The sequence below is a fragment of the Drosophila novamexicana genome, unplaced genomic scaffold, assembly GCF_003285875.2.
Source record: "Drosophila novamexicana strain 15010-1031.04,08,12 unplaced genomic scaffold, DnovRS2.1 tig00000770-arrow-pilon, whole genome shotgun sequence".
Lineage (NCBI taxonomy): Eukaryota > Metazoa > Arthropoda > Insecta > Diptera > Drosophilidae > Drosophila > Drosophila novamexicana.
In genome coordinates this window covers 724,623-852,505 of record NW_020824821.1, presented here as the reverse complement: position 1 = coordinate 852,505, position 127,883 = coordinate 724,623, and the positions used below count along the sequence as shown (strand labels likewise).

The 127,883-nt window shown below is 38.4% G+C and overlaps 7 protein-coding genes and 1 non-coding gene across 15 annotated transcripts; 4 read left to right on the top strand and 4 right to left on the bottom strand.

The window, feature by feature from the left end:
* Positions 1–18,869: 18,869 nt before the first annotated feature.
* LOC115763731 (headcase protein) lies at positions 18,870–78,479 on the top strand. Its single transcript, XM_030706428.1, has 4 exons — positions 18,870–19,330; positions 19,403–20,117; positions 77,268–77,695; positions 77,764–78,479. Exons 1-3 carry the CDS (start codon positions 19,000–19,002, stop codon positions 77,641–77,643), a joined length of 1,422 nt encoding a protein of 473 aa, XP_030562288.1. The 5' UTR covers positions 18,870–18,999; the 3' UTR covers positions 77,644–77,695; positions 77,764–78,479.
* A 1,074-nt stretch (positions 78,480–79,553) lies between these two features.
* Positions 79,554–84,465, top strand: LOC115763835 (DNA polymerase alpha catalytic subunit). The gene is made up of 7 exons (XM_030706594.1): positions 79,554–79,594; positions 79,654–79,848; positions 79,906–80,900; positions 80,960–81,998; positions 82,063–83,575; positions 83,646–84,124; positions 84,198–84,465. Exons 1-7 carry the CDS (start codon positions 79,579–79,581, stop codon positions 84,392–84,394), a joined length of 4,434 nt encoding a protein of 1,477 aa, XP_030562454.1. The 5' UTR covers positions 79,554–79,578; the 3' UTR covers positions 84,395–84,465.
* Positions 84,466–84,485: 20 nt separating this feature from the next.
* On the bottom strand, positions 84,486–85,479 carry LOC115763836. The gene is made up of 3 exons (XM_030706595.1): positions 85,206–85,479; positions 84,840–85,137; positions 84,486–84,771 (listed from the first exon to the last, which is right to left on the bottom strand). The coding sequence occupies exons 1-3, from the start codon at positions 85,432–85,434 to the stop codon at positions 84,501–84,503; spliced, it is 798 nt and encodes a 265-aa protein (XP_030562455.1). The 5' UTR covers positions 85,435–85,479; the 3' UTR covers positions 84,486–84,500.
* Positions 85,480–88,125: 2,646 nt separating this feature from the next.
* On the bottom strand, positions 88,126–88,232 carry LOC115763910. The gene has a single exon (XR_004017962.1). It is a non-coding gene; the product is annotated as a U6 spliceosomal RNA (small nuclear RNA).
* A 188-nt stretch (positions 88,233–88,420) lies between these two features.
* Positions 88,421–114,178, bottom strand: LOC115763763 (terminal uridylyltransferase Tailor-like). 8 transcript variants are annotated; one of them, XR_004017944.1, is made up of 8 exons: positions 94,976–95,222; positions 91,355–91,443; positions 91,088–91,291; positions 90,762–91,001; positions 90,538–90,705; positions 90,280–90,478; positions 88,967–89,171; positions 88,421–88,905 (listed from the first exon to the last, which is right to left on the bottom strand). XR_004017944.1 is itself a non-coding variant. In XM_030706479.1 (8 exons), exons 3-8 carry the CDS (start codon positions 91,362–91,364, stop codon positions 90,065–90,067), a joined length of 972 nt encoding a protein of 323 aa, XP_030562339.1. In that variant the 5' UTR covers positions 91,365–91,443; positions 113,664–113,945; positions 114,006–114,178; the 3' UTR covers positions 89,471–90,064. The 8 variants fall into 8 exon arrangements, 7 of the variants coding, with proteins under 7 accessions (XP_030562339.1, XP_030562338.1, XP_030562337.1 ...); XM_030706479.1 differs by lacking the exons at positions 88,421–88,905; positions 88,967–89,171; positions 94,976–95,222 and adding exons at positions 89,471–90,215; positions 113,664–113,945; positions 114,006–114,178; XM_030706478.1 differs by lacking the exons at positions 88,421–88,905; positions 88,967–89,171 and adding an exon at positions 89,471–90,215 and having other exon boundaries at positions 91,355–91,637; positions 94,976–95,219.
* Positions 92,913–94,422, top strand: LOC115763762 (argininosuccinate synthase). The gene is made up of 3 exons (XM_030706476.1): positions 92,913–93,154; positions 93,220–93,465; positions 93,526–94,422. The coding sequence occupies exons 1-3, from the start codon at positions 92,984–92,986 to the stop codon at positions 94,360–94,362; spliced, it is 1,254 nt and encodes a 417-aa protein (XP_030562336.1). The 5' UTR covers positions 92,913–92,983; the 3' UTR covers positions 94,363–94,422.
* A 1,786-nt stretch (positions 114,179–115,964) lies between the features above and the next one.
* Positions 115,965–117,231, bottom strand: LOC115763740. Its single transcript, XM_030706443.1, has 4 exons — positions 116,699–117,231; positions 116,536–116,643; positions 116,237–116,480; positions 115,965–116,160 (listed from the first exon to the last, which is right to left on the bottom strand). The coding sequence occupies exons 1-3, from the start codon at positions 117,056–117,058 to the stop codon at positions 116,286–116,288; spliced, it is 663 nt and encodes a 220-aa protein (XP_030562303.1). The 5' UTR covers positions 117,059–117,231; the 3' UTR covers positions 115,965–116,160; positions 116,237–116,285.
* Positions 117,232–124,315: 7,084 nt separating this feature from the next.
* Positions 124,316–125,853, top strand: LOC115763883. Its single transcript, XM_030706659.1, has 2 exons — positions 124,316–124,378; positions 124,439–125,853. The coding sequence occupies exons 1-2, from the start codon at positions 124,372–124,374 to the stop codon at positions 125,851–125,853; spliced, it is 1,422 nt and encodes a 473-aa protein (XP_030562519.1). The 5' UTR covers positions 124,316–124,371.
* Positions 125,854–127,883: the final 2,030 nt, after the last annotated feature.

Here is a 127,883-nt window from a genome sequence, read left to right as displayed (position 1 = left end):
TTCTACTCGAACAACTTTCATCATGGTCTGGGCTACACTTTCGTCTTCCAAGCGATCAGCCAGCCAGCCAGCCAGCCAGCCAGCCAGTCAGTCAGTCAGTCGTTCGGCCCGCGGCCTGGCCAGACGATGCAGTTCACTCGTGGCTTTGGCTTTGTAATTTGCATATTTTCCGCATCGCGCAGACGCGGCAACAACAAAAACAACAACAACATTGTCGGGCAGTTTATTAAACAAAATATTGACATGAAAATCGGCTTTCGATTTTTCATGGGGAGCGTGCACAAAAAAAAAAAAAAAAATAAAATAAAAAAAAAAAAAAACTAAACAACAAAAACGAGATTAAATGGAAAGTGAAGCTGCGGCGCACATGCGTCGCCAATCAAGCGCAGCATCAGGTTGCCATCTCACAATATGTCATTCAGGCCATCTCTCAATATATATATATATATATATATATATATATATATATATATATATACCATATATATTGAGTCTAAGCCTGTCTCAGTTTGTCTGCATAATTAGGACAAAATGTCTAATAGTTGACCAAGCCAAAAAGCGAATACGAGTCCAACGTCTGGCTTCGTTGTTTATACCCTGTACCCATTGAAAATGTCCATGAAAAGGTATATTGGTTTTTTGCGCAGGCAAGAAGGAAACATTACTAATCGCATTCAGCAAATATATTTTTGATCATCATGAAATCGATAATTATCGACTAGCCAAATAATATATTTTAGCATATCTTGCAGCTAGAGAGATCAAATCTCGAATGTATTCTTTCATACAACATATACACATCCAAAATATTCAATTTTATGAACACCTCCCCCCTTTGTCTTTTTTGAAGGTGTAGCCCTAGGCCGTCGTATTTTCACAAATTTGGTTGTCATATATATGTCCTGAAAGTTTCATATATTTCGCATGGTAAGCAGCCAAGTTATTTTAGAACACCTCGCATAACTTGAAGTTGGCTGAAGAAGAAGCAAAGCGCGTGTGCATAACAGAACAGTTCGAGTGTAAACAAGATATCTGCTAGTCGTGCACGCTTTTTACTTTTTGGCTTACGCACCTAATGATCATTTACAGCTAAATGCAACTGGCTTATGATATGTGTTGTTGTTATTGTTGTTGTTGTTGTTGTCACTGGACTTAAGCCGGTCCATTTGGCCAGTTGCGCGTTGCACGCAACTTTTACTCAGGTGGAAAGTTCTTCTGTCAACGCTTTGATTTGATTAGCGGCAGATGCGCAAGCAGGCGCACTTGGCCAAGAGCAGGAGTGGAGCGAGAGGGGGTGGGGAGGGGCCGTCTTAGTCTGGTCTAGTGCAGTATGTTGAATCGGCTTTTGGGAAAGTTGCAACACTTGGCTGAAACCGAAAGTTGAGCCAACTTATGCGCCCAACTCAATTAAGCATTTGTCAATTTGAGCAAAACAAATTCAAGTGAAAAATGGAAAATCGGAAATGGGCAAAATGGGAAAATTGTGTGACCGCTTGGAAATCAATAAATTGATATATTTATTGGATTAAAATTGTGCCTTGTAGGTGTTGTTAATTAGATTTTGCGTTCGTTTTGGGAAGAGGAAACGTATCTAGAGCAGCGATGGCTATTGTTTGACTATGAGATACCCTGCAATTGCTTTCTGTGAGGGCTAGTTAATGTTCTGTTAAAAGTTTCATAATTATTTAATAATAAATCAAATAAAATATATAAAGCGAAACCTTTCCAAACAGCTGTTGAAGCTAACAAATGATAGAGCTTGACCAGAAGATACCCTGTACTTAAGTCTAGTTATGTTTGTTTTAGGAAAAAACGTGAGTAATACACGAGAGCCTACAGCTATTGTAACTAGCAAGGGGTCTAGAATAGTAGATGTCTTGTAATAACATTTAATAACAATATAACAAAAAAAATTGCAATACACAAGGCTCTTATAAAGAGGCTGTAATTTTATGTAATGAGCACGTTTTAGTGCTTTGCTGCGGGTGGACTGAGGGGAAGCTTAAAATTATTTTATTTAAATCTGATTTAATAATATATATCCTAAGAGGCAACTAATTCTAAGCTATTAATTGAGGACAAAAAGAAAAAAAAAGAAATATTTTAATTAAAGTGAAGGTAGTTATAATATAATTGTAAATAATAAAATAAAATATATTATACGAATGTATGTGTTTCCAGCTCGTATACTATGAAGAATTCATCTATTATATCGTTAATAAAACGGCATAATTAAAACAATCAATTAATTCTTCAGTAAACAACAGAGAACCAACCACCTCTTCGTTTTATAGGGTATACATTAAACGATGCAAGATATCGAGCTAGGACGATTTGCCATGGCTGGCAAAAGCTGGCTGCTCTGACACACCCTGACAAGTGAAAGCTGAAAGTTATAAAACTGCAATATATTAAGCGATTGGTAAAAGGGATTTCATGCTCATCTCTCGCTGTTAAACAATTATAAAACGTTTTTCCGCACATTTTCACTGTGAAAATGCGCTTGTAGAAAGTTTTGCAATATAAACAATTAAGGCAAAAATTAGAAGAAAAAAAATTGCAAGCAAAGTTGGCGCAATGAAAGCTGCAAAAAAAAATTGCAGACAAATTTTATGCCTTAGCCTTAATGAGCGCGGGATGAGTCCACAGTTTTGTGGCACCGGCTGCAGTTTGAGAGCGATTGGAGTGGAGAGACTGTGGCCTGTGTGGTCAACGGCTTAAATCGCTTGACAAATGCCAACAGCAATTGGCATAAACTTGGCCACAGCCACAGAGTGCCTGCGCTAAGGCCTAATTATGTCTGCGATTTCGATCAACTGCATCTTCCTCTTGCTACACTTCACACAATGATCTCTTCTGCTACGCCCCATTTTGCTCCATTTGCCGCATTTCAAATGGCCGGCAATCTTTTCAATTATTGCTTATCATTGCGAATGTGGCATGGCCAATGGACAATGGTCGATGGGCAGACCGAATGTCATTAGCGCAGGGCACCAAATGCGGCAACAATGTTGCAAGCAGCAGCAGAGGAGCAGGCACATTGCCACATGTTGCACGCTCGCGATGCTTAGCATATTTTGCGTCTAGCCAGCCGGCTATCTTAACAGCTCCGCGACCAATTGATGATATAAATTCCAAAAAATTTTTACCTATCTGCCGCATGCGGCAATTTTAGCGATACCGCTCGCGTTTGTTGTTGCCACTTTGCCGACGTCTTGCGACGTCTCGTCGCATGCTGCACCATGTGGCCAATTTTTTCGGCTTTTCAATGGCTTTTCCTTAGCCACTTGTTGGCAGTTGTTTGATTAATTGCATTGCCAGCGCCAACGGAAAATGTTTTACAAATTGATTAGGGGGTAGTCGAGGGGGAAGGGGATGGGGGGGGGGAGGTGTCCGGAACGGCAGGGGAATTGAGGGAAGTTATGCACCCAGTTCCGGCGCAAACTTGTTGACAAATGTTCGCAAATTAATGGCTGAAATTTGAAACCGAATCTGAACAGAAGGCGAAAGTTTTGGGAGTTGTGTGTTTGGTCTATAATTGGAGAAAGAGATGGGAGAGACAGAGAAAGAGAGAGAGAGTGAAATAAAGGAGAGAGAGAGAAAAACGAAATTTTGCTAGGTCTTTATTTTTGAAATATTCCAGATCTTCTTTCCCAAACATATGCCAATAAATAGACAAGATTTTTTTTTCCAAATATTGTATAATATTAAATATTGTATTTTTTTCGAAATATTGTATCTTTATTCCTTTCCAAAACAACTTCAAATAACTTTCCATAATAACTTTTTTTCTGAATATTTCAGCTGTTCGTTCCCAAACATATCCAAAAAGATATTTTCTTTTCGAAATATTCAAAACATTGTTCAAGGTATTTTTGAAATAATATATAGGTTTACTTAACGTCTTTCCCAAACATATTTAAATTGTTTCTATGCTTTTTTAATACCCTGAACCCATTAAAAATGGATATAAGGGTATATTGTATTTGTGCAAAATCCAAATGTATGTAACAGGCAGAAGGAAGCATCTCCGACCCCATAAAGTGTATATATTCTTGATCAGCATCAATAGCCGAGTCGATCTAGCCATGTCCGTCTGCCTGTCCGTCCGTCCGTCCGTATGTATGAACGCAAGGATCTCAGAACCTATAAGAGCTAGAGACTTGAAAGTTAAGAGTTTGTTTCCGATAATCGATAACTTACTCCGTTTCCAAGCAATCGATAAAAATCAATATCGACATCCTGTTTTTTTTTAGCAAATTGGGCAAATAATAAGGGCTAGAGCCACCAAACATAATATGTTGCTTCTAGAATATTATAGATATATAGATATATATATAGATAGAATATTATAGTATCTTTTATTTCATACCTATCGCCACCTCCCCGTTACCACCCCAGAGCTATAAATCAAGTTAATAACCCAACTTTTATTGCCAACCAATTTAAACCACAATTTAAATGCAATTGACTTCTTCAGAATACACAAATATTCTATGGTACTATAAGATATACTGTAGAAAATTTCATAAAGATCGGTTAAGAAAAACCAAAGTTATATGCAACTGCGCAATTGAATGGGGCAGCCGCTTTAAGAATTTCTGTATACATGTACACACACATTCTGCTTCGTATTCTAATAGCATGGTAATTGCATCTTTTTTTTGTAATGTTATTTTAGTTCCTTTTTTATCATAAGTACTTGATTGTTAGTGTGGCTGCTGAGTAGAGGCATAGCAAGTGGTGCGGTATGTCGCGAGTTCGAGCCCCACTGGGGAAAGAATTGTTATTTTTTTTTTTGCTGGTGTGGCTGTTGAGTAAAGTCGACAACAAGTAATGCGGTCAGTTGCGAGTTCGAGCCCTGCCAAGGGAACTTTTTTTTATTAATTTATTTGGTGTTGGCATACGAGGGTTCAGGGTATCCCTTAGTCGGGAGCTCCCGACTGGAACCTCTTACTTGTTTCTATTTCATTCTAAATTTTTTTGCATTTCGATTCCTTGTTCTTCGTGAATTGAATCAAAAGTAATATCTTGAATTTAGAGTATGTTTTTTAATTATTTAGCAGAGAGCTTACTCGTCTTACCATTTCTTCCGCACTTTTATTTTATCTGAAGAGCAAAAGAATTTCATAATTATCGCATGCCAGCAGCCCAGCATGTGCTACCTGGTTCGAAAATATTTACTGCCGCCTTGTTTTGCACTTTAATTATGCGGTTGGAGAACCCTTTTTTTTTGTTTTTGTTTTCGACTTTTAGTGGTTGTGCAAACTTTGGCGCATTTTATGGGCTGCTCATTAGATGCAGCCAGAGAGAGAGAGGGAGATTGTGATAGGGACTTTGGTTGAAATAATATCAACAGACATTAACAACGCGCACGGCTCATTATAATGGGCGGCACTTTATTTAAATGCGCGCACGGCACATCATTAACAAGGCAAACGGGGCAACTTGCCAGCCGGAGAGGAGGAGGCCACAGGCAGGATGGAGGATGCGTCTCAATAGCGGACGACCGCACGCACCGACAGCGACCAAAACGATTTCATAATATCTCAATTGAGGCTTGCAGCGGGGAGCGGCAAGTGGTCAGCTTCCAGTTCCATTGGCCATCGCCCCATCAAAACATTGTCCAGTGCACAGTGGTGCAGGCATATGCAAAACGTCAGTAAAATTTTAACATGCATGTTAGAAAAAAAAATATAATATCGGTTGATAGATAATATGTGGTCTTAATAAAGAAAAGGTCTCCCAATCGCAGCTTAAGGTATTAATAGCTATAAACATCCAAAATTGCAGCTAACATTTAATATGCATGTTAAAATTGCAAAATATTATAGTATCGAATGTTAAGATTTAAACACAGATAGGAGATTATGGCTTAAGACCGAAAGGGCATCTTGTGGGACCTCAATTGCAGCTTAAGTATCAATATCTGTGGATTGGCAAAGCTGCGGGGAAAATTTTAACATGCATGTTAGCAATTTTAAAGCTGATAGTTTAATTGCAGCTTGAGGTATTAATATGTATGGACATGTTAAACTGAAGCAATATTCTAACATGCATGTTAAAATTAACGAGAAAGAATGACTCTCTTCGGCACGCCGAAGATATAACACCCTTGCAGACCCAACCTTTTCATAATGCTCATAGTGCTTTGCTCGTATCTAAGAAGTACCGGGAAAAAAGTAAATGCCGAGTTTGGTCAAGATATCTTGATAACCAAAAAAGGGGCTTTAATCAAAAACCTGGTTTTCGACCGATCGTTCTTATGGCAGTTATATGATATAGTGGTCCGATGTTGATAGGATTTTGTATTTATATAAGGAGCATGGTTAAACTAATAAATGTAGAGTTTGGTCAAGATATTTTGAAAAACAAAATGTTTTTTTTTATACAAAAACTTAATTTTCGACCGATCGTTCCTATGGCAGCTATATGATATAGTGGTCCGATCCAGCTGGTTTTGACATATGTGCTGCGTGCAACAGAAAGAGGGAGTTCTGCAAAGTTTCATTAAGATAGCTTTAAAACTTAGGGACTAGTTCGCATAGAAACAGACAGGCGGACAGACGGAATCGGGTATATCGACTCGGCTGTTGATGCTGATCAAGAATATATATACTTTATGGGGTCGGAGATGCTCCTTCTATGCGTTACACATTTCACGACAAAATTATAATACCCTCTGCAAGGGTACAAAAAGGATAATATCGAATCTTAAGATTCAATTATAGATATCAAGAAGTAATATTAATAACTTTGGACTGGCAAAGCTGCAGTAAAATAAAAATTTATAATGCATGTTGAGCAAATTTTTGTTAGGCTCTCAAAAATAGATAAACTTACTAGTGGGGCCTCATTTATAGCATGACGTGTTAATATTAATAAAAAGCTTGAGGTGTGCATATATATAGATATCCAGAGCCTTCAGCCTTTGTAAATAAACTTTGATATTAAAAATAATCTTTTTGTTTTGGAATATATCAGCTATTTTTCATATTTTTAATTGGAATTTATCCATTTTATTTTTCAACAGTGCGTAACAGTGTGCAGCAGCTGACGCCTTAATTGGTTTCTAAGAACTGCCATCTGGCCCTTCCTTTGGGTCTTTGGTACCGTTCTGGTTCTGGTTGTGTTGGCTTTGACTGCGCCATAGAACGTGCTCTTCTATGTGCGTTTGCCTATTACCAGTCGGTTTCTTGGCTGTGCCCGCTAATTAAGGTCGTCAGCGGCCTGCGCTTTTGTGCGTTTGCAAATTACCCTGCAATTGGCTAAAGGCAGCCACCAACTGGACACAGCGGGTGTGGAGAAGGATGGATGAGGGGGGTGGCGAGGCTGGGCAGTAAGTGTTTTGCCTCACCTGGTAATTGAGTGCAATGCCTGCTGGGCACACCAGTGCCTGCTAAACTGTGATTGGCTCTGCTGCAAATGTCGCCTTCGGTGTTGTTTTCCGTTTCATTGGCGAAATTTCACAATCTTGCATACATATAAAAAAAAATCCATTTCCTTTAATTTTCCCTTGTATTAACTATTTTTGTTTGCATAATTCTGTTAATTTTAAAGCATTTTTTAAGAATAATAATAATTTTATTATTCTTCGAGCTTTGGATAAATTCTACATTTAAGTTTGATTTATCTAAATTCAACTTGAATTTTTTCAAAACCATATATACAAATATTTAAATATATGATTTTTATTTTTATTAAAATGTTGCTTTTCTTTTTATCATAGTTTGTCTACTAAATATTCAAATTTAACTTATTTTTAAATATTATTGAAGGCTTTGGGCTTTGACTGAATTGTCCTGATCATTTTGTGATTTAGTTAAAAAAATGTATCGCTTAAATATAGAATATATTTCGATTCTCCTCGAGTTCCTTCCCGTTGACGATTCTCGGTTATTAATGTTAATATTAATATTATTATTAGTATTAATATTTTTATCCAATTTTTTTAGATATCATTATTATCATATTTATTATTAACCTTAAATGTTTTTACTAAGCGCTTCTGGGGATTTTTATTGCAGCAATCGATGGATTCAATATTGAGAAAGAAGCTGATGATTGTTTGGCTTGGAATTAAACGCCCATTAAGACATCATTGGATCAATCAATCAATCAATTGGAGCCTGTTTATCTACTGAAATAACGATATTTTATTTTTTTGGCAGCATTTCCGCTCATCCTTGACACAAATATGAAAATATTTATGTGTAATTATCACAGCAAATGGGCATGGGTCAAACCAAAAACCCAATAAGCAAGAGAGTAGATTGGAGAAAAATATGAATAAATGGAAAAAGAAAAAAAAAAAACAAAAGCAGCCCACCATGGATTGTTTATAGTTACAAATCATTTGCCATTATTTGCGGGCTGTTTTTTATTGTTTTTGTTTTTATTCGGTTTTTTGTTTTTGGCCTGAAATGCGGCGCACTTTATGTGATTTATCTGTCAGCCTTCGCCCACAAGAGCTACAGCAATGGACCGCGTATCTGCTAGATACATGTGTGTGTGTGTGTGTGTGTGTGTATCTCTCAAGTGGTTAATTACACGCGTGTATCTGTCAGATACATGCGCCAATCTTTTTCCAACGCTAGCGGCCTTAATGCCACGAACAAAGCTAATCAACTGGCTGGCAAATTGTGCGACCCCAAGCGAAGTGATATCGAAAGAGGAAAACCAAAAGGAAAAACTTTAAAATTAAAAGCAAAAAAAATAAATAAATTTAAATGCAAATCGTTCAGTTCGGAGCCAAAGCTTCGTTTACCTTTTGGTCTAGAGACGCCTCGTCGCCGAGACTAGCCCCAGAGTTTTATTGATGGGCCTCTTGGCCATAATGTTGCGCCGAAATTATTAGCACTTTGTTATTTTTGGCTGCCACGCCTCTTTCTTGTACGCATTAGCACTAAATTCCAACACAGCTAGACAGACAGAGACAGAGAGAGAGAGATAGAGAGAGAGAGAGAGAGAGGGTGAGACTTCCAGTTAAATTCAATTTGTTGGCTGCTGCGACTTTGCCTGGTTTATCATGATAAAATATTTAGTTTTGAGTGCCTTGATAATGGTTGACTGCCCATCTAATCCTCCATGGTCACATGATGCGTAACTTGTATTAGCTATTGTTTTAAATGATTAATTTTACAATATTTAAAAGTCGTTGAGCATGTATTATCTATAATATCTTTCCTCAAGCTATAGTAATTATTTTCGTTAATAATGTTCACTTTTTGTTTTCTTTTCTGTTTTGAAATATAGCTTAAAGTTCTGCTTTTCTCATGCATCTTATATGTATAACAAATTTGTTTATGCCTTGAAGCTCATGATATAATATAATACTCTAGATATAATATAATACTTCGACTTGAATGCATGATGAGTTAGGTTGAGCATTGCATTATAAGTATTCAACTTTAAAATTTTAATACCCTTCCTAGGGATAAATATTGTTGAAATCAGTGATCCGATTTATCTTCTAACTTCTATAGTAAATATATGAAATATTTGTATGTCTTCGAATAGCCCTAAGGTGTAAAAAGTTTTTTTTGAAGGTTATACTTGCATACCTAAAATGAAAAATAAATAAAATAAAATAAAAATTATTATTTATTTGCTATCATCTCCATTTGTTTTCTCTAGGCGCTAATAAACTCTAAATTCGACACATTCCTATTTATATGCCTATATCTGAAGCCCTTACTTATAATGGTATAAAGAATTTACTTTTCCCTAAAAAAAGTTTTTTCTCCAGATACCTGCTTTATCGTAAGAACGATTACATTCCTATTTATATGCCTATATTTAAGAGCGTAATAAACATTTTACCACTTTTTATACCCTGAGCCCATTAAAAATGGGTATAAGGGTATATTGTATTTGTGCGAAATCCGAATGCATGTAACAGGCAGAAGGAAGCATCTCCGACCCCATAAAGTATATATATTCTTGATCAGCATCAATAGCCGAGTCGATCTAGCCATGTCCGTCTGTCTGTCCGTCCGCCCGTCCGTCCGTCCGTATGTATGAACGCAAGGATCTCAGAACCTATAAGAGTTAGAGACTTGAAATTTTAGATGTAGATGCTCCTAGTGCCTGCGCAGATCGAGTTTGTTTCCGATAATCGATAACTTACTCCAACCAATCGATAAAAATCGATATAGATATCCTGTTTTTTGGGCAATTTTGGTAAATAATAAGAGCTAGAGTCACCAAACTTGACATATAGCTTCTAAAAAAGAATATATATATGCATTTGATGTTGGAAGAAGAGGGTTCAGGGTATCCCCTAGTCGGGAGCTTCCGACTAGAGCCTCTTACTTGTTATGCCTATTTTACACAAATAATCTATATATATTTATCTACTATATTATAATTACATCCCTCTCATGCCATAAACGAATATTTATTTTGTTTTTTTCCTTTTTGCTCCCCATTTCTATGCCTATATATGACACCCAATTTCAGCCAAAGATTTATGGATTGTTCAAGCTGTTGAAATCTTCCTGACACTTGGCTCATCATTTGGCTGTTGAGGAAGTTGTCTGTGGCCAACGGACAATGCATCGACACTTGCGCAATTTGTTGTTAGCTGTGATATTTCCAGGTGTCACTTGACGTCTATTCACAACTTGACCATAAAATATGCGGCTGACAATTGTTGACCGCTGTGAACTCGCGAACCCTGGGACAGGCTATGGCTAGGTGGGCTGGCATCTTCACCTTTGCCACATTGTTGTTGTGTTGTTGCTGTTGTTGTTGTGCCTCTTGTTGTCGACTTTCCACGCTTTTCACTTTCCTTGCACGACGAAACTTGCCACATGACAGACGAATTTTCGTGGCAAACACAAAAAAAAAAACTTAAAAAGAAATGAGAAAGAAAAAGAAAATGGATATAGGAAAACTAAGAAATAAATGCAAATTGCCAGCGTGTGTCGCGACTTCCTTGCAGCATCACGTAATTAACATTAAAGTTGTCTTTTGTTGCTGCGGCTGGTGAAATTTTGCGCGTCGCTTTCGTAATGAGGAAATAAATGTGGCCAAATGCGTCGGCGTTGGTTGCGGCTGCGCCAGCGGCAGACGTCTGATAAGCCGCAAGTAGAGACGCGTTGGGTGTCATTGCACTCGTCACATGCAACAGTTATCGCCTGCGTATCGCTGGGCTGATAAACGGCCATGCTGTCAAGTTCGTGTCCTAAGTCTTTTGTTTTGCAACCATGGGAAATCAGCTGCATTTCTTATATTTATTTGCCTGGCGCTTTTATTATTATTGCCAGTCTAGAAGCGTACTACTTGGCCAGATTATCAAAGTCTACTGGCCACAAGAAATATATACAGTTTGTTGCATTAGAACTCATGATTTATTATAACACGCCCCGTTGGCATAAACGCCCCATCATATTGCAAATGTCAATTGCACAGCTCATTCAGCTAAATGGATGCTACGTGCTGCAATTTTAATGCTCAAGATACCGCAAATAAAAGTCAAGGCCTGCTCCGAACAGCCCGCCCCACCGCTCTATTCCTCTCACTCTTAGCTGATGTCGTTCCCATGTGAGCTTCTGTTGTTGTTGTTGTTGTTGTTTAGGCCAAGCGCTTGTGGCGTTTGTTCCCAAAGCATTTTGAGGCAGATTTAGATTAGAAATATAAAACGCAGCATAATTAAAAAACGTAAATGCAACGATTATTATCCCTCAAGGTTGGCTCTAATGAAAAGTTTTGTCCATCAACTATTGTTGCATCATCAAATTTATTATTAGTTTTTTTTTTTCCTACTTAACTAGACTATTTAGATTATTTATAAAACTATTTTTTTTTATTAAATTATTAAATTAATAATTATATACTTTTAAGAAGTATTATATATTATCATCCATAAAAAAATGTGTATTTTTTTAGGTAATTTTTTCTTTATATATATTTACAAAATAATTTTAATTATTCAAATTTAATTAAAAAAATAATTTTTAGATATTGTATTTAGTTTTATTGATATTGTTATAGATTTTACTAAAATGAAATTGAAAAATATGAATTTTTTTCATATTTACTAACTACGTGCTAAGTTAATTTCTGAAAGCCGGAAGTGTCTGCAACAATGAAAATTGTAAGAAAAATAAAAAAGAGCAAAAAAAAAAGAACCCATAAAACTCCCATGTGCATGTTTAGGTTTGCCACTTAGCTGGGGATACCAGTTCGAGTCCGTTGGCTAATTTGTTGGTTTCTTGGAAGCGCTAATCAAAAGTTTAATGCCCAGCGTAGGGTACAGGGCGAGAGCTGAGATGCAAGTGGCATGCAAAAAGTAAAGCGAAAAGCAAACAAAATATCGACAACAGACGCAAGTGCGCAGCAAAGGCAAAGGCGCAACTCCATGGAGTCGTTCGACAATTATGCAGCAAAATCCACTCGAGGCGTTGCCCGAACCGGCGCTGCCAAGTGATTCTAATGATGCTTCTAATGATATAGTCAAAAGCGAAGCGCGCGCGCCCGCTCTCGGCCGGCCTCAGAGGAGGTTGCTGCTCAGCGACAGGCGACGGTAGCAATTGCAACTGCCATGAGCGGGGAGCCAGCCCCAGTCGCAGTCAAGGCCTAGGTGAGCTGCCAACTTGCATGTGCTTAAGCTTAAACCTTAAGTGAACCCAGGGCCTTGATTGCGCCTACAGCACGAAGATATATTTGCTGTGCGAATTTTTATCGCAACGCGAAATGTGTAAGGAATAGAAGTGAAAGTAATATAGTAGACTATTATATTCGTATAAAGTAATAAAAACCGCATCTTTCCTAGATCTCGTGCCAATGACAGTTTTACATATATCTCTAGAGCAAAATAGGCCAGAAGAAGGTTAGATAGTTTAGAGAAAAAACGCTGGAATCTCTTTCCAAACTTTACTTAATCAACTTAACAAACTTAACTCTTCAAATAGTTCTTCAACTATTTAACAAAGTTTCTTCTAGGAAAATTAGGGTGTTACAAGCAAAAATCTACGCAATCCGTCTGGTGCCCCCTGATACATGCGAACTTCCGATTTGGAAAACGATCTAGAAATACTCAAAATAAACTATATTATATGGTAATATATATATATATATATATATATATATATATATATATATATATATATATATATATATATATATATATATATATATATATATATATATGATAATCATTCAAATCGTCTGGCTGGGCGCCTCATACAATACAATTGTACAATTTTTATGGCAGACCTAACATAAGTAATATTGTAAATATTCATATAAGTTTATTTACAGTTGTTTCCATAATAGTAAAATTGAAATTAAGCAAACAAAAATTAAAGAAAAATAAAATTAAACATTTTCCTCGTTTAACATAAGGGTTAATTAAATGTTCTAGCTTGAAGTCTATTGCGATTCAGTTGCTGCCGCTGCTGCTGCTGCTGCCACATCGCTGGCAACGTCAGTTTTTCCGCTTTGATTTTGCGTTAATCTTGGCTTGCACCTGTTGGTGGCACTGGTGGTGCCCGTTTTGTGGTGCCCGCTGCTGCTGGCTGGCGGTTCCTTCTGGTTCCCGTCGATGCCGTTGTTCAATTTTGCGTGCCGTTGCCGCCTCTGTTATTTTAACAATCTGCCATTTAAGCGTAAAAAATGTTGCCTCGTTTCGTGCCGCAGCGTTTTGGGCTATTTGATTTGGCAATCATGGCCAGCGATGGCGCTTTGCCCACTTGGCTCTGTAGCACTGCGCTGCTTTCTGCGTTGATTTAGTCTTAGTTTGATTCGGTTCGCGGTTTGCTTTGGTTTTTGGGCACTGGGGTATGGGGCTGGTGAAGCTGGTCGATTGCACGCCTGGGCGGCAGCATTGAGTATGTCTTTTGGCCGCCTTTTTGGGTGAACATTTGAGTTTGGGCAAGTTTATGTGCAATGCGAGAGATTGTGGTAGTGCGTGTTGGTGGATTGATCGATTTTATGTGGTATTTCATAGCAATTCATAATGCAATAAAAATGTATGTGCTTATTGTACAGGGCTAGCATCAGGGCTAATCTAGCAGTCTGTAGATCTTTCCACAAATATACTTGCTTATTACTTACTTACATATTACTTATTAAGTAATTCGGTAGGATAACTAAATATCCTAAAATATGCAGCAGAACTATTTTACATCCTATTAACAGGGGAACAGCAACAGTGCAGCTTACACTAACATATGTTATGCCTATGTTATTTACAGGGTATCATAAGCGATCACAATATGCTAATATAGTAAATGCCCAACCTGGGCGTTATGGGCCATTACTCTAGCCATTACTCTTAATGCCAATTCCTGCCTAATGTCCAATGCCATTGATCATTCGCATCCCCATACTGGCATTCGCATCTTTGTAGTCCATTTGATAACTGCATTGGCGCTTTTTCCCCATTTTATCGTGCGATCGTTAGTCGATATACAATTTAAAAGGCAGCAAGGAAATCAGCTCAAACTTCTAACAATCTGCTACCAGATTACAGCACAACCAGCATTAGTAGCAGCAGCAGCAACAACTGCAAACTGTGGCAATTGCGTAAATGATGTTCTAATACAACATCAATTACAATGGCAAGTGGCCCATGGCCAAACGGTAAGGATGTTACAGCCTCCAATATGCGTTCGCACAGTGGTTAAGATATTTCTAATCATTTTATAAATATTGACTAATTAGATCGGAACATTATTTTGTTCTAAAATGCAAAAGCAATTATAAGCATAACATTAGTTCCATTTTGCGTGACATAACATAGCATTGTCATAGCACAATATAACATAGCATACACATAAAGAAGAATTTAACAGTATTATATTATATCAGTAACATAACATAATTTTTGGTTAACATGAGAATCATTGAAAGACAGTGTACATGTTAATGAAGCATGACATGATATAGAATAGCATAACATAAAATAACAAGCCATAACATAACATAATTGTCGTAACTTGAATAATTTTAACATAACATAGCATGTCGTAACATTACATAACATAACATTGCATAAAATATCCTTGCATAACAATAACATACAAACACCATTATAAATGTTAATAATAATGTTATTAGCCACAACCTCTTTTAATTGACATCAAATGTATGACAATCTTCGCTAATCAGCCACCATCGCGTTGGGACAGTTGAAAAATGTTTTATACCTATCCTTGGGGCCATTTACACTTTTCCTTTTACTCCACTTGCAGAGCACTGTGCGTGTGCGTTTGGGCAACGACTTGCGGCTCTGAGTGGGGCTTACGGCATTCACGCCTTGTTGCTGGCTGGTCGTGTAGCTGTTATCGTTGTCGCTCGGGCAACTGGCAACGGGCAACGGGCGACGGGTAACTTTGGTAACTGGCAACTCCGGCAACTGGCAGAACATGTCCCCGGCTCTCTGGGTCTTTCGTCGCGAGTTTCTTGTCTGCGCCAGGCAAACAATTTCATGCATGTTGCTGCCGTTGCAACAGCAACAACAGCTAACAACCGTTTTACGCATGCGTGTGCCACAGACTTTGACTCAGGCCTCGCAGCCTCTCAGCCTCTCAGCCTCAGCCTGTTGCACCTGTTGCCAAAGTGTGTGCCGCACCGCCCCAATCCCCCTCGCCGAACCGTGAAAACCTCAGACCGCCAGCAGCTGCGGCTGCATTGCTTCAGTTTATGCTTTAATTGTGGAAATTATGTGACATTTGTTGCTGTTGCCCGCGTCTGTCATAACTAGTAAAGTCGTAATTAAACTGCCTTCTATTTACCGCAACCCTTCCCCCGCACACGGTCTTGTTGTTGCCGCCCATGTTGGCAAGCATCGGAGACAGTTTTGTGGGTTTTACGCTGGCTGTAAACATTTGACGGTTGTTTATTGCCAACAATTGATGCATGGCTGCCTGAGGATGACGAATACCGAGCCAGAAGAACAAACAGAAGTTGCAACAGCAAAGAAGCAGAAACAACAACAACAGAGCGAAAAAACAGAAAACATTTAAAATAAGCCACGTTTGTTAGTTGCACCTTTTTTTGGGATATGTGGGGTGTTACGGGAAGGAATAGGTCCCAACCCACGGTGAGGAGTTGCTTAATAGATAATAATATTTGTTCTTATTTCATAGATTAACTCCTACTCCCAACACTAAGAACTTAATGGAACTGGTCTTAATTAGTTAAGGATTTGGTTTCCTGCATTTGGAAATTTAATACAGCAAAATTTCTGCTTTGCCTTCCACCGAAATGTTCTTAAATTTACCGGGATATACGCATTCTGTCTCTGTTACTAGACAGTCGTTTTCCAGTTTTTAGCTGCACTACATTTCAGTTAAATTATTCTTCACATGCGTTCTTTTCTTTACCTAGCATACAGCCAGAAAATAATAAAATTTAATTTTAGCTCGAAGAAAATTATTTTGTGGTTATTTAATCATCTTGAGATCCTAGAGATACTTAAATCTGAGCCAAATTAAATTACTTTGATCTGTTGTTAAATGTGATTAAAGTGCGCTCGTCAAATTCAAGAACTCAGCTTAGAAATAATACCGAACTAGTCTAACTGCACTTTGATTGATTTATTGCTTCTTGCTGTTAAATCTGTTGTTGCTGTTGTAGTTCATGTTACTGTTGTTGCCTGCTCATTAACAGACAAGTTTTGTGGCTGCGCTTGAGTCTTGAACCCGGTTGAACTTGGGCCGCCAACCGCAAACGAATCGCAGCAACAACAACAGCAGCAGCAGCAACAACAATAAAACACCCACAGCCATCATAAAGCATTATACGACCAACTAACTTCCAGTTTCTAGCTCACTCTCTTACACACACTCCCGTTCTCTCCCTCTCCCTCTCTCTCTCTGTCGCACTCTCTGTAATGTTACATTATGGAGTGTTGAGTGCATTACGCGTGAGCTGAACTTTATGGGGTGTTTGTAATTGGAATCGTTGCCTAACTATAACGGTAAGCATTGAGGTGGAGGTCCAGCAAGATCTAATTCAAAGTGCAGGTCAGCCACATTTAGTGGGGCATGCTGTTAAAATCAAAATACCGGCACGTAATCCTATAACAAGCAACAGCCCCCAAACACAATTAAGATCTACATTTTTATGGTGTTCAAACTATAAAATTTATATTATTAAATTGCTGTTATAACAGCTACAATAACATTTGCTGGCTGTCAAAATACAAGAGTGAAAAAACAAAGCTTTATTATAATCTACTTATAAATAAGCGCATAAAAGAAAAGCGAAAATCAATGCAGCGGCAACAACAACAACAACAATAAGTAGGCTGCACCAGCAATAGTTATGTTTATCGTTATCGGAAGCCAGCTCAAAAAAAAAAAAAACAAGAGCAACAAGAAGGGAAGCGAAACAAAAGCTTGCAGCGAAATGTGATATACACTACAAACAAGATTTTTAATTGAATTGACATTTGTAAAAAATAAAAAAAACTGATTAAACAACAATTATTGAAAGCTTTTTAACAATGGGCTCTTAACATTAATTTGCTCTTAGTAAGCTTTATTAATTCCATGCTGACCGTGTCGGACTGCTTTACAAACAGCTTAACATAGGCATGATACCCTCCCTCAGCCAGTTGGCTGCTCTTATTGCCAGTTGCAATTTCTCCATTGTCTCGGTCACTTTTTCTTTTTCGCTGGCGAAAAATGAAACCGCTGCCGCTGCCAACGTAGCCGTCAACGTCAACGTCGCTGCACCCGGAAATCAATCAAAGTAAGGGCATTCCACTTCAACATCGATTGCTTGACGGCATCAAACTGCAATGGCCGACTGCAGTTGTTGTTGCTGTTATTGTAAAAGGCCGCAAGCGCAGCGACCACTTAGAGCACAAAACAAAAAAACCAACGGCAAAACGGGAGATGAAATGGCAGCGACAGCAACATCAGCAGCAACAATAAGAAAAACAATAAACTCGAGCGCCACAGCGTAGGCAGTCACCAAATTTGGTCACTCTCTCATTCATTCTCTCTGGTACTCGCAATGCAGCTTTGCAGCAGGTGCCGAAAGCTTTTCGAAGCCGCTGCGCGAGCTTTCAGCTGTTTGTTAGTTTGCGGCAGTCTTATGCCGGTCGTTGTTGTTGTAGCGTCGGTTTTCATTGATAAAAATATTATGGCGCGAATAAACTGCGAGAGACTGGTTGTGTGTGAGAGAGCCAGAGCTTGAGGTGAACGCACAGTAGTGGCTGCAAAAGTTGGCACGGTGTAGCATAGTTTATCTGTGAATGTTGACCGTGTTGTGTAAATTATTTTGTGTAGGCTATTAAGTTCCTATTGCACTTTATTAACTATCTAAATGACATTTACTAAACGCTGTTGCGGAATAGCTTTACATATTTAATTCCCTTTTTACTGTAGGTTAAACAACAGTAAAATATCAACGACAACACTATTGCGCTCAAAAGTCAAGGCTTGAGTTTTGCGATGTTAACGGTTCCCTATCCCAGTTCCGTTGCATGCGTGCCGCTCAATGCTCAGAAATTTCGCGAATACCTCAGCATTCAACAGCTGTTTTCAGCGCGTGCTCTCACTTACTCTCTCTCTCTCTATCTCTCTGGAGTAACGCTCTCTCACTACGAACGAACGCAGCAGGTGCAGCAGCAGCAACAACTACAACAACAACGAATCGTAACAAGTGCCGAGTGCGCAGCTTTCGTTGCTGCTGGCCATCGACGACAGTTTGCGTCGTTGCCGCTGAACAGTTAGTGAACGACTCTCGTACGAGACAGACGTGAGCGGCAGCTTAGAGCTTGTTATAAAAACAAATTTAATTTCGAACTTTGGCGCGACTTTCGCAGACAACAAACGTAGTGAAAAAAGCGACGAAAACAAAAAAAAAAAAACAAATTAAATTGTAAAGTGCATGGCAAATTAAAAGCAACTGCAACGGCAACTGCAACTGCAACAAGTGCAAAATTGTGCATAGTTTTTTTAACAAAGTGTTGCCAAGTGTAACACACATAATAACACACACACACACAAACGCAAATACACACAGCTCGAAGTGGACATGTCGGCGTCTACTAAACTGGAGCAGCACTCCAAGCCCATACTGAGTCCAACACGATCCCTTGACGAAGGTTTCGAAAGTGATCCGGATCGGGTTTCAACCGATTCAGAGCATCAAATAAATAACAACAACATCAACAGCAATAACAATGCCAGCAAGCTGGCGCAGCTTAGCTCGGCGGCAACGGGCGGTGCCAGCAGTAACAACAGCAGCAACAGTAACAGCAACAGCAGCAACAGCAGCAATAACAACAATAGCAACAACTTGACAGAGAAGCGCGGCGTACTCAGTCTGGCCGCGCCGCAGCTGCAGCGACGCGATTATTACAAGGATCAACTGCAGCAGCAACAACACCAACAACAACAACAACAGCAGCAGCAACAACTCAAGCACCAACACCAACACCAGCAACAGCAGCAGCAACAGCAACAGCAGCAGCAGCAGCAGCGCCTGCAATATCAAAAACAACGCCAGCCGCTGGTCGCCAGCGCCGCCGCCGCCAGCATTCACAATCATCGCTTGACCAATGGCCTCAGTGTTGGCGCCGGCGCCGCAGCCGCTGCTGCAGCTGGCTATAGGCGCGGACGTCGCCTGCACGTAACGCCGCCAGCGCGCCACGCGCTGCGCTCGCATTCGGTGGACGCTATTGGCAGGCAGCGACATGGCTATGATCCGAGCAGCCTCATCCTCAAGCACGACGGTAACGGCAACGTTAGCAGCAGCAGCAGCGTCAGTGTCGGCGGCGGCAGCGCCAACAGTCGCATGCTAAACTACAAGAGCAGCGCGCCTGGCACAGGCTCGGCGGCGGCAGCGGCTGCGGCAGCAGCAGCAGCAGCGGCTGGACAGGCAGCGCTGCTCGTGCAGCCCATCTCGAGTGCCACGCTGTCGCCGCTGGCGGGCGTTGGGGTGGACGGTGTGGGCGTCGAAGGCAGCGGTGGCGCATCGCCCGTAATTGCCTCCGCCACGCACAGCCTGTACACGTTCTACCCGGCCGAGGGAAATCTGCAGGTGTGGCAAACCGAGTGCGGGGATCTGACCTATAAGTCGTCAAGGAATATGCATCAGCTGCACAAGGCGCCCGTGTGCTGGACACAGTCCATACCCAGGCAGGCAAGACGGTGAGTCCTTGATAAGCCTTCCAAATATTATTACATATATTTAGGATAAGAATTTTCTAGAAACAGCATGAGTTTTTGCATAACAGAAGGATTTTTTGAAGAAGAAGAAAAATTCTGGAAGTTTCTGTTTGATTTGGGCCAACTCTTAGTGCTAGAAGACTCTATATAAAAATCAATAGATGTTTCTCAACATCCCTTCTCGATATCTATAAAAAAAATTGTGTTAACATTAATGATATATTTGCAGCTGACTTAACATGAGTTTTTATGCAAAAATATAAAAAAAATAATAATAATCAAAATCTCGCTTTTGAAAAAACGTATTATAATAATTTGGAGCAAAACTGAGATAAAGGTGGTTAGATCAAGAAATGTATTTTTGATATTATTAATATCATTGGGGTATGATAAATTTGTAATCTAATATCGCCTTTAATAATGTAGATTATTAGTTATTAAAAAAAAATTTAAATACAAAGAAGAAAGTACTTAGATCAAGAAATTTATTATTGATAAAGAGAGAAGCCAATTACTTATTTTTAGTTTTTTTTTTTTTATTATGAAAATCTTTATTATATTAACAGATAATATGAGTTTTTAAACATGTACATGCTTCAAAATTTGCATTTAACAATGTTTGTTTCTTAGTTTATTTTCTCCTGCTCTACATAAGGTTAAGGCTAAGCTGTCTTCTTAAGAATTGTTTTTAATTGTTTTGTAAATGACCGAAGTGTCTTTTCTTCAGTCTATTTATAGGAATAGATCCGACAAGGGCTTGTGCAGATCTGTTTTGGTGGTTTATCAGTCTTTCGTTATAGCGACTGGAGTAGAAAGAGATCTGATCTTCTATTAGCGTAATATTCAGATCTCTGTGATAGTGTATACACAGAATCCGTTTAGTTGGATAGGTCTTCTGCTAGTTGTTTTTATTTCACAAATTAGGGCTATGTCGATCTTGTTGTCTGTGATGAAATTACATAGCTCTAGCATTTTGCCAGTCAGACCCCTGGCGTTCCATTTATTTTTAGTGGAATTATTATTGATAATATTGGGATATGACAAACTAATCATACTTTTAATAATGAAAATTAAAAGACTTTGTCCTCTCATGCTTGTTAAAATAAAAACAATACATCAAATATAGAGGTTGCTTAGCTGTTTTTCTAAGCACATTTTAAGATGATTCAAGATTCTTATTACGTGTTCAATTATCTAAATTCGTCTGTAAACACTTTTTTAGTGTAGTTCCCATAAAGATTTTGAGATATTTTCAGTATATCTTGCTAATAAATCTGAATAAAGTTTCCGAATCAATGTTTTTTAAAATGTTATTTATGCTTTCCAAACATAATAACAAATAATATTATTATTCGATGTACTCCTAATTATATCTACAGGTTTTTGCTCTCTAATCGAAGAAAATTTCTAGTTAAATTTAGCAAATTGTTGTGCTCCGGTTTTTTTTGTCGAGCTATTTCAAAGTGTACGCTAATGGGTTAATTGGTTCGTTTTTATTTTTGGCCAAAAAGAGTCAATAGCCATTTCATCTCTGTGCGGCAAAGTGAAAGTCTTCAAAAGCCGAAGCAGCAGCGGCAGCAGCAATAACAACAACAACAACAAAGTGGCTGCGGCCAAGTTGAGCGCTGGCTTTGACCAAGCGCATGTGTCATTTAACTTGGCCGCGGGGGCTTCAATTAAAATGCCTTCAAAACTGTAACAGCCAAAAAACATTAATTGCTTTACAACGGCCATTGCGTCCTTTAACAGAGGCTTGGCTAACTGTTCAGTTTGCTTTGCATAACATGGCGCTGTTAAGTGTGACCCCAAATAAAATGAACTTATAGCTTTACAACTGTTCTGTTAACTTTGAATTACATTGCGCAGTTAAGTGTAACCCTAAATGAAATGAGCATATTGAAGTAATTGGTTTACAGCGTCCTTTAACAGCGTCTTGGCACAGTTAAGTTTGCTTTGCATAACATTTTGCTGTTATGTCTGAACCCATTTTTAAATGAACACAGAGCTGCAATTCATTAACAGCATCCTTTAAAAGCGCCTTTACTGTTCGCTGTTATGTTAACTTTGCATAACATGGCGCTGTTAAGTGTGACCCCAAATTAAACGCAATATTGCAATTTTTCGCTGTGCACATAAAGTTTGGCAATTTCTGCGCACTTTTTATTACCTATTCCAACTGCTTTTTGACTTCGCTTCGGTTTCGTTTTTTCTCTACTTTTTTTCTGCTACATTTCGCAGCTGCTGAAATGTGTTTAAAATTTGAAATTTGCCTCGCATTTGGCTAATTTTTATGACTCTGCGCATTTCGTGTGCAACATTTTTGGCGTGTGATGCAAAAGCACGTGGGCGTGGTCACAGGCTGAAGGGCAATACGCTAATAAAATAAAAAAAACCGAGAAAATGTGTAAAAGAGTGACAATAGAAGATAGTAAAAGTTGTTAAGAAAATGGATTTTGAGAGTGTAGTGAAGTAATGAAGGACTTCTTTGAGAAAGTGAAATCATTTTCTATTAGAAATAAAAGCGCACTGGGTTTAAAAATACTAAAAATGTTTGCTTATTGTCTACAATAAAATGAAAGGCTAAAGCAGAGGTAGAAAAGTAGAATAGTAGAAGAAGAATAGTAGGATAGAAAGATTCGATTATGAACATGAAACAATGTAAAAACAAATAAACTATGTTTTTTTTTGAGTAAGACTTGGAATTTAACGTTTAAAATGAGAATTTTAATTGCTGACAAAACCAGTGTGACCAAATAAAGTGATACATATATAAAAGCGATAGCCATATATCGATTAAATTAGGCATATAGGATAAAAAAAGAAGATACACTAAGGTAAGGGAAGAAAAGAAAGGGAATGAAGAGAGATATGTAATACCGATCAAGAAAAAACGAAATTGAAAACATTTAAATGAATTTATTTGAAATTGACACTTGCCTTGAAAGTATCTCTTATGCTAATAATTTATGCTTTTAATTTAATTTTACTTCCAATGAACTATCGAAAATTAAACTTGTGTTTTTGGATGCTGTACTTAACAGTCGGGCTACAATATCAAGGGATCTCCTAATATGAAACCTTCGTACTTAGAAAATACATTCAGATATAGTATACTTTAACTTTTAATTTATATCTTATTCTATCTTATATCTTATTTATTCGTTAGATGAATAAATGATATATTAGGTAGCTTTCGACTCTCTCCTTGTAAAAAACATTCTCATAATCATTTTTAAAGGGAACACCCGCACTAAGCCATTCAAGCACTTTACAGCACGCTCGCATATTTAAATGTGTTTCGATTCATATTCCCCGCACTTGTGCAATAGACATGCAAATAAACAGATATTTACTTTCAATTTTGTCGGCTCTTTGAGCTGAGGCCAATGTATTGGGCTAAGTAGGCGGCGTCGTTTAGGCCATTGCATAAGGCAGGCAGGCTAAATTGTTTTTGATGTTATTTAAAAGCCTTTTACTTGGATGCAACCACCCACATGCCAGCCATGCGCAAATTTCAATCAAATGGTAATCAAAAACATGGCGAAAATTGCTGAAAAAAATGCATTTTTGATGCGCAACAAAAAATCAAAATCAATCAAAAGACTTAGGCAACAAACTTGATTAGTTCAACACACTCGTGAGCTGATATTGTAGCACCAACAATAGGTGTAGTTGTTGTTGTTGATTGAAACGCACTCAAAAATACATCTGGCATGTTACGAGTATTACCTGCAAATCAAATTGCATGATGCGCAAAAATGTTTTTATGCTTATTTAAAAAGTAAAAGTTTTTTGCAAATTTTTGTACAATGTGTGTGGCGACTTATTGTAGTTGTTGTATATATATATTTTTTTTTTTTGCCTGTGTCATCTTCTCTCTCTCCCGTGACGCGTTGATGTGTCATATTTTGTATACACTTTTGCTTTTTATCAGTTTGTTTTTGCGCCTCACACTAATTTGTTGTTGTGTATAGCCATGTTAGAGGCTGCGTTTGCGTCTCCAACTGAGGCGTAGGCGTCCGTGTCGCTTGTCGCCTGTCAATTTGAGGCGCCTCGCGAACATTTGAAAGTGTTGCGCAGTTTATTTACGCATGTGAATTTGGATGCTGAACAGATCGTTTTATTGTCTGCGAGTGCGAAAGTTTTATGTTATTTGTTTTTGATTATTGCCGCGCTTCCGTTTAATGAGGAGCCTAAGATGGGGGCGTGGTTGCGCATATTTGTATTTGCAATTAAAAATATTTTCTGTACATATTTGTAAAGAGCTGAATGAATGATTGATTTCCATAGCTGGTGAAATTGTGTAAGACATCAATTTAATTATGCAATTGTCTTAAGTACTTCGAAATGGGTGCTGCTTGGGTAAAGGGGCAGATAGCTGGGAAATTACATTTAATAAATAAGGTACATTACCCATAGTTGAAACCGTTTAACTGACAAAAATTTGAGTATTATTTCAAGACAATTATTAAATATATTTACCAAGACATGTAAAAATACGAATATAATAAGCATTAACTGAGGCAAAACTGAAAATATCAGAGACTACTTAATTCATTTAAATTATTTCTATGATTAAATATCCATAGCTTGTGAATTTTAAAGGTATAATATTCTGGAGCTCATTCAAACTATAATGGGTATGCTAAATTATATATATATATATTTATATATATATATATTTATTTTATGATAGGTTATATATTCATACAAGGGTTTACCTTTTGAAGAAGTTAACACAAAATGAAATTTGTATTGTTAGGATAGATTCTGTGAATATAAAAAATTGGGATTATGCTACGCTTAATAAAGTTCTGCAAATAAAAAAAAAGTAAGACACTCAACCGATCAAAGCTGTCCTTTCTTGAGCCTTTGGTAGACCTCAAGCTAGTGGCTATCAGCGCTAGTTGCAGGGTACTTAGGTTACAGGGTATTTGCCTTAGTTAACCCCATAGAACTTTCGAAAAGTTCCATGACTCCTACAATGGTTTCTCCTCAAATGAAAAGCTTTCACGTAATGGGGCAACCCTTATAGCTTCTTTATTTAAATATGCCAACTCCTGTCGCTGCTTTACATTCCCATGCTCGAATTTGCGAACTGAGTCAGCCCTAGCTCTAACCCCAAATTTGCATGGCCAGTACACACACACGCAAACTCACACACACATGCATAATTACCATGACATGCAGACGCACAAAAGCCGCAGTCATGAAACGAAAATTTCATTACATTTGCTGGCCTTTTTGGCTTTACTGTGCTGAGGGCCGGGTAACAAGCTCTTCGCCTCAGCCCGCTTCACATATGAGTTCACATTTTTGGCCCGTGACCCAAGCGGGTGCGCAGGTGTCGACATACGACTCCCGCGACACCAAACTGACTGCTGACTCAGAGGCTCACAGTTAAAGGGTAGGGAAGGGCAGGGCGAGGGGTCCCACATTGTGTTTGTTTTCATTTTCGCATAATTACAATGAAAAAACAGGCACTCGAAATACGCAACGAAAAATGTAACAAAAGCTGTGTGACAGACCGGCGCATGGAAACCCTAAACGACAGAGACGGTGAGACGGCGAGTGGTGCGGCAGGGGTTATGTATAGGGTTGCACTGTGAGAGTTTTGTTATTGTTGCTGCGCTGCATTTCCGGCTCGTTCTTTGTCCGCATCGCGCTCGCGGCCTCTGATGTCATTGACAACTCAATTATGGTGCGGACGACACGGCTCCACTTCACCAGCGAGCGTTTAGAACGAGTGCCACAAAATGCTGTAGAGTCCGCATTTATTCTTTTGTTTCATGACTTGCCGAAAAAGGTGTTAAAGCAGACGTCACACGAAACGGAACGAAAAGCCCCGAATTGAAGAACTCGAAATGGGAGCAGAAACACGACAAACGAACAACATATGCTCTGCAAGCTGCAACAGATATGTTTTGGTGAGAGGAATAAGCAGGAAGAGTAATAAAAATAGCAATAAACAAATAATAAATTACCTCTCAGATTAATAATATGGTATGCTCAAATATTTCGGATTGCTATAATCAAATGTTTTCGCTAAGAAACGTTGGTAAATAAAGAAATCCACATCGATCCAATTTTTCAACACTGACACATGCACTGTCTGCTTTTAAGCTGGCTATATAGCCTCGTTAAGACTGATCAAGTATATATAAACTTAACTGTATTCTACTAACTTCTTCTGTTAGTATTTACACAATTCATATTAAAATCATAATACCCTTTGCAAGAGTATAGCGAATAATGCTTTAATAGGAATTCTCTTAATTACTTTCAAGTGGCAAAGCTTTTATTTTTGTTCATGCAGCTCGCAACACTTGTGGTAACAATAAAACTAAGCCAAAAATTTGTTCGTTTCAGCTGTTTAACTCTGATTTATAAACGTTGCGCTGAAATGTGGGTGCACTCCCAGCAAAAAAAAAACGGAGCAAAACGAAACTTAAAAATAAATTCAAAAAATTAGTATTTGTTTTTTTTATTTTTGAGAAAAGCAATTACAACTTTGACATTGAAATGGCTATTGTCAGGTGTTACACAGGTGTGTGTGTGTGTGTGTGTGTGTGCGTCATAATACAATGCACAAACAAATGATCCAAATGAAACAAATGATTCATTTATTTTTGATGTCTGGCTAAATATTGCATTCAGTCGCGAGTTTGTTGCTTAAGTCATTTGTTTGCGCGTGTGACAATAAAAAGAACAACAACAACAACAACAGCAGCTGCGAGCAATTTTAGCAGGCGTATTAACACTCGTGTTTACTTACCGGGCCTATTATGTTGCCTCAGTCATTTGTTTAGAGCTGCAACTACTTCAGTTCCTCGCGCACAGACCAAATATTGACACCAAAAATTGCTCATTGGGAAGCCATAATGGATACTTTTAACGTTTTTTGTTTTTCGTTTTTATCAAAAATAAAAGCAAACTAACAATAAATAAAAAAGAACAAATAACAGCTTTTTTTTATTCGAAAGCAAATGCGGAAGATTAAACTTGTTTGATTTTGATTCTTTCGGCTGCTCTTGGTCATTTTAAAATTTGTTGTTCTTATTATTGTTGTCTGTTGCAAATAAGGTGCCTAATTAAAAATATGAAGAACTGGCAGCAGCAACAAAAAACAAGATGAGCAAGCAGAGCTCTAAAAAGTCCGAAACATGTTCATCAAGCTGAACTAACACAGCTTTTTATAGCTTGGCTTCTTTTTGGCATTTTCATCAAAAGGCTTTAAGTGATTGGCAAATACTCGCAACACAATCACAAAGTTTAAGCCAGCCAAATTTTGTTGTTGTTGTTGTTGTTTCTATATTTACGCTTTGTTGAGTAAGTAATCTTGGCATTTTGGGCGCTTATAAATAGTCAACAATTATGGCTACAAACTGGGCACAAGCCGCATAAGAAGCTGTCTCAGAAAGAGGCTGGGCGGTGTGGGGTTGTTTGGTGGAGCAATTAGCGGCTTTGTTTACAAAGTTAAGTGACAAATTTATGGGGATTCTTAATGGTAATCGCATTGCTGTGCCGGTTGGCATAGCCTTGGGGCCACATTGATAGCTCATCAAAGAGACAATAGATTGTAAAAATAGTTATTCAATTTGAGTATTCAATCTTTATATTTGTGTTTGTATTTGTTGTATATGTGGATGTGAACAAACATATTGTAAAAGAAACTTCTTGTGACTCTTCTAGTATTATTAGGTATTGGTATTTGGCCACCAAATGTCGTAGGTCTTACGTACAGAATTATTGTAATCTGTTGATGTTTATATTAATTTGCTTGGTAGATAAAAAAAAAACAATTTGCAATTATTCTTTACCATTCGTGGTCTATTACTTTGTTTAATTTTTAATATTCCTCTGTTATTCTCTGTGAATTTGAACAAGTGACTTCTTGCTTGTTGGATTTCTCTGTAGGATTTCTTTAAGAACTATCATTAAGAGATTTTTATTTATATAAATATTTTTATAACTTTTAATTTTTTTAAATTTTTTTTATATTTTTATTTATTATTATTGTTTTAATGATTTCTGTTTGCTTCTCTGTGAATTTGAACCAGCGACCTCACGTTTCTGGATTTCTCTTTTGGATTTCTTAAAGAACTATCATTAAGGGATTTTTATTTATATATTTCAATACTTTCCCAGCTCTGCGCGACCCCAAATGACACGTTCATTAACGTGTGAACGATACGCGTAGATATTCTAATTTCAGCTAATATTCCGCTTTTACTTTTGCTGCCCACATAAAGTAGCCGCTGTTTCTTCTCCTTCGTCTTGCTGCTCTCAACTGGCCAATTTCCCTTCGGACTTTAAACATAAATTGCCGCGTGTGTCTGGCTAATTAACATATTTCGTATATTGTATTTTGTTTTGTTTGTCTGTTTTTCTCATTTCGTGAATTTCTGTAATTAAAAGCGCGCAAATCTTTTGCATTTTGGCCAAGAATTTCGAGTCGTATATCAAATGGCAAACAGAAATGAAAGTTTTTGCAGATAATATTTTTAGCGCTCTTCTAATATTTAATTATATTTTTTAAAATTATTTCTGCACACGTTCTTTAAATACCCTTTAACTTTTTATGTGGCTTTTATCTTTTAGCTTTAGTGGATTGCATAATTTTTATAGGCGCCGTATTGGATTTCATTATTTTTATTGCGCGCCTGCTTTTTACATATTTATAGCTTGTTTTTGATTACTTTTAACGAAAGCGAAAATATATTGGCTAATTTGCTAAATATAAAACTTATTCTTCAGTTTGTCTGTTGTCATGTAAATTATAAAGTTTTGAATGCAAATCTATGCATGGTAGAAATTCTAAAATAAAACAAAATAAACCGGCCATAAGCTGAGAGCAGCAACGGGGGGCTTGACCACAAATTTGTAAACACGCTTCAGACTGTTATTTTCAATACCCTGAACACAATGATAATGGGCACAAGGGTGTAATGTTTTTGTGCAAGTGGATGCAAAAGGTGAAAGAAGTCATCTTCCAAGTCGATAGTGTATATATTTAGATATATAATTATTTGGTTATAAGCTGAGCTGGTCTCTCAGATAAAGAAGCACAGCCGCTGCATAAGCTGTGTTCGTTTAGAAAAGGGTATTTTACAGTCGAGCATTCCCGGCTAGAACACTTCAAGCTGTGCAGCAAGCGTTGTGCTTACGTGTGTATCTGTGTATTTGGAGGACAACCAAAATATTTATTTATTTATATTCTTATGGCAGCTCGGCGCTGTGTTGAGGGTATTTTCTAGACGAGCACACCCGACGGGAGCACTCTTATTTGTCTTTTGCTGTCGTCGCCTTTCTGCCAATTACTGTGCAAACAAAATTTTCTCTAATTTGCTGACACGGACACGTTAAGCGCACAGTTTCGGCCAGGCTCGCATGTCATGGCTAGGTTCTTATCAAAATCGCACAGCCAGCCAGTAGAGTGCTGGACGTGGTCCATTGATGCACTGGCTGCGATAAACGTCAGGCGATGTTGGTTCTTTTTTCTACTAGTTGTTTTGTTTTTGGCTGGCATTTGTTGTTTTTTCGGGCGCACAACAAATATTTTTTCTAATTAATAATAATAACAATTGAAGCTCAGTTGCAGTTCCGCATCAGCTAACGGCACTCCGATGCCCACGACAACAACAATAAAAACAACAACAATAACAAGAAGGTGAAGAAAAAACGCGGTATGTGGAGTAAAAGGTGTTGAAAATGTATTTCACTCTTTTCCACTGCTTCTTCATTGCGGTTTCTCCGTCTTTCATTGGCTTTGCTCGCTTTTCAGCCCAAATCAAAGCGGTTCATCAAAATTGCTCACAAACTTGGCTAAATTGCATTTGTTTTAATTAAAACTGAGGCTTGCGGTTTGCAGTCAAGCTTCTCCCAGCAGCTGATATAATGGGTTTTTTTTAAATAAAAAAAAAACCATGAATGAGGCTTAAGGGTTGAGCTTTTCAATTTAATTTAATATATAAATCAGTAAAAAATATTTCAACAAGTAAGAGGTTCTAGTCGGGAGCTCCCGGCTAGTGGATACCCTGAACTCTCTTCTTCCAACATCAAATTCTATTTTCGAAGCTATATGTCAAGTTTAGTGACTCTAGCTCTTGTTATTTCCGAGATCCTTGCGTTCATACATACGGACGGACGGACGGGCGGACGGATAGACAGACGGACATGGCTAGATCGACTCGGCTATTGATGCTGATCAATCATATATATACTTTATGGGGTCGGAGATACTTCCTTCTGCCTGTTACATACATTTGGATTTTGCACAAATACAATATACCCTTAATGGGTTTTAACGGGTTCAGGGTAAAAAATTGCAAAAAAATGTAATAGAGACAAATCTATTTAGAGTTTATTCAACATTTTTGTTAGCAAAAAATATTCAAAGTAATTTAATATATTAAACATATTTTTAAGTCAATTCTAAATTTAACAAACTTAAAGAAAATTTGAAGATATTATTTAATGAATACTCTATATTCAGACTTTGAGCATACACAAGCGTTCGAAGGTATAATAAGATACATATACTTGTGGAAAATTTCACTCAGATCGGTTTTTGTTTTTCGGTATTTTGAGTGCGCATGTGTTTGCGACGCAAATTCCAAGAATTTCTGTTTAGTTGTACACACACATTCATGGGCGTCTGTTTCGAAATCGATTGTATTTTTTCTGTTCTGCAATTTTAATTCGTTTTTTCTCAAAAGGAATCAATTATAGGTGTGGCTGTTCAGTAAAGGCGGTGGCTAGTGGCGTGCTTTGTCCCGAGTTAGATCCCTACCGGTGAAACTCTTTCAGGTTTTGGCTGATGTGGCTGTTAGTTAGAGAAGGCGGAAAGTAGTGCGGTTAGTGGCGAGTTCGAACCGTGCCAAATGAACTTTTTTTTAAATTTATCTTTATTAGTACAAAGGAGCGCTTTTTTTTTAATTCTAAATAATTATTCTTTACAAAAAATATTATAAAAAATTTTATGGAGCACAAATTTCATCAGAATTTAATGCACCTGAAACGAAATAAAATAAGGTTTGTTGCTCAGATCATACATATAGGGAAAATTCCTTTTGTTATCGATTTTATAAAGTTAACAGACTTTTTAACCAATTCAGTTTACTTTTGGCCAGCAGGCTTTTTACATAAACAAATTTTATTGCCCATTTAGATAACTAGCGATAGTATTAGCGATTAGTTCCGTTAACTAGACACAATTACCGAGCCTCACATAAAAGCGCGCTAACTTAAATACCTATTTAAGTTAACTTAGACTTATCTCTCACATCTGAACCAGGTTTCGTATTCGATTCTAGCGCCTGTGGCAATTAAAAGCGATTTAAAATAATTACAGAGCCGAAAACGAAACGACGTAATTAGAGAAAACAACAAAAGAACGCAACGCGAATTAAATAAATTGCTATACAAATTCATTTTATTGACTCGCGTGTGTGCCAAGTGGAAGAAATAAAAAATAAAAATAAAACTAAATAAAAACAAAAGATCGTAAAGTTTAAGCATTTCGAGCAAAAATAAAAACAAATTAGCGCTTAACTTCGAGAACGACAACCAGAACCGGGGGCCAAGTGAATGCTTTGAATTGGCAATAATCGAGATGAACAGACGTTGACATTTATGGCTCAGATTACGCAATGGTCAGCCGCTGGGAAAGGGTCGTTTCTTATGAATTATGTGTTAAACGAGGGAAATGCCTTCGAAACAATGCCCAAAAGAGCTGACGCTTTATTTGAAAGTAACTGAAAGTTCTTTGACTTGACTTGGCTGCCCTCGGGAATTGTTTTGACTGCTAGTCGCTTTACCTTTTTCTCTTGCCTCTAACATTCTATTCGCTTAATTGTTTACACACACATATATAAATATATATATATATTTATATATATATATATAAAGCTCCGAAATTTGTTTTTCACACGCTGCCAGAAAACAGAAGTTACAATTTTTTTTGGCTAGCCCACGCCGCAAGTATAGGCAAATATCTCGAAAAACTGAAACTGTTCCACGCGCTTTGCTATAAAGTTGTTTGTTTGTCTTATGCTCGCTGATTAATTTTAATTTTCATTTTTTGTTTACTCGCCTGCTTGCTCAGCTGCCTGATGGGTACATTTGGGCTCTTGCCCTGGCACTAAGTAGCAATTTAACACATACACACACACACACCGAGATTCGACTCGTCTCTGTGGTGGGCGTTAGCTGTGTCTCAGTCCCCCATTTGACTTAACTCCATGCAAATGAGGCGCTCAGCGCCAAAGTGACAGGCAAATCCCCGGTAAATTGTGTGGGCGTGTTTTATTTAAGAGCTGCTCAGTCGACGGGCATTTAAAATATTTGTTAATTTGCAAAGAAGAGGAAGAGACAGTGAACAACGCACTTTAAGAATTAGAATAGAATTTTGGGAACTATATTTAAAACAGGAAAGAACTACACAATGAAGTTTAAATACCCTTTAAATTTATGGCTAATATCTTTGCCGTTCGCAATTTCAAAGTGTTATGTTAATATCTTCATACAAAAACAAATCATTTTTCAATGCGAAAACTAATTTTTCGATTGTTTTTTCCCATGGATCAAAATCATATAGTAGTTATTAAGATTTCGCGCATATTTGTAAATCAAGATAGAAATCTTCCATGCCAAGTTTCATCAAGATATCCAGAACACAAAAAGCTATTTCAGACAAGAACTTAGTTACTTAGTTACTCATCAAAATATATATATATGTTTCTTCTTAACGATGATAGCTGCCCACATTGAATTTTAAGTCAGTTTACTTAAGAGCAGTTATGCTGAATATATTGTATATAATAATATAATAGTTTAATTGTTCGATTAAATATTATAATAATATATTTAAATTGATTTAAAAGGTTGCTTAAAACAATAATAATAGAATATTTAAATTACATATTAATAAGGGGTTATTTCATTGCTCAGGAACTTTTGCGCCCCCTCTCAATAGCCCACTAACCCAAAAGCCTCATTTGCTGTAGCAGTTGCTGCTGCTGCTGTTGCAGATGCTGCTGCTGATGCACTTTGCTGCTGTGTCTGCTGCTACAGCTTTGAAGCGACACCCTAACAAATTTTAGCTGACGGCGGCATATTTTCAACACCTGCCTCGCTGTCGCCATGGCTGGCAGGCTGGCTGGCAGACAGGCAGGCAGGCAGGCAGGCAACCTTTGTGCCACTTTGCCAGTTCCCAAAACTCACTTTTGTGTCATTTGCAGAGAGCGAGACAGCAGCAGAAAAATGCGAGAGCCAGAGAGATAAGGCAACAAATTGTTGTCGTTGCACTAGGTGCAGCGGGAGATGGCAGTCGACGGCAGGCAGACAATGCGGCTGTTGCATGCATTAGAGCAAGTTCGAGGCAAGCAGCAAATTAACTTGGCCAAGACTCAGGCAGAGGCTGGGGCAGCAGCAGACGCATCGCGAGCTGCGAACTGCGCATCTTATTAAGAAAGAAAGTACTTTCAGTCAGGCAGCTGCTGCTGTTGTTGTTTGTGTTGCCGCTGCATTTTTTTTTAGCTATTTTCCACCCATACAATATGTTATTTATTTTTATTTTTTCTGCAGCTTCTTCTCTTTTTTTTTTTGTTTTGCATTTTGCAAGTGCCGTGCGAACTTCAACTTGAGTTGTTGAAGCCAAGCCACACAAGATGACTCCACTTCAGCTATGCTGCTGCAGGCTACAGCCGCAGCTTCAGCCTCAGCTGGCTGAGCTCTTGAATGCGCGACAGGCACACACATAGAAAAAAATGCCAACAGCCAACTGGTTCCACTAGTTTGAGTATTTTCGAATTTGGTTTTTTATTTATATATTTTTCTAATCATTTCAAATGCGTTTCAATTGCCTGCAAAATGGCTGCTCGCAGGCCAAAAACACAAAAAAATCCATTTGGGCCTGGTCAAGTTGCTTGGCCAAGTTTTTAGTGTCTCTCGGTTAACAAGCCTTTTTTTTAATTGCTGCCCATAATGCAATTAAACACAAATATCTCTAGCTTGTATTTAATTTGTGTGCAAATATTTGCACAGTTTTTGTTGTCAGCCAAGTTTGTTGCCCAAGTCTTTTGTTTATATATATATTTTTTGGACTTTGCACAAATGTAATTACAATAATTGTTTGGCTATTGCAATAATGTAAATGCAATTAGGCTAAATAAAAATGAGAAAAAAATTATGGTGACAAAATATATCCGAATTTTTGTGGTTATATTATTATTTTTTGTTTTATAAGATGAAGTTTTAAAGAGAAATTTTTATTTATTTTTAGCAACTTTATTAGTTGTATTTGTGTCTACAGATAAACTTCTAAAGATGTGTAAATTCTTGTGCACATTAAAGTTCAACTTAGCGGCTTTTGCCCCCCAGGGTGATAGATAAATGTGCGCAAATTCTTGTATATATTTTAAGTCCAACTCCAATCAAACAGCTTCGGCTGTGCGCCTCAGTGCACTAGAATCATTTCAGTTTGGAGTTCATTTTTTTTTGTTGTTCAGACTGAGACTTCCCTCTCAGCATTTCCGCATTTTTATTTCGATAGCTAATTAAGTTATATGAGTGCTGTGGAATCATAAAGCCAGCCAGCCAGCCAGCACATATTCAGGCAGGCAGTCACTCACTCGCCCAACGGGCGTGTCAACATTCACAAGATCTACACATAAATCCATTTCGCAGTTCCAGTAGCATGCACAGCTTGCCGAAGAAGAAGAAGAAGCTGACGAGGCAGAGGAATAAGCAGAAAAGCTGGTTAGATAGAAGAGCTGTTGATCTTATGACAGCGTCACTTTCCTATGATGTAATATCGTTTTTAATTAAGTCACGCAAATTTTGCGCTAATTTGCACGAATTCTATTTTCTATTTCTGCTTTTAATTGGCGTCCAGAGGCTAACCAAAGGGCAGAGAGTCCATTGCCCCAAGGGCCATATAATTATGTAAACAAGGAAGCAACAGCTCGAACTTGGTTGGCTTTATGTGTGCGTAATTGCTTAGAGACCCTATTGACGGATACTTTTACTTGCTGGGCCGTTTCCTACGGAAATTGCCAGGAGTAGAAGCAGCGGGCTGTGAAGAATTGCGGTGCAAGGTGTGTGTGTGTGTATGAGTGTGTGTGGCAATCGCTAGTCAAATGGAGGCCTTAACATTCACAACGGCCAACAGTCAGTAAAGCTAACTTGATTATTTTCATTCGCATTTCCACAACAACAACGACTGGCCGGCAAGTTTGTTGCCTAAGTCTTTTGTTTTTACTTTACTCACTTGTCGCGCGCGCTGTGTTAATTGAAAATGAAAGTGCAAACACCCCGAATGAAGAAAATTACATTTATATATATATATATATATATATATATATATAAGGCTGCAATGAAAATGTTTAGATAGTCGCCATCGATAATCAAATGACAAAACGCCCCTTCGAAAACTTTCTTTGCTCTCCTTTGGTTTTCGCTTCCCCCCGTTTTATTTGCTTTCCATGCCACACTTCTGATTTCCGCATCATCGCTTGCCGTTTTGTGTATGTGTGTGCCGCGTAAATTGGCTGGCGATATTACTGAAGGTCTGATCTGGTCTGGTCCACTTCGTGCTGACCACGTTCAATTAACATGGAAAGTGACTGCAAATGAAACTGAAAACTGAGTCTAATAGAGAAATGCAGCAAGCTGCCAATGAATTGATCATCTTGGTGGTCTTTATTGACTACTTTTTTCTTGGTTTTTGATGGGCGTAAATATATACTATAAAAATTGAATGACCAAACGATCTTCATGGCGTCTGCCATTAATAACAGACAAAATGTAGTATCAAATGTCACTTATATGTTTAGACTTAATTTTATTCAATATTATATTTATTTAGATTGTCTAGTAATATCTCGATATTAAGAAAACCGTGTGGTATCTAGCTAAATATAATTATGATTTTAATATTTATTATCTATAGTTATATATATGTATATATATATATATATATGTGATCTTTGATATCCTTAAACTTAGTTTAAATGCCAAAGTCTTTTGCACAGCTAAGGCTTAGACTAATTTCATTAACGAACACTTTTATCTTGATTAAAAAAATATATGTTAATTTGATGACTCTTTATGTTAAAGGAGGAAATCTTAATTAAGTTATATTTTAAGTTATTTGCGGATTTCAATGTCAAGTGTCGTTTTAAATCAATTATTAATTAAGCTTCTGATAACATAGACCTTATCTTAAGAAGCGAAAATTTTGATTAATTACAGTCTTCTTCTATGTCAATATAAATATTTATTTTAAAGATTTTGAAGCCTAAAATATCACTAGATAATAATCTTAAACCAAGTTAGTTTCGATTGCCGAAATCCGACTAGTTTATCATAAATAAATAATATGTTATTTTTATGGTATAATTTCTAAAGTTTCCACGTCAGCTCTCAATAGGAGAAATGTTCTTATTAATCAGCTGCAAATTGATCTGACCGGCTGCTTCATTTCAAGTGTCATTTATATTATTTCAAGATATGAGTATTAAGTCACAAGGAGAGATTTTGTATATTAATGATCTTTAGCTTAGCTAGATCAAATTTTCTCATATCTTGCAGCTTACACTTACCATAAATCAGCAGCTCTTCAACTTGTCAATTCGCTTTCAAAACTCATAATGCGCAGACTGTGGGTCTACGGTTAACGTGCCCCCTTCCCACCCGCTCTTCTCCATTTCTCCATAGAAAATGTAAATGCGGCAAATTGAGCTAAGTTGCTAAGATTTTTGTTGCTGGTTTTGTCGATCGCCGATCGCCGATCGCCTGGGCAATAACAATAATTTCCTGCTGAAGAAAAATTGCAAGTTGGCTAATTTGCTGCAAATAAACGACGCGCAAATAATATACAATTAATTGCCAGACGCAGTTGGAGTCGTCGCAGTTGCCGTTGTTGTTGTTGTTGTTGTTGCTGCTGCCAATGTTGCATTTAAAGTCGTTTGGCGGTCAAATGCATTTGGCCAGCATTTAATGCAACATTGTGCCAAACAAAAAACTCTCCGTTTCTGCGTTGGTATCTGCCGTCTTGCATCTTGCATCTACAGCTCTCCGGGCAGCTGGACATCTAGGCATGTAGGCAACTGGGCGCTGGGCAACGCCCACACGCAGATTTTTTTTGCTTTTGCTTCTGCTGCTGTTGTTGCTGTTGGGTAAATTGCAATTTGGCGCTGTGATCGGCAAATTATGAAGTGCCAGGAAAACCATTTAAACGATTTAATGGCACGCTGCAGATACACAGGGCTCGTAAATAAACAGAGCACAGTTGCAAAGCACACCGCAAAGCCGGCTTCATTTATAAAGAAGCCCCTTGGTGGTCCACTGCTCTTGGATTTCGTCCATTTTGAATACAATCTCTTTGTATATATCGAATTTTTTTAGTATGCATTTTATTAAATAGACTATAGTTTCTTGCAATTAATAATTTATTTATTAAATAATACAAATTATATTTTATCTGAAACATCATAAATTAGATCATAATAATTTTTAAATAATTTCTGTACATTCATTTATAGGTTTAAAAGCGAAAAGAATATTTCTCATCAAAGAATAAAACATTAACCATTTATTTTAAATCTCATAAAGTATATAATAAATGATTTAATATATAAATTGTATTGTGTCGTAACTTTGAAATTTTCCTAAATTAATTTCGAGGTTTTGAAGCAAACAGAATATTCCCCTTAAATGAATTCAAAATAAATGATATCTTATAAGATATAGCATACATATTTAGTTGCAAAATTTTAATTTCCATGAATTTAACATTTTTCCGAATCAATTTTTCTTTATTAAAGCAAAAGATTTTCTACTAATGAACCATCAAATCGAGTTAATTTATATTATTATAAGTTTTGTAGATTCTAAAGGCTAGGCTTTCAAATATATTTGTTATTATTATTATTATACCAATTTTTTATTTTATAAATGCTTGAACATTTAAGTATTTGCAAATTGCTTGGTTAATGTTTACTCAATATTTTGCAATATTTTACATGTGCTTTACATAGCCTTTGAACCACTGTGCACTCTATGAAAAGTTGTTGCTCCTCGCATTGGAACTGAGATTTGCAACAATGTTGCCCGCTTGCTTGTTGTATTTTGTTATTTTTGCTGTAGCGGAAGTTGTTGGCGGCATGTTGTATTGTTGCTGATGTAGTTTTTGTTGCTGCTGTTCTTGTTGTTGTCGGCAGCTGCCTGAGCAGCGAGATGAACTTGAAGATCAGCTGTGCGCAGCGTTGCGCTGGGTCGTCATCACCAAAGTCGCCGTCATCATTTGATTAATTTGCTGTGTTGGAAAGTTTTGTTGCAAAGTGAAATCAAGTTGTGTTTGTTTCGCCGACTTGCCTTGTGGCCCATGCCCGAGCACCGTCAACTCCCATTTCAATTCAATTTCCACGTCGCGCTCGCATTCTATTATTATCGGATCTCTGTGTGGGTATATAGAGTAGTAGCTAATGCAAAAGGTCTTTTTGGCGCCCCGGCTGCATGCCAAATCAATTGTGTCTGTTGTCGCTGCGCTTTTCGCTGGATGATAATAAAATAGTTATAATATTTCTGTAAGTTTTCTCTCTCTTTTTTCTCCCTATTCCATTTGCTTCTATTTAGTTTTCTTTGGATGTTTGTCAACTGTTTCGAATGGCGGCACGTATGAAAACATTTCGTCTGCTTTCTTTTCAAAATCTTCGACGGCTGCTGAGTGTTAAAATTCAGTTTTTAACTTTTTGACTTTGTTGTGGAACTGTGTGCTGCCCGGCCCTTTTTGTATGCCCCACAGGCGCTAATTACGCAAGCATATAGTTAAGAGCAGCGGAAAAGAAATGAAAGCCCATCCAACCATCCATCAGAGAAATGAGCTCAGTTCCAATATGGCCAATGTCTGGTTTCAGTTCAGGCGATTTTCATTTAGCGCTCCATATTGTTTTCCTATGCAAATCAGTTATTAAGCGCATCTTAATTAAATTAACACCATTTCTGAATCGCCGGATAGTCTCTTTCTCGCCCTCCCTTTAGATATCTGTTTGTGGCAAGGGTCGTCAGCTGTGACGCTCGCCGAATAAGTGCTAAAAACTTTTGCGAAAAGTAAACAAATTAACAGAGTCTGAACAGCAATATTTTGGACTTAAATAAAATAACTGAGAATGTGCCCAGAACAAGAATTTTGGGAATCTATAGCTAATCGATGCTTGGTACGAAATTCAATATGAATATATATTAATGTTTCAGTATATTTATTTATTTCTCCTTGTTCTTTTTTCCATTGATAGTTCTTTAGCTATGCCTACATGCTCTGATAACAGTAACATAATAACAGTGCGCTGTTATAGGCATGTTACATTAAAGACCAATTGCGCTGTTATTAACGCATTAGCATACATAAACCAATAACAGTGCGCTGTGTTTAATATTTTAGGATATAAATATTAATAACAGCGCGCAGCTATTAACATGTTATGCTAAAAATGTTATGCAGCATTAAAACTCAGTGAATTTTTAATAGATAAGTACTCTTAAATTGTATTTAATTTTAGGTTGGCACATTCTTAATTGCTCTTCGATATTAAATAAATAAAAAATAAAATTTTCAAGATATTAATATATGCATGTGTAATCTATTGTCATAATGGAGTCTCAGTTCAACTCAAGTTCTCCAGGTCCCGTTCTCCGCCTCTAATATACAGATTGAGCCATCAAATCAGCTTCTTCGGCCACATGAAATCTAATGCAATAAATTCCATAAAAAGTGCTCTGTGCAAATGTATGACTCGCACACACACGCACACACACACACACACACACACACACACACACACACACACACACAAACGCACTCCGCTTGGCTGCGCCACGCACACATGCCACAAATAGAGGCAGGCGAATTACTCATACGCCACGTTGTTGCATGACAGCACCAAACGACGTCGACGTCTACGCCGCATTTCAATTACATTTTCAATTTTGTTGCTCATTAAACCGCCTGCAAATGTTGATAAACATTTTACGTCTTAAGCTCTTGTTGTAATTGTTTCTGTGTATATGTGTGTGTGTGTGTGTGTGTGTGTGTGTGTGTGTGTGTGTGTGTGTGTGTGTGTGTATTATGTAAGCGGCACGCGCTCAAGTCCGAAAAGCGTTTCGTAGTTGTTTTAGTCATTATGTTTGAAATACTTTGGTTTTTCTAGTATTGTTTTAAGCGTCAGTCAGTTGCCTGGCATTGCATTTCCTCATGTTATGCATAAAAGTCTTGAAGCAGACAATTTTTAACTGTATTTTTTTTTTTGCTCTTTAAGATATGATGGCCCTTTTCTCGTTGTATAATAGAGAAAAAGTTGCCCACGCGGCTCTTCCGTTTGTGGCAGGCAGGCGTGTAGCATCCTCCGGCATTTTGTTGTCTTTCTCACGCACTTTAACACCATTTAGTTGATAACAATCACAATTGTTTTTTTTTTCTGTTTTCTGCATTTTTCTTTTTTTTTTCTTTTTTTTTTTTTTTTTTGGATCCGATTCGTGCAATGCCACTTGCCGCACAGCCGTAAAGCAAGTTGTGTAGCCGAAGATGCAGTTGAAGCTGCCGCTTTCCCAATACTTAAGATAAGCAAAGTCCAAAAACGAGCGGTGAAGGTGGCTCTGGACCTGCACCCAACCAGTTGCCGGGCTGTAATAAAAATGCAGGAAAAAGTACACATCGAAGGAGAAAGTAAACGTTAACGTTTCGGCTTGCTGCAATGTTGAAATGTTGCTGCAAAGAAAGCAGCGAGCCGGCAAAAGGCAATAAAAACATAGCAGAGCTTCAGGGGGAAGTGGGAAGTAATGCCGTCTATGGGGCACGGCTGACGGGCGGTTAAAGGGGCGATATTGTCAGTTAGTTGTAACAGAGGTGGGGTTACGGGTCCAGCGGCTCGGCAAGTGAATGCGTCTGGTATTAATACGTACTTATATGTAATAGCACGTATAACAACCCCTGGGAACTGGTACTATAATTCGCATATGTACCGAGCCTTAATGGGCTGAGATCTTACCAGAAGATATAATAAAATATATGTGTATACCTTTGGAGTTAATTTAAGGAGGTTAACACAATACACAAACAAATGTATTTAAATTTAAAATTGCCAATTTTATATATGTGTTGATTTGGTAGATGAGATTGTCTTGCATTTCGTTGTGTTTTGTAGAGTGAAGTTGTGGAATCAAATTTTATTGGATGTTTACTTTATTTCAAATTTATGAAAATTTGCAGTTCTCTCGTTCCCTCTCTCTTTATCTCAATTCAATTTCAATTTTTTTCCATTTTAAAAAAGTTGTCATCAACAACCTGCATTTCTTTTGTTGTGTCTGCTTTGTCAGCCCTTTCGGGGGTCATTGCACCTGCAGCAAGCCACAAATTTGTATTTGTTGCAAGACCTTAAGTGACTTGCCGCACCAATTTTACACATACACATACACACACACACAAACACACACACACACACAGAGTCACATTCCAGGCAAATGTGGTATGAAATCAATAAAGCATTGAAATGCAGCTGCTTTCTAGCTTTTCGCATCTGCATGCACTTTGGCACTTTGGCTGCCACTTGTTGCACCTTTCTCCTGCCGCTGCTGCAATTCGTTGCACACACAGAGCCACACTTGCCAGGTTGATAAATTTCTGCAGCCATAACGGCCACATATGCCGTTGCCAACGTCGCCCTTCTCCCGCTCAACCGCCCAAACGCTTCTACTGGCCAACTTATGCGCATAATTTTGCCTTGATTTCATTTTTCTCGCTGCGCGTATTTTTCAATTTCAAATGCAGCCAAGAGATTGGAACTGCGAGCATACGATCGATGGGCTTTGGCCAGCTGGCTATTTATTACCTCACCGAGAATGTAAATTTGCAACTTGAAATTTGCCTTGGCTGTGCCTGATTATGCGGCTACTACCTCGCATTTCGCAATTGAAAGTCTTTTTTATTTTCGGCAACGGAAAAGCAAAAATAATGCCTCCAAAGAAAGGTTCAATGCACCCACTAGGCTAGCCGCTAAATGAGGCTCGCGCGTGCCACACCAAAAAAAAAAAAAACAAAAGAAAAACAACTAAAAACCAGTTAACAGCATTTGTTTTTTTTATTTCTTAGCCAGTTGCCAATCCATGGACAAGGTCACTTCCGTCACATGCGCCGAGTCGCAGCGTTGTGGGTGTTATTCACCTTTTAGATACATTTTGCTCGAGTTGTTGTGACTTAATTGTTTTGTCAAGGCGTCGCGGCGCGTCGCCTGTCACAATTTGCAAACCTGGCCTCTCCCCTCGCTGACTAACTGGGTCAGCTTGGTTCTCCAAGCCTAATGAGCCGCCGCTCCACTTCACTCTGACCCACAACTGAGACATGGCGGCGACGTTTCAAGTTTGGACGAGCTGCAAACAGTTTTTGTTTGCCTTGGGCCATTTAAGCCAAGCATTGAGAGACGCCTTGAATGGAGACGTTGCTGAAGATGGCACTGGCAATGAAATTCGAGTCGCTTAGGATCTTGACGACATGTTATACATACATTTTTATCCCCCGCTCATTTTAATGAGGCATGCAGCCGGTTGCGGCACATATTGATGCCGCACTAACTGTAACTATAGCGAATGTGTGTGTGTCTGAGTCTGTGTGTGGATATATGTTAAAGCTGGGATTATGCTGAAACGGTTCAAAAGCGTTAGCAACTTAATTGGGCTGAAAAAATTGGCCAAAAGTTAATGACACAAATTTACAAGAATCTTAAAGAGTGAGCAGAATTATAGCTACATTATCTAAAGCATTCTTGAAGCTTTTGATAATATGGGAAAAGAATATAAAATCAAGCTTATTTTATTTTCATATTGCTAAAGAATATGATGTCAAGCTTATTTAAAAATAATAATATAATACATTAATTTAAACTCATGTTTTAATGTCTTTTAAAAGGTTTAGTCTTTAACAATTGAAAAACTTTTCGTTCCTTTTTCCGTCTCTTAAAGTTTTTTAAAATATAGCTAAATATATGTAGGCATTAAATTTAATGTTTCTTTTTTTAGCCTTTCTTACATACTAAACAAACCTTGCGGATTGATTAATTAATTAAAAATTGTTTTGTAAACAAGTTTTATTTTACCAAGATTTTAATTCAAAAATGCAAAACAAGTTAGAAATATATAGTACACATATCAGATATATAAACTAAACAATATAAAAATTAAATTTCGAACAAGGTATCGCTTGTAAAAATCCAGTAATAATCGACTAAATTATACACCTTGAAGCCAACAGTTCAAAAAAATACAAGAGCTTCATACAATAATTTAAAGCTTGATCTTTAATGTAGATTATTTATTCGACATCCTAAAGATATTTCTTATATACAAATTCGAAAATACAATTTCTTATAAATATATATACTTATATACAATAGTAAAGTAATTATAATTTTAACTTCCCTTAACTGATCTTATTTATATTATTTTTGTTTTGTTTTGTTTTCAGGTATGTATTTAGACATTTGCTGCAAATACTTTTTGATATACTTAAGAGGTAAAGAAGACAAATTATTGAACCCCACTTGAAATTCATCTGAGTAAGTCCAAGGTAATAAAAATTTCTCTTTAAGTGCCCGACTGAATCACAAGCTCACAATCTCTCTCGCTAAGCATTCGGCTCGAAGTAGATAGATAATATAAGATATGCCCCAACGATTGTTGTTGCTGTCAGCGGCTCTCTCAGTGTTCTAATGATTCGCATTGGCTTATCAGCCAAGCGGCATCGGCAATCAACAAGAAAGAGTCTACACAGTCTAAGAGAATTCACGACAAAGGGCAGTTTAATTATGCGCAATTAGTGGGCATTCGCAAAATGACGAAGAAAGATACAATTGTATCTGACAGTTGCGGTCTGGCCGAGTTTATGACTTCATTTGTAAACGAAAGCGAAAACGAGACACAAAAAAAAATAAAATAAAATAGAAAATGAAAATAAGTTGCATTTCCATTAGTTTTTTCTATTACATTCACTTTTGTTTTTTTTTAGACTTCTTTTTTGGGCGTGCGAAATATAGTTGTACTTTTACTTATTTTGATTCTTCGGCCAAAAGAGATGTATAATTAAAGTTGGCTTTAATTACATATTTTTTGTTTGGCAATAATTAAAGTTTGCAAATGTGGTTAACGGTTTTTTGTATGTGTATAAAATATTTTTTTGTTTTATAAATTTCAAGCATTTTATCAATTACTAAACAATCGCATCGTCTCTTTAAAAACTTTCTCAAGTGTTTGGCTATCGATCAATTGAAGCGATTTAACAAAAGATACGGTGAAATAAACACAAAAGGCAGCCACAAGTTCATGAAATACAAACCTCGAATACATAACCCCACACTCAACTGAGTACCCTTAGTTATAAGTGTAACCCACAATTATTGTCAAGTAATTTGAATTTTGGAAAGTAAAAGTCAGAAGTGTGCGTGTGCGTATGAATGTGTGTTGCACTGTCAATTGTTGGGGCCAGCCTCCTCGCCGTTACTCTCAGTTGACTTTGGCTCCACATATGCTTATTAAGTTTTTGTCGAGACTTGTTTGTCATGTAATCAAAATCACTCGCATGCATCAATTGTTCAATTAGTCGGTTCAATCATGCAATCAACTGAGACCGACGCATGCGATTCGCCCCTAGCCCCCGCCACCAAAGGCAGCGGCAATAGCCGCTGAAAATGGAGCACGAATGTGGCTTCTAGCGGTTTCTTCTAGTCCATGGACTCGTTTAATCATATAGTGTGCCCTGTTTTTGTTGTGTTGACAATTCAATCATTTTTTTACCAATAGGCCAGCCATAAAAGTAGCTATTTATGATAATGCATTTATAATTATTTCTAATTGTCTTCATCATTTTCATCATACCAGATGGTTCTTTTATATTAATTATGTATGCCATAAACTGGTGCTTTAATTAACTATCTAATATTTTTTATAATTTTCAAAATTTTACTTAAGGCACTTGATCAATGCGACTAAGCATAATTAATGCGTATAATTAATACATATACTTCGGTGCCAAGTATGCTTATCATTCAATTGCTTAAATAAGGCTAAGCTAACTTTTAAATATTTCCCTTAATATGCTCATGTATTCTTGTAAAAAATTTATTATATATTTCATTTTCTTGCACAACGTATTCTGATATAATTTGATTGATATATATAATAATATACTTTTATAAGAACAAGCTATTAATCTATTTATTTATTTAATCAGAAGCTGAATTGATTTACTATCTAATGCATGCATTTTATGAATATTTAATTTAAAATTTTTTTAAAGTATTTTAATACAATTTTTTAATTAGTAATAAAAGCTTTGGAAGTTATTTTGTTGCAATCAAATTTTAAATAATTTATTAATTTAATTCTGTCATTCACCCTTTTTTTTTTGTTTGTACAAATATATTATTTTTTAAAAATAAAATATTACATTAAAATAATTTTTAATCATGTAATATTGATACTGATTGCTTTGAATATTGATTGCATTTGCCATCGGACAAAGCCTTAACCTTAATCGCCGAAACTTTCCCAGCCCCTCATTTTGGTGTTTCAATTAACTAACCACAAAATAACAAAATAATTGTCTTTGCATGCATGCATTGCATAAATGTAAATATCTAGTTATATATTAACCAATTAAACCTCACTCTCTTGGCAAATCGCCGCCCCAATCAACTCAACTCAACTCATCTCAGCCTCAATCTCATCTCAATTCAACCGTATTTCCATGTCGAATTTGGATACATTTCCTGGCTGCGGCTCATTAAAGGCCGCTGGCTGCACCCGCACCATGCATGCACCTCCAACCCGCCCCTCTACCCGAAATGAAATGAATGAAACTGTCCATTGGCTGGTAAAATATGCAACGGGGGTTTTTTTTATTTTATTTTATTTTTTTTTGCCATCCAATAACAAGGCAAACAGGCACAACGACAGTATGCCATAATTTCTGTCGAGGCTCTGGGTAAAATACTTGCCAGAGTATTTTGTATTTTATGAAAGTGAAATTTCTCGTCTCTCTGGCCGTTGCCTATGGCCGCGGGGCCAGCATCAGTAAACCAAGTTAACAACCAGCCAGCCAGCCAGGCAGTCAAGCATCCAGCTATCCAACTAGATGCTGTGCTTGACTCTGACGCTGACGCTGATGATGACGTTGATGAATAAACAAACAAAGCAAGCAACATGTGACTTCCTTACCCCGAAACCTCATTGCCTCCTCTCTTTTTCTCTCTCTCTCTCTCTCCACTAGTATCTTGGCCACTTGACGACGATGTCTGTCAACGGCAAATGAAAGTGTTTGTTGCGTGTGTGTGTGTGTGTGTGTGTGTGTGCGTATGTGTGTGGGGGGGGGGGGGGGGGTTGTGGTGATTGCGGGTGCCACTCATAAGTTTTATTACCACACACAAAAGCTCATGATTTTTCATATTTCTTCAAAAGAAGAAAGTACACAAAGATCGCCCAGCCGGACCTGACACCGTCACACGGCGGGTACTGCCTTCTCGAGTGGCAGTTTTTATTAAAGACTGGCGCTCGTATCCCACGATCCGATATGAAACGGTCAGCAAATTAATTGCCAATTAAACGGCTCGATTCGATTTGCCTTTTTGCGAAAACCGGGGATATCCAAATAAATTGTAAGAAATCATGATATTTTCATCTATCAATATCAGTGGCTATACCTCGGCCAAAGATGTTTTTTTGCTGCACTGTTTAAGTAAAATTTATTTTCTTAAAGGAAAAATTAATCAATCATGGAATTCAGGTCAATTTATATTGTTATAGGAGTGGAAAGTCTATCTATTTGGACACTGTATAAATACAAAATATTTGTAATATTTATCATAATTCTTAACTGTAAAATAGACACTCCCAGAATCTTCTTAATTTTGAGTTTTTTGTTAATTTCATTTCCAAATAGAAAGATAGTCTTTAAGATATTAAATTGAGAAAGATTATATTTTTCCAAAGTAATTGCATTAAATCTCTAATCAACAAGTTGTCAAATCAAAATCAAAACAAAAAGTGAACTCTAAATTGATTATGAAAGCTCTCCAATTTGGACCAGTTCTGAAAGTAAAAAGATGATCTATGATCTTTGGAGCTTGCCTATTAACCAAAATTCGCTGCTCATCAACACCCATATAAGTACTTATTGTATACCTAGGCAGCACCCGTAGCGACAGCGAGCGGCAGCTGTCCATCGTCCAGCAACAGCTGCTTCCACTTTCCTTTCGGCACTCGCTTAGCAATTTCACAGCTTTTGATTTTTTGACCCTTGCGGGGCGTGCAAAACTAGTGCAAAAAATAAACAAAATAAAAAAAAAACCAAAAAAGGCCGTAGCCAATCCGGCTGAATGACAGCGTAAAGACAAAAGTTGCGGCGACGAGGACGCTAGGCAAATTACATGTTCGCAGTGCGCTCGTCTGTAGTATTCAAGTGAAATAAATAGAACAAAACTTTTGCTTTCACCTTTGCAGTATTCAAGGCGGGCAGCCGCTCAGCCCGCTAACAAATACTCGGCAAGGGGGCAACTGTTGAGGCAGATGCCAAGAGCCACTCAACGACAGTTCCGGGCAAACGTTTTGCATGTTTTTTGTATGCCAAAAAGACGGCACAGGCGCGCAAGGTAAGGTGCAGTTGTAGCCTAGCACAACAATAGATGAGGCCCAGTTTTCCGGGCAGAGCTGTTGTTGTTGTTGCTGTTTGTTTGGTGTTGCTGCTGTTGTTGCGTTGGCGTCTGGTGCGCAATTTGCATGCCAAAAGCAGCAGCGAAGCGAGGTGAATCGTTGCTGTTGTTGTTGGCCTAGGCAATTTGTTATTTGCCTTTTGAGGCGCACGCGCTGCCTTTTCAATTTGCGGTCGGGCCTGCCCTACACGAACTGCACTTGGGAGAGACAACTGTGGAACTGTGGAGCTGATACTGCTGCTGCTGCCCCAGTGACCAAATGAACCACATTGGACAAAAGAGTAGATTCCAGGTATTTAAGTATTCTAAACATGAGCTAGACGCAAAAATTTGCGCATCCAAAAAGATAAACAAAATGCGCAACGCATGCAAATGTGCTGCAAGAAAGTTTTGTTGTCAACTTTCTATGCTCTAGCTGCAGATACAAAAAAAAAAAAAAACAAATATGTTACTGGTGTTATTTTACGAGAGTTACGAGCAGCAGCTGACAGGTGGCTGGGAAAGTTTTGGAGTGAGCCCTATCTATGCTGAATCTTAGCACTTGCCAAAAAAACCGAAGTCTAAGGCAGCTCGCATACAAAAGACTCCGGCAACGAACTTGACAAATTGGGTGCGAAACCAAATGCATTTTTTTTCTCTGACAGTTGCTTTATTTATTTCTTAGTTAATTTATAGGATTGCTTAAATATTTTCACTAGTCTCCAATATTAAATATTTCTTTTTTTTGTGTGTTTTTTTGTTTGCTTATTTTGCCCTTTTAAAGGTGTTTGCTAAGCAAATGTCAAGGCTTCGTCAAACTTTTTGACCAGCTTGTTTGATCAGCTTAGCCCAGTTGGCCAATAAACATTAAGTGGACGACATGCGTGCATCTTACGCATATATCACTTATTATTTTCGAACTTTATCTTCATCAAAATAATTTAAGCCTCATTCAGGCCAGCTCAAACTGCAAACCGTCTATGTAAATGTGAAGGTTAGGCGCGTCGAGCGCCTGCCATTTAAGTTAATTTTTAATTTACGTATTTATATCAAGAGTTTAAATTACAACAGTTTTTTTTTTAACTTTTTTTTGGCTTTGCGTGCTATGAAATTTTTTTTTAGTTTTCTTTCATATTTTTGCTTAATGCAAACACGTTTAAAGTTTGTATCGAATTGAAACTAGTTTTAAATATGATCTGTACGCATTTGTTGTTGTTGTTGCGTTCGCTGCTCCCTCGGGCAATTTACAGCCTGATAAGCCTAGCCGGTTTTTCGGCCATTTTTGCCGTCGGCCAGACTCACAGACGACACAGGCGATGATTTATAAATATTTATGAAACACTTTTTATGGCTGTAGTGTTTTTTGTTAATTTTTTTTTTTTTTTTAAGACATTGATGTGCTAATCAAATGATTTGTGCATAGATAAAATTAAGTTTTTATTGGCTATTGCCAGCTCCAAGTGTTCCAAGCTTGAGATGAGCTTCAAATAAGAGCAGGTTGATGTTTTTCTAAATATATAACTAAAGTGCAGGAAGTGGCATAAATCAGTTGAGCTTACCAAGATTTATGGCCGCGTGCATAAATTCTAAGCAATATGGGCAATAATTTTAAAGCTTAATGCTTTAAATAATATATTAATAAAAGCACAGCAAATATTCTGCTGCGCCTTAAAAATAAATATTAAAATAAATGTAAATATAAATTAGCTTCCTTACAACTTTCTTTACTTAATGCGCTTTAATAAATCACTTTTGCTAAGTTAACTGCTGCCGCCTTTTGCTTTTGATGAGCTGTCAAAATTTGCAATTATCATTATATAACAAAAAGACGGCAGTTAAAAGATTTGTGTTTTATTTGTCACACAAAAATGTCTGGATGACTGTTGCTCAAAGTTTAAGTCATAAATTTGCTACTCATTACATTTTGTTAATGTTATTTGGCACGTCGCGTGTCACGTAATCGTAAATGGAGCTCCAATATCCGAAAACCCCAAAAATTTAAAATTGGAGTTGTGCGAGCTGTCAGCTTGGAAGCTGCGCTAATGACAAATGCGCAACAAAAAAAAAAGCGGCTGCAGTTGTTACAGCAATAATAATGATAACTAAAAGTCTTTGGCTTTAATATGTAATATATAGTCATTGGTAAGCGTTACGAACTGAGTTAAAGTTAAAGTTAAAGTTAAAGTTAAAAATATTTTGCGCAAGCCCGCCAGAGCGAGACTTTTAACTTTAATGAGCCCTCAACACTCTCACTTTTTGCTATCGAGGGCCTATAATTAAAAATTACACATATATATACAATATATATACAAACCATATGTGAAGTGCTGATTACTTAATTAAACTGTAGCGCATCGGCTTATATAACCTTTTAAACTTATTGATGCGCTATTGATGTTGGCTTGTTGTTTAACCTACAAAGCAAATATATTTAATTAAAGTGCACGCCTCTTTGCAGCGTACACACAGATACACACACTGTTGCCTGCTGCACACCCACATTTCACTAACTAAACCAATTGGTCAGGCTTCGGTTTTGGGTTGGTCCCTGACCGCAAACAAGAACGCCTCACAGTTATAATAACATTGCGCATACGCCACCTACAACGTCAGCCAGCTAGCCCTGGGCCTGGCCTGGCCTGGTCAGGCTAGTCGGCAGCCAACTCCTCTTTGCTGTTGTTGCCTGGACTATCAACTATCAAAGGCAACAACAACTACAATATATAATAACAATATTTTTCAAACAACAAAAGAAATCAACTAGAAGCGCCCTAAGCCTAACTCAAACCAAAAACCAAACCCATTTTAACCGTTAAGCACATTTGACTAAATCTGCTACACATGGCAGCCCATAGGCGCAGGTTCAGGTGAATGGAATTGCGGCACGGCTGCATTGGCTTCGCATGGCAGCGGTTAAGGTGGGTCAGCGGGGGGCGCACGGGCAGAGGGGAGTGTGCAGATGAAGCGACTGCATTTGCTGCAGGAAATGCGCAGAACATGCGCGAGCTTCAACTGGAATGGTCTAAAGTTTTTTGTTTTTGTTTTATTTTTTCGGCTAGATAGCAGATCGCTATACTAACAACAATAGATAACAAGAATTAGTGGGCATGAAATTGGCTGAAGCCGACAGTGTAAATACACTAACAGCATTAAGATTTTCGTAAATTTAGTTACTTTTTAGCGAGTAAAAAAATATAAACATAAAATGAATATAATATAGACTTAGTCAAATATTCTTTTTAATTCTTTTTAATTTAACATAATAATTTACTTTATTTAATAATAAAAAAAATATAATACATATATTTTACTTAAAATATGTGTATAATAGCTTAGGCCTAAAACAATTATTATAAAAAATTAAATAGGAAAAGCTCCAAAAAATATTTTCTAAACACTTAAAAGATCATAATTATTATTATAAATTAATTAGTATGTATTATTATTTATACTAAGAATATATTGTTATCAAACTTAAAAACGCTATAGCACAAGAGCAAAAACATTTACAAAGTACCCATGTTAATAGTTTTATTAATACTTATTACTAGATTTCACATTGAACCAGTCTTCAAGCCAACAAACTTTAAAACTATTAAATTAATCCAAAAAGAACATACAAAAATAGTATTTATTATTTTTGTATGCTTAAAAATTAATTCTACACAATTTAATAATTCTGCATCATTATAAATTCTTAAAAACAAAAATAAAATAATAAAGAAAAATGCTATATAAATTATACCCAATGCAAATTCCCTGCTGCTTAAGCCACAATTCAAAGTCCAACTTTTAACGATTTGTCATAGTTGACATGCCCATTATGCTAGAGTATTAAAAAGGTAGCACGAACGCAGGTCACTTGTTGCTGCAGGAAGCCAACAGCAGAGCTGCGGCAGAACTGGCTAAGCGGGGCACGACGACGGCGGCGGCAGCTGACAAGAGGAAGAGTAACAGAAAACAGCCCACATGCTGCACACACGAGGCGAGTGAAAACAGTTAAGACAACAACAGCAACAATAATAGCAACAACTGCAAAACTGCAAACTGCCAACTGGCAACAGGAAGACCTTAAACTTGGCCTCAACGGCAGCAGCAGCAGCGACGACGGCGGCAACATCGTGAACAGCAACAGCAACAGCAACAACGAAAGCAACAACTGCTGCACAGTCAAACACACAATTCAATTTTATTTCATTTACGTTGTGCTTGCTGCTGTTGCTTGTTGTTGTTGCTGTTGTTTATGTTGTTGTTGTTGTTGTTTTTGCCAGTCGCTGGCTCGTTTGGCTGCCTGGCTGGCAGCTTGTGTGTGGGCCGCTGCCAGGCTGCCTGCTCCTCGGTTCGTTTGGATTGCATACAGCTCCTCGAGCGCCAGTCTCATGAATGGGAGCTGCAGTTAGCCGCTGCTTCTAACTCATTTCTACTCTTTGTTGCTGTTGTTGGTGTTGTCTTCGGTTTGCTTTTTTGTGAATTGGCGTAAAAATGTTGTGAGAACAAATGGTTGTTAACTTTTGCACATTTTTTCGCTCGCAACTTTGTTTTTGTGTGTGTGTGTTTTTTTTTTGTTTTTTCTTCATTTTATTAGTTTTTGTGTTGATTTTGTCTTTGCAGCAGGTGTTGTTGTTGTTTTTGTTGTTGGCATTATATTGCGTTTAACTGTTAAGCGAATGAGCGGCAAGTTCGTTGCCTAAGTCTTTCGTTTAATATTAGCTTTTTTTTTGGTTTTTGCGCGTGATTTTATTGCCCATGCCGGATTTTGTTGTTCTAATAATAATAATCATAGCTTATCTGTGCAATGCAGTCCATGTGATTGAAGCGGCTGCGGCTGCGCATGCGCCTGCGCCGTTAGGGTTACCTAATTTTTTATGTTTTCTTTATTTTATTTATTTTTATTTTTTTGGGTAGGGCGCTGAATGCAGCGCAGAAGGTTATGGATTAGTGGGACACACAGGTGGGCATTGAGCTCATAAATTGAAATCATATAGTGTGGGCGTTATGCTTAGTTAGCAACGATGGTTGAAGGGGCTTGGTTTTTGGAAGGGTGGGATAGTAGAGAGTAAGAGAGAAAGATTGCATTTAAGCAGGAGGGCATGGAAGGGGTAAACAAATAAATGGAATGTAAGGAAAAATTTAGAATGAAAGGGAGAGAGAGAGAGGACTATGAAAAAAGAAAGGGGATAAGCAAAAGAGAAAAAGAGTCAAAGAAAAAGAGAGTCAAGTCCTATAATGTATGTGTTTTATTGAATAAGCTTAGAATATGGAATGTTTAGAGAGGGAGAGGGAAAGAGAGTGTGTAAGAGTGAGAAAATTGGGAGCATCTCAATATGGTATATATGTCTTTCCTGAATATGTTTTGAATATGTTTTCGAGAGGCTGAAAGGGACGAAAATCGTAAGATATCGCATTCTTTGTAATAAGGTCTTTTATTGAAAAAGTTTCTACAAACAGTGGGGGAAATAAATAAGTAATAGGAAGAATATTTATGAGGATGTCGCCTTTGTTCATTATTACTCCAAAATAAAGTGTGTTTTGTGTGTGTGTTAAGACCAAATTTCTATTTCTAAACACAATCTTTGCTTTTGTAGCGCCCCGCCTGAGATCTCTTTTAACTTGCATCTAGCACACTTCAAGCTTTTCATAGCTCAAACTAAAGCCGCCCAAAAGCATTCACCCAAAACAATGAGCTGCCAAGCCGCAACCTTGAAAACTACACACCAAATTCATCACTGATGAGCGCCATTAGCTATTAGCTGAGAAAGATAAAACATTTACATATAGTATTATATTATGACATCAAAGGTAAAGATTGCTTATTGTGCAGAACAAACAAAGACTCAAGCCACAAAAACAAACCGGCACAAACTGATTGTAGAATAGCCATAAAGCAGCACATGTAAGCAACAGGAGATACACGAACTATTGGAAAAAAAACAAACTCTGTAAATCACACAAAAACTTGCCTTTCATATGCAAAAAGAAAAAAACATTTAGTCTTTTGATAGCTGTGTGACAAAAAACGAGAGACGGGCTTCAACTGGGTTTTTTTTTTTTTTTTTTTTTGTTTTTGAGGTCTGGTTAAACCAGATCTGTGAAGGTCAGCGCGTTTAGCACCTTTGTTGGAGGGGGTACAATTTTAAGTTGACTTCCTCAGGCAGCATATGACGCCCCTCTCTTTCTCCATCTTCCATTTTGTTGCAACTGCTTCAACTTTAATTGCGTGACAAGTGTTCATTTGGCCAATAAATTAGGCGGTCAGCTTTGCATGCAAACATTACATTGGGTCAGAGCATCAGCTGCAGAGTCTCAGAGTTTTTGGGCTGAAGTTTCTCTCTCTCTCGCAATTAGCGCAGCTCATGAGCGGCGTTGAATTTATATTATTAGACACGTTTACAGTTATGCCAACTGATTTGTGGCTGTCGCTGCCTTTCCTTTCCAACAGCATTTAGTCAAAGTCACACCAAAAAGCATAAAGTCGCAGTCTCCGTGCCTCAGCCTCAGCCGCAGTCCCAGCCTCAGTCATCGTCATCCTCATCATTCTCATCTCGTGGTGTTACGGAGTAGGTTAATAGTGCCAAAACGTTGCGACGAGTCATTGCAGCAGCAGCAGCAACTACGATAACAACAACAACAGCATTTATTGCATTGACTCTTAGAACAAACGTTGCGCCATTTCTTTTGTGGCACAGCAGTTGCACCCTTTCATTCGCTTAGACACTTTTCCCAAGTACCTAGTCTACCGCCTGCTCTTCTATTCCCCCACTGCCCTAACGCCAAATATCATTATTATGCGCCCAGGCCCGAATCGTAGCATTGCCAAACGCGAGAGTGCAGCATATTTATGCTGCATTAATATTTATTTTATTGACAGCTTTTCTTTTTGTAGAGTATACATAGCTGATTGAGAGTCCTTTGCATTGTCAGCAAGCTCAAGCATTTTATCAATAAAGCTTCAGCTCGAACTAAAGAGGATTTTAAGCAACCAAATGCTGAGTCTGGCTGTGCCCCAAGCTATATAAGCCAAAATATCTGAAATACAGAATCGGGGTAAAGGCTTAGCTGAGATGTTTGGTTGAGCTAAAGCTGCTGATTCTCTGTTTTATGTTTATCTTTCTTATGTTTGGTATTGTATTCGGTTTGATTTGGCATGCCATATTTTCGCTATAGAGTATTCGAGCAGCATGTCAGCCACTTTGCTCATTCCATCCTTGCCCTGTTGTCTTACTTAATGCCTTGTGATCAACACAAGCTCAAACTGAATGCCCCAATCGAAGGCAACATAAAGTTGCAGGCAGCAGCAGCAGCAGTCAGTCCAAATCGGCAACGACTGCTGCTGCCGATGCTGCTGCAGTCCAAGTGCCAATAATTTCTGGCTCTCCAGAACGAACCTTTTACTTTGCGCTAATAAATTGCCACTAAACGACTTGAACGGGTGAGCACTACGGCTGCGACTCTTTGGTTTTGGTTTTGGCATGGGGATTCGGGATTTGAAGTCTGCTCGCTACAATTGTTGCGCCATAATTTCCCATCAAATTTTTCACACTCGGCTGCGGCAGCGGCTGCATTTGCGATAATCAAATATTTGACCTCTGCAGCAAATAAATTTTAATGCAATCGCAACAGCTAAGAACCGAAAAAAATGCCCGGCAAACGTGAAAGCGCATTGCCAGCGCCGCAGTCTCTGTCGCTGTCGCCGCCGCTGTCGCCGTCGCTGTCGACGTTGCGTGTTAAACACAATTCAAAGTCTATAATTATTGTAGAATTGCCAGCAGAGCCAACACGGGACACACCACAGAGCACGGAGAGCGCGGGCACCCAGCCAAGAGGCTGGCAGCTGCAAGCGGCGCGCTGCACATGGAACATGAAAATTGTAGCGTGTTGCTGCAGCAGCAGAAGAGGCGGCAGCGGCGGCAGCGACAGTATAAGAAAAATTCCAAACACACATTCTAATTCTACATTCGCCGCGACTTGACACACTGCTGGCAGAGGGAGCTGAGGGAGCACTGGATCGCAATCTCAACCCAGCTGGTTGTGATTCAGTTGGGGCGCCTGTGAGAATCGCTAGCTTAACTGTTCACAGATCTACGAGATGCTGTCTGTATACGTGTGTGTGTATGCAATTAATGCCCAGAACTGTGAGCAGCCATTTGTGTTTGCCTTTTTCGGGGAAGCGGAAGCATTGCACACGCCCACTTGTCGCTCTCTAACTGGCATTGCAGCAGTTGGCAGAGTTTGATGTTGTCTCACTCCATGGGCCATGCGACGTGCCATACCCCAGAAGGATCTGGCGGCACGCCCACACACACACACACACACACACACACACACAAACACACATACGTGCACAGAGAATCTGAGCTTTTGCCGCGGCGGGCAGTTGAAAGTTCTTTCAAACTAATTGTAAACTGTTGTTAGCCAGTTGCTTAACTGTTTGCTTGTTAGCCGCTTCTTTATTAACAATTTAACGCTCCGCACGAGATTCGTAACAGACGCGTTGCTCTCTCCTAACTCAACTCAACTCAACTCAACTCAGCAGTAGCGGGAGAGCGGGTCCGGGCCGGAGTGGCAGTTAGGGGCGTTACTTATCAACTGGCCACTAGCAAAATTTATGCACGGTAAACTGTTTTGGCAGCGCATAAACTGCGGCGTTTTATGCGCTGACCGTTTGACCTTTTGCATGTGTTAAGTTCTTCACGCCTGTTGTGTGCCTGGTGCTTGTTGTGTGTTGGTTGTGTGTGTTCATAACTGTCGCAGGACGGCAAATGGGGCGTGCTGGGTGGCTAGGCAACTGGTGGGCGTTTAAAACGTTCAAACAGTTAAGGCTTTGGGGCACATTTCGAGCAATGCAAAAACAAAAGACTAAGGCACCGAACTTGATACCAGTTTTTTTGTTGGCTGAGAAAAAATATGCAAAACAGCACACAATAAATAAAGATTAACTTTTACAGATGACATAAACTAGTTTTTAGAACCTGATTTAAATAAATAAATAGACTTTCATATACTTATGTGCATATATAGAGAGCAGATAGCAATTAAATCCTTGAAACATGAGAAAAACTCTTCATACATTTATTTGCATACAGAACCAATCTCAAGAGCCTAAGACCTAACAAAACAAAAAATGTTTATTTTACACCAAGTTGTGAGACAGGGACAGTCTTTGTGAATGTTGCTTTTCTTAGTTTATATCCTAGAGTTTAGTCAGTTTTAGTCAAAACAAGTCAGAGGTTCTAGTCGGGAGCTCCCGACTAGAGGATACCCTGAACCCTCTTCTTCCAACATCAAATGCATATATATTCTATTTGAATATCTATGTATATGTCAAGTTTGGTGACTCTAGCTCTTATTATTTACCAAAATTGCCCAAAAAACAGGATATCGATATCGATTTTTATCGATGGCTTGAAAACGGAGCAAGTTATCGATTATCGGAAACAAACTCGATCTGCGCGGGAACTTTGAGGACTTGAGTTTGAGGCCGATCGAAAGAAAAAAGCTTCATACAAACGTTCCTCACGATTTTTCCACACTTGCGGGTGGAATTTCAGCCTCCTAGCACTTACGGTTTGGGCTGTGCGTTGATCACCAATCAGTCAGTCAATCAGTCAGTCAATCAGTCAGGACAAACAGTTTTATATATAAAGACTTATATACATATTTATACATATATATATATGTATATATATATATATATATATATATATATATATATATATATATATATATATATATATATATATATATATATATATATATATATATATATATATCGAATATTGTATATTCAGTTAAAATTTTACCAAAATAAGTATCAATATGCTCAGGAAATGTTAATAGTTAAGGTTTTAATTATATGGTATATATTTGATTTAATTTAAAAACTTAAAAATAATATTATTATGCTCAAAAATGTTTATTTATCGCTTGAAGATATTTATTTTTATTTATACTTTCGATTTAATCAAAACTTAAATAAATATCATTGTGTTTATTTATAAGCTATTTATTTATATTTTTTGCCATTGTCATAGCCCTGCAACTAACTATTGTTATGTTTTTCTATTGTACTTACAGGTAAGTTGTTCACATCGAACAATCGTTATACGATGTCCGGCTGTACAAAGTACACCGTGAAGTTATGTAAGTGGGCAACAGCTAATGCAAATAATTGGCCGGTTAGTGGAATTGGCCAGACCAACGCCCTGGTCGACCCAGCGTAAAGCAAACAAAACTAAAGCGAAATTGTAACAAAAGCCAAAACCAATTTTAATTTCAAATGTTAACGATTTTCGTGTAACTTTCGAGTGTGTATGTGTGTGTGTGTGTGTGTGTGTGAGTGTGTATTATTGTGAGCCTTGCATAAGTTGCAATTTGAGCTAAATAGAAGCCAGAGTCAGCAAAATAATAACGGGCCGAGCAGAGCTAATGATGCGACATGTAAGCAACATGTGGTGCAGGGGGAGAGGGGGGATGGGCGGGGGGGCACGTGCAACGGGCGGTGGTTGATTTGAAAAGAGTAAAAATGCGTCACGCTTACCGTTAGAGCACGCACGCAGCATGCCAGCAGCTCCCCATGGGAGCGCGTTGTGTCGCATCCCAAAAGTTCAAAACCAAATGCGAAACCCATGACTGGTTGCCGTGGCTGCCCCAACTGCGCCGCCTGCCCAGCATGTGGTGCGCTCCCTTTTTGGCAAATTTGGTGCAGCAGCCTCTCGTCGTCGGCGTCGTTGTCGTGGTTGGCATCGTCGTCGTCGACGCAGCGCCTTTCACAAAATCTAATCAGCTAACGGGCGGCCGGTCGGCCATTCCGATTCGGATTCGGATTGGATAGCAGCAATTTACTCAAGCGAAAAATTAGCAACTAACTTGGCGCACAGTTTGAAGCTGATTTACAGCCCCAGCCAGGAGTAGCTGCGGGCTAGCGGTTGCGGGGGAGAGCTCTGCCTCGAAATAGTTAACTTTTACCCCATAAATACGATACGTGCAAAATCTGAACATGGAATTCTTGTTAGCCTCGCCACACAGACTGCCTGGAATCCTGTGGGGAGGGGGCATTCTAATTGAAATTCTGGGCGATGCTGCCAAAGATGACGTGCCAGGAGTGTGTGTATCCGGGGGACAATTCAGGCGCTGTTCGCATGCTGCTATGATGCAAATTTGATGCCATCTGTGCACAATTAGTTGTCAATATTGCGCATACGACATGTATGCAAAAAGCGAAAAGCACAGCGAAAACACACAGAGAGCAAACAAACAAAACAAACAACAAACTCAATAACTGACTCATTTGGCAGCGGTTTGCAACACGCAACAAAAATCAACACACGCAACTGACCAGCCGCACAGTGGGACAAAACTAAGAATAAAATAAAATTAAATTTCAACTAAATCGTAGTCTATAATAATATTATTCTGAAGAGAATATAATCTACAATTGTTCAGTTATTTAGGTTCAGCTTGTTTGGTTTTAGTTTACAATTTTAAGCATAGCTTGTCCCACTGTGCACTAGCTGCCAGTCGGCGTCCAGTCTAACGTGGCTAGGCATCAGCTTCACTGGCGTCGACACCTCTGAGCGCGGCTCTGGCTTACCATATTGATGCCTATATGAACGCACAGAGGCCATCAAGAGCAACGGCCATTTGCATAAAGACGCCAAGCCCACTAAAAAAAATATAAAAAAAAGCACCCGCCCCGTTTTTAGGCGCAACCACTTTGAGCATTTATCGTGCGCTCAATTTGGTGCGTTGGGCAACGCTCGAGAGTCGTCGATAAAGACCCCAACGCAAAGTCCGCTGCAATTTTCATGTGTGACACATATATAATTCGTGTGTGAAACGGTAACAAGTAACAGGTGAAACACTGCCCCGAGTGAGTCAGAATCGAATATATAGGCAGATCATGAATGTGTGTGTGTGTGTTTGTGTGTGTGGGGCAATCAGTGACGGGGCGTTCCGTTAAGCTGCGACTTTTGCAGCCTCCAAATTGTGCTGTGCACCCAGAATTTATGTTATGCATATGCCATGGCACGCTCTGGGCCACTCTCGAATGGTGAATGCAGCCGGCGGCAGACACCTTGCGGGCACTTAAACCGCACTCGCACCTAGCTAAATCAATGTAAAGTGTGTCAGCCATAAAGCTTAAAGACGTTAACTACTCCCAGCCTGGGTCACATATATTAACATGGCCAACTGCAAGTTTGATGTGTTTGCCTTTGGGGCGTAAAGGGGAGCAAACTTGTTGCTTGGACTGGTAATTAGTCGAGAACTCTTGCAGAGATTCTTACATCTTGTGAGTTTGTGTAATCGGAAGTTGGGAAATTATATTTTATTAAATCTAATATGTTTATGTTTTTGATGCTTGGGTTTCTTCCTAAAGTCTAATGTTGAGGTTTAAACTGGAGCAGTAATTATAATAAAATTTAGACTAAAAATTAAATTTTTTTTTATTTGTTTATTTATTAGTCTAAGCCCAAGGCTCTTATATTAATGTATTTTATATCTCCACATTTACGTTAGAAGCAATTACCCGGCTTCGACCGATTCGAATGAATGATGTTGAAAGCTTAAGTAGTGCCAAAATTTGTTTGTCTAATTCGCATTAGGTTCAGCCAGATAAAAGGTCACTTAATTTACCATTACAAGTCTTTTATAAATAAAAGAACCATATATATATTAAAAATTTGAAATTGAACCTGCACCTTGCGGCTTATTAGTCCTATGCTCAGGAACCTTACTAGTTGCTGTTAAAGAAAGCCTATGTAAATATTTCAGATTCCTTGCGTTTTCCGGGTAGATCATTAGTTTGTAAGTCTGGATAAACTCTTATTATTAGTATAGATATATATTTATTTTTCAATTGGTAACAAACTTCAGTTCTTGTATTTATTTCCTAAAATTGCACTTTGTGTGTGGTCTGTAGATTTTTTTCATTTTTGACTACATTTCAGTGATATATATTACAAAAATGTATCATAATTAAAGAATCGTTTTGTCGGCAGCTTCACAACAGATGCTGTAATAATAATTATCATAGAGCCGCGGTGAACCTAAACTTCTTTCAGCTCTATAAATCAAATGTGGCCTTCTGCCGCTTCGGCTCAAATTCTTCGGCAGCTTTGGAGTTTAATAGCTCAAGAACTTATCGTGGGTGGTCCATAAGTATTAAGTACCCAGAGCACAATGCACCTAGATAGAGCACACACACACGCACATGAACATAACTGCTCAAAAGCGCTCATAACTCAATAGCTTAGGCTCATTAGCAGCACACGCAGTCAAAAATACCGCAGCTATTAGTAACAAACAGCTTGTGGATGTTGAGTGGGAGAAGGGGGGTTCTTTATAAGTTGAGGGTGCTACAGGTCTCAGTCCAAGTGGCAACTGTAGCCTGCACACTTTGTATGCTACAGTAGCCTCAATTTGTAGAAGTTGTGCTCGCGCAAGTAGAAGCATTCTAGCTAATAGCCAGGAGAGTGGGCGACATAAAGACAGACAGAGAGAGAGAGAGGGGGGCTGTGAGGAGCGGCACAGCAAAGGGGCAGATTGCCATAAAAAGTGGTGCTCAATTTCCTAGCTGCCCACGAAGTCAACGTCGTCATCGCCATCGTCGTCGACGTCCTAGTCGTCGTCGTCGTCTTCAGCGTCGCCGCTGGTCACGTCAAGACGTGCGCGTAATGAGCGTTAAATTTGTGGCCCGCTTTTGTTGGCATTTCTTTTGGCCATTTTTGTTGTTGTGTTTTCTTTGGTTTTTGGGCAAGTTCTAATCACCGCAGAACACGCTTCGTTATTAGTTAAATTAGTCACAAAACGGTTTCCAAAAACATTTTCAGGCAAACTTTAATTATTGCAAATTTTTCAGGTTTTAGTGCCCATAATGAAAACTCATTAAATTCTTTGGCAACAACAACAACAACAAAGTTGTAGTTTTTTATAGCCTTTTATAGTCGATGTGATTTGATGGGCTGATCGCCAAATGTGGGTCAGCATAAATTATGAAAGATATAAATTATGTTTGGGCAACAACAGCCAAAGTACAAGGTACTTCGGCCTCCATGCCACATGCACTTCTCAGTTTCTCAGTCTCAGCCTTTCACTGCTATCAATAAATATTTTCGTTTCGCTCGGTGCGATGTGCCTGCGATAAAGACAAACGGCTTGCCAATATGAATTAGCTAAGCGATTTGGCCATTTGGCCAGTTTGGTAAACAACTTCAGCAACACTGCTCGTTGATCGTTGCCTATTCTCTGCTCTCTCTCTCTCTCTATCTCTTCCTCTCTCTGCTCTCTCTCTCTCTCCCTCTCTCTCTCTCGTTCTGCTGCCAGCTGTCAGTTGGCAGCGTGCTGCTCCAATATCATCATTATCATTAGGACAGGCTTGCGCCCAGAAAGCAGCTAGCAAAACTGTAGCAGTTGATAAATGTTAATGTTGATAGCCAGCGAAAACCATAAAAAAAAGGAAGCACTCTAGCATGGACTGAGCATCGAATTTAATTGAAGTTTAGATGCTCTTCTAAAAAGTTTGGTTGGCCTTACTTTGCCGAAAGCTAATAAAATAAAAAATAATAATTTATTAAATTTTACCACAGAATAATAATAGTGATGATAAAAAAAAAATAACATTAATAAAATAAATAATAAAAAAATCTTAATTATATAAATAAAAAAATAATAATTGAAAAATAAATAAACTAATTGTCTTTAGGTTTAATTAAAATTATAATTTTATTTTCTACATAAAAATGACTAAATTCAATTCCAAAAAACTATTTATTTTATCAAAAATTACTGAACTTCATTATAATTGTAATTGAAAAATTATACTAACAATAAGATATTTAATATATTTAGCAGAAGACAAATTGTCCAGCCATTTTTAAATGCTGATAAGCGAAATAATTCCTTTTGATGCACAAATTTGCAATACAGATCTAATTAAAACTTTACTACCATAAAGTAAAAGGCCATAAACATAAATCAACTTTTTTTAAAAGAAGCAAATGTATTTTTTTAGACGGAAGTTCGATCCCTAAAGTTATTGCTTAGCCAATAAAATATCGTTCAATAGTCTTGCAGAAGCTCAATTAGACTTTCTACACCTCAGAAGAAAACCCGTTGAATAACATACTTAGCTATCCATAAGTGCATAAATATCTTTGATTGCTTAATACCCATTGGAATACAGTTACATTTTGGCCTAATGCATTTGTCAAATGTCGTGATACCCTTACGGGTAAGTGTATAAAATGTGCTTTTAGCTTCCTGCTAGCCGAAGGTTAACAAAGTTCAGCCACAAATTCCATTCATTCGGCTGCAACTGAAGCTGCACTCATTGACGACGACAACGTTGTTGCTTGTTGTTGTTGCTGTTGTTGGCTTTCAACACGCTCTGCCAATAAATTTGCAGCACTTGTTACTCTTTTAACGGTTTTGGGGCCGCTCACCAAGCATTCCTTGGCATTGGCATTACCGCCAGAGATCTATTTTTGCTTAACAACAAATATTTTCTTGAACGTTTAACTCGCGTTTGTTGTTGTCGTTGTTGTTGATATTGTTTCTGTTGTTTTTTTTTTTTGCCATGCAGGAAACCGAAATTGCGCTGCATTAAATGCTGGGCAGCCAAAAAACTTGTTGAAATTTTGCCTGGCCAACTGCGCGATGCGACTCATTCGATTAGAGCTGATTTAGCCAAAAGGTTAAGCAGCCGCCCAAAAGTTGTTCCATGGAATTTCCGTTCGTGATGTTTTCCGCTTTGATTTTTTGCTAGAGATTTTTTTCTTTTTTTTTTTTTTTGTTGTGGAACGTTTATTTGATTGCATCGCTTTGTCATGGCTTAATATATGGGCTTCTGTGGCTGGCTTGTCGTTGTTGTTGTTGTTTTGTTTTGTTTTGTAAGTATTTTACTTAATTTGTCAAATCACCTTCGGCAGCACGTAGTGGACGTCGAGCTTGTGTCCATGCCCAATGATTTGCATAAACACTATGGCTAAAAGTATGTGCCCACAGGCAATGTGTGCTATTAGCCTAGAAAGCATGCAAACCAACTTGTATATATACATATATACCATGCTGCAGAGCTTCAGCTAAGCGCCAGTGTCTGATAATAATGTTAATGATAATGATGTTCATCTTTTTGGCAGCTTTTTGTTTTTATAATTTGCCCAGGCTTCGTTATTCTTCAACATCTTGTGCTAATCACTTAAACATTTTGCAGCCGCTTTTTGACCCGCTTTTTCATTCAGAATCGTTGTTGTTGTTGTAATTATATACTGCCAAGTAAGCATTTACAGTTTGAGAGGCGTTGCGTGTCTCTAATGATGCGCGATCTATGCGAATACAAATGCTGACCGCCCGCCAAGAGATGTCTTCGATTGGGCAACAGTCACGTCACGTCACGCATAGATCATATGCAAATTCTGAAATCTTTATAAACAGAATGATAGATTGTTATTATTATCGTTAGCATTGGGCACAACGTCTTTTAGCTTGGCCAAAAATTTGCATATAACGAAAGTGTGCAAATATTTTTGCAGAAGGTTTTCTAACATGTGCTCAATGATTTTTCAAATACGTAAAATATGAATGAGGAAACGGTTCTTATGTTAATATTAGCGCATTAAGATATCAACCCTTTAATTTGCCTGTGATTAATATAAAAGCTATTTTAAAGAAACATTATAATGCTATTTAATAATGCAGTTTATATATTTTGTTTATTAGTAGATTGTAAGATAAAGAGATTGTATTAGGAAAATATTAATACATTTTTATTTAAATTAAAGCAAGTTTAATATTCCGATAATCAGGCTTTAAAGACAGTTATTTTATGTATACGAATAATCCTTTTACAAGAAAATTAAAAAATGTGGAATATTTCAACATCCTAATTTTTTATTTAGAAATATGTCAATTGGTTAAGAGAACTTTTAGGTATAAATACTAAATTAGGCAGGCCCCAAGTCAATTTCAGGGGCAGGAACTATGTCAGGAACCTCCTAGTTCTATCATCAGAAGTCTTTACCATAGACTCACGGATGGCAAACGCCTTGCTCCCCTTTTGAAGCTTTAACCTGTTAAGAATATATATATATATCGGTACATATTTTTCTTGCATTTAAATAGACGCAGCTCGTATTTCATTGAATATCCTATATTTCTCAAGTAGTTGGACTCATTTTTCAATTGTTTGTTAAGCTTTACATAATTTTGTAGACGCCTTTGCATTTAACTTTTGAGTAGCTTATCTAATTTACTCACTATAACTTTTTACATACATTTGTACAGTTCGGCCGCCTTTATTTATAGTTGTGCATTATTTGAACAGCACGATATGGGTGAGGGTGGGATAAGGGGTGTGTGGTTAGCAAACATTTAGCTTGGCCAGATCACGACACTATCAATTAGAGGCGGCGGAACGAGAGACAATTGTTTAGGACTCTCAAGACTGTGGCGGGGCTTGTTAACGGGGCGTGTCAGCCGTTTATCATTTCTGCAGGTTTCGTAATGGAAAACAAAACTAAAAGCAAACAATAAAAACACATTTCGTTAGCTGTGCTTTTTCTTTACTTTTGGGCGGCATTATATTACAACAATTGCTTTGCATTTGTTTGGGAACTTTCAGAGCAGCGCCTAATTATGCAAGTGGCCAACACCCATAGAAAAAGTAGCAAAAAATAAATACATTTGCGTCGATCATTTGCATAAAATTAGTTTCAAGAGTGCAGCTTATAAGAAGACCAAGGTCTTTGCCTTTTAAAGATTTTGATTATATTTAAATTTTTTTGACTGCATTTGTATTTTGTCCAATTAAGGCCAAAGTCCACGAAACCCTTTTGATGCGTTTCGGTAATGAATGCAGCAGCAGCTCAGCTGAAAGCTTTAGCTAGATATATATGTATTCATTTTTATAGGGTTTCAGTTTCGCCAGCGCCGCTTGAAGGCCCTTAAAAGGAAATGTTGTTTGTCACACTGACTTATTTTTCCACTGCCACTTGACCAACTGAGACGGCGACAACGACGGACAGACACTCTGCACTTGTGGTCAGCGGTCGGTCTGCGTTGTCATCTTTTGTCTCTTTTGATGCTGCCCTCAAAACGAGCTCTTCGACGTGAGCATGTATGTGTGTGTGTGTGTGTGTGCGCGCGCGGTTGGCTCGTTCGTTGAGGATGTACCTAGCTTATAGATTAAACTGCTAGTAGGTGCAACCAGGCAGACAGACGGACAGACAGCCAGCAAGAGGGACGGTTAGACGACACTTGACGCTGACTCGTCGTTGCTTGGCTTCCTGCTCAGAAAGTCTAAACATGTCGCTGACTCTGGCAGCGGCTGCCTTTCCCAAAGAGTCTTGCGGTTTCTGTTTTGCGTAAAGACGGAAAGTGTTTCTTTTCTTTGTTGCTTTGATATGTATTCTTTTTGCAAATAGAACTGCATGAATTAAAAATGGGCAAAAGATACTAGGCGTCTTTAGTGTAGATATTGAATTAATAACCCTTTTAAAGTGTGTTCTATATAGTTTTAGAGACAATATAAATAAGGATATATAAAGACAATTGTATGAATATTTTAGTTATTGGCCCACATATGGCACACACAACTTTGTACAGGGTATCCTTTTAGTAAAGCAACTCAATTGTAGAGCACTTGTTGCTGCTGCAGCATGTCAAATGCAACAACAACATCAACGACATCGGAACATGTCAGAGCGACACTTTGACCATGTTGCAATTGCCGCATAGCTGCAGGCTGCATCGAGAAGCAGCAACAGCAACAGCAACAACAACAACGACAACAACTCAATGTCAAAAGTGCATTGAAGACTAAAGTCAGGGTTAGCAGGTAGTCAAGCTCAGGCCAAAAGACAGACAGACAGTGTCGGCCAGTAAAGTCAGTAAGTCAGACAGTTTGCACAGTTTTCCAGCTGCCTGTTGTTGTTGTTGCAACAGCAATATGTGTGTTTGTGTTTGTGTCTGCTGTGATATTGTGTGCAAAAGTTCAAGTTGGCTGGCCCAAAGCAGACAACAAACAATGTGGGCGTGACAGCAGCAGCTGAGTCAATAGTTCGGCTGCACTTTAACGGATGTTTCTTGCCCACTAAACTTGGCCAGAAATGCGCCTAACATGAAAATGCAATTAATGAAATGCGCTGGAAAAAAAAAAAAAACAATTAATTGTAAAATTATAAAAAATGATTTTGTCAGCGATGAGCGCGTAAAAATTTTATATATAACCTGGAAGTAAAAACAATGTTTTCATTTATAAAAAAAGCCCGGCATTGCCCGGTTCGAAAACGAACAGCTTCAGACAGAGCCCATCACGATTCTATGAATCTTATTGTTTTTGTAGCTCACATCGAATTTAATTAATTTTTTTTTTAATTATTTATTTATCTTGTGAATAATAAGAAACTTATAAAAATATGAAAATAAAAACAATGTTGTGAGTTCAAACTTATGATGTTATGTTCGCTCGTTGTACTATTAAAATTTGTCATGCATTCTTTTATCAACGTTTTCCCCCACTTGGAGCTCGAATTATCCAAAAACTTGGTTTCGGTCCAAAAGAAAGGGTCAGTCGATTTTTCAGCTCTTAGGGATTTTCACTGTACATTGCAGCAGCCAGAAAGACCTATTTCTAGATGGTAATAATATTGATATTTGCTAATAATTTATACCCATTTTTTCTATATTTCTTTTCTGCTGCTTAAGATTTCCTAAGGCGCGCATCTTTAGCTAAAATATGACATCAACTGTGAGCATCACTTTCTGAGTCATTTGTTGAAGTATTTCGAATCAAGATTGTCTCATGATTTAATTTATAATATATACGCATATATCAATTGTTACTGTTCAACAGCTGAGATCATGCCAATACATATTAGTATTTATTTAAAAGCAATATAAACTAAAAGTCCAGATTATAAAATAAGAAAACAACAAAATATAAAGATGTGCTATAGTAACAATATAGTAACCCATTAAGAATAATATTCATAGATATTGTATTGGTGTTGTTTTGGTGCTGTTTATAACATTTAGATAATGTGATGCTTGTAATGAAAATCAGCATAAAACTCTAGAGTTTGTCCATAAATCTCTCTCTCTCTCTCTCTATATATATATATATATATATATATATATATATATATATATATATATATATATATATATATATATATAACTAGCTTATCTGTCCATGCATACTATGTATATCTTGCATATCTTTATATCCTATTTGCGCAATAAAGCAGAAAATATTGTCACATCTCAGAGAAAACGAAAACGAAACGAAAACAAGTCAAATTGTTGGAAATTATGGCGCATTTAAGATGTCATATTTATATGCCACTTGCTGTGACAGCGTTTGGAGTGAGGTCTCCAAGCGCTCGGCTCCCCCGCTCGTAAACTATGAAAATAGTTTTGATTGCGTAGTGTAGCGACTGTCAATTGTTAATTGTGTTTTATGGACTTTTCGGATTTTTCATCAGCATTTTCATTAGACAGGTAAATGGAGATGATAAAGCATACAATAAATAGACATCGCTTCCTTATGCCACATTTGCCGGGTGCTTCCGCCTGGCCATAAAACTAATCGACAGCTCCAATCGAAACGATCCATCGGTATGCCTGACCGTCTCTGTCTCAGCTCTTGATTTGTATTGACTTTCAATTTCACTGCACACACACAGGTGTGCGCTGCAATTGTCAGCGTTTATTTTTCCTGATTTATAATTATGGAAAATGTTTAACAACTTTTACTTCTTCCGCTTGTCTGAAATCCTCTGCTAGCTCTCTAGATATGCTATATACATAGTTAAGAGAAGAATAAACATTTGATAGCCTCTGCAAGTGCACACTGTTGTTGTTGTTGTTGCTGCTGCTGTTGTTGTTGGTGCACTCTTTGGAAATTCGAAAGTGCTAAACGTTATTCGTTGTGGCATCCACACGTGACAACTGCGGAAGTTGTTGGGATTTGGGGCTGTGCGATAGTATAATAAAAGTAAACACTCGGAAATGTTGGGACTGTCTGACGTTGAACTCATGCTGGTCAGATTTTTATAGCATGGGCAAGTGTATATATATAATTATTTCTTATAGCTTTTATTTAAAAAAAATAGTTTTTTTAGAATTATAAATTATTATAGGGCTTTTAAATTGTTAATACTTTTGAAGGGTTTAAGAAAGTTGGTTGAAAATTTATGGTTAAATTTAATTTTTCAATATACGTGCTTAATTGTTTAACAATTTGCCTCAGGGAAATAAGTAGTTATAACATTTTCTTTATGGTGATTGAGCAAAAGGAAGTTTAGATAATTTTTTTGTAACTTAAAATAAAACAAATAACTTCGCACTCATCAGAATATAAACTTAATTAAGAGCAATTCTTAGAAAATAAGTTATATGTGCATTTCCACGTTTATGATTATTAAGAATTTATGTGGCATATAATTATAATAATTTCCAGACATAGATCGATTCTTCAGCTCCTTAAACGTAATTTTAAATTTAACATATTCTCAGAAATTCTAGTCTTCTAATCTAGTATATAAATCAATACTTGTGAATGATGAAATATATATCACATATCAATATTTGCCAGCTAATATTAGAACAATTTTTGTTGACCTGGCACCATTGAATTTCTTACTCAAACTGCTAGTCTATAAATAGCAACAGCTATTTGCTAGCAAATAAAAGCACCTGCAACAGCTAAAAGTTTTTCCAATTATTACAAATCAGCTTTCAGCTGGATCAAATTTAGTGGCCAAGCTACTTTTCTTATTCCTTTTTGTAGCAGGTTTCTAAGACGTACAGCCAAGGGGTCTGTTGTTCATCTGGCTGGGCTTATCTATGCATCTTTTGCACAGTAGCTACAAATGCAGTCAAATTGCAGCCTTTTAACGGCAACTGACGGCTAACGTTGGCGCTGGTTAGCCAGCGCTTTGGGTCAGTAATTAATTCACATCATGAGCACATTCATGACTTCCACACTTCCAGACTTCAAAAATGCCTTGGGGCTCTGGCACTTTTGGCTTGCCTTGGACAATTGGCCAATTCATGCGCTTTAATTACTTCATAAAAGCCAAGACATGGCGGGCCATAGCCCTTAGCCAACGAAGTTGGTCTAACTGTTCTGCGATTTTTGCGCGTTTTTTTTTTTTTGTTTGTTGCTGCTGCCTTTTGTTGTTGTTTAATGATAGACCTTAAAGTTTTTCTTGTTGTTATTACTTATTATTCTCTCGTTTTTTTCTCTCTCTTCCTCTCCCCTCTCTCGCTTAGTGTGTACGTTTTTTTGTTATGCTCATCAATTGTTTGAACATTTTCAAGGTTCGATCAACTTTCCGAGACGCTGTCTTTAGACTTTCATTAATGGTAACTGGAGTGTAAAGCTTATGCTATATTATGCTATATGCTGTGGCACGCTTCAATGACTTTTCTGGGCGTCCATTTCACACCATTAAACGCCTGCATTTGTTTGAACTAGTTGCCAGTACTCATTAGCGGGCAGTGTTAATCACTCGCTTATCAAAAAAAAAACGCCCCGCTTTTAAATCTATTGTAAAGCTTCAAATGGGAAGCTGTCCAATGGAATGTTTTTGTATATTGTTACACATTTTTTTTTGTATTTGTGTTTTTTTTTTTAATTTTTTTATGATTTAATTAAGCTGTGCAGTTTGAAGGGCACTGAAAACAAAAATCTTAGACAACGAACTTCAATATATTTATTTTTGTGTTCCTGTGTAGTTCACGAACTTTTGGGTTTACAGCTAGATAGTTACTGCGCAGTTTTGTAGCAAGTCAAAACAAAAGACAAACTAGCAGCTTCACATGCGTAACTCAGACAAATATTAGAGTCACTGAACAGCAAAAAATGTGCTACAGTTTGACAGTAATTGGAGCCACGAAGAGTAAAAAGCATAGAAATTGGAAGAAACGTGAGAGCAAGGGAGAAAAGCGCACTGAGAGCTAAATAGAAATTGCGCAGAAAGCTGAAATATAAAGCATACAACGCCGTGTGTCTAGCAAAAACAATTTGTAACTTACTTCCGACAGTAAATTCAATAATAACAACCCGCCAACAACAACAAAAGCAACAGCAAAAAAAAAAGAAGAAGCAGAACAACAACAAGCAAGTCGGCAACTAATAGTTACTTTCAATCATTCATCATCGATTTCAATAAACAATTTCAATGGGCAGCTGGGCAGACAACACGAAAGGCAAACGACGCACAATGGCTCTGGCACTTGCTACATGTTGAGAGAATGTGGCCGCGTGCAGCACCTTCCCTCCCCCGACCACCTCACCACCTCTCCCCTTAACAGCTCTGACTGCCTATCAATAGACTGAACGTGTGAAAGATTTGTTTTTCATTTGCCAAGCCGTTGTTGTGTAGAGTATGTGTGTGCCTGTGTGTGTATGGGGAAGTTGAACTTTCGGTCAACCTGTGCATGAATAGCCGCAGACAGCCGGGCAGCGATTCTGTTATTTGGCTTTAGGCTCATATTCAATAATAATTAGAAATTGTGTTTAGCTTGCTGCAAATTGCTTTTGCTGTCGCTTGTTGTTATTGTTACTGCTGCTTGTTGTTGTTGTTGTTGTTGCCGGGACCTTGACATTTTGTGGCTATAAGAATTGTGGCGGACGCCCATGCAAAATCACAACAAATTATAATGATATTAATTTGGGTAAATCGCAAACCCGTTTACAAAAGCGCGTCATATTTATTTACTGTAACTCACTTTTCGGCCTGGCTAAAAGCACCGCTGGATGGCAAATGTCAGGAGTTAAGCATGGCTAATGACAATGAGTATATATTTTATATATGTCTCTAATAAAAGCGGCGACAACAATAAGCAATCGAAACCAATAAGAACAACAGCTATAACAAGTTTCCTGTTGCAAGATGCCAATGAAAAACAAGTAAGAGGTTCTAGTCGGGAGCTCCCGACTAGGGGATACCCTGAACCCTCTTATTCCAACACCAAATAAATTTAAAAAAAAGTTCCCTTGGCAGAACTCGAACTCGCAACTGACCGCATTACTTGCTGTCGACTCTACTCAACAGCCACATCAGCAAAAAAAAAATTAATACTTTCCCCGGCAGGGCTCAAACTCGCGACAGACCGCACCACTTGCTATGCCTCTACTCAGCAGCCACACCAACAACTAAGTACTTATGATAAAAAAAGGAACTAAAATAACATTACAAAAAAAAGATGCAATTACCATGCTATTAGAATACGAAGCAGAATGTGTGTATACAGAAATTATTAAAGCTGCTGCCCCATTTAATTGCGCAGTTGCATTTAACATTGGTTTTTCTTAAACGATCTTTATGAAATTTTCTACAGTATATCTTATTGTACCATAGAATATTTGTGTATTCTGAAAAAGTCAATTGCATTTAAATTGTGGATTAAATTGGTTGGCAATAAAAGTTGGGTTATTAACTTGATTTATAGCTCTGGGGTGATAGCGGGGAGGTGGCGATAGGTATGAAATGAAAGATACTTGAAATATCTATAAGATTCTAGATATCACGTTTGGTGACTCTAGCTCTTATTATTTACCAAAATTGCCCAAAAACAAGATATCGATATCGATTTTTATCGATTGCTTGGAATCGGAGTAAGTTATAGATTATCGGAAACAAACTCTATCTGCGCAGGCACTAGAAGCACCAACATCTAAAATTTCATGTCTCTAGCTCTTATAGGTTCTGAGATCCTTGCATTCATACATACGGACAGACGGACGGACATGGCTAGATCGACTCTGCTATTGGTGCTGATCAAGAATATATATACTTTATGGGGTCGGAGATGCTTCCTTCTGCCTGTTACATACATTTGGATTATGCACAAATACAATATACCCTTATACCCATTTTTAATGGGTTCAGGGTATAAAAAAACAAATGGCGAACAGTGCTTGCCAAACCTGCAATTGTGGGCGCTGTATAGATATCAAACTGCATTTTACATAGCATATATTAACTTTTTGGCAGTATTGCATGCCAAGATCAAGAATGCTTGTCAAACGGTGTACAATTTCTGCCAAACTGTGGCAGGCTCAGAAGCACTGCTATTACAAGGCATTTTAAGAAGCACCTGGCTGCTGCTTGTATCTGCTACTATCTTTGACACTGGCTGCCAACATTTTTGTCATATGCAAAACAAAAGACTTAAGCAACGAACTTGCTGCAGCACAACAGAATGCTGCGCCTGGTAGCACACATAATTGTTGTATCAAAATTGCTTTTCATTTGCTCAAAATGAAGCAATTGTTGGGGCATGCAGCAAAGCAGCGAGCAGCATGGGGCAGGCAGCAGCGGCCCCAGCGCAGTCAACAGTCAGCGATGCGGATGTGAAGCTGCGCTTGTGCGGCGCTTCTTTTGTCTTTGCTTTTTTTTTGCCACTACGTGTGCCCCAGCTCCACACAAACACACACAGCTGCTTAACATGCCACACAGTCGGCCAGCAACGAGTGCAACTGCAACCGGCATGTAAGCGAAATATGTAATTATGCTTAGAAGCAAGTGCAACGGCTGATCTGCGTCTGCCGCGCTGTCGCTTGTTTATTGCAATGGCTTGCCTTTTATTCGTATTTATTATGCAAGTTTTTTGCCCGGCCTCCACCGTGTTGGGCTATTGATTTTGTATCCGAATGCATTGATGGATTTATGTCAGTCGCATATTGACAAATTGCGATGCTGCGCTTGCCATTTGCTTTTTAGCAGCTGCCAATTGCCAATAGACAAATGGGCAAACAAAAGACTTGGGCAACAAACTGGCTGGGACAACACGGCACTTGTAAAGCAATTTGTCAAATTTTTGTTGACGACTTAATAAGCCAAACAAACAAATTCGTGACACAATACATATACACACACATATATTGACAAAGAGCATTTCAACACGCTGTTTGTTTACAAACAAAAATGTACAACATAAGCCCTATTTATTAATTTCATCGATTAGCGGAGTAGCAAAAAGGTTGGCCCGCTTTAAAATAAGTCAATTTCGCGCCGGTTCAATTTCAAATTTATGAACTTGAAAAGCGACAGCAACAACGAACAAAAGACTTAGGCAACAAACGAGACTATGATTTATAACCAAATTCAACGAAGACATTTAATGAAAACAAGCTGACAGCCGCTGAGAATTGGGTCGAAATTAGCAAGAGTTTTTAATTAAGTTAAAGATAAAATTATGCTTTAATTTTAAAGCATTAGAATATGTGTAAAAAAGGCTGACAGCTTGAGGAAATGGACAAAAACTGCTTAGAAGCTAGTTATGAATATATATGAGCTATATATGGATGAACAAATGCATAATAAATAAATAATAAATAAAATATTAAAAAATAAAAAATATTATAATATATACACACATTTTGTTTCTAAAATATTGTTGGATTTAAATTAATAAACTAAAAAATATCAAAATAAGTATAATAAATTTAAATTTATAAAAGATTCATAAATATATAATATACGCTTTTCTCTTGAATACAAATTATGTATAATTCTATATGGAAATTAAATATATAAAAATTAAAAAAAAAAAGTATACATTGTATATAATTATACAAAAAATATATATCGTATTTTTATAAAATTCGTATTATAATAAATTAATACATAACAAATTTCAAGAATATTAAATTTATAAAAATAAAAAAATGTCTTTCTTTTGAACTGAATTTTTGTTGGATTTTATAGAAAAAGGCAATAGATAAAAATACGTACACAAATAAAAATAATACAAAAAAAAATATAAATTTCTATGAAATTATGATTTATTGAAATATGCATAATACAAATTTAACGAAATTTAATCTTCACACACACGTTAATTAGTGAATACCTTGTAAAGATTATAGAGATCAAACTTTCGCTGACATTGCCACAAAATGCACGCTCTAAATATTAACTGAAGATCGTAAATTGTGTGAAAAATGTACAAAATGGTATTTTCTCACACATGCACACATGCGCCATACCAATATGGAAGATGTTTATAATATTATAATTAATTAGGATTTCTTGAACACTTTCAAATGCACCAGACTCAAAGTCAAAGCAAAGTTCAATGCCAAAAACCAACAAACAAACAAATGAAGATACAAAGCATAAAGGCATTTATATTGTATGCAAGTCAAAGGTATGCCTCCCATCTGGCATCTGCTGTTTTCCATTCGCCGCTGATAATGCTTAATTATATATACATAAGCCGCGGCAACAAGACAATGCAACAATAGCAACAACAATGAAGCGTACAAATCTGACTGCCTGATAATGTAAAACGAATTCACACGGCTTGGCATTCAGCTACAAAAACACAATAATAATAAAATTAAATTAAAATGCGCATTGAAGGTACTCGTGCGAGCCACAACATTACGATTAAGATTGGCCGGCGCACTGGTTCAATTTTAATTGATGTACAGCATTTCGAATGATGCGTCGCCTAGCCGAGATTTTTGTCTATGGAGATGACCCACAGAGCCGCAGCGTTGGCTTAATTAATGCTCGCACCAAACGTGTATTGTGCGATAAATTATATCAAGACTTAAAATCAAGTGAAGCTCGGCGGCAAAAACACAAATATAATAAATGAAAATAAAAAAACATATTTAACACGGTTTATTTTTTAATTTATTTATGCATTAAGCGCCTGTCGCTCAATTCTGCGACTGACGCTCGGTGAATGCCAATTGCTTGGCCAACAACAACAGAAACAAAACAAAACAACAATGACAACGAAATATATAAATGAATTGACATTAAATTGTTGACATTATGAGGAAGTAAAGCACGCGGCAGTTTATGCTAATAATGCTTTCAGCCAAGGCTGCCAAAATAAAAAAATTGCACTCCAGTTGCAATGCGTATTACAAAATTACCAAAAGCAAAACAACAACAAATGCTAACAATAATTACACAACTTTTAAAAATACACAACAGCGTAATAAGCGCAAGAGGCTTAATACGGAAATTGATTTGAGAATAAATATATACATAAACATGGTACACATGATAATACAAACATATGTTAACACATATTTGGTATATAAGGAACTTAAGGAACTTAAACTTAACTTGAATGTAATTTTAAATAGGACTGCAAGACCAGATGGTCAAACTTAAGGTTCGAATCAACTTCCTATCCTTAGGTTTGCTTCAGGAACCCACTATTCTACATACTTGTACCCAGCTCGGTTTCAGCCTTAGTTTCATATAAAACAATAAAATTTTTGCATTATCAATGCTTGTTCGACTACTACATGAATATATTTATTAACCAAGATTTAGCTCAAGGCGGCCAGCATCAAATTTATTTAAATATATTAACATTATTCAAAGAATTCTTTCCTTCAGAAATATAGTCCTCGGCAGCTATATATAATAACTTTATGACCAACTTAAAATATTTTAAAATATATATCAACTAACCTAAGAATTCTTTCGATCTGATAGATAGTTCAATTTCCCCAAGACCATATTGTAAAATATTTAAAAATATTATCATCTACAGCTATTGAAAAAATATAAAGTATAAAATATAAAACCAGCAGAGGATTTATAGTGTTAAACTTTGTAAATATGCAAAGTATATCTATGCCAAGCTCTCCTCTCGAAACTAGCTCACAAGACAAGTTTTCGCTTTACGCTCATCAATTTAATTTCAATTAATTTTCTTTGGTAAACAATTTGAGTTGCGAAAAAAACAATTAACTCTGCAGCTGCTGTTGCGCATCAACTCAGCGTGAGCTCATTTGCATATACCCTATTGTTGTATTGGATGAGTTCAATCATAATAAATCAAAATTGAAACAAACAAAGGCGAAAAACTAGGCGAAAAAAAGCCTTAAGCACACAAAATCTATAAATGTATTTGTGTAAGCAATATGTTTATTGGTAAATGGTTGGCCAAAAGTAGCGCAGCATCAGCTGAAAGATCGATTGCCCGGGCACGAATCGCATAAACAAATTAATTAGCATCTATAAGGTCGACACAACATTGAAAATTGCAGCAGTGTATGAAAATAAACAGCACGCTTCGTGGATGCTGTTTAAGTTAGTTGTATATCAAAAAATATATATGGTATGTATATATTTAATGAATAACAAGCGGATCTGAATGCAAGATCTTAAGCTCAGTGGCCTGTTGCCGGGCGGGTCTTGTTGTGGTAGCCAAACCACTTTATAAACTGTTTGCCACATGCCAATTCGCTGGCCAGTTCGCAGTTGTGTGCGACTCATCTTTCCGATTATCGATCAGATTATTTGTGAACGCTGTTCACACCCCAAAGTTTTTAGCAAATAAAAAATAAATCAATTAGCGCAAAGGCTGACTAATTCAATTTTCCACTGTCTCTCTCTCTCTCCCTGTATTTCTGCAGCTATATCACGCCAGCCGCCGCAGCGACAACAACAACAGCAGCAGCAGGGGGCAGCAATTGCGGCACGACGGGCGTTACTAGTCTGGCGGTATATCCCACGGCCACGGCGCAGGTCTATCGCTCCAACAATGGACTCGATGTCCTCGACTGCGCCGGCCTGGAGCATCATAGTGCAGCGGCGACAACAGCCAACGGCAGCAATTCCAGCGGCAGCGGCTTCTCCCAGCGACTACGCGAACTGGCCGCATCCGCCGGACTCCTGTCGCTGAAGCCACGCCAGCCGCTGAAGCCCGTTATCAAGACACGCGGCTCGCCAGGTCCCGAGTTTCCCAAGAAGGTCACATTCAGCGCCTTTGCCACGGTCCAGGTGGTGTGATTGTCCACCACGGGGCGTGTCAGCTGCACATGGGCGCAAGCACTGTGGCTAGGTAAATATTGAGCTCAAAATAAACATTTAATACATTTATCTAATATTGTGATTTTACTATCATTGCAGTTTCCGCGCGTTTTGCATTGTTAACCGTTATTGTTGTATTGTTGCTGTTGTTAAATGTTTAGCATTACTATCGGATCGGCATCTGGCAGACTTGAAAATTTTTCTTAAGTTTAAATTTATATTTGTGCCATGTCTTTGGCTTGAATCTGTTATGAAATATGTACCAATATATGTATACTCCATAGCTGAAAATACCTCAAAGACCCTACACCTTTTCAAAGCATGAATCTGAATTTCCAGTGCAATTTTTAAATTGTTTTCATAATGTTCCCTCCCTCTCTCTCTCTCACATTATCTAAATGCTTTTCCTGGAAGACTGACATTTTCAATTTCACAGTTCCTTTCACTATGTTTTTCACTGGACACAACACTATTTTTCCAAATTTTAAAACAGTATTCTTCGCATCTTTATATTTCTGGCAAATATACTTTTTAATCACAACCCCAAACTGTAGACTACACACAAAAATTCTAATATTTTCTATCAAATTGTAAATATGTATGAATTTTTGAATAGTCATAAATATATATTTGGCGTATACATTTGTAATATGTAACTCTGCTTGAGTGTATGTGTATATATACCAGAACTTTACATATGTATTGTAATAATACGATATAAGAGTAAAATGAAAGATGCCTTCTATAAACACGAAATATAAACGCAATTGCTGTTTATTGTATTTTAAATATATTATTAAAAATATTACTTTAAGCTTAATATTATGCATGATCAAATAAAATATAAAAACGAGAAAACAACAAATCATCAAGTTTTTTATTTTTTAAGTATTTGTATTTAATTTTCGCGCTTATTGTGTAGAATGAAAGGTATGTGGAGAAGTCTGCTTACAGTAATATTTACAATAGCAACTCTAAAAGTGAGAGGTTGTGCTCATTTTTCAAGATATTCTGTTAGCCAAACTGTTAAGCATTGAATAAATATGTTAATTTTCTTTTAACATAAGTGCAGATGGTAACTTTTAGTTTAAGTGAGGAGTAATGGTTTAAAGTGAAAAAACTAGAGTAACCGGCCAACTTATCGATTTACATCCTCATGAATGTTAAATTTTCCATAGCGGGAGCGAATTCTGTTAACTGTGTTAGGCGCTATGTTAACTAAGACAATTTGACAATGGGGCAACGTTAATATCGAATTATTTTTCCTCGTTGCTTCAGAGTGTAGACACTGATCAGTTTCGCGGCATTTCCTGAAAATTCGCGGTATTTCGTAGCATAAAATTATGTTTTTGACGGCCCCATTTAAATTGAAGGCAAAAAAACACATAGTATCCAATATTTATTTACGGAATACTGTTTCCCACATAGCGGGGCCACGTGTCTAGCGGCAGTGCATTGGGCATAACGGACCACTTTGGAGTGCTGGAGCGCCAGAAAATCAACGCTAAAAGGTGGGGGAGGTCTCACAAGGACAAAATCTGCTAATATGGTTTGTGTTTACAATATATACATATATTTGGCTGTTTATATGATGAACAAATCATTTGAATGCGAAGCTTAAGAGGGCTTAAAAGTTATCGTCAAAAGGTGGTGCTGAAGCGGGATCATAGCTCGATAACATAATGGATAAACTATTGCTGTGAGGAGCAATTTTCTCACATAACAGAGCATATACGTAATCTGTTAAGCGGAGGAGTGGTTCTGTTAATGGAATACTTATCAAGAGGGCAGCGCCAGCGTTAAGCAAGTTTACTTCGATGCTTCCATGTGGGCACACTGACACTTTCCCGCCTTTTCTGAAAAGATTTCAGACTGCGTAAATTGATAGAATTTAATTAATTTGTGGCGTTCCAAATGTCAGATTCACCCTGTAAGTAGTCAAATTATAGTGTTAAACGTATTAATAAGTATTGAGATTTGTTCACATAGCTGGTCCGCGTGTCAAGCGTCAGCGAATTGACAAAACGGGCCGCTTCGCAGCCTTGGAGCGCCTCCGAAGCCTGAAGGGCACCAAAAACAAATGCCAGGTGGAAGAAAAAGTGGACGATGTATATGAAGTTGTGGACGAGCGCGAATATGCGAAGCGGGCAAATGAAAAATACGGCGGTGATTGGATTGAAGATGGTAAGTCGTAGAAATACCCATTTTCAAGCCATCAGCCAAATAAAATGCCGTCCACAGACGGCACTGGCTACGCGGAGGATGGTCGCGATTTCTTCGAGGATGAAGATGACTATTCTGACAATGAGCAGGGTCAGAGCGATGGCAAGAAAAAGAAAGCTGGCAACGGAAAGAAACGATCACGCGACAGCGACACAGGCCCTGCCAAGGGCAAGGCATCTATACGCAATCTGTTCAGTAATGCGCTGCCAAAGAAGACAGACATCAAAAACAGTGTCAAAGATGATGATATCCTGGCCGACATACTGGGCGAAATCAAAGAAGAGCCAGCTGGCGACGCGGGGTCAACGCCGCAACAGCATAAAGTGATTGCGCCTGCCAAAATTATGGCCGCCACGCGCAAGTCCGATGCAGCCGCTGCCAAGGAGTACATGAATAGCTTTCTGAGCAACATCAAAAAGCAGGAGCAACAGCGCAAAAAAGACGCCGGCAGCGATGATGAAATGCTGGACCGGATCCTGCAGCCAAAGTCAGCTATGCTGCCCAACAAGAAGGCAAGTCCAGTTACTCCAGCTGCAGTCAAAGTGAAGCAGGAGCGAGTCACTGAAACAGCTGCTGAGCAGCCCAGAAAGAAGGCAAGAGAAGCTACGCCTGAGCTCTGCCCTGACAATGACTTGGATTTCAGTTGCCTGGACGACGATGAGAACCAGTTTGAGCTGGCAGCGTCCAAAGCGCAGCCAGAGCTTCTGCCCGCTTCAGCTGGACCTCCAAAACAAGAGGCCGAGGATATGAGCAAGCTGCTCAGCAACTGGGAGTCCATCTGCCAAATGGACGATGAATTTGAGAGATCAGCGCTGGCTAGCGAGGCCGAGACAGCGGTGGGCAGTGATCCTGGGGATGTCGACCAGCTGCGCTTCTGGTACTGGGAGGCCTGGGAGGATGCAATCAAGCTGCCCGGCGAAGTGTTTCTCTTTGGGCGCACACCCGATGGCAAGTCCATATGCGTGCGCGTGCAGAACATTAATCGTGTGCTCTATCTCCTGCCCAGACAATATGTAAGTATAAAGACAAGCTTGGGTAAATGCAACTCTTGATTAATCTGCGCCTCAAATAGCTACTAGATCCCATAACCAAGGAGCCCACCAAGCAGAAGGTTACCGCTGCGGACATGTACAAAGAGTTTGACACGCACATTGCCACCGAACTGAAGCTGCACACATTTCGTTCGCGCAAGGTGAGCAAAAGCTTTGCCAATCACGCCATTGGCATTGAAGTGCCGCAGACCTGTGACTACCTGGAGGTGCACTACGATGGCAAGAAGCCGGCGCCGAACATGCAAAACAAGAAATATGACTCCATAGCGCACATATTTGGCGCCAGCACCAATGCACTGGAACGTTTTCTGCTGGAGCGCAAGATCAAGGGTCCTTGTTGGCTGCAGATAAGCGGCTTCAATGTCAATCCGGCGCCCCTTAGCTGGTGCAAAACGGATGTGACCGTCGGCGAGCCTAAGAACGTGGAGCTTGTGCTCGTGGAACAGGGCAAACCAGCACCGCCGCCTGCCCTAGTCCTGCTCACACTCAACGTGCGCACTTCCATGAATCCAAAGACACTGAAAAACGAGATCTGTATGATATCCATGCTCACCCACAATCGCTTTCACATTGACAGGCCGGCGCCGCAGCCCGCATTCAATCGTCACATGTGCGCGCTCACGCGGCCTGCCGTCTCCAGCTGGCCCTTTGACCTGAATCTGCAGTTGAGCAAGTACAAGTCGACAAAGATTTATAAACATGACTCGGAGCGTGCGCTGCTCAGCTGGTTTCTGGCACAGTATCAGCAAATCGATGCGGATCTCATAGTCACCTTTGATGCCATGGACTGCCAGCTGAATGTGATTACGGATCAGATAGTCGCCCTCAAGATACCGCAGTGGTCACGCATGGGTCGGTTGCGTTTCTCGCAAACCTTTGGCAAAAAGCTGCTGGATCATTTTGTGGGTCGCATGGTATGCGATGTGAAGAGGTCGGCGGAGGAGTGCATCAGAGCCAGATCCTACGATCTGCAGACGCTGTGTCAGCAGGTGCTCAAGGTCCAGGAATCGGAGCGCATGGAGGTCAATGCGGATGATCTGCTCGAAATGTATGAGAAGGGTAAGTATCTGCCAATCTCTGTTCGGGTTCTCGATTTATAAGTGTCTCTCTCTTCTGTTGGTAGGCGAGAACGTCACCAAGCTCATCTCGCTGACCATGCAGGACGCCTCCTACATGCTGCGTCTCATGTGCGAGCTGAACATTATGCCGCTGGCGCTGCAGATAACCAACATTTGCGGCAACACAATGACCCGCACACTCCAGGGCGGTCGCTCCGAGCGCAATGAGTACCTGCTGCTGCACGCCTTCCATGAGAAGAACTACATAGTGCCTGACAAGCTGCCAGCGCGTCGTGTCGCTGCTGCTGCCGACCCCAATGCCACGAGCCAGGACACAACGGTGGCAGCGGTGCGTAAAAAGGCCGCATATGCGGGCGGCTTGGTTTTGGAGCCCATACGTGGCCTCTACGAGAAGTATGTGCTGCTCATGGATTTCAATTCGCTATATCCGAGCATTATACAGGAGTATAATATATGCTTCACCACGGTGCAGCAACCCTATGATGCGGAACAGCTGCCTACGCTGCCGGATTCCAGTGCGGAGCCGGGCATTTTGCCGCTGCAGCTGCGTCGTTTGGTGGAATCGCGTCGCGAGGTAAAGAAGCTGATGGCTGCACCGGATCTGGCGGCGGAACTGCATATGCAGTACCACATCCGACAAATGGCGCTCAAGCTGACCGCGAACTCCATGTACGGCTGTCTGGGATTTGCGCATTCGCGTTTCTTTGCGCAGCATCTCGCGGCGCTAGTGACGCACAAGGGACGCGAGATTCTGGTTAACACACAGCAGCTCGTGCAGAAGCTCAACTACGATGTGGTCTATGGCGACACGGATTCGCTAATGATAAATACAAATATAACCGACTATGATCAGGTTTATAAGATTGGGCACACCATCAAGCAGAGCGTGAATAAGCTGTACAAACAACTGGAGCTGGATATTGATGGCGTCTTTGCCTGTTTGCTGCTGCTCAAGAAGAAGAAATATGCCGCCGTTAAGCTGAGCAAGAATGCCAAGGGCGTCCTGCTGCGCGAACAGGAGCACAAGGGTCTGGACATTGTGCGTCGCGATTGGTCACAGCTGGCCGTCATGGTGGGCAAGGCGGTGCTCGATGAAGTCCTGACCGACAAGCCGCTAGAGGATAAACTTGAGGCCGTGCACGCCCAGCTCGGGCGCATCAAGGAGCAAATAACACAGTCGGCTGTGCCGCTGCCGCTGTATGTCATCACCAAGCAGCTGACACGTGCGCCCCAAGAGTATGCCAACAGCTCATCGCTGCCGCATGTTCAGGTGGCGCTGCGCATGAATCGCGAACGCAATCGACGCTATAAAAAGGGCGACATGGTGGACTATGTGATCTGTTTGAATGGCACCACAAATGCGGCTATGCAGCGTGCCTATCACCTGGAGGAGCTGAAGGGCAGCGAATCCCTGAAGCTGGACACCAATTACTATCTAAGCCATCAGATACATCCGGTGGTCACGCGCATGGTGGAGGTGCTCGAGGGCACCGATGCCAGTCGCATTGCCGAGTGCCTGGGCATGGATGCCAGCAAATACAGACAAAATGCACAGCGGTAAGTGCCAGCCGAAACGTAGAGTCCAAAGCAACTTACGTAACGGTTAATTTCCCCTCCCCACACACAGCATACAGCGGGAGCGCACAGAGGAAGCCGAGGGTGAATCGCTGCAGAAAACCACGTTGCAACTTTATCGGCTCTGCGAGCCATTCCGCTTCAAGTGCGTGGCTTGCAAAACGGAGCAGCTAATGGCCAGCGCCTATCGACCGGGCCCGAACAGCAGCCATGTGCCCGTGTTGCAGCAGTGCGTCAATTCGGAATGCCAGACATCGCCGCTGCAGTATCTGGTCAGCATACGCAATCAGCTGCAGCTGTGCATGCGCGGCTATGTGCAGCGCTTCTATCGCAATTGGCTAGTGTGCGATCATCCTGATTGCAACTACAATACCCGCAGCTATTCCGTACGCCTCGAGATGCGTCGCCCGCTCTGCCTCAAGTGCAACAGCGGCGCTATGCTGCGTCAATACTCCGAGCGCGATCTCTACAATCAGCTGTGCTATCTGCGCTTCATGTTTGATCTGAACAAACAGCAGCTACAACAGAAACGTATGCTCAACCCTCATTGCAAATTTGACATGAACTATAAATGTACTTTTTCTCTCTTTCTGTCCACACACAGCTACGCTAACGCCCGAGCTGGAGCAGGCCTATCAGCTGCTCCATGACACCGTGGAGCAGCAATTCAAATGCTCCAGCTATGTTGTCATCTCGCTGGGCAACATATTTGCGTGCAGCCTGGCGCTGTCGTCGCTGCAGCCGCCCAAGAAGGCGCAGCATGATGATTATGCGATAGCCAGCAGTCTGGCCGATGTTTAGTTATTGCACAATCGGAGCACCTTTAATAGATCTACACACGCACACACACACACACACACACACATAGATAGATATGGTTAAATAACATATGAAAATCTTTGATAAACTAGCTGAGAAACTTGTCGAGTGGAAAGTGACGAAAGGACTCGTTGAATATATCCGTAAATGCCGTGCTCACTAGCTCGTTGATCATGGGCCGGACAAATGGCAAACCCAGCTGCCACATGCTGTTGATGACGCCATCGGCCAGTTGATTCAATGGCTGACCCTGCAACAGATTGCCTATATGCAGCTCCATGCCGCCAATGCGATCCACCTCCACGTGCACCTTCAGCAGCGAGCCAGGTGGACCTACGCGTCGCACGCTCGTTGTTTGACTGTCCGTTGGATAACCCAGCATTAGGAATAGGAATATGTATATACACTATAATTGGAAGCTCCTCACCTGTAGTCGTAGAGCGTTAGATTCCAGTGGCCCTGTCGTCGCAGCTCTGTGCCCAGCATTTTGGCCACGAACTCGTATTCGCCTTCCAGGCTCTTCTCGGGAAAGTATTGCGCATAGACAATGCGCTGATCTTCGGCATGGCTATGAAATTTAGTCACCTCGGAGCGCGACCAGCCATATTCGGAGACGTTGCGTAAAATGAGTTTAAAGCTGCCGGGGCCATGCGGATCGCCGCGACGCAGCTCTACAAATGATGAGTGATGCGGGTCAAATGGCTGGATGTTGTAACCAGGCACACCTGTTTGTTCGTTGGGTAGAGAATGGTTCATGAGTCCACTTGTGACCCCCACCTTAACCGTGGCTCACCTGTTGTAAAATAGGCGCGCAAATCGTTGAACACCTGTTTCATGCAATCGTTGTACGCCTCGAGATTTTCATCATCTCGGTGACAGCGACCGATCAAATGCTTTAAGTCCTCGTCCACATCAATTTGACCGGAGGCTTCAGTTAGCTCCGCAAAAACAACAACAACAGAGACAACAACGAACGCGACTAAACAGCGGCTGTTACAGTTTATGAGCAACTGTTGCGACATTTTGTTGTTGCTTTTACAAGACCCTGTTGAATGCAAGTGCAAATTTGTATTGGTAAGTGCTAAGTATTTATGTGTTTTGTTTATACATTTGAAGCGGGTGCGAAGCGTGAAAATTGTCGACAATTATTTAATATTAAAATACGCTTAGTCTTAACTACAGTTTTGGTTGTATTGAAGCATTGTAACGGTTCTTGTTTGTTTCACATTTTGAACTGCTTAGCGTTCTGGGCGAAACTGCTTGTCAGCTGCAGTCAGAATTTGCTTTGCAAGCAGTTTAAATTTATGTTTGAAATTATTCAATTGAATATCTGTTCATGTCGGATTTGTACTAAAGTTGCTGAGCAGCCACCCAAAATTTTAGATAGGTTTTTCTAGGATTTCTACCGAAACTGCAGGATAATTTTTCAGTATTGAACACTCCGACTCAGAATATGCCTTGCAACAGGCAAGCAGCTTTAATTGACTACAGTTCTTAAAGGTAAATTTGAAGTACTGCGCATTCTGATCAGAATGTGGCATGCACTGGGAAAGCAGTTCAAATATATACAAAATTTCGAATAGTTTTAGGTTTTAAAAGTTTTTGTAAATGTGCTTGGTATGTGGTTTAAAGGCTGTTTAAAATTAGTTTTAAAACATAAAAATGTAAAGTTTTCGAATAATCACATGCTTGACTTTTATAAATGTGCATATCTGGGCCAAAGCGTTAATATTCTTTTAAGACATTTTCTGTAATTTAAACCATTTTAAGACACAGTTTAATTGTTGGGATACTGTTGCCGTCAACAGTTTGAGTCGCACAGCGAACTCGTTTTACAGTTTAAGCTGCACTTGTTAAAATTTGTTATCTTGGTGGGCTGTCAATGCTTGGTAGACTTATCACGACTCTCAGGGCCAAAACGAAGTACACACAAACTCTTTGCCAAAGCAATTTAAGACACATTTTTTCAGCTGTTCGTCAGGTTTTTTTTTTGTTTAATGTAATCTTTGCTGCACTTGACCCCTTTTAATGTACTTAAGAGCAGACAAGCTGATGAATATGCCTGTATTTCAGTTCATTTGGTTTGTCATTAACGAGCGCTCGAGCGAGGAGAAACATTAAATATAAACAAAAGACTTGTACAAGACACAAACTTGCGGGTGTGCAATCCGATTGTCTATGTGCAACTAAAGCTTTTCAGACATGTATAACTCGCCTAAAATGCAACAACAATAAAAATAACAACAACAAAAACAATAACAAGCGGCAAATGTGAATTGTGCAGCTTGGCGCCGGCACTGACCAAAACTTCAGCTGACCAAAGCAACTACTAAAAGTTAGTCAGTCATTTAGTTGTAGTTGTTGTTACTTACAAATTGTGTAATTTCTTTTGCCACTTGAAACAGCGTAACTTGTGTTTTGCTTGTGTGTGTGTGTGAGTGTGCGTGTGTATGTGTGGGAGAGTGTGGCAAGCCACACAGTTTGAGCTGCGCCACCCGCTTGGCACAAATATTTACTTTTCTTTTTTAATTTCGGCGTTATTTTTTTTGGCACATCAACTAGTTGACCAAATAAATGCTTCCTGATATTTGGGTTGTACCAAACTAATATTTAAAAACTCCTGCGCTTCGTATGCAGCACCAGCACTCAGGTTTACGGTTAACTGTGCCGAATACGCGACGCGATTTATATTTTATATCTCTTGGCGTGTGAATCATGCGAGCGTAAACTGGCGACTGACTTCAAATTTCAGGCCGGCAACCAAATAAGTGAGTGGCAAATGCGACTGGGAGAGCTGAGCTGCAAAGACGGCATAGCTGAGGAGCAGGCACACTCTTTGATTGAATTACGATTTAATTTCCTTATTTACTTGGCGACAAACCCACCCAAATAAGCACATATAAATCATGTGTGCTCATTTGTCTTGAAGTGGCCGAGCTGAATGTAATTAGTCAAAATCGTGCCGTTCGGCATTTATTGTTGTCAAGTTCATGGTATTGAATATCTTAGGGTTTTGTGCGTGCCTTGCAGATTAATACTGTAAACAGGCAATATGTGTACAATAAGTTCAAAAAATATTTTGATTTTTCATGCGATTTGTAAGCAATCTCAGCGAGTTGACCAAGCGCTGAGCGAAGGCTGTTTGTTAATAATTGCACGTGAATTGAAGCGAGGTCAATTTGAATTTAAATCTAGAGTGCGTCCGCGCGCCTATTGCACTGGCGCCATCTGTTGGAAGTCGGTGACATCCAGCATTAAAGTAGCATCAGCTTGTCCACGCTATCTTCGTTAGGTTGACATTCGTTAAGATAAGGCTGCTATTAATTTCAAATTTTAAACATACTTTTGGGCGAAGTAGCACAGTGTGTCCATTTTTAGTTGATTTTTTTTAACGAGTTTTGCCATATTTCGGAGGAAGCATTAGTTTTAGTCAATGTTTTACTAATTTTTAAGGGTGAATTTTACTTCATATTGTTTAATCATGGCATATGCTATATGCGTTACGGCTAATCTGGATTGTAGTCTGTTATCTTCAAAAATGGTTAGGATATCTTTGAATATAAAAAATCATATAGTTCTAATAGCAGCTATAAGATATAGTGATTCGAACTGCCATGTTCAGCCATATGCCTGCATAAAACAGAAAAACCAATTTTCGTAAAGGCCGGACATAATTTAAATATATACTTTTCTGCGGGCCGCTGGGTTTGGTAAAAAATGTGGAACGCTTCACGATTTTGCGTGTCATCCTTGCGCAGGGGCCATGCTAATCTTCTCTGTATCGTTCCAATTTTAGTATATGTTCTGCCGAAGCAAGAACGTGAACAATCGCATTATATAAGCTATTTATATTGCGGCGCAGCTTAATTGCAATTTGGGAATTACAATCCTTGTGTGGTATCGCGCAGGTATCGCGCGCGTATGAGGGTTGGTTTCTACCGAAATACCAGATTTTTTAACCCAAGCATATTTTGTATGCAGTGCTCAACTAGATTATATTTTGTATATTTTTTTTGTTTTCGTATAAATATGTTTTAATTATGCATATGTGTATAGCGCGTACGTGTTCGAGTACTTGTCAATTATTGTATAAGCACTAACCATACAATGCATTGTGGTAAGTGGTAGAAGTCTTCAATTAATCCTCGTAATTGGGTATGGTAAACTTTTGCAAGAAGGTGTGCCAACGTGCACGATCAAACCAAGGCAGCAAACGGTTCGGCAAACGTTTCTTATAATTTAAATAACTGGGACAGTTATCCATGACACATTCGTTAGTTGTAGGATCGCAGTTCATGCATTTGTTACAGCTGCACGTTAGATGCTTAGCACATGCTGTTGTCTCATCGCCTGGATAGCACTGCTCACCCAGACGACGGTAGCAGTAATATTTGAAACAGCCGTTTACCGGCACTTTATGAACACCCTCCGGCCCACAATTGTCGGGTGTTGTAGCATGTTCCTCACTGCATGCGTTGCTTTCACCATAATCCCTGCATTCAAGTAGAATAGTTGAATATATAGCGAACGTGAGCGGGTGCATTGAATACTTACATGGCGCAACATTGATGCCAAATCGCGAGAAATATAACAAGATCAAGCAGCAGCCGGAGTCTGCCGAGTCCATGTCGCATTCGTTGTGGATTGGGCATTGTCAGTGTTCAACTTGAGCTAGGATAACTGCTTCTGCTGACCAACAAGTTTATTGGCACGCTTTTATACAATAACTTCGGCCAGGACATCTTAATTAGATTCAAATCTATGTGAATAATTCGTTGATTAAATAATCAACTGTTTCAATTAACTGCTTTTTATGCCCTGAACCCTATTGGAAATGGTTAAACTGAGTAGATAGACATATTTAATAGACAGTAGAAACCTTCTCCCATTCTCTAAAGTATATATATTTCTGATCAGGTCGACGAGTGATTAATCTAGTCATTTCAATGAAGGAAAATACAAAATCTAGACTATAAATTAATTTAATATTTTGAACATATATATCGTTAGATTATATTAAAATAACTAGTTTCGGACATGATTTTGAAAGAAAGCCACAAAATTATAAGAGCTTTATTCAATAAACTTGGTTTGTAGCTTGTCGGAAAGTTCATTTCGGAAGTGTGACATTTCCTGCTTGTGACGCGCGATATTGGGTATATGTACAATAGATCTTGATTTTTTTTAGAACAAATCTAGAATGTTTCCCAGGGCAGCTGTTTCAGGGTGTACCCTATTCGGACACTCGACTTGAGCTCTCTTGTATTCAATTGAAAATCAATTTTCCACACAATTGTGCAGCGAAGCATGCAATTTAAATAGTTCAATGCCAATGCCAGGAGACAAAGATTTTAATTATACATGGGTTTTCTGAGTGACAGCTTCACTAATTGATAGGTCAAGTGCAAGCGAAATTATGAATATTAACGTTTGGTCGAAAACAACTAAAGATTCGAGTACATAAGCTGATTTATTCAGAAATCATTCATCATTTTGTGATCTGATGCGTCTGTTCAAAATTAAAGTGCGCTTTTTATGTATTAATAAGATCATTCGTTAAAAAAAAAACATTCAAATTGTTGTGTCTTACATAAAATATTGTTTAAAATAGTTATATATAAATGCATAAAGTAAATATATAGTAATCTTCCATTAATCAAGCTCTTTTTGGCATCTACATTTGAATGTGTAAACATGCATTCCCCTTATTTGCCAACCCTTATTAAAGTCAAGCAATATGAAATCTTGAATGGCCGTGGTAAACCGTGTAAACTTATTATCTCTGATGCGCAATTGAGTATATCTAAATTATTTAAAAAGTAAACCCATGCAATAATTAAAATTTTATGAACACATTTTCACATTACCTTTGGGGCATATGTCTGTCAAATAATAGACGTTCCACATACCTTCCCAAATAAGGGCAAATAGCATACTGGGCAAAGTTAAAGTTGGCGTAGAACCGAAAGAATTGCTTTAAAACTGAACGCGTATTATACTCATCGACTTCTAACTTGCTCATATTAAAGTCTGATAATTTCAATTGATTGAACGTAGTAACCCATGCTGAAATATATTAAGTTTTAAACTTTGTTGAATTGGCATATTTAAATCAAAGTACGTACGTCCAACAGTTGGTTCCTGATTTTCCTGTAGCCTGTCAATCCCAGGCAAATGGTTATGTAATTGTAAAAAGAATATGACCATTAGTATGAGTATATGGCTACGAAATGCGTCTTTCAGACCAATGTTTTGTATCCAGCCTCGTAAATAGATCACCATATAGCGAGCTTCTTGAGAAATTCAATTTGATATTATTTATATTTATAGATTTCGCGCATCTACTTACCTATAGGCTGTAGTTCAAACAGATACATGACCAGTATATTTTGTCTATAGGTCAGACCGTTAAAGAAACTAAGATCGCACTGCAAGCCAGTCGAATGCTTGACCGTCACGATGGGACATCTTCCGCCAAAGGTGGCAATACGCTTCCAATTTGATTCTGAGTTAAAAGCATTAGCCACAATTCGTTGTCGTTCCAGGACTTCCATACTAGGTGACTCGCTGTATTCGTAGAAGCTGTTGTCTGAGTTCAGATAAAAAACATACCACTTTGAACATATGTATATATGTATGTATGTACATGCAGCTGCAGCTCGTTTAAATACTAACCCAATTCAACGTAAACGTCCAAATCTGAAGTTTCCTGGGCAACTCCCATTATACGCGAGCCAAATGGATAAATGCCTATTGAGTGGTACGGCAACTTTAATTTCAATAATTTCTCCAATTCAAGCTGAGCGTCGTCCTTATTATTCTTAATGTCATCAGCAATACGAACTTTTTTCAAAAGTTCCATCCAAAATGTAACGCATTCTTTATACAATATTAAATTAAATAAATTCTTATAAGATATTTACATATGAAATTTTAGCTTACGCAAAGACATTTTTCCGATTAATATACGCCAAGCAAGGCAATTTCAAGTTCCAAGTACTGTTCGACTTTCTGGTAAATTACCAAATTAACTGTAAGAAAAGTGTGACCAAAGCGATCCGAACACAATTTGTCAAATTTTCCAGCACACAATAATAATTCAATTCATTTCGGTATGAATGTACGTTAGACCGATTTTTTGCACTAAATCGCGGATTGTTACTTTTTCCGTCGCGAACATATTTTAAAGATATTCCTATTCTGATATTTTGAATGGAATGTTCGGCTGTCGATAGAAGTACAAATTAAGAAAAAAGGTATCGATATCAGCGAGTGTTCCCGGGCTTAATCGAATATTTATTATATTTTCTTCGCCATTTAAATTTGAATTCATTATTTATTCTAACATAATTCGAATCATTTTTGGAATAATAAAATAATAAGTTATACAACTTATAGCTAAACACATAGATAATTTGAATACTTTTGTTAAATAAATAAAGAAAGAGCTGAAAATCTTTTGAAATTGTTCAAAGCGTGGCCAATTTATATGGCAGCCTTTAGATGCTTGAAGTCTTAGAAAATAAAGTAAAAGTCGATTGCATATTATCTTAAAAGATTTTCAATTATAAATTATACAAATTTTTTCTTATATTTCATTTAGTTCGTTGTATATCTGAGGCATTAATAAATCTCAACTTCTTCATTTCTCCTCCCATATAAGTCAAAACTACGTAAGGTACATTTAATTGTTGAATATTAATTTTAATGTTTTAACATTTACGTATTTCACCTTCTTCTAGTGAGTGTGAATACCAAAGCTGCAACTTATTAAAGTTTGTCAAAATATTTATAATCCGTTTGCACAATCAGCATATAATAACATATGCACATACGTCCAACTGATAGGAAAAGAGGCAAATTAAGCTCAAGATGTTTACTTACAAAACTAATCAGAATTTTGTTTTAGTAACCAGCCTCGGAAAAGGATCTAATAGCGAGCTACTCGATATTTACAATGTTAATATTAAAATGTCAGTAATGTCAATAAGGCGGGCTTTTGGGAAATTCAGCTCCACACTATGGAAAATTGGCGGAAATTGTTTGATTTTTTTTTAAGATTTTTATGAAATTGCATTTCAAACGTAGAATTCACGTCCAATATGCGGGTCAAAGGTTGCATGAACGAAAGCTTATCTATTTCGCAAAAGGGTCTCAATTTGATATGTTTCAAACTCGTTGTGCAATTTCTGATGGTAGATATTTACTTACCAAGAGCGAAGAAAGAATGGTCAATTGACGTCTAAAAGCAAAAATGTTGTATTCATATGAAAATTCAAAACAGTGAAATTATAATGGATAAAAAAGGTTCGAACATAAATGAGCTTAAATTAAGCTAGAAAAAACACACATTATTATGCTTGAGTATATCAAAAATATTTACGTAAAGCTTTTGCCAGGTTAAGAGCGAGAGAGACTAATCTGTTTTAATTTGCTAACAAACAGTCTTATCAACCTGAACAGCGTCGGGGTTGAAGTGGAAACGCGAGCGGGTCGTTTGTAGCGCAAACAGCTTTGTTTTTTAGTATTCCAATTGGCAGCGCACGTTGAGGAACGCAGACTCGTTAAAAAATGGTTGTCGAGAAAGTGATTTTGGCCTATTCGGGTGGCCTGGATACGAGCTGCATACTGAAGTGGCTGCTGGAGCAGCGCTATGAGGTCATTTGCGTGCTGGCCGATGTGGGTCAGCAGGAGGACTTTGAGGCAGCTCGTCAAAAGGCGCTCAAGATAGGCGCCAAGGAGGTGTCCAGAGTGCAACGCATGCAAGCTAATCACATTTAATCTCAAGACAATCTACAATGTTCCAGGTGATTGTGGCTGATATCAAGAGGAATTTCGCTGAGCAATACATATGGCCAGCCATCCAAATGGGTCTTATCTATGAGGAGCGCTATCTGCTGGGCACCTCGCTGGCGCGACCCTGTATAAGTGTGGCCCTGATCGAGGCCGCCAGGCGGCACGGCGCCAAGTATTTGGCGCATGGTGCCACCGGTAAGGGCAACGATCAGGTGCGCTTTGAGCTATGCGCCTATGCGCTGCAGCCGGAACTGAAGGTGACTATGCGGCAGTGGAACAGGAATCTAGCATCTAGGGTTTTTTCATTTCATCTATAGATCATTGCACCCTGGCGCGACATGGAGTTTTGTCGCCAGTTTCAGGGCCGACAGGATTTGATTGCCTATGCCAAGGCCCATGGCATTGAGGTCACAGCCAAGCCAGCGACTCCCTGGAGCACCGATGGCAACATGCTGCACATTAGCTACGAGTCGGGCGTACTTGAGAATCCAAATACTGTGGCGCCTAGCACACTTTACGAGCTGACCCTCGATCCGTTCACACAGGCGCCACAGAAGCCCCATCGCGTGTGCGTTCACTTTAAACAGGGATTGCCCACGAGCGTTGAGGATCTGTCTAGCCGTCAAGTGTACAGTACGCCCATGAATATGCTAAAGTTTCTAAATGATCTGGGCGGTAGCTATGGCATCGGACGCATTGACATTGTTGAGAATCGTTATGTGGGACTGAAGTCTCGCGGCGTCTATGAGACACCAGGTGGAACCATACTCTATACAGCACACCAGGACTTGGAGGTGTTTGCTTTGGATCGCGAGGTTCTGCGCACCAAGCAACTCCTGCGCGATCGCATGTCCGACTTTGTGTACAATGGCTTCTGGTTCAGTCCCGAGGCGCTCTATGTGCGACGCTGCATTCAGCTGGCCCAGGAGTATGTCACCGGGCAGGTGACGGTGGAGCTGTCGCCCGGCTATTGTCGCGCCATTGCACGCAAGGCTGGCGACAAAGTGGGTGCGCTCTACAACCAGCAGCTGGTCTCGATGGATGTGCATGGCGGTTATGTGCCGCAGGATGCGGGCGGTTTCATAGCCATCAATGCGGTGCGAATACGGGAGCATGTGCGCGCCTTCGGTCCCTACAAGACTGATCAGCAGTAGCTGCACCACGAGTAAACAACAACAAAGGCATTTTAGATAAATAAATGATTACAAATCCGATTAAAATTTGGGTAAAAAGCGAAATGTGTACTTGGCAGCTTATGTCTGAGACGAAATAAGTAACTCAAGGCTGATAAGTTGCAAAGGGGTAGCGTATTACATGCGATTAGCTGATAATAGATTATACGCGAACTGTACAAACAAATCGTTCGAGAAAATACTTTTTTATAAAATGTACATTGTAAGCTTTAAAAGCTTTCTCAAAGAACAAAGCCTAAGGTAAGACGCGCAACCGGAGTGTCATAAAATGTATGTGGCTTAGCTGCCAGAAATAAAGTCACTGGTTCTAATTCGTCAGCATGTTTCTGTTTTATGATATTGTCAACTATCAAGCTGAAGACTTCCGCATTTGTATACTTTAACCAAAAACTTAACACTTGCTGTCCAGGTTACACAAGAGTATATCATTTAAGTTTCGAGTCTCGAGCTGCAAGACAGTGCACATAACCAATCAGCCCATTTTTCACTATGCGCACAGAGCATAAAAAAAGATTGACTTTGCATTTTCAATTTGTGTCACTATTTTAAACATTATAATACATTTATATGTTACTTTTTTCTTCTAATATGAACGTTCCACAACAGCCTTTATTAAGTCCACGTTCTACTCACTGCACTCAAACGTTAAATAAGCAAATTGAGCGCTGAAGAGTTAATATAAACAAACAAATGAGTCTTTGTTTACAGAAACGAATCTTAAAAAAAAACCAACAAGCTCAAAACGTCGCCGAAAGCTGCTTTCAGCTGATAAATTAGCGTTGATTTATCGAACATCTTAGTCACAGCTTTCGATGTTCAAGTATCGATACTTTTACATATATTTTACAGCAATTTTTTAGTTAAATTAAAAAAATGTTTATCTACAAAAATAATGTAAATGTTTATTAATAAATAGGTAAAAGCTGAATTTTTGTATTTCCAAATTGTTTTCTATATTTGATTCGATTCAGTTTATTGTTTCACGAAAATAAGCTAAAATACCATCAACAGTGGCAGTGCTGGCAGCTATCGCGCCTAAAAAGTAGCTAAATTCAATGCAAACAATAGCTGGAAAAAAGCTCAGTTAGCTAAATAAGCAGAAATTGTGAAAAAAATGGAAATAGCTAAATTTGATTCAGATTTCCATTGTGGCCCGCTCTAATCCTTGAAAGAGTAAAATGTAGCTATCAAATAGCTAAACTGCCAGCACTGCCGCGCGATAAGCTACGTTCAAGCGTGTCGCTTGGCTTTGAAATTTGAATGCTATTTTAATAAATCTGAATAGAGTATGTATATGCAAATTAAACTGATTATTTCATTTCCTTGCCATTTGATTTGCCTGAATCATAATTTCGTGCACAATAGCGCCAAAAATAATAAAGAGCACATTTTGCAGACATTTATGTATAGTATTTATACTTATATATAAATACGTATGTATGTGGGCAATCATTTGATTGTTGATTTAATATATTTTTGGTAAACATGGAAAACACTTGAAGACAATCCAATAATAACATATTAACATACACACAAAGCAACAGCAAATATCGAATGTTGGATTTCCCAATTGCATTAATCTTACTTCCGTAGCTGCCAAAACGAACAATCCAGGCAGGATGCCAGGGCCCTGACCCGGCCATGTTCGGGCACTGGGGCTCACCAGCTCATTGCACAAGGAAAACAAAAGACTATTCTATTGTGGGCAATGTGAGGGGCTGGGGATGGTGGGGGCTTGGTGTTTGGTTTATTTGCACCAGCAAATAAATGCAAAAACTAATATTATTACAACAAATATAGGCAAAAGAAACTCAAGAGTCACACACAGCTCGGCATATGTTGGGTGACACTATATGCGCGCGCATGCCTGTATGCGTACTTATTTGTATATACACACACGAACATATATATATATATATATATATATAAATGCGTCTGTTTACTCAACAACAATTGCCCGCCAGGCAGCTTGTGAGCCAGATGTATGATATAAGCCGTTTGGCAAACAAGCTAGTTATGCATACCCTGCACTGTGCACAGAAAGCGACTAAAACAGGGTATATTGGCAGCTTTGAAAGTGTATGCGATACGCAGTGTGGAGCCTGTTTGCAGGGCATCTGACTAGGGCACTCTTCAGTTTAGCTCAGTTTTCATGCCTTAACGATATTTTGTGTTTAGTCCGAGTTATCTGCTAGTACACATAAAATTGCACGCATATTTATTTCTTTTTCTGTTTTCTAAGAAGAGTCTGAAGAGACTGAGCTTTGGATCAAAAGGAAAAAATTTAAATTTTTTTTTGATTTTCTCTTAACGTAATTGAAGACTACACGAATTGGCTAACTGAATTTTATTTTACATGGATATTTTTTGTCTTTCTCCAAACTGAATTATCTGTTTTATTATAGAGACAAACTTTTAGTCAGATGCTGAGACGAAAACTTGTTTATACTTTTGTTGAGCGTTTTTTAAAATTGTTCAAAAATTAGTAAACCATATAAGGGATGCATCCTATGAATCCATTAAGTATATATATACATATTAAAGACCGAGTCGATATAGTCTTCTACGTTTCTCTGTCTGACTGTTCCGATGCAATGTTAAGCCTATGAAACTTATCATGGGTTCTTCTGTCTATTGCAGACATACATATGTACGAAAGATGTAGGAACCGGATCGGACTTCTATATCAAAAAGCTGCCCTGGCGCAGTCATATATAGGGCCTTTTTGGCTTTTTAAGACACATTGTCCAGACTTGACATTCATAAGTTTTCCTATGCTGCACACATATGGGTCTTATCAACATTGATAAGATAAACATAATATTGTCTTCGATGTGCCTTGCTTTCCTGTGTTATTAAAATTTTTTCCTATTAAAAGAACAGCAATTGGACAACATCATTTGTTCCTAGGGTTTGTTTTTCATTCACCCATGGAAAATGGGTAAAATGGCATAATATATTTGTGCAAATGTATGTTACAGGCATAAGGAAGCTTCTCCGACCCCATAAAGTATATCAACAGTATATCCGTATGTATGAACGCAAGGATTTTAGAAGCTATAAAAGCTAGACTAGAGAAATTTTAGCTGTAGGTCCTCTTAGTCCATGTGCAGATTAAGCTTTTTTCGGATAATCGATAACTTACTCAGTTAATTAGCAATCGAAAAGTCGATTTCGAAATCCGGATTTTTGAGCGAATTGGGTAAATAATAAGAGCTAGAGTCACCAAAAGTGATATGTTTACTCTAAAATAGTATACATATATATCAAGTTTCTTTCATTTTATATATATTGCCACCTCCCCGCTACTACCTCATAGCTATAAATTAAGTTTATAACCCAACTTCTATTGCCCAATTTAAGTTACATTTTAATGTTATTTACTCTTTGAGAATACACAGATATTCTATGGTACAATAGAAACTGTAGAATTCATCAAGATCGGCTAAGAAACACGTGTTTGCGGCACCAGCGCAGATCCCAAGAATTTTTGTATGCATGTGCACACAAAAAATCATGCGCGTTTACTTCGAAGCCATCAACAATTTTAATTCGTTTTTTTTTCTTACTTAGAGTAGAGGCGGTGGCAACTGGTGTTGTCTGTCGCGAGTTCAAACAATACCGGGGAAGCCATTTATTTTTTTTGTGGCTGGTGCGGCTGAGTAGAGACGGCGGCAAGTAGCGCGGTTAGTTGCAAGTTCGAACCATGCCAAGGAAACTTTTTTTTTTTAATATATCAAATCAAAAGAGCGCATAGCGCGAGCTGATTTTGGTGTTGGAATAAGAGGGTTCAGGGTATCCCCTAGTCGGGAGCTCCCGAATAGAATCTCTTATTTGTGTCATCTCGTTTGTGATCGAATATCACCAACCCTTATAAAATCGCCTTGTCAATGTTGTTCTAACTGCTAATTGTTGAAACTCGTTTGGAGCCCCTTGACTTGTTTGTATTCAAAATGTTGGCAGACAGCGTTTCAATGTTGTAAATATGCATAACATGCAGATGTGTGTACGAGTGTGTGTTTGTGTGTTCTTGTGTGTGTACAATGTTTCAGTTTCTGTTTTAGTTGCAGTCAAAAGCCCAACCTCAGCGACCATCTCAGCGCCGATACAAACTGTTTGCATACTGGACCAGACACTCATCCATCCATCTATCCATCCATTCATTCATCCATTCAACTATCTATCCATCACTCTCATGACAGCAGCTACATATTGTTGTTGTTGCTGCTGCGTGTTGTTGCCTTCGGTTGCACCACACGATCAGACATCGTTGACATTTTAACTTTGTGTTAAATGGCAAAATAGTGTGCACACAAAAAAAAAAACAAGTAAGAGGTTCTAGTCGGGAGCTCCCGACTAGGGGATACCCTGATCCCTCTTCTTCCAACATCAAATGCATATATATATATTTTATTTTAGAAGCTATATGTCAAGTTTGGTGACTCTAGCTCTTATTATTTACCAAAATTGCCCAAAAAACAGGATTTTTATCGATTGCTTGGAAACAGAGTAAGTTATCGATTATCGGAAATAAACTCGATCTGCGCGGGAACTAGGAGCATCTATATCTAAAATTTCAAGTCTCTAGCTCTTATAGGTTCTGACATCCTTGCGTTCATACATACGGACGGACATGGTTAGATCGACTCGGCTATTGATGCTGATCAAGAATATATATACTTTATGGGGTCGGAGATGCTTCCTTCTGCCTGTTACATACATTTGGATTTTGCACAAATACAATATACCCTTATACCCATTTTTAATGGGTTCAGGGTATAAAAATAGAAAAAATGGCCTTTTTGATACATAATAATTGTGTGGACACGGTAGGGGCGCTGGCGGCCCAGTGCGGGCAAAAAGCAATGCTGTTGCCCCGCATAAATGTTGGATGAAAAAAAAAAGAAAGAAAAGTTAAGCGCTCGGTTTTGCGGGATTATTTGCGTGCTTCAAAGGATGTCGCCAGACTTTTGTCCTGCACGACAACTTTTTCAACTATGCACTGCATTTTGTTTTTGTTTTCGTTTCTTATGGTTCCCCTGCTCTTCTTTTGTATGCGCGCTCAACTTTTATTGAATTTGTTAAATTAAATCAAGGGTTAACCCTATCAAAGTGTTGCGTAATTATAGGGCATTATTACGGAAAGTATTACGAGCAAAAGTGTCTACCAGTAAGTTAAGTGTTCTGCAAAAGTGACAAAGTGCGTTAGGTTCAGCTGCACTTTGAGCGAAGTTTGTGGATTTTAATAGGAACTGAAACCTCTTCAGTCGGTTACGGAAAACTGGCATACATCTGAGAGATCGAGCTCAATTTAGTCATTTCTCAATTTTTAATGCATTTTTTAACTTGAATCTAGGGTTAACCCTATGAAAGTGTTGCGTAATAACCAGGCAGTATTTTGGAAAGTATCGCGAGCAAAAGTTGTAGTAGTAGTAGTAGGTGGTCAAAAAAGTTAAGGGTTCTTCAAAAGATACAAAATGCATTCTGTTCGGGTGCACTTTGAGATTGTAATTGGATTGTAATAGAAATTGAAACATCTTTAGTTCAGCATATATCTGAGAGATCCACCCCGTTTATAGCACAAATTAGTCAGTTCTTAAGGGTAACACAAAGTGCAACAGAAATCAGCCAAAAGATCTATGGAAAACTCGGAAACGGAATTTCAGGGTTATGCAAGAACACGTTATTGTTGTTTTGACAGGGCCAACGCACTAGGCTGTCAGACATGGCAACTGGTAACAATTTATGCCCACCAAAAAAAAGGGCGTGGCACGGTGCGGAGCATCGAGTTGCAGCAACGCCCAATACTTCAGCAAACATAAATTTATTTATGAGCATGTGGCTGGACCTCGTGTCCAACTCGCAGTTGTGTCGGGCAAAGGCTGGCCTTTGGCTGTTGGTCGCCAGCTCATCGTCTTCGTTGTCTCGCAGCTACTTCCGCCGCGCTTACAAATTGTTTGAGGGCGAATTTTAATTATTCTTCATTGTTTTGATAGCAACGCGTGCTGTTCACGAGCTCCCTTTCTCACTCCCTCACTCTCCCTCTTCGGTGTAAACCTGCTGCGTGGTGCGCCGCCTGCAGCAGCAACAGCAACAACAACAACAATTGCTGCTGCTTCTGCTGCTGCACAGTGACCTCAGCGGAACCCAAGCGTGCGTTCATTTGGATTTGGCTTGCATGCCCCTCACCAACCCCTTGCTCTCTTAATGCGCTGACAACTCTGGCTCAGAGGTGGCAGCGAATTGTCGTGGGTGCCGTTGCTGACCTAGTCGCAAAACAATTATTCTTTTGTCTTAAGTTTGTGCTGAGCCGGCGCATTCTGAAAATTCGTTTAGCTAGAACTCACTTGTATTTCGCATACTCCAAAAGAGTTAGGATTAAATTGTGACTTAATATTGTAGAAGTTCCAACTTAATGAAGGATTCCTGACTATTATGTAAGAATTAATTCCATATACACGGTCAAATTTTCTACTGCTGTGCATTTAAGCATTTCGCCAGATTAATGAAAACTTAGTTAAGCTTAAAACTAATCTTTGTACGGGCTGATTTTGGTCAGGATCTTTTGGCTGTGTTTCGTTGCAGTCTACAAGGATTTAATGGCCCAATATGATAAACCACTTTAAAGTGAAGATAAGATTGCACTTTACCAATGTCAGACTTTATTATACCTTAATTCCAAATAACAGGGTGATTTTTATTATTGCCTTTATTACGAGTTACACTTCCCACTGCTTAAAAAAGAATTTTGGTATAACTATGCCAGACTAAATAGTTTAATAAAAATATACAGGGTGTTTCTCTAGAAAGTAAGTAAATAATAAAAAATTTAAGATTGACTCTGCTCGACAATTCGTTTATATATAACATAATACAACTATGGTTATGATTTGCCACTGCCTATTAAAGAAGCACTCCTGAATTATACAGGGAGATTATTCTAAGCCTGCATTTATTATGGTAATAACTATATAATACAGATACTATATAATACCAACGGGTAAACAGTGTTCGAAATCTTTCCCAATAAGCGTCAGGTACCAGTTCTTGTTCGCCTTCAGCTTGGCCTGAGCTTGCTCGGGCGTCTCTGTGGCAACTATTTGTAATTAAATAGAAGACGCAATTACAGCTCCACCAGCTGAGCTCTAAAGACAGTTTTGTTGACATTTTGCGCTGCCTTTTTCCTTTTTCTTGGCGTCAAAGCGCAAAGCGCCAACTTCTTCAAATTGGGCAGTTATGAAGGTGAGCAGGGAGATGGGCGGGCAGAGCACTTTTCCGCCTGGGGGCATGAATGAGTTTTATTATTGAAATTTGTTTGTGTTGACTTTGTAGTTGACGCTGCTTTTGGCAGCGCATCCCTTTTTGTAATTAAATGCAGATGAAACTCAAAATCAGGTCACTCATACGCCTCGCCCCCCGTCTGCCGTCGTCCGCCCGTCGCCCAATTGCAACAAACTTAACTTTCAAATTAATTTTTATAAATAGCTTTTAAAATCATTGCACTGCCTGCTGCAAATTTTTGGCTTGGTCGCAGCTGCAACTAACGTTAGTTGCCAAGTGTTTCTCTTCCTGGCATTGATTGGCCCTCTGGTCCGGCTATTTTAATTAATTTGTCAGCTCTCAAGAAAGTGAAAAAAAATGAAGAAAATGTACCCCAGGTGAGCAATTCTCCAACAGCTCAGCAGTTATTTTCTTTTTTAGAAGCTTGCACGCATTGTTCAATGACTTTTCAACTTGAGTGGCATGATTTTTGGTCATAACCCGTTTAAAAATTGCAAGTATTTGGAAAACTTTGCAACAGTTTTGAATGTAAAGTTCTTATTCAAATACGTTCAAAGGAGCTAAAAGTTATAAATCTTCACAGGCAAGTTGCATCATGTGAAATATTTTCAAGCACAGGTACCTATACTTGTTGCTCCTAATAATCAAATATATAAAAATAAATCCAAATTAAATTGTGCTTTTAAATTTATTAAGCTGGATCTAAAAAGCAACGAGAAAGAAAGGCTATCTTCGTCACACCGAAGATCTAACACCCTTGCAGACCCAACCTTTTCATAATGCTTACAGTGCTTTGCCCGCATCTAAGAAGCACAGGGAAAATAGTTAATGCCGAGTTTGGTCAAGATATTTTGATAAACAAAACAGGTTTTTAATCAAAAACATAGTTTTCGACTGATCGTTCCTATGGCTGATATATATGATATAGTAGTCCGATGTTAATATGATTTTGCAAAAGTGAAGGGAGCATAGTGAAATCTTAAAATGCCGTGTTTAATCAAAATATCTTGAATGACAAAAAAGTTCTCCATACAGCAACTTAATTGCGACTGAGCGTTCCTATGGCAGCTATATGATATAGTGTACCGATCTTAATAGGATTTTGCATTGATATTTTTTTTTATACCCTGAACCCATTAAAAATGGGTACAAGGGTATATTGTATTTGTGCGAAAGCCAAATGTATGTAACAGGCAGAAGGAAGCATCTCCGACCCCATAAAGTATATATATTCTTGATCAGCATGAATAGCCGAGTCGATCTAGCCATGTCTGTCTGACTGTCCGCCCGTCCGTCCGTAAGTATGAACGCAAGGATCTCAGAACCTATAAGAGCTAGAGACTTGAAATTAGCTGTAGATGCTCCTAGTTCCCGCGCAGATCGAGTTTGTTACCGATAATCGATAACTTACTCAATTTAGAAGAAATCGATAAAAATTTATATCGATATCCTGTTTTTTGGGCAATTTTGGTAAATAATAAGAGCTAGAGTCACCAAACTTGACATATAGCTTCTAAAATATAATATATATATATGAATTTGATGTTGGAAGAAGAGGGTTCAGGGTATCCCCTAGTCGAGAGTTCCCGAATAGAACCTCTTACTTGTTTTTTATTTATTTATTTATTTATTAATGGTCGACATTCCTCATTATTCAATAGGTTATACAATAGATAATAGAATTATATGCTAAAAGCCTGGTTAAAAAATACAATTTTCTAAATAGCATCACCGACCGATGGAGGTGTTTTATTTGCCAGTCCCATTGCCCCTTTTCACAGCTAATTTTGTCAGTGACGCTATTAGAGCCTACATCTAAGCAGAAGGTTGTAAGTAGGAAGAAAGTGTTCTCAAGTAAAATTACAAATAATCTTAATTTGGTATATTAATAAAGAAAATACAATGAATAGGAAAAAAGAAAGTAAGAAGATTGTTAATAAAGTAAATCAATGTAAGTTAGATAAAGAGTGTTAAGTAGATAGGACAAAGATAAAAGTAATGGGAAATCACCGACCCGGTGGGGGAACATTTTTCAGCCTGTCCGGCAAGCTATGCCCCTGCTCATAGCTGGGAATGGTCAGCGACTTCCCGAAGGTATCCTGAAAGTAACGATTTTATTAGGGGTAGAGACAGTTCTGTAGAGAAAACGTGATGCAAACTATTATAATTTTTACATAGCACGCGAAAAGGATTGTGCATAGCGTCGTCTGTTGTGCACGTAGATAGGAATAAGGGGCCATAATTTCTAGTTGGTCTAGCCGGAACAGAGAATTGAAGACGCCCTAGCAGAAAAGGGGAATCTATGTCGCCAATAATCAACTTATGTAGAAGGGCAACACCGAGAATTGTTCTACGGTTGGTTAATGACGGAAGGTTGAGAAGATGCAATCTGCTGGAGTAGGATGGCAACCGAAGATTAGGGTCCCAATTTAAACCTCGTAAGGCAAAAAGCAGAAATTGCTTCTGAACAGATTCAATACGATCCAGGCTATTGTTATACTGTGGACACCAGATGCAAGAGCAGTATTCAAGGATAGGGCGAACAAGAGAGATGTACAGAAGTTTTGTTATAAAAGGAGATTAACGATCTTTAGACCATCGTTTAATGAATCCAAGTACACCTTTTGCCTCATTAACGATCGTATCTATGTGAAGATTGAGTTTAGAATCAAAAATAACGCCTAGATCCTTAACTGTTAGTATACGTTGCAAAGGGATATTGTCGATTGTATAACTGACAAGATAAGGTGTAGTACGAGTAAATGTCATAAGTATACACTTTGAACAATTTAGATGCAATTGATTGGCCGAACACCAAAGTTGCATAGCGTTCAAATCGTATTGTAAACGAGATTGATGTAGGGGATTAGTGTATGATAGAAAAAGTTTGACATCGTCCGCATACATGAGTACACGGGCATGTAATATAACAGAGGGGAGATCATTTATAATAAGAGTAAAGAGTAAAGGTCCAAGATGACTACTTTGAGGAACACCAGAAGTAACGTGAACCCGTTTATAGGTAGTCAACCTCAGCATTACTCTTTGGGTCCTACCTTTTAAATAAGAATTAATCCAAAGCAAAAGAGACAGGGGGAAACCTGTTCGGTCAAGTTTAAAAAGTAAAATGTCATGGTGCACAGAGTCCAACGTCTTACTGAAGTCTGTGTAAATGGCATCAGTTTGAATTTTCGAAAGGAAAGCATCATTTACCAAGGAAGTAAACTCAAGCAGATTGGTCAGAGTTGACCGATTCTTTGTGAATCCATGTTGAACAGGGCAAACAACTGATTTGTAGAAATGCTGCAAATTCGAAGTGATTATTTTTTCAAATAATTTAGGAATAGCGGACAGTTTTGCAATGCCCCTGTAATTTTGTATATCAGACTTCCCACCTTTCTTGTGAAGAGGAATGATATAAGATTCTTTCCAAAGAGATGCAAAGACAGAAGTTACAAGGTATAGATTAAAAAGCTTTAGCAATGGATAAAGAAGGGAAGAACTACACACCTTGAGTAGACAACTAGGAATATTGTTCGGCCCAGGAGAGTAAGAAGATTTTAAAGAGTTTATAGCTAATAGGAGAGAGGAGTGTGAAATAATGGGAGGAGGTATAGAACTATCTGAAGATATGAAGATCATAGTACAAATAATAAATGTACAGTTTGGTCAAGATATCTTGAAAAACAAAATGTTTTTTCATTGAACTACTTAATTTTCGACCGATCGTTTCTATGGCAGCTATATTATATAGCCGTCCGATCTAGCTGGTTTTGACATATGTTCTGCGTGCAACAGAAAAAGGGACTTCTGCAAAGTTTCATAAAAATAGCTTTTAAACTGAGGGACTAGCTCGCATAGAAGCAGGCAGACGAACAGACGGACATGGCTGTATCGACTCGGCTGTTGATGCTGATCATTAATATATATACTTTATGGGGTCGGAGATGTCTCCTTCTATGCGTTAAACATTTCACGGCAAAATTATAATACCCTCTGCAAGGGGTATGAGCCCCTTTAATTATATTAAAAAAATCTATCCATCCTTATATTTGAATTATCAGCTGTTTCTTAACTTATGTTACGAATACTTTCTGTTCATACTAGGATTTAAGCTATCCATAGAGCATATATATTCTTGATCAGCATCAACAGTTGTGGCGAAATTTCCAATAAATATTCCTAAGGTACATGAATAGATTTGGGATATTTCAGATTGTTGATAACTTGCTCCGTTTCTTTGAATTCAAAAACTTTGAATACCTAGAGACATTAAATTTCGTCTATTCTTGAAAATCTTTCTTCGCTTCCCCTTAAATTTTAATAAACACAGACCAAGTTGGTTTGGAATTTTCGATAGACTATTACATTTTTATGTAATCGTTTAAAAACTATAACGTCATAAGACATATCTCGGAATATGCAAGAGCCAAAATTCGTTATGTAGCCTCTGGCATGATTAACAATTTCTCACTTTTTTGATACCTTTCCCCAAAATTGTAACGCACACATTGTTGGCGGTATAGTCTTGGCTTCTGGTGATTTTATACATGTACATGCAATATGTACGCGCTGAGAGTTTTAGAAAGATCTAAAAACAAACACCGAAGTTATTTGGGAGAGTATTTTCCATAGAGACCGACTCTAAATCTACTTTCGACTTGATTCCTGCAATTTTTCGAGTCTTTTTGATTCGGTAAAGCCATGCAAATTTCTGACCTGACACGAACTTTTACTCCATCCTGAAGCAACTGGTAGTTAGGAGCAGAATAATAAAATAAATAATAAAATGGATAAATAAATTGCAAACACAATTTTCTTGCTAGCCATGCAGCTGGCCATGGCCCGTTGCTTCTGCTGTGGCTCTTGCTGCGGCTGTGGCTGTGTTGCGATGGCAACTGTGGAACGTGGCAGATTATGCTGTATTATCACCTGTAATTCCTTATTGGCAATCAAAACTTTTCCGCATGCACCACGTCCGGTGCGGCACCCAGGACGCGGCGGCAACAGCGTCGTCATCGCGGCTGCCTTCACAATGTTATCGTATTTTCTAGTTTCAATAAAAAGCAAAATCTGCGCATGCAGCCAAACTTTTAATTTTGTTGGTAAACTTGCGGAGTTTTTAAACACGCGCAACCCAAAAACAATCCCCCGCCAAGACACCCTATTGGACATATTACCCAGCCGCGCTGTTGGGCAGTTGGTCGTATCAATTGCTAGCTACCGATTCTCAGTTTTTATATAGCTACTTTAAAAGTGAGCGAAAAGTTTGAAGCTGTTTTCGTGTTGCCCCTCTTAGAAATGATGGTACCAAGAGAAATTACAACAAGTTTCAAAGTAAAACAATTACCCAGACGATCCAAATATCTGAGGAGCACTAAATACATTTTAGTTTTGTGTATTTTAAACAATACAAGATTTTGAGCGAACTAAAATATTAATTATTTTTATTATGTTACTTGATTTAAACTCACCAAATTCTGAATTTATCCATGTGGGTGAACTTGGTTAAGATAATGAATTTAAAATCGGGTCAGTCGCAAACATCTCAGAAATACTTCACTCAATTGTGGTAAACTTTTCTCACACATGTGCGGAATATTTCTCGCATGCTTAAATCTTGGGACGAGGAGATAGCTACTATTTTTGCTAAAGTGGATTGTCTGATATGATTTTTTTCTTATTACCCCTTATTTTTTACGCTTGTGCCAATCCCAAATATTTCGCCAGCCTTCCACATTCCTTTCGTATAAACGTTAGTGGCTTTGGAAAATTCTCTATTTTTATACCCTGAGCCCATTAAAAATGGGTATATGTGTGCAAAATCCAAATGTATATAACAGGCAGAAGAAAGCATCTCCGACCCCATATAGACCTAGAGAAATTTTAGATGTAGGTGTTCCCAGTGCCCGCGCAGATCGAGTTTGTTTAATCGATAACTTACTTAGTTTCCAAGCAATCGATAAAAATCGATATCGATATCCTGTTTTTTGGGCAATTTTGGCAAATAATAAGAGCTAGAGTCACCAAACTTGACATATAGCTTCTAAAATAGAATATATATATGCATTTGATGTTGGAAGAAGAGGGTTCAGGGTATCCCCTAGTCGAGAGCTCCCGACTAGAACCTCTTACTTGTTTAATTTATTTGTTTGTACTTTCTTTTGCATTTAATAACATACTCTGCATACACCATATGCTCCATTTGCTTTTGAAGATAGTTAGTCGTGTTTTTGTGCAAGTTTCAAATGTGCAAGATAATGTCACAATAAATTGAACAATTATTGAACTTAGCATATTTCGGCTAAGCGGCTTGAGAGCGTGATAATTATACCTACCTTGATGTGGATAATGTTCTTTTAGTTGGCGGTCTGCAAAGTCATCTTAAGTTAACAGACACTTACGAATAATATAGTCATACATTTTTGACAAAATCAAATTAAATTAACTAATGTTAACTATTGCCAAAGCTGCTATAGGAACCATTGGCATAGTATTTTATTCTTGTGTTGCGTTGCAACCAAAGACAATATAAATATTGTATTTATATAGTATTAAAAGGGTTAATTGATTTTGTGCAAATGTGTCTAAGAGACAGGAAGAGGCGTTCGAGTTATAGGCAATAGAAAAGAGAGTGCACAGGGTGTCCGATTCAAGTGGCGAGTAGTGAATATACCCTTGATCAGGAGCGGAGACGAATTAGTTATTTCTGTTTGGATACGTCTTAATATATGAACGCTACGAATTTGCATTTGCAAAGCTAGATTGAATCTGAAATGAATGAAAAAGAAGCTATAAAAAATCATTTGTTATATTCCTATGCACATTAAGGAGCGAAACTTGCATCTAAATTTTATATCATATTTTATATGTAGAAGTTTCATATTGAAAATTACTTAACAAGCACTGAGCCGCTTCAGCTCTGTGCAACCTGCTGTTGCCCAGAAGCTTAACTAATAACTTTGATTGCACTTTCATAATAATCTCTCACGTAGCATACAATGCGGCGCTCTCTTTGTGGGTCTGTACACTAATTAAGTATACAAAAGTAGAAAATAGCAAGGAAATATAGTAGAGGAATAATAAAAAACAGAAAAATAAAAAAACAACTTTGTACAAATGACTCAACAATGCTGGGGCTATTCATGATAGCTGCCCCAGACCGTGGCGAGCAGCAACAGCAGCTCCTTATGTTTTTGTGCCTTTGTTTTGTGCAACTGGAATTAAAATCAAGCACTTCGGAGCACACAACGTGCATAAGGAGCTGGCCGGGCGGGCAGTGTGGGGGGCAGCTGCTGGCTAGCTTGTTGTTGTTTTTGGCCAAGCCAGAAATGTACTTCAAAAATCGTAAAATTGAAATTATAATTGCAACTGCAACTGATTCGAAAGGCGCTTTGTTTTTTCACCATTGTTGCCAGGGCATACTCGAGGGTGGCCCGAGGGTGGCCCGGTTGGGCCAACAATTCTATATAAGTGGGCTGTTATTTTCACGTTCGCCGGGCAGCTCCGGCTGCAATCGACGCACAACGTCAGCTATTTGTTGTCTGTTGTCTGCCAAAAAGATGGCTCTAATTACGGTCTTAACTTGCTGAATACTTAGAATGCTTGTCAAATAATAATTACTCGAAAAGCGTTTGACAGTTATAAAATGAAATACGCGCGCGTCTTCAAGTTGTTACAGTTTTTCCTTTCTCTACTGAATGCTGCTAGCCCAGGCTTAAATGTGCTTTTTGGCTTTGGTAACTCTGTATATATTTCTGGCTACTCAGTTCATGTTCCGATTAACAAACCAAACTGAACATGAACTGTGACGCCACAGCACAGTGGGCGCTCTTCCTGGTCCTCTTTCTCTCTCTGTCTCTCTCTCTCTCTAAGCCCGAATCCTTGCCAAGTGCATGTGGCATGCCGGATGTTGTGACATTTTGGAAAGCGCACAAAAATTTCGACATTTACACAAAGCGATGCTCGGGAATGCGCGCCGATAGCACTTTCTATATGTGTGTGAGTGCTTGCCCCATATTTGTTGCGGTTGTTTTAGTTTTTCATGGTTTCCCATATTCTCTGTGCAACATTTTTGCTAAATATTCAAAAGGCTTGCCAGTTGTCAGTTCTTTTTATGCCATTGAATTTGACAATCTATATCCATCCGTTTTGTTGTACTCATGTGTGTTCAGGGAGCGAATCTGTGTTAGCTTTGTCCAGTGATACTTTATCGAACCAGCTCTGATTCGGACTTTATTTTTGTGACTTGTGACAGTGAATCAAAAACAACGAACAACGTGTACTGCACGGTAGAATAAGTATTAAGGTCTTGTGCTAAATTAATTGAAATTGAAATTTTGATTGTGAGCATTTTTTTTTACAAAATAGAATATAACTTTTCTATGTCAGGCGTTCAAGCAATACATTTACAAATTACTAGAATTGTCTCATATTTCATTGCGCGTCTTTGACATAATATTTTCGGCTAACATTTTCTTATTATAAGGTTGCATCGCTTATTTAACTATTGTTGCTAAATTTTAGAAAATCAACTTTGTTTTCAATTCGCCAATATACTAGAAAAATTTTATATTAACAGAAACGTTTTGAAAGAGAAAAATATATTAATACTAAAGTATATATATTTAAATTAGAAGTCTTAGAAAAGAAAAAATATTGAGTTACATTTATTTTTTAACAGGAAGTTTTAGAACGGAACAAAATATTTATTATTAAAATTTGTTTTTTATAAGAATCGCATATTGCGGATTTCTGATTTGCGGTGCCAAATATGAGTCTTTTACTATTGTAGTTGGAAAAAATTATATATATTAGTATTTTATTTAATTAATTAATTAAATTTATTTTAATTACATATTATTTGCTTCTAAGAGGTATTCGATTTAATTAATTCTCTAATTTTTGTAGTCAGAAAAAATTAGTTATATTTAGATTTGTTTCCATCTTGAAAACTGAAAATAAATTTTTGATACATATTAACGAGTGCTGCACTATCTGTCTCTCTTTCTCTTCCTCTTTTTCCCTCCCGCTGCATTAACGCAACTGCTGCAAGAGACTTGAATATTTGAAATTATTTTTAAGCACGAGGTAGCTGTAAATTGCACCAAAGCCAATTGCGAGTGTTGGGAAATTGTTTTGTGTACGCAGCAGAAGCAGCGGCACAGACAAGATTGGAGTGTTGCAATGCTCGTGGTATAAGGGCAATCAGGATGAGTATAAAACAGAAGCATATACCGATATACAGAGAACAGACGGATACAGAGATAGTAAAATATACTTAGGATGTTGCCCTATTGCATTGGCATAAGTCGCTGCAGTTGCAGCAGCAGCAGTAGCAACAGCAGTAGAGGCAACATGACAACAGCAACGGATTTGGATTGCTTGTGTGTGGTGGCTGCACACACACACTCGGGCCTGTGGTTAAGGGGAAGCTGCAGCAGAAGTGTTTGTTGTATGCAACTGATTGCTAAGGATTTTATGGTTGCCATTTATGCTGCTGCTGTTGCTGTTGCTGACGATGGCGACAATGCAAAAATATACACAACACAACAACAGCAACAGGAACCGATCGCAGCAGGCAAGGGGCAGCTGATGCAACGCATCCAAGTGCAGGCTAGCACTGGATGGAGGCTGGCGGTTTAAGGGAGGTGCCACTGCTTGTTGCCACATAAGGTGTCGCTGCAGTGGCAAAACATGAGCCCATGACAGCAGCAACAACAGCAGCAGCAGCATTCGAAGTAGCCGTAAAATGCCAACATCAGCATTACATGCAGAAATTGCTGCTGCGGATTTGCAGTTTAATGTCGATGCTATCGAAATGAAATCCTGGCAAGTAGACGCTTTCAGAGACGTTGTTAGCATTACGAATGTGTGTCGACCAGTGTGTGGTCTGGTGTTTTTTTTGCTGTTGTTGTTGTTGTTGCAGCAACTGTGCCACAGTTTTGATTAGCTTAGGCCAATTGCTGAGCGTTTACCACAAATGAAGCGTTTTATAAAACTTGACTATAAATGGTCAGTTAATTGCTCGAAGTGTATGCTGCATACAATTTGTATTTAACGGTAAATTAATTCCAGTTTTAGTTGGGTGCTGTTGCAGATAATTGATTCTCCTTCTCTCGTGCTCTTGTTAACATATGAGACCCAAAGCATTTATAAACATTCCCACAAAATGTACGAAATATTTGTTTTATCGGCACTTACTCGAAGTAACGGGTTCGAGACCCGAAAAGGTGGAAAATGGAGTTGCCTTGAGTCTCCCTAAAGTTAGAGACCGGGTAATTTCTTTTTGCATGTGCATATATCCTAGACAGTTCGATTTGCTGTTTGAGGTTTGAGTGTTTCCCAACTATAAATAGTAAGTATCCGTAGTTGCAGAGTTTCTTTAAACTAGCAAAAGTGTATCTAAAAGATACTTGCTTTACTTTATCTATCGATTTTTTTTTCACTTTGTAGTCAATGTCGGCAACATTCAATTGGTATTTGCATCATTTGCAGCTCAACAACTTTTAGTCACATGCTTGCAAATAAAAATAAAAACGAAAAAGAAGGGCTATCTTCGGCACGCCGAAGATCTAATACCCTTGCAGACCCAACCTTTTCGTAATGCTCATAGTGCTTTGCCTGTATCTAAGAAGTACCGGGAAAATAGTGAATGCCGAGTTTGGTCAAGATATCTTGATAACCAAAAAAAATTTTTAATCAAAAATCTAGTTTTCGACCGATCGCTCTTATGGCAGCTATATGATATAGTGGTCCGATGTTGATAGGATTTTATATATATAAAAGGAGCATAGTTAAACTAATAAATGCCGAATTGGTCAATATATCGTGAAAAACAAAAAATTTGTCCATACAACAACTAAATTTTCGATCGGTCGTTCCTATGGCAGCTATATGATATAGTCTTCCGATCTTAATAGGATTTTGCATATATATAAGGAGCATAGTAAAACTAATAAATGCCGAGTTTGGTCAAGATTTCTTGAAAAACAAAATGTTTTTCGTACAAGAATCTACTTTTCGACCGATCGTTCCTATGGCAGCTATATGATATAGTGGTCCGATCTTAATACGATTTTGCCTATATATGAGGAGTACAGTAAAACTAATAAATGCAGAGTTTGGTCAAGATATCTTGAAAAACAAAATGTTTTTTCATACAATTTAATTTTCGACCGATCGTTCTATCGCTATATGATATAGTGGTCCGATCCAGCTGGTTTTATGTGCTGCGTGCAACAGAAAAGGGATTTCTGCAGAGTTTCATTAAGATAGCCTTAAAACTGAGGGACTAGTTCGCATAGAAACAGACAGACGGACAGACGGTAAGAGGGACAGACGGACATTGCTATATCGACTCGGCTGTTGATGCTGATCAAGAATATATATACTTTATGGGGTCGGAGATGTCTCCTTCTATGCGTTACACACAAAATTATAATACCCTGCAAGGGTATAAAAATAGCGGAAAAGCAAAAGACTTCACGTGCCACAAATGAATTCCGTTTTCCCGCTGAACCCTAACAGATACAGGTATTGTTGTAGACCTAACTACCAGTGCGAGCCCTGATGTTTCTTTTATCAAACGCATTGATTTCAAAGCATTTACATTTGCCCGCACAGCGCCTGGCTGCTCGCTCGTTAACAAAAGATACTTACATATGTATGCATATGTATCTTACAGATACTTGCTGGCATTTGCCTTTGTGTTGCTTTGTCGCGTGTGCCACGTTTCAATTTTTCTCTTTCTTTTGCTTGGTTAGATTTAAATGCCGAAATTTCAATGCTGCACACATCACGACAACGACAGCCGCCCCCCAAAGGACATATGTGCCCACCCCCATCAGGTCGCTGTCGTGAATGTATCTAACTCTATGTATCGTCGACTCGCATGCGGGGCACACGTGAAAGTGTAATCACTTGTACTTAATATGCAGATGATGACAATGTGACAATCAAACTGGTTCCAGGTCGCTTACCTTGCCTTACCCCGTCTGCTACACCATTTTGCTCTTTCGCTCCTTGTGTATTTGCTGTATTCGTGGAAGATGACGTTATGACAATCTGATTATTATTATCATCGTTAGAAGTAATGCTCTACCCCCTTGCATGCAAAACGTATTTTCATGCCCTGATTTCCTACAGGCATCAATGCATTAGGCGTCTTCAACAAAGTACTTTTGAATTCTAAAAAGGCAATTTGTTTGTATTTTTCTGTTATGAGTTCTATGCTTAAGCATATTTTCCATTTCCACAGAAAACTGAAAACAAAAGATTCAATATGATTCAGACAACAATTACAATAGTTAGCTATAAATAACTTGCATAGACCGCAAAGTAAGCTAATTGACTTAAAGTTCTTGTACAATATATATAATCCATTTGCCATCTGTTCTACTAGCTCGATCTCAGTGCCTACAATAGCTTGAGCTTTATAATTTCGTATACAGCCAAATACTTTTGTTTCTCGGCTTTATGCACTTCCTCAGACATGCCATTTATATTTATAAACGCACTATGCTACTTCATAAAATGAATGATGACAGCGGAAAAAATAAAATCCCAGCCAAAAGTTGGTCATGAAAAATGAACAGCCTGCTACGTGTGTGTGTGTTTTAAGAATACAAATGGGGGAAAAATTGTTTACTTTTTTTTTTATTAAAACCTCACACACCATACACTAGCGAGGCATAAAACCGAAAAAACTGTTGATGAAACTGCAGAAACACGTTAGCACACAGCTGAGGCACCGCGACTTTTTCAGCTGGAATGCAACAGGAGGCGGCGTGTTAATGCAGAAGGGGCAACAACAACAACATCGACCCTTGACGGCAAGTGCCAAACTCGTGATGAACTGAAGCTGAAGCAGCTCTGGTCAGTGGTCCTCGAACTCGTGGGCTCGCATTCATCACGTCAAGATTTACAGGCAGCCGCACGTCTCGTTCGCCGCCTGCCAGTGGGCGCATTTTCATGTTTTCCCTTGAGCCCTTTTCTCTGGTCTCTTTTACGAGCCAGCAACAAGGACTACACCCGACAGTCTTTTTTTTTGCCTCCTCCTCCTTTTTGGCTTTAGCTCTAATGAGGCATGCTGTTGACTGTGAAACTCCGCTGCTGGTCCAATTTTTTGATTGTGCCCTGTTTGACCGTCGCTTTAAAATGTCAAGTTGTGCGAGGAGCGAAAATTGCATTTAATTGCATACGCACCGTTGAGCACAAACCAAATTACGTATACGCCAAGTCACACGCGGGCATCTAGCAAAGCCGACAGGAAAGTTGTTTTAGCTGTTTACAAATGAAAATGTGTATTGCCTTCACCCGTCCACTACGTGGATAGTTTATATTGAATTATCACAAATGTTCCCTCAACACGTTACATCAATTTTTATTACTTAATTATGTTTCTTTTATTTTATATTGTAATTACTATTATTTTTTGATTTGGTATCAAATGCTGGTTAATTAACCATTTCTGTAATTGCATAACAGATTTGTGTATATATATAAAAAGTTTTGCCTTTGACTGATTGTGTTTCATTTAAACAGTTTAAATAAAAATGTTCGTATTGGTTGCAGCAAGTTTTTTTGGTATGTTCTTATTAGGCAGGGCGCCCACATATGTTGCCATGTTTAATTGCTTTATAAACCCGCAAAGCAAGTGCTGCCTCTGCCTTAGCACCGCCGACAGACAAACACAGACAAAGAAATAAGACCACAGCGCCATTATGACATTTAGAAAAGGAGTTGAACATGAAGGCGGCAACAAGGATACACAAAAACAATTACACACACAGCCAGATATTTGAACGAAAACAAAGCTTAAGACAACAGCGCGAAAGGCAATTTTAACTTTTCTTATGTATACCTCATGGAAAAGTACTTAACGTTCTACAATATACATTTTCCAGCGAGCTCATTTCAAACACTTGTGTCTTTTGTGTAGTGCATTCCGAATGGACTGCGCATATGTTGCCTTGCGGTTCTCTAATTAGTAGAAAAAAAGTAATTTTTTTGGGCACCAATAGTCGGATATTATAATATTAAGGCACATATTTGAAAATTTCTTAGAAGTATTTGAATTTCACAACATCGCCTGGTTAAACTTCACCCTTCTTTTCCATAGTTAATAAATTTAAAAACTGATCATTTTTGCTGGATTTGAACCGGCGACTTGTTCGCTTGTTAGTGCAGTGCCAAAATACCAAAATTACACATGCGTATGAGTTCTTTCTTCCCCACATAAGGATCTAATTTTTTAATGGATATTTATGTCATTCAATGTTCGCTTGTTACTTTATTGGACAATATTTCATTATTAATTTATACAGTATTCGAAAATTAAAATTGTTAATCATTACTCAGCAGACAACATTGCCTGATTTATATATAATACCCAACAAATCTACATGAGTTCTTAGAACTCAGCGAAATTCCATCCTAACTTTGACTATTTTTATATCCAAAAAGCCCACGCATATGCTGCAATCAATATTAATAATAATGATAACGAAAGATTAATAATAAAATAATAATGAAAATAATGCTAAATACCTACTATATATAAATGAAAATTCATTAAAATTGTAGGACAAAATCAATCAAAGTTAATCTTCGCCAGGAAAGAGCGTTGCAATATTTGTGCAATATGCAATTGTGGTTAGGTCGGATAAATCGGGAAATATCTGTCCCAGAAATTCCAACAGTACCGGCTGATTACTTACAATCTCATAATATTCCTCATATGAAATGACGCCATCCTTGTCCAAATCAAATTTATTGAATATAAACTCGGTCATATCCTGAGAGAAAATGTGCTTATATTGTAAAATGTATTTGAAGTTGTTATTCACTTACCGCTTGCAACTCTTTGACCTCATCGTCATCTTCACCTACAAAGAAATTGTTGATGGCCATGCCAACAGTTTCGCGATTCAGGACGCCAGACGAAGAGGTTGTATACACCTAGAATTTGGTGATCATAAGTTTGGTTTGTGCTTTCCACATAATATCTACATACCTTATATGCAAACTGCATGCGTGTCTCCAAGTTTTTGCTCAGGAACACTGAGAATAACTTCATCCAGGCCTCCGGGCCGATGTAGATAACATCGGCGGTGATATTTAGCAGTATACGTTCTATAAGGGTCATATCGTAGATGCGAAAGAGCACCAGAAATAGATTGTACATTTGCTTCTTTTTCATCTGCTTGGCAGTCGGCCCATTGATCTGCACGAATTTGTAGTAGATAATAAGAAGGCAGACAACTTCAGTGTGGGTAAACTCCGTGGAGGCCGAAAACTGTTTGATCAAACTACTGTAGAGCGTCAGAAATTTTGTATTGGCCATGTCATCCATGGTAGTATCGATGCGATTCATCTTGGCGTCTTGTCTATTATCTAGCTTTCTCTGCAAGATATGATATTTGTTGTTTATTTATTATTTTACTGTGTGCTGTGTTTGTGCTTCAGTGTGTGTAAGTTTTCTTTTCTTTTGTTTTCGAAAATACGTAAATATAATTTGGACTCTTCCTTTTCCAGGCCAACTTAAAATGTTTTACAAAAACTGCCCAATTTTTTACCTAACGACAGAAAATTGTGTTATATTATATAGCATTATATTTTTGTCGAATATCTGTGCTAAAACAACTAGACGAGCGTACCTGACTTTGATCTACGCTGTATTTTGAAAACAGTTGCGAGAACTTTCCCGTTGTAATGAACTCATTGGGATATTTATCTAAAAGTAATGGTTTTAACGACCATTCCATGTGCAGCCACAATATATCGGAAAACAAAAATTAAACAAAATTTTGTTCATTTTTCTTTTTAATAAATCCCCAAACCTCGATCCAGCTAAACAAGCATTTATTTAAAATTTATTTAAACTTGTATTTTAGGATAATTAAGAAAACAAATATAAAGTATGCTATATAGAATCGAATTTATATGCTTTTATATATGACACACATATGCAAAGCGTTTGTATGCGAATAGGCTCTAAATTCAAGTGATGTTTATATCAATAACATATTTAAAGCATATGTTATTATACTGCAGCGTGAGAATTAAAATGAATTTGACGCTCGCAAAAGGTAGGTAAAATGAATTTAAAAAATATTCGCTTGATGAAATGTGAGTTAAAGTCAGATTTCATGTTCATGTTGAGGCCTATAAATGATAAGAAATAATCCACATTCTTTTGGTCTCTTTGTCTGCCTACAAGTATTTTGAGGGTGGTGCCGCTAAGGCGTGGCTGCCGCCTCAAAATAAAACAAAACGTAACGAGCGCAATTTAAAGGCAATAAAAAAGCGAAGCAAAGACATAAAAAATACATCAGAGTCCTTACGCGGTGCTATGTGTGTGGGTGTTGGCATTTTTGTTTTTGAAATAAATATTTCAATGGAAAAATGTTTAAAGCTGTGAGCATGAGAAATGCGAATATAATAATCCACGTCAGGCGCCAAGCAGAAGGCTGCAGAGGAAGCAAAGGACTTCAACTGGAAATCAGCGGAAATGGTCGTGCAGTCATTTTGTTTTTGGGCTAACAAATGTTGCCAGCCTTTCGGGGCTCGGCTCTTGTAATTGTATGCCGCACATGCTGTCATACATGCGGCTTTACAACACAACCACCTCCCCCATACCACCCACTCATGGCTCAACCCCCCGACACGGCAGCATAACAATAAAAAAAAGATTCACGCGCCTTAATGTCGGCAAGTTGACAACACGGAGTGTTAGCGGGTTTACGGCACCACCACAGCGCACAAAACCACAACACACACACACATTTGCACCCACAGTCAGGCAGATATATTAAAGCCAAAGGATTTTTATTGTGCTTGGCTAACAGTTTTGATTGATACATTTTGTGTTTGGCATTTTAAAGGATTTAAATCAGAATTTCTTAGGCATGACAAATTGTTTAGATTTGTGGATTTAAAAATTCGAGAAATGTTTTGCGATAATATTTTCTTTCCCAAGTTAAATGACGTGTTACCATATAATTTACAAAATGTATCCGACTATAATACGTGCCTCTTCAATGCGCGAAGTGCGCACTAGCTTTGGGCTTACCTCAAAACCGAGGAACTCAGGTGTACCTTAATTATGCCATCGGTGGCCAACATATTGCACTCAACCTAATTATGTAAGCTGTGCCAACATTTATATCTATAATATGCATATATATATGTATATATACATATATATATACAACGGCGGTTGTGAATGCATTCATTACATTTATGCGAATATAAACGCACCTGATGCATGGCTTGTGGCAATGTCGGTTAAGTAGCTCATTAACTTCAATACATTCAATCATTTGATTAAAACGCATACACACAAACAATGGAACTCAGTCATATGTACCCTTACCTGATTGACGTTGATTTTGAGTCTGACACAATTGGCTTGGGCTATTACAATCTTAATGATTGCTTAATGTTAAAGCTATTGGGACATAATTTTAAACAAAATGCGATTCTCAATTGCTTGCTTTAATTTTAAAAAAGTCCGATTTCTATTCGGGTTTTAAAACTCAAATTACATTTGTCAACAATTAATGGAAATTATTGCTGGCTTAGAACGATTTGATATTTTGTTTTTCATGCACAAGTCAACTCTATAAGGTCAATTCAGCAATGCGTATACGCTCTGCCTGCCATGAGATTAATTATGCTTAATAATAATCATGCAATGTGTTATTGCCGCAGCTGTGGGTTCAGTTAAGTAAACGTCCTTCTTAATGATCCGGGGTATGCTGTTGTGTGCATCTGTCGACTTTATTGTGGTATTTACAGTTGAAACATTCGTGTGGCCGCCTGCATTATTATGCTCATTGTCAAGGGTGTCTGATGGTATTTCATAGTAAGGCGATGGGCAGCCGAACTGGCGCCGCACAATGATCGCGTGAGGACTGGCATTAGGGCATGTGAATAATTGTAATTCAATTAAAGAGACGAAGTGGAGGCAAGGAAGTCATGGCAAGAAAGACTTGAAATGAAATACAGTAAAAGATTTTCTTAAAAAGTCTTTATAAAACTCTTCCTGGCCATTGAAAACTGCAAATACGGGTTCGAACTTAAGGCTACCATTAAATCAACTTTAATCTTAATTTATTCAATAATCATTATCAATTTCATTACCGTTATCATTATCATTATCATTATCATTATCATTATCATTATCATTATCATTATCATTATCATTATCATTATCATTATCATTATCATTATCATTATCATTATCATTATCATTATCATTATCATTATCATTATCATTATCATTATCATTATCATTATCATTATCATTATCATTATCATTATCATTATCATTATCATTATCATTATCATTATCATTATCATTATCATTATCATTATCATTATCATTATCATTATCATCATTATCATTATCATTATCATTATCATTATCATTATCATTATCATTATCATTATCATAATCATAATCATAATCATAATCATAATCATAATCATTATCATTATCATTATCATTATCATTATCATTATCATTATCATTATCATTATCATTATCATTATCATTATCATTATCATTATCATTATCATTATCATTATCATTATCATTATCATTATCATTATCATTATCATTATCATTATCATTATCATTATCATTATCATTATCATTATCATTATCATTATCATTATCATTATCATTATCATTATCATTATCCATAATACTATTTAGTTACTTGTCTATCCCTGAATATTTATTGAATTCAAATATAACTGTAATTATATAAATTCAAATTATTATTTTTATTATTCAGAATATTACTTAGTTTCTTATCTAATTCTAAATGAAACGCAATGTTTAAATTTCCTTTATTCTTGGCACTGGTTATTGTTTCTTCTCGGTTTTCTATTATCTACGCTCAATAAACGTGTTTCGAATTGTGTGTTTATTTACAATTGCTTTCATTGATTTGCATCGGATAGGTTTGAATCGATTGAACGATTACCGCACTTAAATGCACAATGTTTAATTAATCCTCTTGAGCGTGACAAAAGCCTCTACTTAGGAAGTAGTTCTATAGCTATCAATAGCCAGTTGAGTTTGTAAAGCAAACAAGCAATTTGGCTCGAGATACAATGCAAACTGTGCGGAAAAGTCAAACTCAACTTTAGTGAGCTGCAATTTTCGATTAAAATTCCAGTTGGCGATTCAATTAAACACTAATTAAAAGACATTTTTCCGCAGCTCTCAGCTTGCAGCTTTCAGTTAGCAGCCCTTTGATAAGTCCCCTTTGCCTGTCTCAGGTCTCAGTCAGACACACGCCCATTGGACAGCTCAGCCTGTCAGCTCGGCAAAGGACTGTGGGCGCTGAAAAGACTGCCAACAGCAAGTCGACAAATGTGCTGCACCAGTGATAGACGTCCTATGGGTCGGTGTGATACAATAAATGTCATAAGGGCAGCACAAAAAAAAAACTAAATCAAAGGCAAAGTTTTTTTCTGCATTTTGCTTAGCTCTGCTTTTCGTGCGACCATTTTTTCCGCTGGCTCTGTGAGTGCGTTAATTTTTTGTCCAAGTCCGGACCGAGAGGAAATTCGTTTTTCCTTTTACCTTGTGCCGTTCAAAGTAAATGTTTTTCCTGCACTGGGAGAATTTCGTGGATAATGTCAACGCTTAAATAGGACCAACCCTTAATAATGTATATTTAGTGGTTTCAAAGGGAAATTAAGTAAAGCCTATTGCGCTAATAGAACTGGATTAATCTCTCTCTCTCTCTTGCGTGGGAAGCCAGGAAAAATTGCTGCTAACGGATAGATATTTCTAAAGTATTGAGAATACTTTTCATATTTAATTTAATTTTATATTTATTTAGTTTTATATATATTGAATTTTACAATATTTGATGCTCCCTTCTTTCTCTTTAAAACGTTTTACACCACAGCCTGTACACTTTGCGGATTATACATGTTCTCTCGTAATGTACTTTTGCAAAGCAATATTAGTTATTCCTTTTTTTTAAGGGTCTCCACTTTTGTTATTTTTAAGCTGTGATCTTAAGTTTCCGCAGCTTCTGCCAATCACTTGTCCAGCGTTCGAAGCGTGTCAGGAACATTGCCTAATTATAAATGTTTTATAAGTAAATTATCCAAGCGCGTAATTTTGTGCAGTCTCTCTGCATTGAATGATGCCTGACGCTGGCAAGGACACGGCACAATTTTCCGGTTGCTTGGGTGCATCAAAGCATCGCCGTGACAGGGTTGTCATGGCCAGCCAAGTACAAAATATCGAATGACACGCTGTCGGTAAACTACTTAATTGCATATATATCTAATTAGCAAACTTTTCGCGCGTCTGTAACTTTATAATGATGCAGCGCGCCTGTGGCCAGTAGCTGTCAGAGTTGCCAACGTTCTCCTGTTGGTTGCAGGCAGCATTGCTTTGCATATAATTAATTTGTCGCTAAACCAGAAGCAAATACGATTGATATTTATGATACGCAAGGGGGGCATTAACAAATTATTTGCTGACCATCATGGAAGGGGCTTGATAATGCGAACATGGCAAAAGTTATGGCTGACTGATGCCATAAGCGGATTTGCCCTGGAAAATTCATTAAATTAATTTTTATTGAAAAAAAAAAAATACAAGGGGGATAGAAATGTAAAGCCAAGACACAAATAATAATGGCCAAAACGCGTACGTGATCGAAGCCAAAAACGGAAGCGGGTCAACCCATACGAGCGCCCGGCTCAATTCGCATAAATTTCGACTAATTACAATTTCAGTGTCCGGTGCACACAATCAATGGGAAAACCATAACAATTACAAATACAAATAAAGGGAAAGCTGAGAAAAAAAGAGAGAGGCTAGCCACACACACACAGCGAGAACAGATGACGGTTATGGCCAGTGCTCCTAATGGCTGGACGTGAGCTGAGGGCTAAGAGTGCGGTGGCATGCTTGGTTTGGCCATTTTGTGGTCATGGCCTGGCCAATAACAACCGCAACAACTACAACAACACAAACAGCTGCGAGGGTGCATTGATGCGTTTTGGCCCGGCGCGTCTTTTGTATTTGTGTTTGTGCTTTTGGCTTTGTGCCCGTTAAACCCAGTTGGCCGTTCACAGTGAAAACTCATTAATTTATTCTTCTCTTCGTTTGTTGAACTTAAAATAACAGCGTTAATCCGCTTAGCGCCGCCATTGACTAAAAACAACGACAACAACTACAAAAAGCAAGAGTGCTTTAGTCAGTGCAGCTCGACAAGGAGATGCCCTTCACATGCTACAGGAGTGTCTACATTTGGTGTCTCTAGCTCTTATAAGTTCTCAATAAGTCCAAAGACAGAATATCTCTATCGATTCTTGTCGATTTCAAGTAATATATAATATATATGAAGCAAACTTGATCTGACGTTAAAAAAAAATACTCTTGAAATGTCAAGACTCTGAAGGTTCATCTAAATGGACAGACACGATTCGCCTGTTGATGCTGATCAATAATATTAGTATATAAAGTATATTCTTATTTGGGGTCAAAGAAGCCTTTTTCTGTTTGTTACAGGACACATTATACCCTACCGAGAATTTTCCGTGTGTTCAGGGTGTAACAATGGAAAGCTCACTTGACGCCAGGCTTGGCGCTCGTTGACTGAAAACACATGCAGCTTGACCAGGGGGTTGGGGCTTCCCTGCTGCGGTTTACATTGCCATGATATCCAACTGAATCCGAATGCTGACAATGACTATGACGAGGCGCAGCAAACAAAATGAATTAAGGAAACCGCAATGACATAGTTACAGTAGCACAACGCGCCAACCAGCCGAATACATATGTATGCACATACACATCCCTATATAGATGTACATATATATACAGTCAGGGAGCCCACGTTGTTATCCGTTTATGTCTCGCTGCTTGGTTGGATGAACGACTTGCACTTGGCCATAAAGTCACAGCACAAAAGCCAGACGCCATGGGCGGCTCTTGACTAGATTGGAATTTGGGCCATGTATTGTGTATATGTATATATAGCGAGTATATGCATCCTTTGGCGAGCATACTTTAGGTAGAAAAGTTTTTCAACTTGGCTTGAACTTTTGGCAATGACAGGTCAAAACTTGGCGACCATAAAGTCAACTGCTGACCTTTGCTTCACTGACCATTCAACAAAATTGCACACTGAGAAGGTTTCTTATGTTTCTAATTGTATAAAAGTAATTGTGGGCCGAAATAAATGACCCGGAACCACATAACATTTGAGTGCCTGATAGAAAATATTAATTTTCTGATTTTAAAATATAATTTTCAGTCTTTCTGTATAGTATTAGGAAAAAACTATGTAGGTAACTAATGGTTAGCTCGGTGCTTTTGTTATTTTTGGATTCGGTATCTGAATGGTTAAGAATATGAAGAAGATAAAAAGTAAAACACATTTTTTATCAATATAACCTACTTATACATATAACCTATACGCTAATTAAGAAGAAATAAACAAAAACATTTAAATACAAAACAACTATGAGATTGAAAGTCTTCCACAAATTATGGTTCAATAATTGCTTCGATAAACGATAAAAGCGCTTTCTAAACGCTAGGTGGCAGCTCTGTTTGCAGCCAAAATAAGTGGTTCGCTTTAAGCGAAAAGTTTTCAGTTTTCCAATTAATATTAAATAGAAAGTGAAGGATTGCTCACAATGTCGAGTAAGTGCATATAGAAAAAAATTCAAAACAATTCGGTTAAACTCGTAACTAAATCAACAGCAAAAGCCACAAAGAGCGTCAGCGTAAATGTAACCATTGCTAGCACGTCCGCTGCCAAAGCAGCCGATGTCCAGGTTCCGGAGACACCAACTTTTAGCCAGACTTATGCCACGTTGCGCGTGTGCCTGAGATATGGTGATAGCAGCGCCAACATCTTTGGTCGCTTGATCAAGGTCTTGGAGGCAAGCGATTTAATACACATTCTGAAAATGCTGCCCGATGAGGAGCTGGAGCGTTTGATGCCCATGCTGGGTCAGCGTTTGACGCGGCTGCGTCTGGAGATGGCCGAAATACCGCAGCTGTACAGCCTCTGTCGAAAAATGGGCGTACCGGAGCTTCTGCAAGTGCGCAACTGTGAAGTTGCGCAAAGCAAGCCAAAGCCGAACGCCACCAGCTCCAGCATCAACAGCAGCGGCATTAGTTCCATCTGTCATCTGCAGTTGCTGGGCAAGCTGCTGCCGCGGCTGGAGCTGCTCAATGTGCACGCCGCCGTTATGCCACCCTTTCCGAACAATTTGCGTCATCTACGCGCGCTGCTGCTGCGCCAGAATCCCTCGCAGGCAGTACTGGATCAGATCTGTGCCAATTGTCCGCAGCTACAGCAGCTTTTTTTGCGTAACGAGACGCACGCCTCGCTGGACGTGACAAACATTTTGAAATGTTTTCAGTTGAAGGAGCTGCAGCTGCCGCTGATGCTGCACTCGCCGCTGACCGTCTGCCATTTGGCGCATCTGGAGCATTTGTCGCTGCAGCGTATGCAACTCTGGCCGGGCATGGACTGGCTGCCCATTGTCAGAGATATCATCAACGCCAAGCGCTATGAGCTGCGCACTCTGAAATTTGATGGCAGTTGGCTCACCACACCGCTGGATCTATCGGTGCTGCAGCTAAAGTACTGCTGGGCTCTTCGGGAGCTGCTGCTGAGCAACTGCAAGCTAGCGGATCAGACGCCGCAACCGGAGCTGCCGCTCAGTTGTCAGCGTTTTGGGCTGAGAGGCTGCACGCTGAGTCGGCTGCTGCGCTATTTGAAAAACAATGCACAGCTGCAGGTACTCGAGTTTTTTGAGTGCCAGCTAGTTGCCGGCAGTGGTCAATTGTTGCAGCATATGCTCAAGCAGCGCCAGAGCCTGCCAACAGTGATGCCGCTGCAGCTGCGCTTTAGCCACTCGACGCCTTTGCGTGCGGAGCTCACGAGCTGGACTCCACGAAGGCGGCAGCACTATGAGAAATGGCTGCAGGTGCAGGAACTGGATGAACATGAGCCCACCTGGAAGCAGCCGATTGGCACAATTAGCATGACATTCGGCAAGCCACTTAACTATACGCCCGATATAGATCTAGGCAGCGTTGGCCAAAACCCAATACCGTTGACCTACAAACATTTGAATGCTGCGCATAACGAAACTCTGGGATGACTTTTAAACATTTTTGGTTTTTGTATTTCTATTTATTTTTGTTGAACTGCGAAACTATATAATAATATAATTGCTTTTTATATTCAGATTATGTTTTAAGTTTGATTTTTATATTTTTAATTTCTAAAATTTAGAGGGACGTTGAAAATGTTTAGTTTTAAATTAATCTATATATCATACTAAAAGCTTAGCGTTAGTTGTTTTTTGACCGAATTATATAAGTTTAGGCTCGGAAGTAGATATGGGTTTTCAAAGCCCGATCCGTGTCGAGAATGAAGAATGAACTTAAAAAAAGCAAGACGCGCATTTTATTTTGAACATCCCGAACATTTGTATTTGTTTATTTGTTCTCTTCTACAATTTTGTATAAAGCTAGTTTAAATTAGTTTGTATATAATTTGTGTAAACGCTTATCAAAATTAGTATTTATTCTAATTGGTTTAATTTAGTTTTTAAGTTTTATACAAATTATGACACCCAAAATTGATTCCACAGAGTTGGGACTTTAAATATCAGAAATAGCTCAACAAAGTGAAAGCCACATGGAACATGTTTAAAATCGTTATGTTTATATGAATATCGCTTATTCAGTCTTGTCAATTGTATGTTCTTCGAAAGTCTCGGAAACTGGTTTAATGTAATTTTCTGGGTTTCCTACGAGTGGTTCGAAAATGTCCTGTCCTCTTTCTCGATGAGCGTAATTTTGTTTGTTGTTTGGTGGACCAAAAGCAAGCGTGAAATACCACACCCCTTCGGGCCACATAAGACAATCGAAATTCGATAACATTAAAGGAGGGACAAGCCAAGCCCTCTGGCAACGATTGGGTCAACAATGAAGTTGCAAACCAAATCAACTGCACGGTGACCGGACCCGGCGAGAACTGCCAGCTTTTGAAATCCGATGACAGACTAGATGGAAAAAGGAGAAAAAATACATATAAGAATATTGGGGGAAAAAAAAAACAAATAAAAAACAATGCCCCGAATGCATGCTAAATAGAGGATTTAGGTAAATGGATTTCTAGGCATTTTCGCATTTGCCCGGGAAATTGAATATAAAGTGTGTGTCAGTAAGGGTGTTTGTGTGCGTCTGTGTGTGGTTGGATGTCCCTTTTGTCTTTTGTGTTCACTATGTGTGTGTTTATATTGGTGCTTATGTGAGTGTGCGTGTGGGTGTATGTGTGTTGGTGACCAACGTTAATAGCCAAAGTTTAGGCAAAGATTTCATTTTATTATGTGGAAATTTATTAAAGCCTTTGGGCCAGGAAGAGGGATTTTAATCGCTTTGCTCACAACACTCATGCCCAATGCCAGAGTAGAGGCTGTTGTTCTTGTTGTAGCTGCTGCTGATGGTGTTTGTGGTGGTGGTGGTGTTGGCAGTTGGCATCATTTCCCTGCGTCCTTGAGCCCTGGAAATGGAATAATTGGATATTCTTGTTACTTCTGCTGCTGCTCAATTCTCGGCAACAGATCGAACAGCTCTGGCTGCGGGTCAAGCTGCTGACGATGACGTTGATGTTGTTAGCTTTTCAAAATGCTTTAAGTAAGTTTAATGGCTTCCTAAGCTGCTGCACAAGGGCTACAAAGTATCTGGCACAACATGCAGCGCTTTTCACAATGCAAAGAAAAACGAATTTTCACTCAGTTTGTGTTGTGAAAAGAAAAATATAGTATTATAAAAATTGAATTCACTTTCAAGAATTATTCTGCTCTTAAAAATAGGTTGTTGTTTGTTATACAATATAATTTAGGAATATTTATAACAGAACAAATGTTTAGCTTTATTTATCTTGCTTTTGGGCTATTCGATGTGAATTTATTTAGATATCAGATATGCTAGTTAATAGACAGGATCATACGTTATTCTTTGTCTAATTAATGAGTTATTTAAGTATAGGCAACAACAAAAACCCTATCAAAATAATAATAGAAAAATCAATAAATTATGTAAATATTTAGATATAATATATATAATAAATAATAGCAAACAATATAAATAAGAAATAAAATATAAATAAATTATATAATTA

What these genes read in the sequence shown, in the direction of transcription:
- LOC115763731 (XM_030706428.1), top strand. Translation starts at nt 19,000, where the DNA reads ATGTCGGCGTCTACTAAACTGGAGCAGCACTCCAAGCCCATACTGAGT. An exon ending in GCGACGCGATTATTACAAGG is followed by an intron (nt 19,331 to 19,402) that starts ATCAACTGCAGC and finishes ACCAACACCAAC; the next exon opens with ACCAGCAACAGCAGCAGCAA. An exon ending in ATACCCAGGCAGGCAAGACG is followed by an intron (nt 20,118 to 77,267) that starts GTGAGTCCTTGA and finishes GTATTTCTGCAG; the next exon opens with CTATATCACGCCAGCCGCCG.
- LOC115763835 (XM_030706594.1), top strand. An exon ending in ATCTCCTGCCCAGACAATAT is followed by an intron (nt 80,901 to 80,959) that starts GTAAGTATAAAG and finishes CGCCTCAAATAG; the next exon opens with CTACTAGATCCCATAACCAA. An exon ending in TACAGACAAAATGCACAGCG is followed by an intron (nt 83,576 to 83,645) that starts GTAAGTGCCAGC and finishes CCCCACACACAG; the next exon opens with CATACAGCGGGAGCGCACAG.
- LOC115763836 (XM_030706595.1), bottom strand. Translation starts at nt 85,434, where the DNA reads ATGTCGCAACAGTTGCTCATAAACTGTAACAGCCGCTGTTTAGTCGCG. An exon ending in GCGCGCCTATTTTACAACAG is followed by an intron (nt 85,138 to 85,205) that starts GTGAGCCACGGT and finishes ACGAACAAACAG; the next exon opens with GTGTGCCTGGTTACAACATC. An exon ending in CTAACGCTCTACGACTACAG is followed by an intron (nt 84,772 to 84,839) that starts GTGAGGAGCTTC and finishes TCCAACGGACAG; the next exon opens with TCAAACAACGAGCGTGCGAC.
- LOC115763763 (XM_030706479.1), bottom strand. An exon ending in GGACGTTTACGTTGAATTGG is followed by an intron (nt 91,002 to 91,087) that starts GTTAGTATTTAA and finishes ATCTGAACTCAG; the next exon opens with ACAACAGCTTCTACGAATAC. An exon ending in GACAGACATATGCCCCAAAG is followed by an intron (nt 90,216 to 90,279) that starts GTAATGTGAAAA and finishes TAAATAATTTAG; the next exon opens with ATATACTCAATTGCGCATCA.
- LOC115763762 (XM_030706476.1), top strand. Translation starts at nt 92,984, where the DNA reads ATGGTTGTCGAGAAAGTGATTTTGGCCTATTCGGGTGGCCTGGATACG. An exon ending in TCAAGATAGGCGCCAAGGAG is followed by an intron (nt 93,155 to 93,219) that starts GTGTCCAGAGTG and finishes ACAATGTTCCAG; the next exon opens with GTGATTGTGGCTGATATCAA. An exon ending in CGCTGCAGCCGGAACTGAAG is followed by an intron (nt 93,466 to 93,525) that starts GTGACTATGCGG and finishes TTTCATCTATAG; the next exon opens with ATCATTGCACCCTGGCGCGA.
- LOC115763740 (XM_030706443.1), bottom strand. Translation starts at nt 117,058, where the DNA reads ATGAATCGCATCGATACTACCATGGATGACATGGCCAATACAAAATTT. An exon ending in GCATGCAGTTTGCATATAAG is followed by an intron (nt 116,644 to 116,698) that starts GTATGTAGATAT and finishes ACCAAATTCTAG; the next exon opens with GTGTATACAACCTCTTCGTC. An exon ending in AGGTCAAAGAGTTGCAAGCG is followed by an intron (nt 116,481 to 116,535) that starts GTAAGTGAATAA and finishes ATTTTCTCTCAG; the next exon opens with GATATGACCGAGTTTATATT.